The sequence below is a fragment of the Apus apus genome, chromosome 4, assembly GCF_020740795.1.
Source record: "Apus apus isolate bApuApu2 chromosome 4, bApuApu2.pri.cur, whole genome shotgun sequence".
NCBI classification, from domain to species: domain Eukaryota; kingdom Metazoa; phylum Chordata; class Aves; order Apodiformes; family Apodidae; genus Apus; species Apus apus.
In genome coordinates this window covers 64,352,261-64,495,316 of record NC_067285.1, presented here as the reverse complement: position 1 = coordinate 64,495,316, position 143,056 = coordinate 64,352,261, and the positions used below count along the sequence as shown (strand labels likewise).

General features: G+C 42.2%; 3 protein-coding genes across 5 annotated transcripts; all 3 read right to left on the bottom strand.

Annotated features, from left to right (window-relative positions):
* Positions 1-3,697: 3,697 nt before the first annotated feature.
* Positions 3,698-29,821, bottom strand: DNAJB14 (DnaJ heat shock protein family (Hsp40) member B14). 2 transcript variants are annotated; one of them, XM_051617073.1, is made up of 9 exons: positions 29,462-29,551; positions 27,527-27,656; positions 23,501-23,675; positions 13,394-13,539; positions 10,203-10,388; positions 9,707-9,801; positions 8,935-9,044; positions 7,013-7,185; positions 3,698-4,267 (listed from the first exon to the last, which is right to left on the bottom strand). In XM_051617073.1, exons 3-9 carry the CDS (start codon positions 23,656-23,658, stop codon positions 4,143-4,145), a joined length of 993 nt encoding a protein of 330 aa, XP_051473033.1. In that variant the 5' UTR covers positions 23,659-23,675; positions 27,527-27,656; positions 29,462-29,551; the 3' UTR covers positions 3,698-4,142. The 2 variants fall into 2 exon arrangements, with proteins under 2 accessions (XP_051473033.1, XP_051473032.1); XM_051617072.1 differs by lacking the exon at positions 27,527-27,656 and having other exon boundaries at positions 29,462-29,821.
* Positions 29,822-31,066: 1,245 nt separating this feature from the next.
* On the bottom strand, positions 31,067-33,326 carry LOC127384630 (histone H2A.Z). Its single transcript, XM_051619338.1, has 5 exons — positions 33,157-33,326; positions 32,664-32,741; positions 32,163-32,276; positions 31,594-31,723; positions 31,067-31,459 (listed from the first exon to the last, which is right to left on the bottom strand). The coding sequence occupies exons 1-5, from the start codon at positions 33,157-33,159 to the stop codon at positions 31,398-31,400; spliced, it is 387 nt and encodes a 128-aa protein (XP_051475298.1). The 5' UTR covers positions 33,160-33,326; the 3' UTR covers positions 31,067-31,397.
* A 42,240-nt stretch (positions 33,327-75,566) lies between these two features.
* On the bottom strand, positions 75,567-129,531 carry EMCN (endomucin). 2 transcript variants are annotated; one of them, XM_051619402.1, is made up of 12 exons: positions 129,378-129,531; positions 111,565-111,624; positions 109,840-109,947; positions 109,334-109,447; positions 102,616-102,738; positions 96,201-96,233; positions 93,114-93,185; positions 91,757-91,852; positions 90,006-90,030; positions 88,943-89,004; positions 77,742-77,804; positions 75,567-77,246 (listed from the first exon to the last, which is right to left on the bottom strand). In XM_051619402.1, the coding sequence occupies exons 1-11, from the start codon at positions 129,436-129,438 to the stop codon at positions 77,746-77,748; spliced, it is 813 nt and encodes a 270-aa protein (XP_051475362.1). In that variant the 5' UTR covers positions 129,439-129,531; the 3' UTR covers positions 75,567-77,246; positions 77,742-77,745. The 2 variants fall into 2 exon arrangements, with proteins under 2 accessions (XP_051475362.1, XP_051475363.1); XM_051619403.1 differs by lacking the exon at positions 96,201-96,233.
* Positions 129,532-143,056: the final 13,525 nt, after the last annotated feature.

Below are 143,056 nucleotides of genomic sequence, written 5' to 3'. Positions count from 1 at the left end.
CCGCCCCGGGAAGGCAGGTCCAGCCGCCTGTCCCTGCTCCCCCCGCAGCCCCGCAGTGCGGCGGGCACGCTGCCAGCGGGCGGGTCTGCTCCCCCGGCCCGAGCGCGGCCGGCGCTGCTGCCGCCGCCGGGGGTGGCTCGCTTCCCGCCCCGGTGGAGCCTGCCCAGCCGCGGAGCGAAGCCGCGCTGACGGGAAAGGCGTGTTCTGCCAACCGGCAACATCCTCCGCGAAAGCCGTATTTTAAACTTTAACTCTACAAATCCGGAGGAGTCTGACACTCGGACCCAGCTCCTGCCGGGCTGGGAGGGCTCAGTCACGCTCCTGGAGAAGGACGGGGAGGAGGGTTTGTCATGGCCGGCGTCTTTCCTGCATTTATTTCATTTCTGCTCTGCGCTCCCAAGAGTCTCCATCATGTGCCAGATACGGCACCGCATTCTACGTTTGTGACCTGGTGCGTTTTTCTCCAGGCTCTACCTGGTGGTTTGCAAGGGAGCACGGGGAAAGCAACACCTGGAGACGAGCAGGGCTGCAAGGAGCAGCAGGGCTTCTGACTGCCCATCTACCACCGGGCTTCCCCTGGTAAAACTGACTGCACACGGATCAACCAGACCGACAGCTGGGAAACTAGTACTGTTTAAAGTTACAGAAAGTTCAAGAATTTGTGTATTAACTGGTTTGCGTTGTTTTTTGTTTTTTTAAACAAAATGTTTGCTTTTACATTTTCCTTCTGCTCTCTTTGACAGGTGTACAAGAATAACAACAACTGTTAAAAGGATGAATGAACTTTATAGAACATACAACCTTAAAAAAAACCCAACATTCTTGCCCTCTCATTTTAATCCTTTCACAGGATTAATTACAAATTTATATTAAAAAATGTATATAATTTAAAATTGTCTCTGCTGCCTATTTAAATGCATGTTACATTTGAGTGGCTGTAACATTCTACCTTTTCTTGGAAACTTGCAAAAGAATCAAGACTGTTTAAAAAAAGTAAAAAATTCAAATTTAATCTTGTTTTACCTAAACAGTTAAGAGAATTTGAGGAAAATGTTCATCAGATGTGAACACCAAACTCACTTGGGACTCAGGATGCTCCATAAATAGAACACGTTGATGTTGTATTTCAGCAGATGCAAATCATCTCCCTTTTTCATTTTGCTATGTCCAAGTGTCATGCCAAGATTTTTCACTTTTTTTTGCAGGACATTCCTGCTTACTCTTTTGAAGGAGAAATGAAGAACCAATGCTTGTGCTGTCATTAGTTATGACCTCTGTTTAATCTAGAATTAAATAAAAGGAGGAGTTAATTCTAGGTAGGTAGAAAAGTTGAGGGTTTTCTAGCCAGGTTGTTAAAAATCTTTCCACTACTTTATTGAGAGCTTCACCTTCTAAAGGAAGGTAATCTGGAAAGATGCAAGTACTCCACCCTCTTCAGTTAGCATCTTGCTCATAAGAAAATGCCTTCTGAACTTTCCAGTAGATTATCTTCCCTGCTTTTCTTGAAGGAATGACATTTCTGAAGAAAAAACCTTCAGACTTGAGGAAAAAGTAACAATGACGAGGAGAGAAACATCCACTTGGAATATTAAAAGAATGTTTGCAGGCCATACTTAAGAGCAGGTGAATCTTTATGCTACCCAAAATGACAGCACACTTTTGCATACTGCTGTGTACTTAAACGTTTGCAACTATTTAAATCAGGTAAATGCTGAGCAGCATTTTCCCACCAGTATAAACATACTGCTTCCTTCTTTGAAAGTGGCAATGGCAGAAGATGATCCAGTGAAATGCAGCAGCCTAGGTCTCACTTTTAAACTGCTGGGATGTCTGTGCTGCTGTAAGATCCAGTCACTGCTTTATTCCAGTTTGCTGAGATACTGATAGCAATATAACCAACCTAACACAGCTCAGCATCTGTCCATTTACCTGCTGCTCCCGAGCTGCAGCAGAAGTAACTGCAGGGCAGACATGGCCCCTCTGATTATTTTCATCAGTTTTGCTGAGACCATCTCTTCATTCTGACTTCACTGTTCCGACAAATGTGTTAAATGTCTTTTTCACATGCAAGCTCAGACTCACTTTAATGGGAAGGCCTGAATACTTGTTAAAACCTTTGAAATACTTTTCTTCTATTAAGAAGACACAGGAGTACCAATAAGTACTTTGATAGTTTGTTTTCATTATTATAATTACAATACATTCTGAACAGTTACAAAATATGGGGGAATCACGTTTTCTCCATAAATTTCTATTGCAAACTTCAAACACTGGGGTGCTTTTCCATTACTTCTGCACATTTCCCCTATAATTTTAGTGAAGATATTCAGTACAGCAACCCTTCTGTTGTTTCAGCAGCTTTTAGTTCTGCCTGGTGTCTCAGGCTTTGATGTCCACCTTGAATGCTGATTTGGCTGCTTAGTTAAAAGCCTGGAGCGAGTTTCTCTCATGTTATACCAATTCAATAGAGGATATTTCCAGTGGGACAGTTTAGAAAAGGTATATATGCAAAATAATTTCTGGGTGACTTAGAGCAATAGCATGTAGTGTATTTCTAAAGTTAAATCCTGCTCTAGATCAGAAGGAATTCCAATTAAGTCATTCAAGTACTTAAACTTTCGCTTTCAGAGGAGAATTTGGCTCCACATAAACCGAAAGCATTGGTCAAATACAGCAGCTTTCTCAAACAAAAAAATACTGCCCGTAGTACGAGCCAACTGGCATTCTCAAATACAAGAAACATTCTCCTGCACAGCACTGTTAAAATGTAAAAACATCAGCTATGGAACCTAAAAACATTTCCAACCCACTTCTGATAAACTTTAAGTACATTGTACTTAGCTGCTTCAAAACACCTATTTGCATCTGCAGGTGTGGCTACATAATAGTTTCCACATACAGGCCATGGAGTTACAAGACATGGTATGTAGGACCCCAACAGTATGTTTGCTCATTTCTACAAAGTTATCGTTGCTGGACAGCAACATTGCAGTCCAGAGCAATGTGTGCCCCTACCTCTTCTGCCCTGGGACAAAGGATATGGCTCTGACCATAGGAGCATACTGCAAACTAGCAAAGCATCTGAAGAGTTGGCAAAAGAGTTGAAAGGCACATAGCTTGTCCTTAGCAATATTTCCCTGTTCCACTTGTGGTGCCCATTGAGGAATCAGTGTTGGGACCTAAGCTTGAAATAAAAAGTAGTAAGAAAATAGAAGCCTCCCAGAAAAAAAAAAAAAAAAGTTTGTCTTTTTTTTTTTTTTTCTTTTTTTAGCTTTACAGTTTCACTAATGCATGTTTTCCTCTACCTTTCCAGTGAAAATTAAGGAAGTGATGAATGCATGTTAACCATATGTATGGACTTACTACTACTGGAATACCAAATGGTAGAGCTGCTGTAAGCTGTTGCAAGTACTAAAAGCAATGCTTATAATGGTCTGTACAGCATTTGCAAATATTTACTTCAAAAAGAGATTAGTGTAGTTCTTAGTTTTCTCAGCATTGCTTAGAAACACTAAAAAACTACCAACAGCTAACTGCTACTCCATACCAGATCAATATACCCCAACCAATATTTAGGAATATATGCCATATTTAAAAATACCAAGCTCCTCTAAGCTGGTAAACCTAGAAGATTTTACATAGTTAGAGATAAAATATTAAAAATTCTTGTTTCAACTCCACACACTTGACATCTGAATAGGAGTGATGTAATCATACTATTTATTCCATCAGTGAGACAAAATGTTGTATGGAACTAAATTTCTGAGATTTTTAAATAGAAAGTCATTTAACTCGTATATACACAAAGTGTTCTTTCCACAGATATTTACATGGCAAATATGTTAAGAGGAGAACCACTATGACTAAGTCTCTACAAGTATAGCATCCTTTCTGAGCTATTCTCTCTGCTGAAAGAATTCACAGAAGCTTTGAAGTAAAATCTAGACAATTAAAGTTACCATATTTCACAGGAGGTAAAGAAGCCATTAAATGATATTTCAGCATAAGGTTTCTGGAAACAGCTACACAGTAGAGTTTTACATCCAACCCTTCTTTTCCAGCATTCATGGTGAAACTAAATCTCTTCTCAATTTACAGGAGAGATAACAGCATAAGTAAAGATGTACGTGTGTAACTGCAGTTCAGCCTCCTCGGTAGAGGCTGGTCAGCCGCTCCAGTTCTTTGCAGTTGTCCATGGACATGGACTCTGCTTTCTTTCGGAGACGGTCATCTCGATATACCTTTGCTGCATAAAGTAAATCTGTTTCTAGAAGGGAAAAAGAGAAGAGGTTTTCCAGATTAAAAACTGAATACCTTGCACATGATACATGCCTGCTCAAAGCCATCCAAAACACCTCAGGTTTAATTCTCACTCTTTCTCCTGTCTATTCTAACTACCCACAGACACCACCTCAACAGCACTGCTACAGATTCCCTTTGATGGATATTCACAAGCATTTCATCTTTTTGAGCAGCAAAAGTGCTAACAGCCTTCCGGCACCCTCATATTTCATACAGCAGTACCTGATGTAAAAAAACCCAACAAAACTCACCACAAAAAAAACCTCAACCAAACCAAGAAACCCACCACTACTTCTGTCACACCTCATTAAACAATACAAACATAGGCCACACTGTGTGACCTTGCATATTACTGACAGCTCAAGCATCTTGTCTCTGCCCAAAAATCCATCTGAATATCAAGCCCATTACTTCAACTGATGCTGCTTCAGACTGCCAGTGTTCAAAGGTATTAATAAAAGAGCTCTCTGTATTATACTTGTATTCAATAGCTTAACATTACAGAGCATTTTAATTATATAAAATCTTTTTCAGCTCATCAACTCAAAATGCATTAGCAAGGCATTCTGAAATGTCAATCAACACTGAAAAGATTTTAACCGTCAAGGAGATCTAATACACAACAGGTATTTGGAATCCTTAAAACCACAGAATGAGCTATTTCTCTAGAGAAAATCTACAAGGAGCTGCTTTCTCAAAATAATTTTGGGTAAGTTTTCACAACCTGATAAATTGCACATAGCAAACAACACAACAGTCACATTCAAGTTATTTTTCTTCATTATACTAGCATCAGGTATTTCTCTAGTCATCACATTTTCCCCAGTAAATATGGAATCATGGGCCTCTGCATTGTCCAGGACCCTGTTTATGCTTAAAAAAGTAAACAGTAAATGTGTCAAGAAAAAATGCTGAAAAATGAGAAAGGTACTCTTTCTTCTTTCCCTCCCCTGGTGGAAAGTGTGTATCAACTCAGCCTTTTCAAAGCTATTTAGACAGTAAGTATATTACAAGAGACACAAATATAACAAGCCAGTAAATCTGAATAATTACTAAGTCAATACAAGCAAACTATCCTTCCAGACCTACACTCCACTGAAAAAATGTATAAATAACATGTCCTCTTTTTATTGTGCTCAATTATAGCTTCTTTTCAATTTTTGTTAATAACCATGATGATTTTTGTAAACTACTTTATTATAAGATTACCAATCATTCTTCTAGCAATTACTGGTAGATGAAAAATTAGATACTCATTCAATTAAGACTGAACATATTCAGACATTTCAAGATGACCAAAGGACAACCTAGCTGGAAAAATACAAGGGTTTTTATATTTGCTTATGAATTAAATTCAAAAGTTCTCTAAAGCTTTCCTCTATTTGAAAAATCTGGGAAAAAAATTCTAAGAAAATCTGGTACTCTGGGCAATAATTTGAAAGCTTTCCCCCAAAGTACTGGTGTTTCTCTTGCATACATGTGACTTATCAACACAGTTTTCTGCCCAGTTCTTTTCTGTGGGCAATTTGTAAAACTGTGAAGATGTACTTGTGCACAAGCAACGTGCACTCACAAGGAAGGAGGCTCATGCCTCAGGAAGCATCAGGCCAGGGATGCAAAGGCAGTGCAGTTTGTAGCTGTACATATGCAGGCCAAGTGTGAGGAAAGCGTGCAGTCCTGTTTGGGTGTCTGACAAGCCATGATGCTGGGCTGTCTTGTACAACTGGGAGAAGCTAAGGGGCCATTTCAGCGCAAAGACCTGGCATCACTCAAGTGCAGAGTGTAAAGTTGTGCAGAAACACACAGTTTCACAGTAAGCTTTTACTGAAGTTTGCCATCTGAAAAGTTGAAACCACCTGTTTCCAACACTGATGTCATAGTAGCAGCCTTGCTCTCACACAGCACGAAAGGCTCACACAATTGTCACAGATAATAGAATAGCAGGTTAAAATTGAAGGTGATTAGAGATGGCCAATGCTATTCAGTATTGTTACGCTTTAACACTTAGTTTTAGGCTTCTGAAAGAAAATAGCTCCTTGTATAGTATTAGTTTGGAAAATCAGACTGAACTAAAAAACCCACATTTTTAAGGTCTGATATGGCCAAGGTACCAAGTCAGGGAGAAAAATTAATCAGCACTGGCAAAAGATTAAGCACTGATTTACAGCTTCTGATGTTTTACAGGACATGCTGCGTGTCCTTGGTTGCATGGAAAAAGCAGGTTCTATATGTACTGTGCTCCAAGTCAGATTATTTTTTTCCTTCTCTGGAAACACCTACATAAGCTTCAGTTACATTTATTTATTCATTTATGTATTTATAGAAAAGGACCTAGGGAAATGAGGTATTGCCATGATAAAATAATGTGGAAGAAATGAGAATTCTTAGCTTTAATCCTTAACTGAGAGGAATTTCTTTCTCATTATCAATTCATTGTCATCTTTAATTTTCTGAGAAATGGTCACAGATAGTAGAGTAGCAGGGTTAAAATTGCTGATGATTTGCAGATGGTGGTTAGGTCACTGAGTAGAACACAGAAATTAAGTGACACTGGGGACAATTTTAGAAGTGAGAAACAGCAGGGAACCTTAACACTTATTTTCTCATTCAGACACGTTAATAATACAAGCCCTTCATTCTTGCCTGAGGCAATTTTTTTTTTTTATAGTAATGCATGCTTTCATGAAATTAGACATATTACCAAACTTACTTTGTTGCCTCTCCTTCCAACAGTTATTACGAATGTTGGTTACATAATCCTCTTCCACACTCTTTTCCACTTTCTGTAATGACGCTCCTTTGTATTCATTTTTGAAGTCCTTGTTGACATAATAAACAACACCTAAATTTTCTGTCTGCATTTTTATGGTCTGCCCTGTACTTCTGCAAAAAAGAAAAAAAAAAAAAAGTAAGGAACAAGGAGATAGAGATTAGATATTTATTTGATTTTGTTTTACACCACAAATACACTTTTAAAAATATAGCTATTACAGAAGAACAGTGCATCACTGAATCAGCATTCTCAAGACAAGTAGTGAAGTGAATGGTTGTATAATTTGCCAGATAATAAAATCAGTACACTTACCTGAATATTAAAATTCAGCTGCTTAAACCCTTGATCTTGGGAAAAAAAACCCACTTTAGCAAGCCACTTGTTTCATACTTTGTTAACAAATATAAGCTTTTGTAATTGAAAACCAGCTCACTATCCTGTAGCAACCCAGTACAGGCATCTTCAGTGTTTTCTGCCAGCTCTGACAAATCCATTTTTTTGCTGGCATTCTGTGGACTAAAAATCAAAGACTGTGCAAAATTTTGGCAGAGAAGTGTTTGTAAGCATCATAACAGCTTTGCTGCAGAAGGTAAAAACATCATGCTCTGGAAATAAAGAACTCTGAAAAATACGAGAGGAGAAAATGAAACTTTCTGTTGTGGGGCAGAGAGCTCTGCAAAGAATGAAGGACCTTTAAAACAGTTGTGGCAAGTGGGCTAAGTCTACTAGCTGCATCCTTGATTACTTATTTCTCTCAAGGATAAAAGATGTATTTATCTTACTGTACAAAACAGGCATGTTTCACTTTGCAATGAAACAAACGATTTTACCACCACCTAGAATGAAGCAAAGAACAGACAATTTTCTCCAGCCCTCATCTAGTTCAAAACTTAAGTAAGGATGAGAAAGTTGCTTTAATGTACTTCACTTGCTACAAGCACAGATGACCCCTAAAATAATAATGTGCCTTAGTAGGTTTCAGGATTCAATTAAATACTTTGGAGGTGCAAACACGTTTGCAACATGCTATGCTGCATGGACCCACTGCCTTGCAACAGACCTTCTAAACTCCAGGAATTGTGGACTGTCCTGGTTTAACCCCAGCTGGCAACTAAGCACCACCCAGCAGCTCGCTCCCTCCCCTCCCTGTAGGATGGGAGAGAATCAGAAGGGTAAAAGTGAGAAAACTCATGGGTTGAGATAAAGACAGTTCAATAGGTAAAGCAAAATCTGTGTGCACAAGCCAAGGAAATAAGGAATTTATTCACTGCTTCCCATGGGCAGGCAGGCATCTCCAGGAAAGTAGGGCTCCATCACACATAACAGATACTTGGGAAGACAAATGCCATCACTCTAAATTTCTCCCACCCACCCCCCTTCATCCTTCTCCCAGGTTTACATGCTGAGCATGACATCATATGGTATAGAATATCCCTTTGGTCAGCTGGCTCAGCTGTGTCTCCACCCAACTTCTTGTGCAACCCTAGCCGACTCCCTGGTAGGGTGGGGTGAGAAGCAGAAAAGGCCGTGACTGTGTAAGCAAAAACATCTCTGCATTATCAACACTCTTCTCAGCACAAAACCAAAACACAGCCCCAGACTAGCTACTATGAAGAAAGTTAACTATCCCAGCCCAAACCTACACACTGACCTCTTTTCTCCATTACATTCTCACAGCATGTTCTTAGTACCTAACCTTCAAGTCTTGCTCTGCTTTGTCTATGCCTTCCCTTCCCTTCCTCACTGTGGAAAAATCAAGGACAAACTAGCAGAAGGCTCTCTAAAATGCTTCTACGTGGGAAGGGTGATTACAACACCATCCTCTCTGTTTAAAGCTAATGTAATTCAGCATTACTTACGTTCTTGGGTATAAGGCATAAGGAGGGTTAGATACCATCAACTGGCTCAACAAGGAGACAAGGATCAACACAATAATAGGCATCAGCTGAATGAACATAGAGAAACCTCCCTAAGGAACAAAACAGATTCAGGTATTTCATAAAACAGCATCAGCTGTAAATTTGACAAGATTAATGCTAAGCATGCTTCAAGCATCAAAAGCTGCTAGGAGAACTCTTAACTCCAAGCCTGCAAGCACTGTGGCCTTACCATAACTTCCCAGTGCATACACAGTATTCATAGAGTGCTCAAGCCACAAGAGTTCACAGGTTAGTGTGTAGCCACAATCAATTACCAAACTAATAGCTTGGTTCTGTTACATTGTACACCATGATTTAGCCTCTTCCATATAGCAATTATACAGGACTACATATAATTAATATAAATTAATACAGAGCCTCAAGTACAATTCTTGCCTCAGCCCAAATAAATTTTTAAAAATAGACAAGGATTAGTGTCCAGAATTAGTAATGTATTTAGGCTAATACTACCAGTCACTAGTAAGACAGTGACATACAACAACAGATCTACAAAACCAGGCTATTACCTTCTCAAATTTGCATATCTATTTACCAGTTTGAATGACTACCACCTGCCAAAATTTTAAAATATATAACTGGCAAGTACAAATGCTCCTCTACAGTACAGAGCTCCTGTATAGTCACACCACTGAAAGTGACTTTCAACACATTTCACAATCCACAGTTTAAAGTTAATGGAGTTTAAACATACATCACCCCTTTCTTCCTCTCTTTCATGTCCACTCTGACGGTGCTGATTAGGATGACTGTAGCCAGCACGACCATTAGAGAATGAATGTACACTACCTAAGGAAAGAAATATCCACACGTAAATAATGTAAAAACCCAACTATTTAGAAATCAATACAGAAGAAACAACAGAAAGCATTTTAACATTACCCCACAATGACATAAAATAACTCAACTTTTAAATATTTTACTATTTCAAAGTTGTTTCCAATAAATACTGTGAGATTTAAGTGATTTGTAATTTCATGTCCTGCAGAATCATCACAGGAATCCTAAAGAACTGACCTCACATTTTTGGGATTCAGCCACTCTTAAGGGAAAAATAAGCTGTGATGCAGATCAAAGAGTTGGAGTCTGAGGCAGGCTGAAACAACTGTACTGCTTTACAGTGTCACAAACCCTCATGCCATTCTGGGCAGTAGCACCATCCTGATGAATATACTGATATATACAAATACCTGTTGGAAAGGCCCCTCCAAAAAACATGTTGAATAGATCCTCTGGAGTAATATCTGCCTCACAGCCTCTGTGGAAGTTGAATCTACCGTTGCTAGGGTGAGTGCATGTTTGCTCTTCACTGCCTGTAAGGTCATACTGCTTTCGTTTCTCTGGGTTACTCAGCACAGCATATGCATTTCCGATTTCTGAAGCAAGGAATAAAAGACAACTATCATAAACAAAAGAAAAGAGCTATTCCAGCAAGAAAATTTCAATTCCAAAGTCAGGAACAAGCAGCGAATTATGTCCTCTACTGTATGTTACAAATAACTATAGCACAACAAGGTCCAGAAATATCTCTACTTTAGCATAGCTTCCACAAAGTTTCCCACTAAAGCTATTGAAAGGCCTTTTATCTTGTTGGCAGAAGGCAGCAGAGCTTTGATCCTTTTTCTAAGGGAACACCTACACCTGTGGAAATGTTTTCTCACTGCAATTACAAAAAAGCATCAAGCATGACAAAGAAAGCTTTGAAGTGGGGTAATTGCAAAGTTCAGTTTGCAGCCTAGCTTAAAAACATCATAAACTCAGTAGGTTTTCTTTGGTTTCATTTAGTAAGTGGTCACTTATTTGAATCTAACAACTTCCTTGTCTGCAAGAGCTTGAATGTATTTTTTTATATACTTCTTAAGATATTTTATGGATTACATTAATAACACAAAGTCTTGCATGATGTAACATGAGGAGTACAACATGTATGCATGACAAGAACATGTGTGTTCCCAAAGTTGTCAATATGACCTCAATGTTTCGGGTGTGTAGCCTGGATGCTTGTCCCTGTTCACACTCCATTATCACGAATGAACTACTTCACTTTTGGCAGTAGAAAGGAAAAATACTGAGTTAGGTGGGCATGGAAAGAATCACTGTGAAAAGACCACCAGGTCTGCTGACTTTACAAACTTTGACCCTGGTTGCTCTGTGCAGGCATACAGGTCTTGCAGACTGAAGGAAAATTTCTGTTGGCACTTGATAAACAAACTTCACTTTGTCATGTCTTCATTAAACCCTTTCTGCTTTCCATTCTTTTCTCTCCTCCAGGCCTCTCCAACAAAAGACTTCTTTACAGCTGACCAACACAAGGCACAGGGATTACGTTTTTGTGTTGAAAAGAGCCATCAGTCATCAAAAGTTTGTGAAAGGTGCACCACTATAACCTTAACACAGGCAAATAAGATTATGGCTTTCTGTAATTAATGTTTTCAACATTATCCAATCTAAAAAAAAGAGGTAAGGAGTCTTAGCTACATGCATTTAAAGATACCCTTAGAACTAATCATTAGCCATTCCTTCAAGTGGAGAAGAAAACCCAAAGAAATGGAGCCTGGCAACTTGCACTGAGCACGTGATATATGCTACTAAGGCCAAATAGTGTGACAAGATTCCTCTGTTACACAGACAAGGATAAATTTGGTAGTAAATATTTAGATTTTCCCAACAATTAAGAATCTGGGGAGACAAAAATCAGGTGATTGCAGATCAAGTGAAGATACCATACTGTCTTAGTATGGTCAGCAATCTTTTTTGACTATTTGTTATTTGCTCTTGATTATTTGATGCTAATTCACAACGTTTGATTAAAATACAATTTTCTTTCAATAAGCACATAAAAAACCTGCTCAGAAGTTCCAAAGGAAACATTTTTTATGAAGTTGGTAAAAAAGATTTCAAGAGATTAAAAGTTTGCACAAATTTGTCAATCTGAAACAATCTCAGGAAGCCTGCTTAACACAACAGAAGAGTAGCACTAGGTAGCTTAACACCTAAGTATGTAGCCTAACACCAAACTAAAATCTGTTTTCTAATTGACCTTTCCTTATATTAAATCATTATTATGAAATAACAGCTATTACCAAACTCCTCTTCTCAGCTGGATGTTAGAAACTCATCAGACACCTTTAAAGGCAAACTACATAATAAATTTCCTCAGCCATACAAAAATATTACAATAATTTCAATGCAAGAAAAATGCCAGATTTAATGAAATAATTTTTAGTCAGTAAGATTCCCCTACAAAATTTTCTGTTCATTTACTCATTTCGTTAAGAACCATAAAGTGAAATTAAGTTTGTAAGTGAAATCAAACTTGAACAAGGTGCTAGTGTTAAATAAAAGAATAAAATGTTTACTTACATTTTAAAATATTATTTTTAAATGTTATTAAGAAGAAAAATATTTATTTACAGGGCTAAAGACAATTTTATAACAACAACATCTTTTCTAGAGAAAGCCATCTCATAGTTGTATTAAAATAATCATTAGCAAACAACTTTCCTGCTATGTTCTAACTTTTCATTTGAAATTGTTAAAATATTATTATAATTATCCCTTAAAGTCTGTATCAGAGTCTTCCTCAGGACTTCCCCCCCCCCCCAGTTTATGAGTTTTATCCAATTAATTTTTTCCAATGTCTGCATGTAAACCTGACAGAGGACAAATAAATAAGATGTACCACAATCAGATTTATTTATGGTTGATCATTTCTTACAGATTCACATTTTTCTTAATCTGTGTCTCAGATGAAGGTACAGTTTTCTTTAAAAAGCATTTCCTAAACAATTTTCCCTTTGCAGGGCTAAGCTTGGCAGTCTTAAATCAGGTCAAGTCAGATTGTAAATTCTTACCTAAGAAATGGGCAAAGGCAACTATTAATAAGACCATGTTTGATCACAAGTGTTGTTCTGAGGAAAAAGTAGTAAAACTACAAACATATGAGGAATTCTAAGGAAAAGGTAGCTTAGCATGGGGCACATGATTTGCTAAAAATTGCATTTTGCTATCAAGTATTACTTGTTTTTTTTAAGCTCAAGTACAGTGAAGAATCAAGATAGATTCACTTGACTACGTTAAGTCAACAATAGCAAAAAGGTGCACTTGAGTTTCACAGACCAAGTATTTGCTCCCTGTACCTGAAAATTCCAGTCAAACCTCTGCAACTGAACCCTACTGCAACAGTTCACATTATTTATCTATACTTCTAGGTATAAAGAAAGGTCAAATATTTTCTTGGATAAAAATGTCAGTTTAATATTAGGTACAAGACACCACACCGAAAATTTTGTAAAAAGACAAGTGATAAATGTAGACTAATTTATTGTAATCTGCCAGAGTTTACTCCTAAAATAAATGTTAAGTAAATATGGTATTTTACTTTTAAAAGCCTCTGTTGCTCCGGGTGCATGGTTTTTGTCTGGGTGGAATTTCAAAGCAAGTTTTCTATAAGCCTTCTTCAGGTCTTCTTCTCCTGCATCCTTTGATACCCCAAGGACTTCATAATAATTTTTACATTTCTTTATACTGCAAAAGAAAATAAAGTAAAATGTTGTAAAAACAAACAAACAAACAAAAAACAACCACCAAAACACTACAACGGAAAAGTAGTATATCAGAACACAGCTGCAAAGGTAATACATTGCACTGATGCAATAAATTACATATCTTGCTTTTAATACAAAATATTAGAAAAATTCACTCTAGAAAAAAAACCAAACATTCTTTTCATAATAAACTCAGTATTGAGCACAATAAACTATTGTACTCAAAACTGCTTACTACATACATTTATTTTACTTCTTGTACATAGAACTACTACAGTTGTAAGAAAAGGTTTCAGCTTGCAATTACATTTCCTCATCCCCACTGTGTGAATACTGCTGTTAATATGCATTAAATGAAGATTCCATACTTAGTTTGCAGAGCTAGCAAAGGCCTGTTTTGACTCTCAAGAGCAAGTGCACTTTGGTATGCATGATAAAAATCAAAACAAACAATACCTCCCTTTCTCCAAACAACAGTCAAGTCATAACACCATTCAAGCATTCACTTTTCAGGGAAATTAGTCACATGAGAATACCTCTGCTGCTGAGCATGCACCTGGATCTCAACAAACTTTCTGCATTTATATACATTCTAAGAAGCAGTAACAGCTCCAGCAGTTACAGATTGAGTTAATCTCACATGTTCAATGTAGCATTTTTTAAAACTGTGAAAACTTGGAAATAGTCTTCTGGTAGGCAGTCTCACCCAGACAGGAAAAGCAAAATGTGGAAATGATGTAACGATTTGGTATGCTTTGCAATACTCAGAAGAAAGAGCAGCTACAGGGGACAAAGAGGAAATTAACTTTATGTGGGCAGGAAGAACTGACCAAACCAATGAATTCCTCTTAAAATCAAACCAACTTACTTGGGTAAGAATTTAGAAACTTAGAGAAATAAGGCTGAATCACAAACTTGTATTGCAGAAATGAAGCACGCTGACATTTGGTGCATACCAAAAGAAAAGAGCTGGCCTGAGCAAGAAACAGAAATTAAATCCATAAACATTTTAAAAGCTTCATTTTATTCTCTTCACGTGGCTGTAACTGTGTCCACATTCTCTTAAATGCACAAATTTCTATGTAAATATGGGTTTAGTGTTACAAAGTCTATACCCAGGGCAGCCAAGTGAAAAACCTGGGAGTAAGCAAGTCTTTGGCATTTTCATGAAGGAAGAGTGGGTACCCTGTATTAGGGGAATGCTAGCATCAGAAGTACAACCACGCTGGCATGGGTGGTCCTTCATAGTTCACACATTGATCAAATCAAGTTTCATTTGAGGGATCCCTTTTCCTGTGTTCAAAGAACATGGGCTGTTATAAAGTCTCAGTGTAATGCTCTCAAGAGCACTGAATTTAATGTATGCAGGCAGCTGCCAACACAAACACCTTGTGAAATAAATATAGCTCATTATATTTAAGTAACATCTAATCAGCTCAAATTAGGAAGCTGATAGAGGTAACTAAAAAGAACACAGTGAATCCATCATTAAGAAAGTACAGAGAGAAAATACATTAAATTATACTCCAAATACTGGAAACTTTTGTTTGTGAATTTGTACAGTAAGAAAAAATTCTGGTAGTGTTCAGATCCCTTCATCCTTAGCCTGAAGACCTGGATTATTTATGAACTGTATCAAGACCAGACAGCTTTATTTAAAAGTGTAACAGTATCAAATTTAGCTTTTATTTCAATAAATTGCTATCTCAGCATCCAATGCAAGTTCTTCTCTTCAGTATTTCAGCATCTGAATTATCTGTTTGTGGACCAGACTCTTCAGAACTTTGGTTGATATAAAATTAGGTAGACAGCCATCAACTCTTAGCAAAGTTATTGTTTTATTAGCCTTAAAACAGCAGTGTTGAGCATTTGTTAAAGTATTTTTAAGTGCTGAGCATCCTCAACAACTTCTTCCCCCAACAGTGTATGGTCATTTCTCACTGAAGTAATAAACATGAAAAAACCCAACAAATAAAAAGTTCACTTCTTTGCAGATGCAATATGCTTTTATTTCACAACTCTAGGATGCAGGAAGGAGAAAAATGGAATAAAAAACCACAACCCAAGAAATGCCAACCGGTTCTTTTAATCCTCCAAAACTCACCCCACAGTTTTTTTGCAATTCACAACCAGTGAAAGTCCCCCAGCAGGAATGGTGGGTATCAATCAGAAAACATTCTAGTCAGCACACAACCCACCAGCTTCCAACACCACAAGCTCCTTAGAGCCAAAGCATCAAGCCAAAGCTACTTCTTGATCAGAAAATGCAGGGAGAAACCTGCCTTGTGGGTCATGCAGCACTTGCCCTCTAAAGGGAGGAATGTAATCACCCCCTCCATGCAACAGCTATCCTGAACCTCCACAAATGAGCTACTGTTATTTATCAAGAAACAAGTGTTCAGCCAAGCCATAACACACTCCTACTTTCTTTTTAACAAGTCTTAGCTAGTGATTGCTTTGTTAAACAACAACAAAAAAATATCTACAAATGCACAAGCATCTCTATTCCAACATTCCTGATTTTGTACGAAGCTATGATTATAAGCACATCTTCTACCAAATCACCCTCATACCCTGACCTGCTCCCCTAGGCTAAACAAAGAAGCCTTTATGAGTTTGTGACAGCCACCTCTGACTTTTATTGTTCCTTGCATGTTCTTGTTAGGATGGGCACGTTCACAGTAACACTGCCTGCAACAGACCTGTAACCAATCCTTCAGATCATTTACGCTGCCCTCCTTTCTACTGCACAGGATCAATGCTGAGATACATAACTCCTGGTCACTGTTCAGCCTTCAGATCTCAACCAAGTCAGTACTGGCTCTTACAAACCTCAGCAGCAAACATAAGCTGCAAGAGCTCTGCTGGATAGCCTGATGTGCACTGCTGCATGTGACTTTGTGGTGAATCATGTGGAATATACACATACATATGGCAATTTTGCAGTCTTTACATTAGGCAGATCAAGTTTTAAAGCTAAAATACATTAAATGTTTGTACAAACGCACAGGGGCCAAAACCCATAGCTAAGCCTGGAACTATGCTATGAAGCCCTTGCTACATCCTGCCAGTATACAACAGTTTTATATGATTGTTTTACCACTTCAAGGCAAAAAGCATCTGGATTGTAAGTACACAGTGTCTAGTTAACGCAAAGTTGCCCGCAGGGAGGGAATTAGTGACTTCTGCCAAGAGGTCCCTTACTGAGCACAATTCAAGGCAATCATTACAGGGTAACAGCTTGGCTTTTTCCCCCCTCAGCAAAGTCCATATGAGTTTTGCACCAAAACTTTTTACTGCAGCAGCTTTGCACTGGGGATGATGGAACAAGCAAAGATGATTAAAAACTGCTTTCCAATTAAACAAAATGATCAGTGTTTGTGGCACACTCCTGCTAAGTAAAAATTTAATGCATCACAAATTGAACTTAGTCAGTTATAGTAGGACAAACTCCACAGGATCACCAGGGCAACCCAGCAGACCCTCAGGTCACACATGTGCTGTGCAATCATTAGGCTTCCCAAAGACTGTTGGAATACACACCACATCCCTCCTCCACCTTAGAGATGTGGATAATGGACTTTGCACAGAGATTCTCCAAGACCTAAGTCCTCTTCCTCCAAACTACCACTGTCCTGATGAGAAATTTCTCTCTAGCTGTTGGAAGCCACGGCTAACCTGATCTTTGCCTCTCGGCGAAAGCAGGCCTTTTTGGACATATTCCTCACCCCTTGTCTCTAGGAGACTGATGTCTGACCATCCTCACTCTGCCAGAATCGCTCACCTGGAGCACTGAACTCTCCTCAGGAGGGCAGGTGGATAGAAGGAACTGTCCCTTTCCCGCTTGTCTCCTATTGCAGGCCACACAACATCGGCCAACAGAGACTGAGAAAAAGTGAGAGTAAAATGAACAGCAGTTTTGAAAAAGCCAGATCCCTAATATTACCTGTGGCTTTTAACTGCATCTGAAACCCCTGTCCAGCAGCACGCTCAGCATGAACAACTAAATTTCTGAAAGCTGCATTTCAAATTGTTGTATGGTTGGTTTTACTGCTCTTAAGGCATTACAGTCCCTAGCACTAATTTTCTTGCATATGTAAACTCCACACAGATGTTTCTGTAAATTGAATTGAAAATTGCAATTTATATACCACTTGGTCATGGAGTGCCCCTTTTGTATTGAATTGAAATTTTTTGTTGTTTATTTTGCCGTATATGAAGTTTGGAGCTTTCACTGTGAATTTGTCTGGGTGTTTGGTTTGTTGTGGGTTTTTTTTGTGAATTTCTTTTCTTGTGCTTTCCATTCCTGGTTGGATCACTTCTGTATTTGAATGACTATTGAATTATTTCTGTTGCTTAGCTAATTTCTCTCTTCACCAAATTGTTAGTCCCCTGCCAGTACCTTGGCACTGTCCTGGTTAACAGATTTTGTGGTTGTTTTAGGACGGCACATTGCTGGATGTTCCTGTAATAATATCTGACTTTTAGAGAATAGATTTCTCAAGCAGCATAAGGGCAAGCAATGGCCTACATTCAACCACAATCTGTTGACAGATGTATCTCATCATGACTTGCAATGCTCCACTGATCCCAGCTCACAGTTGACAAGCCACCTGTAGTAGAAGTGGTCAGCCAGCTTAAAACTGCAGCAACAGGCAATTCTGCCTGACTCCAGGCTCCTCTCCATGCTCTCATGGCTGAAGGCAGAGAAAACCCTTCAGGTCCTGAAATGCCTGCTCTCACCTCCAGAAACTGTGGGGCTACCTCCACTGGTTCTCCTGTGACCAGAAAATGATGTGATCCTACTGCTGTGCTTCCTGTTTCACTTTTCAAATCTACAATTCAGATTAGTTGAGCATTGGCAGCTTTCATCAGGTTAACAAAACTTATCAGAGATGCTTGCATTTCTGTATCAAATACCTGCAGTGATCCACAATAATGAAGTTTTACGTATGACTAGGTATTTCAAATGGCCTTCCAAAGCCTCTGTCTGTATGCACAGGGATGGCCCAAAGGACAAATACTTCAACTGCAATCTCCAGAAGCTTGTGATGGGAGCCACAATAATTTTTCCCAATGGTAATCTGAACTGAGCAGCACAGCGAGCAGCAACGTGAATGTTAGCAACAAAGAACTGAGTAGGAAGCTACACTGACTTCTGATCCCAGAGCTGAACAGAAATACACAGGAAAACACAGAACAATTTCTACATAGGTCAAGTTTACAATTATGCCAGAGGGCCTGATGCAAATGGCATCTTGCAGATCAACTGGGAATGTGCCAGTCAGTTTGGATGACATAAGCGTGGTCTGCAAAAAGTGCTCCAGATTGTGAAGAGAGGGTCACAGTGTTGTTGAGGATCTCAAGCACCGAAGTTTCAGATCTGTTTTACTGGTATTTTCTACAACACTTCAGGGTCCTGACCGGTCAGTTTGTTTCTTCTGTGTCTATGGCATGAAATATTCAAGACTGTGTTTACATCAGCACATTCTTCTCCAGATTTTGTATAAGCTTTTATTTTAGCTATTAAAAATATAAAGGCAGGAGATTTCTGACAAAGCCTACCGTATCCTCTGTGACTGTGATTTCCACCTTGACTTTCTCAATCATTCAACTGGATATTTCAACAATTCACAATAGTTCCGGCAGCCTAATTAAAGGCATGCCCTGATTTCTTTGCTCTGTGGGGTTTTTTTTCCCTTCCATTTTAGCACATGTTGATTGCTCTTATTATTTCACTTTCAGTTAATTATCTTCTTGACCTCCTGTTAAAAAAGTAACAATATATCTCTTTTTGCTGAATGTGCAGAACTCTCGGCAGAAGGCCTAGAAAAATTCAGTCACACAACTTACAGTCCTAGTTTGATCTATGAAACGTGTAGAGGCATTTTTTGTTGTTGTTCACTCTGTAAATTCAAACTGAGTTACAGATTATTCTCAAGCACTATTAGATGACATTTAATCTTACCTTGCAAGGTTCCTCTAGAACTCTATTCGTTTGTTTTGGTTCTAGCTCAAAGATCCGAATACAAAATTTCACTCTCATGCTTTTTTTTCCAAGAGGCAGGCACTTAGAGCATAGGAAAACAGTATTCCACTACAGTTTTCACAAGACAGCAATTCAACTTCAGCATAAATTAGTAATGGCAGCTATCTTTCAAATGTCAAAAAGGCACTACAGAATATATGCTATGGCTTATTTACTAAAAAAGACACATGAAGTGCCATATGAATTTTAAGACTTTTTTTTTTAAAAAAATCATGTAGTAGGCAACAAATAATACACACTTCACAGCACAAAATGAAATGGGAAAAATTAATTCACAGCAGGAAAATGATCCTATCTTTTTTTTTAATTTTATGCTAGTCCACAAAGCCTTCCCAAAGGGTCTGCACACTTGGTATGAGCAGGCAGATACGATGAACAGAATTTGTTTGAAAATAATTAAGAACTCTGATAGCTGTAATCCTGATCAGCACCACTTCTTCAGTTGTTTCAAGTGAACTAGGGAAAAAAAAAGGTTTCTTACACAAATGTTTCATTTATCTCAGCAAGAAATGCCAATAATGTACGTGAAAATGCGAAGGAATTGCTTCAGAGCAAAGACTGGAGAATCCAAAAGCAAATTTTCACTTTTTGTTGCGCACATGATTCTCATGCACTTACCTTAAGCTGACATTACACAGCCTTCAACTGCCTGGAGCCTACCCTACTTGCTCTAAAAAGACACGTCTGCTGTGGGGCCAATTATTTCTGCTAGTCTCCTGTCAGTATCTCCGATATGCAGGTCACCTGAAGTGTTAAGGCAACTTGATCCAGCCCTCAGTGACAAGATAAGCACCATTAATAAAAAAATGCATGTACTACATACGTATTTTCAAAGCATTTCCATTCAAAAGTAACGAAATGCTTTTGGATACCTCAAGCTTAAGTGTCACACTGAGATAATGAGCACCGTTCCCACAAGGAACAGAGCATCACCCAGCACCTGTGCAATCAGTGGAAATATATTGCATCTTCTTGCTTCTCCCTGTCGAGCAACTTGTTTGCAAGCTCATGTAATGCTCTACAGAAGTGTTATGGTAGCTCACTAGTGATTAGTGTCCCCTGTGTATGTGGAAAAAATAAAAACAACAGTTGTGCTTATTTGTACCCTTATCTACCCACATTACTAGAGTAATCCTGAGGAAAATTAATGCAGTTAAATTAGTTACACTGCTCCAAGTATGTCTTCACTATGCTTCTTAAATCTATTGTCACAAGCAAACTCCAGATAGCTTAATAACTCCAGGAACACCAATCAGTGATCCAAGTCAGAGAGCTCAGTGTCAGTCTCCAGGTCTGAGTGCTCACTAGAGCTTATAAAAAAGGGTTGGAAATGACATGTGTAGTTTAATTAGTAATGCGTTCTCTCAGTCTATATTAAATTACTAATACAGAACAAAAAACTGCTAGAGGGAAGAATACTTGAGGGTAATGACCACCTTTCAAATCATAAGCATACAAAACAGCTTAGTTTGACAGAGAAAAAGTCATTGTAAGATTCAGAACTCATTAAAAATTGAAGATTTTGCTACCTTGCTGTTTAGAAATTTCTTCCTTGTAGGGAAAATAAAAATCAGGCATGAAATACTATTTAAATCCACCTCTTTCTCACAGCATTTCTTTAACCAATTCAAATGTCCAAAAAACATTTCACTGTGGTAAGGCAGAAGCAGATGGTGGTGACAAGCTCTACTCTCTGAAGAACACCCTCCCCAGAGGGGCATGCTTCACTTAATTGGAAAAGTCTGAGGCCTGACTGAAGCAGTAACATATGCAGCCTGTCATGTTTCCAGCTAGAAAGCTCATTCTCACTGTGGTTTAAACATGAACTTTCCCTCAGCTATCATCACTGGATGTATTATGCTTTTCCATTAAGTTTTAGCCTACTGTTTGTATTTAATCCTATTCTCCTTGGCAAGTCACGCATTTTCTAATGCTTAACCACAAATTTTCTAAGTGGCATGCAGATGTCACAACTGACAAACTTTTCAAAACTTCTAACAAGAACTGTGGACTTGCTCTGTTAATTACTGCACATCTAAATAAAAACCCAAGCTCTCTCCAAAGGTTTATAAACTACTATACTAAAGGATGGGACTATCACTCAGCTAAGGTCAAGATATCAACAGCTGATTTTCTAAGTAGTATGTAAAATACAAACAAATACAGATTCTACTGCAAACTATTAAAATAGTTTATTTGCAAAAATCTGAGTACTTTTCAAAAAATCCAGATTTTATATTCACAAAGCAGATTGTTGAACTAGGTACTAAGAAGCAGTGTTGCATCAAGATTATCCTCAATGTGCAAACTCCATGAGTATCCCTAATTTTGGTTCTGATCACAACAAACTGGATTAATTTTATCAGGTATCTAATGAATCCCTTCAAGGTAGCAATAATCAATACCACAAAAGCATACCATGGAGAAAAGTTGGCTCTACATCATCATTTGGTCAAGAAAAAGTAGTCAACATTACTTTCTGGTAAAACAAATAAACAAACAAATTGAGGGAGCCTGATGTCAAAGCAGACTGCAGCTCAGAATGGCATGTCACGGGTGAGTGAATACTGGCAGTAATACAGCTTCCCCTGTAGCAGCTTTTTGAAAATGTGTTACATGTCTTCATTTCATCTAAGCCTCATTTTACAGAGGACTTATTTCTGGATATTTTGTCTCACACATGTGACCACACATTTTGCATTTATTTTAACAGCTAATATTTCAAGATGGCCAAAAATGTACATGTTTATTCAGATTTTACTTTAGATGTATCATGAAGGCCAACATCATTAATTAAGCAGAAAGGATGATAAATGAAAAGCTCTATTAAATAGCAACATGAGGAGAACAACCATGCCAGAGATGCTGCTGTCAACCTGGTTGAATGCAGAACTGCTATATTAAGAAAAGTTTTTTCTTCACTGTTAGCACAACTAACAGATTACTGAATTTCAAGAAAAGATCCCAAGATACTATCAACAGCATCCGACATTTGCACAAACATTCACACACAAATTTCCATTCTGCACAACAGTTCATCCAATCTACACAATCTAGGAGACACTGACCTCTCCATTTCCCTTCTTTGACCTCCCTTGAAAATATCTGGTCTAGGCTTACGTAAAAATACAGCTGCTTTTTGAGGTGTGCAGTTTTAGAGTGGCTGCATCCATATTTCTTTAGCAGAATTCAGGGCACATAAAAACCTATATTTTTCTGTCTTACCCCTCCAGCCACAAACTGTGTAATGAAAACATCACTTAAAGAGTTACTTGTCTCAAAAGGACTTTTTAGATTTATCTTTGTTTCTTTTCACACATCTTCCTTTCTGGATGTTGCCCCATCTGAATACTATCTTGCCACAGAAAGTCCAGACAGAATTTATAACACAACTTAAGACTATGTGCTTCAGTGCTTCTCAGATACTTGTACTTACAGAATGAAGTAGTTTAGTAGACTAAAACCAGCCTATACAGCAAGATCAGCTTGAAAATCAACTTCAGGAGTGAGCATGTAATGTAAACTTAGATATCATGAATAAAAATATTTAAGAATAGAAACACTGTCCTTCAAGTTATACTACAGAATTATCATCACTTCTTCCATTTAACACATAATCTACTTCATAACTATTCTGAGTATTTTCTTTTAGACCATCAAGGATACTTTATATAAAGACGAGTATCATCTTTCTTGCAGAAAGTAACAACGTCACATACCGTGTTTAAACACAACAAAACTCTCCTCTTCCTTTCAGTCACAGTTCAGTACAAGTAAACCCTCTCAGCTAACCTTGAATTTTCTGTTGCTTCTTTAGATGCTAGAGCTGAAAGCATAAGTAGATAATACACAGAATGAAAAGCAGTGATGATGTATTTAGGCAAGGCCATACCTGAATACTCCTTCCATTTGGTCTTTGGTGTAGCCTTTTCCACTTTCACCTGCAGCAGATGCATTGCTCTCCTTCGTGCTACTGGGCTTACTTTGATCATTGCTACTGGCTGGTTTTCGGCAGTAAGCGCCTCCCCCAGCAGTACTTCCATTCTTCATAATAGCTTCCAACAAAACTATAAAACAACAGTATATCATAGTATCATTATAGGCATTATCCATTAAACAGGGGCTCTCAAGTATCTTAAATGGGAGCACCACATAGTAAAAGACTAGTTGCTACACCCTCCTTCCTTATTGATCACCACTTTGTGCCACAAATGTTTCTGAAGTCGGTCTAGCAACTCCTTTTTGTGGCAAAAGTATGGAAAAATGTTTCAAAATTAGTGGCTGGACTCCCCTCCACCTCTGCCAAGGTAACTTAATAATGGAGAGAATTTGTCAAGGTCTTTCATTTCTAGATAGCTTTTAGAGGTACTGAACCCATTCTTTGGGGTGAAAACATCAGAATAAGCAACTGTAAATAGAAAAGAGTAACTAACCTAACACCAAAAAAATCTACAAATTATTCCACATAGACACTAAGCCCACCTCCAGCACATTTCAGTTGTTATGGTACATAGCTATTTGTAACCCAAGTCACTGGTGACAACAAACTGATGCTCCAGCTGAAATTCAAACTACTGTTAAATGCCACAAGTAAGTCAGAAGCAGTCACCTACACCCAACTCTTGAGATTTGGATTTTGAAAACCAGCATGCTTTTGCTAGATCTTGAAGTCTTTCCTTCCACATTCCAACAGATCTCAATTGTAGCAGTTTTAATCAGACACTAAGTTTTTGTTTTTGTTTTTTTTTTTTTTTTAAATAGATATAAGCCTGTATTTTGGGGGTATCTGTCTTACCAATGAGCCAGAAACAGCACCATTCTAACTTAAGGGATTGTACATGGAGCACAATATGGACTAGTTAATTAAACAGTCTGTCTTTCCTGAAAAAAGTTCCCTTCAGAGCAAGATGGCAAACGACACAGGCCAAATTTGTTTCATAAAACTGAGTTACTATCTGCATTAAAAAATGCCCTAATAAAAATTTCCAAAGAAAAACATCCCATTAATTGTGAAAGCATGTTACAGCTTTACTGTTAAAACAACATTGTCTTCTAGAAGCTAATGAGAAGCAACCTAAAGGATTTGCTCCTAAATCAAATAAAAAATTTCTCCTCTGACTAGCATGGTGTCTCTTAAAGCAGCAGCAAACTGGGATCTAACACATCATAGCTTGTATCTCAGAGAAACATGGGAAAGAAAACAAAGTGGAGCTTTGTTTAAAGGAGTAACCACTTCCCTAAGATGCATGTCTTAAAACCCTCCAGTATTTCTTTTTATTTATTATTTAACTTACTACCCACTGGCCACAGCAATCTGAAGTACTGCAGATGAACAGCTACAATCGGCCTGAACAAGTCAGCTGACTTCAGTGCTGGTCCTGTGTTTCTGCCTGTCTCAGCAACATTCATCAATTAATCAGATCAGGCTTTATACGGCAGAAATAAAGGCTAACATTTAGATACTCAGTTGTATACCAAGTGGATGTTTTCACTACAAATGATATTAAGTTATTGAAAATGAGAGAACTATAGTTGCATTATGGGTTATAGCTGAAGTATATACCCAGATATTTGCAACAGTTTATTCTAATATCATTTGTTACAGCATTTTAAGTTCCAAGGTAAATGAAGAACTCCAACAAGGTGACTGCATCTGTAGGCTAAGAACTAATCAAGAACAGAGATTTGAACAGACAGTGCCCTCAGAATGAAGCATTTTCAGTTTAAATGTGCTCCAGACAAGTGATAACAGAAAACAAAATTATTATTTTTATGTTCTGTGACATTAGATATTTAATAATGGTATCATGTGGGATTCTGTTGAACATGTGACTTTTCTTCTAGAAATACTGCTTATTCTAGTTTTGCAAATTCTGCCTTTATATTGGTTCTGTTCTAGAAATTCCCCATCTCTGCACTAATGCTTGTGCAAAATCATTAGCAGCAATAATAGCACAAATACAGATATAGACAAGTTTCCATTTTTACTGCCCAGTGTCTTTCTTCAGAACAAGCTTAGCTGATATTTGTTTTTAAGGTTAGACTGCACTATGCTTTTAACATTACCACTTCCTAATCACCTTCTCAGGTCTCCCATTCCCATAAAGGAGCTGAACTGCTGAGAAAGCAGTGCAGGACACTTGCAATTAAAAAACCAACAAATAATAAAATCTGTGTTAACTTCTTAAGATAGTAGGACACAGCACATACAAACGTTATTGTTCCACATTGAAAAAGAAAACCATACAAAGGGTCTGGGGCCACTGTTTTCTTCAAATGAAAGATACAGTTCAGATATTTGGAAACTACTTTGACTCTTCCATGAACTGCTGATGGTAAAACCAGCTGTTGGAACTGCAGTAACAGCAGTGTATTAAAGAAAACTTTCACTGTGCATAATAGCTATTTTAAAACAGGACACACAAGGAACCAAAGACTTTGTTAAGCAAGTAAGTCAATGAATCTTATCTCCAAATGTGTCTGAAAGCTGTCCTGTGTGTACTGTTACCTGCTGCTGAATGAAAGATCCTTGCACTGCACTGGATTCCATTATGCATTGAACATGACCCCCACTTTCACTAATGGAAGAACTGTTGAATGCAGAATTCAGACCAACACAACACCCTAAAAAGCTAAGCTCACATATTCCTGAAAAGTTTGTTTTTACAGACAGCACCACAAATGGCACTAGAAAATCTTAAGCACTGAAAAATAAAGCTGTCCCCAATGTAATTTTCTGCCTTCAACTCCAAAAAGAATTGCACCTAAGTTTCAAAAGGACATCTTGTTCTTTGTTAGTTTTAAATACTCTCTTACAAATCTTTTCCAGACAGCAATTAGTTTCCATTCAGTTGCAAGTTGCATCATTAGCAAAAAACTTTATCAAACAATATTTTGAACAGCTGAATTGGAAAACAATTTTCTAGCAATGACGTCAACATGAACACTGGTACTATGAAGTCATTAGCTAAGTATCACTAAATAAACACTGATCTTAGACCTCTCAACAGTAAAGCCTTAAAATAGCACTGCTGCAATCAGCAAATTTCAGGCAGAAGCTTTGTTGAGCAAAACTAAACTTCAATGATGACTGAACTAGTGCTGAATGCACTTTGAATGTAAATGCCACCAAAACCAAACCACACATAGCATTGTTTTAGAGACAATAGTTAAAACCTTCTCCGCTATAACACTGGGAGGAGGAAGCTCCCATCAGTAAAAGATTCAGCACTACAGTTCCCACTGCTTTTTCCACTGATGGAACATCATTTGTGAAATGGTGGGCAATTGTTCCCAAAGTGATACTAAAGATACAACCCACAAAGCATCCATGACTCCAGTGACAAAATGGCTGCAATCTACCTTCTAATACGTACCCCAAAGAGAAAATAAGTGAGCACAGGGAGAATGAGGGCTGCACCACATTGTCCTATCACCATAAAAGCCCAACTCATTATGACTTTAAAATAAGAACTGGTGTTAGAAATAAGAGGAGCTCACAAAACCTTAACTATTTCCTTCTCTTGGGTATGTGCTATGACACATTTTTAATTATCTAAGGAATTACTGTGGGTTTTTTCTAAGTGGACCCCTGCTTAATTTATCCAAAATATGACCATGAGATAGTGAAGCAGTAATTTTGTTTGTTCTCTTCAGTGTAAACTTCCAGTTCTAATTTACTGCACACCTTTCAGTTCCTGTCCTGAAAACAGGACATTCTGTGCCCTTGCAGCTCACTGCACTTTCAAGAGGGCTACTTAAGTGTCTCAAACTTATTAAAAAAATAAATAAAAATCAATGTGTTGGTGTTGTTTCGGGAGGAAATGGGATGAGTTAAAAAGAATTACCAACCTCCACAGCTAGAAACCTGAAGCACAGAAATATTACAAGTTTACAGAGACCCCTATTTTCTAAGTACCTAGTTCAAATCAGGCCTAGGGCCTGATTTTTTCAGTGGTATTAGGGCATCTGCCATTGTCATTAGCTTCAGATGGAGCTTTAACTGCCCACCAGTTCCACAAATCAGGCCCTTGTTTCAAGCTGAACACCTGAAAAATGAAGCACAAACAATTAGCCATCACTAATGGAAGCCAAGTGACTTATTTTACATCACAGAGAAATTCTGCGAAGCATTTAGTTTCAGTACACAATCCCCAGACTACAGTTCACTACCAGCACCAGAAGACCATCTTCTTTTTACTAGATCTGTACCTCATTTGTGACATACTTTGCTAATTTCCACAGTGAATAAAACAAGTGTCCTACAGACAATAGCCTAATTAGCCATCTATTTCTTGCACTGAATACTTTACAATGGTGGTTATGTAGAAGTCCTACTTAGAAGAAAAAAAAAAGAAACAACACTCAAAAGTGTAAATCAGATGGAAACAGCTTTTTTTTTTTTCCCTGAGATCTACTGTAATTCTTATCTTGAAGGTATAAGATGTTAATAAGCTATGTGACACAAAGTTATTCATCCTTTTTGGTGGAAGAAGTTGAATTGAAACTCTCTGCCTTTTGACCAACACAGCTTCCAAAAAGCTGGAAGATTTTCATGCACGTCATCTTCTTAAGCCACAGAAATTTTGGGGAATACAGCAAAATTCCGTTTGTTTTTATTTCAGAGAGGTTAACTAATGTGGCAAGATTATCAACAGTGCCACATTCTTGATCCAATGCAATAATTACCTTGTTACAGCTGATTCACCAACAATGTCCATTCTGTCTTGCAGGAAAAAACCACCACCTACCCCAAAAACTATATCCTAAAAAAAGAACAGCACTGATGAGACCTTCACTTGTTTGCATATAAAAAGTAGTCAGCAGCTGAGAGGACAGAAGCAAGTTCACTGAATCTTCCCATCTGACTTAAAGGCTTGACTACAAAATACAGTACAGAACACTTCCAGTCGGGATTTCACCCCAAGGCTGTGTTCCAAAAATGGCAATTGCTGAGGGCGTAAGTCAGTACAAAGCACTGATGTCTTTTCTGTTCCCTTCATGGCATAGACAACATAAGCATGAACCAGAGAAAGGCAACAAGCAACTGCTGCATTCAAAGGTATTTTGAGCAAACTTCTGACACTGTACGACAGAAAGACTCCAAGACAGGTAACAGCTTTGCATACACTGAAACCTTACCACTGCTCCTTTTAAAAATAGTTTCTAAACACCACTTTCTAGGAAGATGCTAATTATTTTTCAAATTTTACCACATAGATGCCTGAAGAGGGAATTCAGTCATAAGGGGAGACAACCCATTTTCTCCAGGAAAGTTAAACTCGTGTGCAATTCCTATGTAGCTACGGTACTAAAGGGGAAACAAAATCCAGAACCCCCAAACCACAAGTAAGTTAGAGGATGAAGACACTGCCCAGTCTGGAGCAGCAGCTCTTATTGGAAGATGTCAGCAAGGACTAGTTCACAGTGGCAGAAGAGAAGACAACACAGCCTGCCTTGTCCTAGGGCCTGAGGTGTCCTGCAGTTAACCGGGCCTAAGCCTGGTCTGCACGGCTGAAGGGAAGGGGCACGGCAGGCGAGAAGCGGGGCTGGACCAGAGCGAATCCCCGTGGCGAGGCGAGGCGGGAGGCATCCCCGCCGCCTGACGCCAGAGGCAAGCGCTGGCAATCCACCTGCCCGCAGCCCTCTCTCTCCCCGGGCTTTCCAACCAGCCCTTCGGCCTGTTTGCCCGGCCGAGCCCCGCACGCCCCGGGGACCCCAGCACGGGCTGCTCCGCGCGGGCCAACGGCCCCGGGGCGAGGGGCCGCCCGCTCCGCAGCCGCCCCAGGCCCCGCGGGCAGGGAGAGGGGAGGAGGGGCGGCCCGGGGCCGGCGGGGAGGGGGCCGGGCTTCACCTCGGGCGGTCTCGGTCGGGTAGAGCTTCTGGGCCTTGCCAAGGAAGCGGAGGGCGCGGTCGCGGTTGCCGGCCTCCAGCGCCTCCCGCGCGATCCCGATGCACTTCTCGGCCTCGTCCCGGTTCCCCTCCATGGGCTTCTCCTTCCGCCGCCTCCGCCCGCCGCAGCGCAGAGAGAAGGGGCCTGAAGCCAGAGCGGAGCCGGGCGGGGCGGAGGGGCAGAGAGAGGGCCGGAGCGAGCGAGAGGGCGGGAGAGGGCTCCCCTCACTCCGCACGGCTCATCCCGCCGCTACCGCAGCCCCAGCGCGGCGCTCGGCCCGGCAGCCCGCCCGGCCCGGCCCGGCCCGCCGCTGCTTCCGGGCGCCGCCGCGCATGCGCAGCCCCGCCCGCCCCTCCGGCCGCGGCTCCGGCGCGGGGCCCGGCTGGGCTGGTGCCGCACGGGGGGGGCGCTGCCGCCGCACCGGAGCGCCCCCGCACCGCCCCGCACCGCCCCGCCGCCTGGCAGCAGCCCGAGGGAACCGGCTGCCCTGGCGGCTGTGCGCTGGCCCTGCACTGCGGCCACGGGAGAGCCGCACCGGCCAGGCCTGCCGCCGCCTTGCTGGAGCCCGTGCGTTGTCACGGGCAGTGCATGAACTGTGCTCCAAGGTACTGGTTGGCACCTTGTAACTACTCCCTGTAATTAGCGACATCTGTTACACCCTGCCGAGAACGGCGCTGCTGGGAGGAAAGCACGCAGGTGCCGCTCCCAAGGAGCGCCGCAGCTCCTGAGGACAAGCGCCCTCAGCATATATAGGTCTCACCGGCATCCAGCAGGCTCGGTCAGCACCTCCCCGCGACAGCGCTGCCTCAGGGATGACATCCCGAAAGCAGTCATAGAACAGAGGAGCCTTTTCCACACAGCAGCATCTCTCTGTGAAGTGTGTCACTGCTGGAGGAGCAGCTCTGGAAGGCCTGGAGCTTCCCAGCCCCAGCTCCAAGAGCCAACTCAACAGCATATTTTGCCACAGCACAAGGTTTCCCTCACCACAGTGACACATAAAGCACGGGAGGTGTAAGCTGAGGCCCCTTTAACTTGCTGCTAGTTGTTCACTCCCTAAAAATCTGAGCCCAAGAGAAAGCCAGTGCTCAACCCAGCAGAGCTATTTGCTGCCACAGAAGCTCCAAGAACACACACTATGAGCCCAGGGGGACAGCTGCAGTACAGCCCCTACTTTGTGGGCACCTCTCCCTTATCTTTCACAAGAAAAATTGACTTAAGCTTTGGATTTTCAGCATCCTTTCAGTCTACCATCTTCCTTACATGATAGACCCCTTCCCTCTAGGGCAGCCGATTTAAGTAACACTGGCCTTAAATTGCACCCCCCCTCACCTTGCTAAAGGCAGCTGCTACACTACAGAGCAAGCTCACTGAACAAGAACATAACTGCAGGATAAAACCTGTACCATTTCAAGAGATAGTATTTAGGAAACACAGTATTTCAGAACTGTTTCCAGACAGCCCAAGTACAGCTGGTGGGATAGTCAGAGCTGCATGTTCTTGGAACAACTCTAAGAACTGCGTAGTCAAGACCAAGGATTTTTCAGTTAATGGACAAGAGACAGTCAGTCTTGATATAACATTTATTGAATATTTCCACTCTAGTGGATGAAAAGTCTGTACAAAACCAAACATTTCCTTTACTTAAACCAATCTAAAACCAGTCAGTTCAATCAAAACCCACTGCAAATACAATAGCTTCTTTGAAGCCATGGTAACACTTAAATATGGTTAAGACTTCAATGCAGAAATTTGGTTTGTTAGAAAGCTCGAGGGAGCTTTTTCTTCTCAAAATTACAAAAAGGCAAAATCGTGTTTCACAGATACAGTCCACTGGAATCACCAACACTGGACAAGTAAGTACTTCAAGTCCTGAGATAACAAGAAATCTGGGTATCCTTTAGACAGTTTTCTGTTGTCCTTTCTTTCCAATCAGAGACTTGTGGATATGTGGTATTACACCTAAAAAAGAGCAACAATTAAGACCATGTTATTTCTCCTCAACCGCACTAAAAAAAAAAAAGACAGCATTTAGCAACCTCTAATCTGTTAAGAGTTCTTGCCACCTAGTTCATCACAGACATAAATTTACATACCACCACCAGCAATTGTTGCCTTAATGAGAGAGTCCAATTCTTCATCTCCTCTAATTGCAAGCTGCAAGTGGCGGGGAGTGATACGTTTCACCTTCAAGTCTTTGGATGCATTTCCTGCCAGCTCAAGGACCTGAGAACAAGGTAATTTTTCAACTAAGATACACAAGTCAAGTGAGACCAATAGCCTTAGCTGGTTTATTCTCTACACCAGGCGCACTATTTGTGACATGAAGACAGTAAACAGTGCCTCTTTGGACAGGGTTCCTCCTTTGGAGTTCTATATGTAGTTTTCCCTCAAGGACAGGAAGTGTTTTACAGGAAATACAACATATTTGTGTAATGTAATTTTTTATAAAATACTTCATACTTCTGTTTTTCCCTTAAGTTCAAACCAAAAGGTCCCATGTGCAATTTCTTGATCTCCTGACGATAAGTCCTCACTTCAGACTAGCACAAAGCAAGTGAAGAGTTCACAGCTCAGCCCAAACTGCCAAAACACAGTAGGATCTGGTCATTACGTCATTTACAAGAGCTGACTGACTTGCTTGCACCCCTTGCAGGAGCTTTACCTCAGCTGTCAAGTACTCCAGGATTGCAGCACTATACACTGCAGCTGTGGCTCCCACACGCCCATGGCTGGTAGTCCTAGACTTCAGGTGCCTGTGGATGCGGCCAACAGGGAACTAGAAAATAACATGAGTAGGCTGTGACAAGAGAGACAGGAAAATAAAGCCACTACTCTAAGCCCCATGCTGGACAACAGAATGCTAGTGACAGAAACACATTTCAACAGTTGGAACATCCAGCTGAGGACACTGCATGCCAAGTTCAAATCAGCCACTTTAAAATTCTAACCACAAGCAGTATCAACAGCCATAAGGGAGCCTCTTCCCTCCTGTACAGATATGCAAAAGGTCTAAAAAAAACGGGAGCCAGACACCAAAACACACAAGAATCAAAGAGATGCTTACAGCACTCTGGAACACAGGCAGAAGGCAGCGTGCAGCTTTCAAAAGGTACTACCAAGGCCAACCCGACTGCCATTCGCCCACGCCCCAGTCCCCGCTCACCTGCAACCCGGCTCTCTGGGAACGGGACACTGCTTTGGTCTTGGTCTTCCCGGAGTCCTTCCCAGCTTTTCCACCAGCCTACCGGGGCGAGGAGCCGTGTCAGCGCTGCCGCCCCGCCTGACACGGCCCCGCGCGGCAGCGCCGCCCCGCGCGCATGCGCGCCCTCCTCCCCGCACAGCGGCACGAGAGGCGCCAAGGCGCGTGCGCGCTGCCCGTTACACCTAGCGGCACGAGCCGCCCCCCGCGCGCATGCGCGGCCGCTCCCCCCTCCTCCTCCCTCCCTCCCTCCCCCCCCCCGGCGGCACCAGTGCGCGTGCGAGCCGCCCCCCCCCCCCCCCACCCCCACCCTCCCCCCGGCAGGTAACGCGCCCACCCGCGCGCGCCTCTCCCCTGCGCGCGCTTCCCCTCAGCCCAACCGCCGCATCGCCCCTGCCCCCCCCGCGGCGCGGCCGCCGCTCCCACCCGAGCAGCCCCCGGCCCCGCGGCGCCTCACCATCGCGAACCGGGCCGCAGCGCCGCGCAGGGGCAGAGAAAGCAAGAGAGCGCCTCGCTCACACGGGTCCCGGGCGACAGCACCGACCTGCCCCGACCCGCCGCGATTCAAACTGCGCCCACTCCCGCCTTCCCCCTGCGCTTTATAACCGCCGAGCGTGCCTGCATCCGGGAACCCCAGCCGTGCCCCCAGCCAATGGCTGCGGGCGGGGCCGGCCGCTCTGCCCCAGCGACAACCAATGGCGGGGCGGGGCGGGGCCGGCCTCGCGATGCGGCACGAGCGAGCCCCGCCCCCATTTAAAGTGACATGGGGGCACCGAGAGGGCCCGGCAGAGCCGCGTCCGGGCCCTGCTGCCTGCGCCCTGCTGCCCGCGGCCGGCACCGCCAGCCAGGGCCGGGGCTCCCGCCTGTTCCAGCTGCCCGGCTCAGCTCCCCCCAGCCGCCCCTCCGCCGTTCCTTCGGGGCGACACGGAGGCGGTCCCGCCCCTCCCGGCCCGGGCTCCGACGGCGCCGCCGCTGCCCGCGGGCCGAGGGGTGCCCGGCGCGGCGGGGCGGGGCGGCTCGCCCGCGCTCAGGGCGCGCTCTCGGGCGGCTGCCGGGCGGGGCGGGCGCTTCACGAGTCCGCGGGAGCGGCTCTCCCGCCCTGGGAGCCCGAGTCCGACTGAAATAAGAACAGCAAATCGCGCCCGAGGCCGGCAGTGCCGCCCGAGAGCGGCTGCCGGGTCGCTGCCTCAGGCCGCAGCTCCGGGCCCTGCCTCGCCTCCGCGGCAGCCGAGCTGGGCGTGAGGCCGGGCCCGCGGGAGCGGGAAGGAGCCGGCTGCCGCCTCGGGAAGCGGAGGGAAGGCCGCAGGCAGGGGGGTGCCCCCAGCCGTGTGTTAAGCGTTACTTATTGCCAGGTCCGTGTCTGTGCCCGGCCCGGCTCTGCCTCGCCTGGTTCCCGAGTTGCTTCAGATCCAGCGTGCCACCAGCTGAAGACTTGCCGAACAGAGTTAACTGAGTTGGCAGCAGAACCAGCCCGAAGGAGATGGTGTCCTGGGCTGGGGATGGGGCTGTTCCACTGCGTCAGCGGAGAGGCGAGACCACCCAGGGCCACTGGCAGGAGGATGAAGTCGTTCCGCTCTCCGGGACGCTGGGGTGGGGAGGTGTCAGCGTGGCCGACAGCTCCGCACGCACGCACAGCTTGTATCTTTACCTGCGTCTTGTGCAAGAGATGTGTGATTGCCAAGGGAAACCCTGCCTCACACCTGTTTCTCTCACTGGATGGTTCACAAACTGTGGTTAAACGCTGTGCATCATAAATTTGATTGTGGTGTTTAATTAGTGCAGTACAGATGTCCTCAGCTTGGGCACTTTAGAACCCTGCCTGTATTTCCCTGAAATTAAGCCTTAGCCTTTTTTTTTTTTTTACCATTGTCAATAGAGCATCATTATTTATACTTTAGGAAAAAAAGCAGGCTAGCCATTTAACCTCAGAGCTCAGTTGGAGGTGTTCTTGCATTAATCTATCCCTTTCAACTCCAAAATAGTAACAACTCATTGTGCTATTCCAGGACGCCATAGACCTTCAGTACCTGAGAGACACACGGGTTATCTGTGACTATGCAACAAGCTCAGAGAGAAAGCTTGGCCCGTCAGTGGCTGAGTAGCTCTTCAGAGGGAAGACTGGCTTGATCTAGCTTTCTTAATCTAATCACATACCCACCACTTCAGTAGGAGGAGTTAATGTATGCATTTTCTTTACCTTTATATCAAAGGGTCCCAAGCTTGATGAGTACTGTTACAGACAGACATTTTATGGGAGACAGAGGTGAGCATAAACTTGTGAAGATACTCTGTCATAACTTTTGCACTTTCTTCAGTTCTACCACAAGCAAAATACTCACAGCTCTTAAGATGTGAATGTACGTGTTGATTCCTAAAGTTCCTCTTCAAGGGTGTTTCAGCTGTTTGCTGAAGCAGTAAAGATTTAAAACTTTGTGGCTTTTTTGCTCCTACAGCTGACCCCAAAATACTTGGTCCTCTTGTTACAAAGGACCCTCCCTTTGCACGTGCCTCCAGACAGCCCAAGGCCATATTGTCAGTACTTTCAACACCAGAGTTCAACACCCGAGTTTCTATGCGGGCATTTTGTGCTAGCTGCTACTGCCTCATGGTAGGGAGACCTACTTCCAGGCTCATGCAGACAGGCATGACCAAATCGAGAGCAGACACTCCTCCATGCAGAATCTGGCAGTTTGTTTTTATGTAACTGTCTGGTGCCTCTATTGGAAGCTGTAGTTTTTTATGCTGTCCTTCAGCAAGCAAGAAAATAAGAGGGTTTGGATTTTTTTTTTTAAGTTTAAAGACAAACCTCAAGATTTTACAGAAGCCTGCAGAAGCATTCATTCAACTTGGTTGAATTCTAAAATATCTGTCTGTCCAAAATGCTTGCAGCAAGGACCCATTTGACTTTTTCCTTACAGGGAAGAGAAGCCAAATTGCGAGCCATCAGACCCTTTGGGAAGAGCATTGGAGGTGTAGAAGGTAAAAAAAAAATAATTCTTTCTGCCTGATTTCTCTCCACAGAAGTGCTAGAAAGTAGAACAAAAAGGCCTCCTACCAGATGGAGATAATCCGTGCTGCAGATGTTCCTCGCTTCCTACGTGAGCTTCCCCAATGGCTCGCTTTGGCTGCATGCTCTCAGCTGCTTTGGGCTCCTTATGGCTGGCAGGCTAACACTGAAGGTTAAGCTAATGCAAGTGTGTATATTTACTAAAAAAATCACGTTAGGCATATATCGAGTACATGTAACTACCCTCAGACGACCCTATGCTAGCTAATAAGCCTCTCTTGCAAGCGCAACCTGAGCTCCCCACCCTGATATTTAAAGAAATTAAAACTAACTTAGGTACACCAAGAACAACACCAAAGCAGCTTCAGACCCAGTTGTGAGCACAAATAACTCAACCTTAATCCCACACATACAAAGGGAGCACTTACCATCTCCGTTTTCCTGATGAAACCAGTGCCTAAAGTCTACTGTCCCAAGTGTCTTAACCAGTTTTTGTAATATAACCAGCTCACATGGGAGAAGGAAGATACACATCAAGGAGCGGGCTTTTATTTGGTTCAGTTAACATTAATAGGTCCCTTTAAGAAGGTGAAAAATCCCTCTAAAAGGAAAGGTTATGTGGAACCTGGTGAGGAAATATGCAGCCATGCAGTGGATCTAGAAAGAGAGAGCTGGTAACTGGGCTTGTGTAACATTTTCATGCTCTGTGCTCTCAGTGGCAGTGTGTGCTGAGGTATCTTCTTGTTATCTATGAAGGCCAGAGGCAATGAAGGGCTTTACATCATTTACCCAGCCAGTGCCACTGCTTTATTAGCATGAAGAATTTCTGGTGCTTCTCTTTATAAGACATTGCATTTGTACTAAACTGCTGTCTGAGTTAGGTATCCTGTGGCTGACCTTTTGCTGTGGTAGTTACATGCAACCCAACAGACAGGTCATGGATGTGGTGTACTGGACACCACACCTACCCTGTGCAGGCTGTGCTGGTGGTACATATGCCTGCCAGCTCTGACCCAGCACTGTGCTTGCCTCAGCAAGCTTTGTGCAGGTCACTGTGGAGAGGTAGGCAGCTTTGCAGTAGGGGCTATCCTTTGGAGACAGAGTTGTAGCTGAGGGACATTTGCTTGGCTGGCTACGATCTCAGCGTCTTAAGACAATTGGGATGTAGTGCCACTTTCCTTTCTACTCTCTCTACTACTTAATCCAATATCCTTGGAGACTAACACTCATTTTCACTCACCTCCGAAGTATGGACACATTCTCTGAAGCAGGGACCACTTCTCACCCCTCACTAAATACTAAGTTATGAACAAGGTATTATTTGGACTCTGTCTTGAATTTGTTTCTTGCAGGTGCTTAGTTTCTGCAGAATTGTGGAGATCATTAATAGGCCAATGTATGAAGTGCTCCCAGAAAGCTTTTTATATCACAACCCTCAGGGAAATTTGCAGTTTCTGAATCCTGGATTAATTTATATCAGAGATACATACCTAGCTGCTAAGCCCTGCCGTGTTATTCCTGGGATACAAATTTGAGTTTGGGGAACTTCAAAGCCACACAGGGAAGGGCATTTGGGGAATTCATTTTATAGGTGGCAGCTAAACAGAGACAGCTTAGTTTTTAGTATACAGTTTTCAGTGCGCTTCACTTTGACCTCACTCCTCCTTTGGCAAGTAATTTAATTTCGTGGGGTTTTTTTGTTTGTTTGTTTTGTGGTGGTTTTTGTTTGTTTGTTTATACATCTATAACCACCACTTGCATTCATTTAGTCTCTATTTTTGTGGTGAGATCGATTACAGGATGGCTTGTATTTGCCCCTGGGGTCCTCTCCCCTTGCAGAGAGCTTCCCTGCTGCCCTTTTACAGGACCTCTATCAAGTGACAGGAATCTGCTCTGTTGGGTCTCCTTGCTGGCTGCTTCGTTTGGGTTCAGGAAGATCACATTCTCTCCAGTCACATTGTTGTGTTATGCATAGTGATTAATGGATAAAACTATTTGGATAACAGATATATTTAGTAAACTGGTATTTGGAAACAACTTCACAGATCTCCATAATAGATCTGCAGATAACTCTTGCACACTGATTTCAGAGAGACTTGGACTGCCCTTATATCTACGCTGGTGTTCATTGTATGCTCTTGTATCAGCTATTAAAAGTGTCATAATGGCTAGTTTTAGGGTTTTATCTTGTTTAGCCAGCTGTGAAAGGAAGCTACACCTATTTAGACAAAATTAAACACAAGTCTGTCAGAAACTGTGCCAGGCAGAAGTCCTTATCCTCATCCCTCCCCTTGTCTTATGCAGAAACTTATCCACCCCTACTGCCTTGTTGTTGCCACATTCCTCCTCCCCATTACCCATAGTAGAGCTCTGTTCAGTATAGAAGCTCAAGTAATATTTACGTGATATATTTACGTGTTGTGCTATAAAGCCATAGGCAAGTACCCACTCCCAACTGTCTTCAAGTTGGGGACCTCTCAGGATGGCTCCAGTTTGCACCGTGATACCTATGCCCAGAGGATATAATAATTAAATAGGTGTGTAGAAATCTGGTGATACTAATTTATTTTCCTAAGAAAGCAACCTGGATAAACCTTTCTCAGCTAATCGCTTCTTGTTGTGTTAATCCACCATTATTCTTGACTCAGCCTTGATTGTAAAGAGTCTGTCTGAGGTGGCAAAGTCACTGTGTTTGATTTGAGCTGGCATTATTTAGCTCAGTTATTATTGAGCATGTCTTATTTTGGTTCATTCTTTCAATAAGAACACTTTATATAATTCTTTCAATAACTGTGTTTCTTCAGTCTGCTACTAAAAGGTTTAAGTTAATTTAGAAAGCAGAGTAACAAGCATTAAAAACCAAATGAGAAAGGATAAACGTTTCACATCTGGCTTTCTGTGCAATCTTTTGAAAAGGAAAAAAAAAAAAATCCTTTATTTTTTCTGTGGGACTTCAATCTAGTCACCAGCTCTCCCACCAAACAGCGACTTTGTCCTATGAGCTCTTTACCCTCACAGCCACCTATTCTTCTTCCAGCACTTGACATCCAACTTTCAATTGGAGTATCAGCGCTTCTAGCCCTGACCACACTCATACAGCAAAGAGGGGAAGAGAAAATGTGTGATTAGAAAAATCCTTTATGTGAAAAAGAAATGGCAAGAAAATTGTGGTTTCCTGAATATGGCTGGTACCAGGTTTTCAATCATAAAGCTCCTGGAAGGGGTACATTTTTTTCTGTGAAGAGGAAGGGGAAAATAGAAATGCCATCTGCCCCTTGAAAACGCAAAGGGAAAATTCACTGGGCCTTGACCTTTCTGTGCCAAAGTAATTGCAGGTAAAAAGGATCCAATTCTTTGCTGGCAGTAGGCAGCAACTACAGCCATCATTTGTTTCTAGGTTGACAACCTGGTTTACTTGTTCCTTGTGGTGTAAGCGGATTTTGTAGAGAAGAAACTCAAGCTCACGACTGGAACAAAACCCTGTACCACAGCTGGCTTGTGACACAGGGAGCATAGCCCTCACTGAATAACGCATAATTAATAACGTGCTCTCATTTTTAGTCATCTGCAACAAAGAACTGTAAGCCCCAGGGTCTGTTTTATACTGAGAAAAGTAGCATCTTCACAGAGCTAGATGAGGTGTCAGCACAAATATAAGTACTACCAGTGTGCCTTTTCAAAGAACAGTAACTCAGGAGCTCACTTCTGCCAAAATTTGGGATTGCAGCTACAGCATGGCTCATTCCCAAGAAGAATGACTCCCTAAGAGGCTGGAGGTTTTTTTAAAATTTATCTTTACATTCTAATAATTATAGAAAAAAAAAAAAAACAACCAACAAAACCGTAAGCAGGTATTAGACTCCTCACCTTCTTTCATCTCTCCTTGCTCTTTGCTGCAGTGAAGGCCCCTCTGCTCTGGATTAGTTTTAAAACTTTTGAAGTTATTTTAGTTTTCTTAATGCAGAGGTTTGCGCTCAGAAGCAATTGATCATGCGGTATGACTAGTAATTTCCAATTAAATTTGATATACTGTGAAAATGGTTCATGCTTTGACCAGGGGCATAAAGATGGATCTCTTCAAACGTAATGGGGCTGAACAAATGAAATTGGCCCAATGGTGGCAGCATAACATAAGAAATAAAGAAGTATGAAGGGTTTTCCCTTCAGTCAGGTTTTAAGGCTGAGTCATCACTGCCAAAAAGGTATCCTTGTGGGGGTGGAGTTGCCTTCAGAATAAAAGCACAGCACTTATCTTGCTGTATAATTGGGAAGAAAAACATTTTTTTTAATTGTCAGGCAACCAGGCAAGGTCAGCACTTGGCACGAGATGGATCTGTTCTGACGGGCATCCAGTTCAGATCTTCTGCCAGGACTTCAGAGCGGGAAAGGTAACATACATTAGGGATCTTGTGTTAAAACCAGGAATTTTCTTAGATGTGAAGGCAAAACAATTTAGTGTCTGAAACACTAGGTGGAGCTACTGCAGATGAAAAGAAGCATAATTATACAGCTATGAAATGACTGCCTTTAACAAATAAGCTCTTTTCTAGCTTAAAAAAACCCCAACAACAATAAAAAAGACTCATCCTGTAGAATTTTGTGGGAGTTTTGTATGTTCTGATAACTTCCTGATTATACATCATCGCACCTTTTCTAATTTTCTCACCTGTGGCTTAGCCTGCATGTTCTTGCGTTTGTCCAAAATCCAACATATCAGATCCTGCTTGCCTGTGGAGTCCCTGCAATTGAAATAACAAAATAATGAGCATTTGCAGCAGTTAGTAGTGTTGTCATTGTTTTTCTTCTCATTGAAAAAGCAGAAATAAAAAAACTTCATCAAGTTTGTTAGATACAATGATTTACTGGTAGGGGTGTGCAACACCTAGGATCAGCCTGAAGGAAGAGAAATATTCAGCACAAAGAGAGTTAAATATAACCAGTTTGAAAGGGAACATGTCCTTTCTATGACTCTTCATGGGGATGTGTATTGATCCCTCTTATCTTACTGAGGCAGCTGGGCTACTGCTAACATAAATCAGGAGCAAAACTAAGGGATGATGATGGGGAAGACTTACAGCAGGGCAGCAGCCATGCCTGGAGAGACGGCGAGCAGACTGGGTGAAAATGAGACGCTCAAACCTCCTGCGAGAAGGAAGGATGGGGGACACAAAGCCTGCAGCATGGCGACGACGGGAGGGAAGGGGCAGAGCTGGCACCTGCCGGGTAGATCCTTCTCCAGGGGGTGGGAACCCCTATCCTCTTGGCTGGGCATGGAGCAGGTGGGAGGTAAGCATAGGGATGGGCTCAGGGTGGGAGCGCTGGCCTTGGGGTGTTGTATGATGGCTGGGACCCTGTAGCTGGCCGGACACACCAGGAAGCGATGGCAGCCCCTGGAAGGATCTGGTGCCAGGGGGGCTGAAGCCACAGGGAGCTGCTTGCACACAGCAGCCTCTCAAATGTGAGCTTTGTGATGCCTTTCTTGGTGCCATGGCCTTGCCCAGACCCAATCGCAATGTTATCAAAGCCTCTGCAGAGTCCCTGGGGCTTTCTGCTCACCAGCACGGGGAATGTAATACAGGACTTGCTGATAGTTGTTGCAATGCAGAATTTGTGAAGCAAGGGCTTTTGCTAGCACACAGTAATGCAGCATCTTCTACTGCAGTCATTATTGGTGGGATTTTTAGGCATTCCTCTTGATCATCGTTTGGATCCTTATCAGCTGGCTTTGGCACACGGGTGATGGTGCAGGCGAGATGCCAAATCTGTCACAGGAACCAGGTTGCTTAAATGAGCAAGCACAGCGTGGTTTGGCTCCCTGACTGCCCCCCTGCTAGTCTAGCCCCACCAGTACCACTGGGCTTCCTCTATCTTTAGAGCAGCCCCAAGGATGCAAGGTGTGAAACATGCGAAGTAGTCTCTGAATGATTCACCACAGAAGAGGGTGGGACAAGCAACTGAGAGCTCTCATCAAGACTACAAAGACAGTTTCAGGTCAGTGGTCTGCTTTCCACCCCTGTGTGGGACAATGCAACAAGCTCCCCACATGCCCGTGTGGGAGGTAGACCAATGCTCATTGTCCAGCTGGTATCTTTGAGGAGCTCTTGGTTTTGGGGACCACTGGTACAATGAAACTTCTATCCCGGTGCTGGCCATGAGGGTAAGGGTCTGTCAACAACCTGCTTTGAGGAAGCTCAGGGGACTCACACCTCCCTCCTCCTTCCCTCCTGTGGGGAGATCTCACTTCAGGGTACCTCCCCTCTGTCAGCAGATGTAACAGACGACAAAGGAATAATTTTGCTAACAAATGACAAAAATGTGTGCCAACGTCTCTGCTTGCTGTGGGACTAGCTGTGTGCTTTTAGATGCCCGTTCAGGTTTTGGTGGGCAGCCAAGTGAGGACTGTTTGTGATGCCTCCTCCCAGAGCTAGGATCAATGCATTCCAGCACTTCATATACCTGCCTTTTGCTGTGCATAGGTCTTGGTCTTCCTTGCACTTTAGGAAGGCTTAGGAAAATAAAATAGAAAAAACCCCATAAAACCCAAAAATTGGATTAGGGATGTTCAGTGGGCCATTTCCACAGGAACTGTCCCTGTCTCACTTGTCATGTTGGAAAGTTGCCCACACAGCTGCAAAAAACCGAAAGCCTCTATGCAAAACTCAGCCTGGAACAAGAAGTGGACATCCAGCAGTTTCTGGGCCACCCATATCACTGGAGCCAGACACAGTGTTACCACAGCAGTGAGGACAGGAGCTGTCAGCAGTGGATAGTTGATCATCAGGGACATCACAGAGAGGTGGTGTCCCACAGGGAGGTTTCATGCCAGGATGCATCCCTGTGGCAGTGGTGCATGGTTGCAGCCTAGCTGTAGAGGTTTTCTCTGGGACTTGCAGCACCTTTCCCTTCACAACCTTTCCCCTTGCATTTAGGAATAGCCTGTTGTTTGTTCACTGTTATGCATAGTGGATGTACCAGTCCTGCAATAGAAAGAGGTCCTCCCAAACTATACATTTCCCACTCCTTTGCCAAGACTTTAGGCAGCTGTCATGAAACATAAAGGAGATGCCACAGCTATGAGCATCCTGCAGCCATCAAGTCTGCCCCCATAAAGGAATCACTGCTGCCTCTCGCAGTGTTGCGCAACGTATCTCCTGCAACCCCTTGAAACATTCCCTCATGTATTCCAGCCCAGCCACTGCAACGGTGACATAATTACACAGTGACAGTGTTAGGCAGTGCAGTCACCGCATGAAAGCGACATCCTACTCAGCAGCTTTTGCTCTTCCTCAGAAACACTGCCTTTGCCTTCACCAGAGATCTGCACTCAGCTTTCCCTGAACAAGACACTTAACATCAGCTGTGTCTCCAGTAAGGAACACTTCTTACCATATTTCTAGCCATCATATATATATTATTTTTTCAAGAGTGTAATTTCCTCCTCCTAAATAAAACCAAAACCTTTCAGCAGTAACTGGAGCAATCTATGACTTGCATTTGCTCTTGGACTTACCATTGGCTTACAGAGTTTTACTTACCTACCAGTGTTTTCAGGCCCTGATGGTCCGCTTTGCATTATAGGAGAGCTGGTTTTGTCTAAACATCTGGGAATCACGCCTATCTGAGCAAGGGCATTGCATGAGCTGAATGGGGGAGGTGTGCATGTCTCCTCAAACTGAGCAGCAGCATTCCCTACATCCCTAAGCTTATCACCCAGAAAATCAAAGGTCAGAGTATTTGCATGTTGTTACTGTCTACCTGTTTTATCTACTTAGCCTAATTAGCTAACTTGGTTCATTTAATCCTCAGCATTTACTAATTCCAATTAGAGATGGGCCTGAACCAGGACCAATTAGGAGATCACAAGCTCTTAGCAACCTACTGCCTTCAGTGGTTGCAGCAGCTGATCGTGGTGTGTGGGAGTGCAGGAGCCCCACAAAACAGCAAGGAAATGCCAAACCCACACCACCTCTGCCTTCAAGCTCTACAGACAGCTGAGCAGCAAATCAGAACCTAAAGGCACCATTTGCTTTGCAACGGTCTGTATATACCTCGTGTGCCATGCCAACTCCCAAAAATGAGGAAGAGTTAGTTGGGTTTTTCACCCATCCGTATCAGTCACATCAAGCCATCTGTAGTGGCCAGAGGAGCCCCTGGCTGTTAACGCTCTTGTGCCTCGTCATCTTTTCCAGCTAATTCTTGTCCCCTGGGCTCATTCTGAGCATGGCATGGTGACAAACCCACATACACGCTGTAGCCGCTAGTCACAAGTACCTGTAGCAATAAATTATGCCCAGATGAAAAAGTGTGCTTTTCTGTGACAGCCACCATCACCGGGACATGCCTCAGTACTTGTTTCTGATTTGGCCATTAAAATGGGGCTGGTCATATCTGCTCTGCTTCTGCATCTACAAGAGAGGGACAATGGCATGCAGGGAGTGTGTAGGTGCTTCAGCAGGTCCTTATGAACATCAGACTCGAGTCCAGCATTGCTTGCAGCAAGGCTGCAGAGCTGAAGGATGAGGTATTAGCTGTCTCCCCGGTGTCATGCACCATCAGTGTGGTTTCTCCCACTGATGTTTTTTTCAAAGATACATTTTCCACCAGGGACTGCACCTGGCCTCTGTCTCCCCATGTAGTAGGAAGGATTTTACCCCTGCAGTTTTACTTCCTGCAGACACACTGTTTCCCCACCCTCGGGAAGCAAAAGGCTCCTCGTAAATTGTGCGTGCAAGAGGCTGTGAATGGGGCTCCTACAGCCTTTTCCTAACCCTGTTTTTTTTTCCCCAGCCAGGGATCTTGAGCCCCACCAAGACGTGGTTGCTCAAGTTGCCAGCTTCTCTCACTAGAAGATAACTAGCTCACTGAACAGACAAGCCAATCTGGCATCAAAATGTGAACAGCCCAGTTCTGGTCTCATCCTTTTTTTCCCTGCTGGTGCAGTACATCAGGCTTTTCACTGATTAATGCCTTGGATGCAAGAAGATTTTCAGACCTAAGGTTATTCTCCTGTCAGGTGTGGATGATGACAATGTGGCCTCATCATAACATGGGATGAAAGGGTTTATGAACCAGGGACATTCACAAAAGGAGCAGCGGTGGGCCAAGGACCTGGCTGCCCAGGAAGTGAGGCTCCTTCTGGCAAGCCTCATTGGTGAATTGCTTGTAAGAGCCTGATTCTGCTTCATTGTTTTAATTGGGCTTTTTTCTCTTTTCTTTACGAGAATCACTAGAAAATGAAATTATTGTACTTGCCTGTGCTGTAGCAGAGCTTAAAGGGGATGTTAACATGGGAGCTGATCCACTTCTTGCTGAAGCCATCGGTGCCTTTTCTGCCAGCTTCAGTGGATGCTGGAAGGTGCTCTCTGTCAAAGGCGACTTTGATTTTCTGTGGTGGTGTGAGCCTTCCCTCTCATTTCTCTGTGGGAAATAGCTTTGGAATGCTTCAGAGCTTAGACAAAGTATTTGCTGTAGCTGGTCCTCAGCTTCTTTTTCTCCTTGCTTCATGGCTGCTTCTCTCTTTTACAGCTGGCAGCTGTAATCACCACTAGTCTCCTCCTTCTCTACATCCTGCTGTGCTATGAGGACTTTCATTTCCGTGTGGCTCACATGTATGCTCGCCTGGGATACCCCAATGCCCAGCACATCCTGGGACAGAGGTATTTGCAAGGTAATATTTCTCCAAGCTATGGCTAACTTGCTGCCAGAGTAAGTACAGAGTAAGTATAAGCCAGAAGCACAAACGTGGCTCTGCGCTATGTGGTACATCACACTGCTGGATTTTGGACACTGCATTTTATCTCCTAACCACGACTTTGCTATCTTGTCTCACACCCAGGAGCTGGAGTGGAAAAAAATGAGGACATGGCCATGCACTGGTTCAGGTGAAGTGCAAAAAAACCATCCCAATTCCTGCCATGGGAAATTGCTCTCTCCTGGGGAAAGGCTACCATGGTGTGGGAAGAGGAAAGAAAGCTGGCAGTGCTTTTTGGGGAGAGCCAGGCTCAGCTGTCCTGCTGGTAGGAAGAAGGTGCATAGGTAGCAGTGGGGAGACCAAGAGCCCAAGAGCCCTTGCTGTGGATCCATTGATTCACTCTGCTTTCCCCACCTGCTATTGCTGCTTTTAACATCAGTGGGAGGCAAGTAAGTATCGTGACAGTGAGAGTGCAGAGGGATGCTGATGCTGCTCTCCAGCCTTTTGTGGAGGTTTGAGCTGCAGGTGGGCGTCAGGAAAATGGACAGACACAGTAGGGGAGAGGGCCAGGAACTGCTGACACAACAGAAGATCAAGTTACAACAGTGTATTAATTTTCTGCTTTCAACACACACTCTCAGGAGGTTTCTGCCATGTAAGTGAGGCAGTCATGCCCGGCATGTGAACTTGTTGCGGTACGTGCAGGGGTTACACCCATGGTGGGAGCCTGGGCTCTATCTGCCAAAACCCTCCTGCTCCTGCTGAGAAATGGGAAGGATGGGTGACGGGGAAAGTTACTGCGCTACCCAAAAAATGAGGGGAGGGGGGGTGCATTTTGGATGTTTCCTCTGTGTCTGCTCAAGGCTTAGAACAGCACCAAGCAGCAGGATTTTTAGGGCTGAAATAACTGTGCCTGTGACAGCAGGGTTTGTGAACAAAGAAGGCATCTTTAAGGACATCTGTGCATAGATAAATGACAAAGCCTTGGCACCCTTGTTAATAAGGATGTTTCCCAAATCAGGGCCTGAGAATTTTAAAGAGGTCTCATTTCAGGAAACAGTTTTATACATACCTTTTTCCTTCTTTGCTCTTACCTTGCTTTAAAACATTGAAACTCAGGTTTTCTTCTTCCTTACTTTCTTACCACCTTCTTTGCTTCTCTCTTCCCCCATGTAGGCAGGCTGCAGGGCAGGGCCATCCCCACTCCTCCTTCAACCTGGCAGTGGGGACACTCAGAAATATGACCGCGGCACTTGAAGAAGGGTAACCTGAGTTATTCCTCTTCCTTCCCATTACAGATGCATTCCCAGCTCCTCCTGGGGAGAGGGGGAACCCAGTGCTGTAGATACTCCACTCATTAAGCTACTCCACAATTTCTAATGTGCTGTCCTTACATTGTCAGTAATGCCGCCCTACCTACGACAAGAAAACCGGAAGCCCCTGTTAGTCTAACCAGAGTTTAAAAAGGAGGTGACATAGCACCTAAAATGCCTGTGGTCTGATTACATGTGTATTTCCATTGGTGATTTCCTAGTCACGGCAAGGGACGAGACCCATAGTGGTACAGAAAGAGCTAGTGAGGTGACGTGAATTTTCTGCTACAAAAACCTGTCTTTTTAAGGGAGCTCCCTTTTCACTCTCCTTCCCATCCACTGAGCTCAATGAGAAGTTTCCTACTGACTGCACAGAGGTTGCATTTAAACCATCCAGGACAGGTTTCTCTCCCCAGTGTGCCTGGACAAACTGCACAGCAGCAAGGCCTGCAGCCAAACAAAACTTGCCTTGTGCTTTGTACATTCACTGTCATGACTTGTGCTGCAGATAAGTGAAGGTAAAACAATTGATGAGTTCCCATCACAGTGAAACCCATTGTTTTGGGTTTTGTTTTGTTTAGGTTTTTGGTTCTTTGGTTTGGGTTTTTTTGTTGTTTTTGTTTGTTTGTTTGTTTGGGGGGGGAGGGTATTGGGTTTTTTGGTAATTATTTTGCTTTGAGTTTTTTTTCATTTACTCCAATTCTGAAAATTCAAATTGAGATTGGAGAGAGGAGTCTTAAGCTGACTGAAACTAAAAAAAGCAGTATTTGGGCAAACCTCATGAGTTGAAGCCAGTGCATTTCATTTCAATCTCCACTGCATGTTGAATGATCAGGCAGACTCATGTATGGAGTGGTAGAAGGAGTATGTATTTCAAGAGCTTAAAATCCATCTCCAATTCAACTAAGTCAAGAAAATCACCAAACCCAAAACATATGTGCTCAGACCATAAGGAAAAGATGAAAGAAAGTAATGTCAGAGATCCAGTAGCTGTGGTCATTTTATAAAAGCCTGAGTTAATAACTTTTAGCTAGGAATGAATCAAACCTCCTCCTAGGTATTCTTGATGAAGATTTCCTGTCCTTCAGGGAAGTGGAGAAACTCCTCAGTTTGGCAGCAGCCCATGGGCTCCGAGAAGCTCAGCAACTTTTGGAAAACATCCTAAAGAGCAGAAACCTTCCCTGAACAACTGCTGCAATGCTGATGGTCGTCCACCTTGCCGCCTTCTGCACTTGGCTACCCCACTTTCTCCTTGTTGGCATCTGCTCTTAAGGCATTTGAATCATTCATTGGACATTACTTTTGCTTCACACTGGATCTCCATGGCCAGATCCATGGCAGTGATGTGTTGCTGCTCCTTGTCCTTTTGCTTCCTGGCTCAACACTTCTGAATAGTGCTAGGGAAGCAGGGTGGAGGAGACAAATAGGGCTACAGCATTATACTGATGGTGGAGATATTGAAAAAGTATCGTTTAACATTCCACCAACTGATTTGCTAATGCTAAATTAGATCTGGGTTGATGCAGCGTTGTTTGTGTGTTTGTGCTGTATGTATTTCATGCTCTGCTTATGCGTTGCAAGAAATTATCATGACTGAGGTTTTATCACTGTAAATCAGCATGATGTAATTTGTAATAGAAATGACAGTGATTTAATAGAAAATGTAAATAATACCCTCACTTAATAGCTTTTGTTCCTTATCAATGTTACCATTGCCACATCAGTTTCAGGAAAAAGTAATTCAATTTAATGGAAACTGCCTTCATTTTCAGGGTGGTCTTGGTTTAAAACCACAGTGGGAGCAATTGTATTTCACGGGAAGTGCACTCACTAAACAAAGATCTGCAGCGTTTTGCTAGCAATGAAATTGTTTCCCAGGGCTGCCTTTGTTGGTGTGCAACCTTTCCTTTTTTTTCTGCTGTGATTACCCAGCTCACTTGTTGCGTTACACGAGGTCCTGCACTCCCTCTGGGTGCCTGAGGTCATGCTCTTGAGCCCGAGAATGGAGGGGGTTGCTGCTGATGGAGCAAACGGGAGAGCAAGCCCATGGCAGAGGCAGGGCTTTGGTTTCGGATAATTTATTTTGTGCCATTATTCATAAGTAAGACCTGAAGGATTTTGCCCAGGCATCCATTTCCCCATCCATTTCTCTTGGATGTGAGCCTCTGGATCTTTCTAGGGCGATGCTGGCAACACCTAGGGAGCATCCCATGGGCACAGCGTGCCAGCACCCAGCGCAGCAGGGACTGGTGGCCACAGGTTAAATGAGGGATGGCCAGGATTTGCCTCTGCTCTGCTTCGCTGTCCCCAGGCTGGGCTCCTCAGGGCCAGACCTGCGTTTTGCTCCCAGGAGATGACAGAGAACAGGACACATGGGGCATGGTCATCCTTCTGCCTCTCCCAGCCCACCCCTGCCAGCACCTGCTGCCAACCATTGCTCCCTGTGTGCAGTAGAGCTGCCTGCTCCCCCTGCCCGCTTCCCTCCTTTCTCTTTCCCTTCTGCACTCCCTCCCACGCAATCCTTTATTAAATCTGGTACCACAAAACCTGCAGCAGAGCAGAGCACCAGGCGAGTTTCTCTATTCCCTCCCCCTCAAGCAGAAAAGCAAGGCAGCATTTGCCAGCTCAAAAAGGAGCTGATTTCCACAGCCTGTGCAGCAGCTGCGGACCAGGGCCCCAAACCAGGACCCTTCAAAGGCAGGGGAATATTTTCCTGGACATGAGGCTAGTACTGCATCGTGTCTTATCTCCAAATTTTCCTCTTCATACAGTAAAAATACCTGAGCTATAGCTCCTGGTTTGGAAACTAAACCTATGCTATATGCCTCGTATACATAGAGGCACACCAGTTAAGAGCAGTGGGCATCCTTTTCAGGCCTGTAGTGCCCTCCTTTTTATGTCTGCAAGGAAGAAAACCTGGAATTTGTCCCTGCAAACCAGCATCCACCAGATGAATGGCATAAAGGGCTGGGTCAAAAGCCAGCTGAATCCTGGACCCATAGTGTCTATTGCCTCTCCTCTACAGCCAAAGTCATCCTCCTTGTTTTGTTCATTCTCCCTAACCATAGTAGCCAATGTTAGAGGGCCATTCAGGCATGGGCAGGGAGAGCCATGCCCTGCCATACACCTCTGCCATCTGGTGATGGCCAAATTCACACCCCTTTCCTATTGCCACCAGGTCTGTGACGATGCTGTTAGCTGCCCAGGTTTGGTGTACGGAACTACCTTCAGAGCACCAGGTGAACTAACCTGAGTATTTGAACAGCAAATATGCCAAAAGCCTGGCAAGCACAGTCATTGCATTTAACTGGACTTGAGAAATCACCCTTTTCTGCACCCTGGTCAAAGCGAGCGGGCAGGTTTTAGTGCGCTGATCGATTTTCTCACCTGAACCATGTCATTGCCCAGCACCAAGCTGGGCATTAACACTGACTGTGAGACTCCACAGCCTCTGGGCAACAAGTCAGCCTCGAGGTTCACACTGCCTTTGCTTCAGTGGCAAGGTGTAATATCAGCACATTACTAATTTGCTGGTTATTTTGTTCACTTTCTCAAAAAAGCTGTTTTGGAATATGACATTTTCCCCTTATCTCAGCTGTAGTTTTTTTTTTTTTTTACTGGTACACGTGGCCTTGTACAATGGGTGAATGACTTTCCATCCTATGCTTTCCAGGTGGCCTCTTTTTTAATAAGGAGTAGTAAGAGCTGGAAAATAAATCACAAGCAACCTTGCACACATTTCAACAGCAAGAAATTAACTGCAGATTTAATAAAGCCAGTTATCGAACAGCAGCCGGAGAAGGCTGTAGCAACTCAATGAGCTGAGATTTCACCAAGAAAAGATGTTCACTGGTTTTGTACAATCTGCAGAATTATTGTTTATATTTCTACTCTCACATGACCCTCCCCTGAGACACAAGTGTCTCCCACCCTAATTGCTGTTTGTGTGATTTCCTGCTGGATTTTCTTTCAATTCAGTCCCATGAAACACTGTTTAGCAGTCCATAGCCAAGGGTGCACACATTCACATTCCTCCTACCTTTTTCTCCACCAACCTGTCTTGCCAGGGATGTGTTGGCTCCCAGTGGGTGCAGGCACCCTCTCCCCCTTTTGGGGAAAAGCCCCCAGTGACTGGACCTTCCTTGCTGCTGCCAGCCCTCTTCCTCCTTGGCACTGCCTGTATGAAGGCAATTAGAAGGGTTTTCTTTCCCAAAACACAGCTCTAATTACAATCTAATTCAGCTTATTTGAAGTACATTTTGGTAGCATTTCCATTATGCAAATATCAATTTATTATCCTCACATTATGTTTTGACTGCAGTTGTGTTGCTAATTAGAGGCAATTTAACTGCTTTAAAAAAACCCCATCCTTTCCTCTCCATGCACCCTTACTTCATCACAAACCACACAGAACAGACATTTAGCATGGAGTCAGTGATGAAAACCTGCAGTTATCAGCTCTGTTTTCATCACTCTAATTGACTTTCATTATGTTAGAAGCCAGTTAGAAAGTACAGATTTTTCCAATTTACTTGGGTTTAGGGATGGAGGCATGAAAGAGAGAAGGGTGACTTACTCCAACAACACTTCAAATATTTTCCTGCCCAAACCTTGAGATGAGTTTGATGTGGCTACCCACACCCAGTCACCAGCCATGCTGCTGCCTTTGGCTGTGGGGGGAAAATTGTAGTGATGATGCTGATGCTGCTGGTCTGGAAAAGGTGATACATTTCAGAGGTAAGAGGAAGGAGAGCTGACCCTGAGGACCTTGGATAACAGCCTCCTAAAACGGGCTGTGGCAAAGAGGTTTGTGTGCCCTGCCAACAGAGACACTGGGAAACTGGGGCAAAACCACATGAAAGCAGCAATTCCTGTCTGCTCTGGTAAAGCGCAGCAGGGGGACTGTAGGTTTTGGTTGTGGGGGCTGCCCAGCTTGCTGAGGGCTGCCCTTATAAGATAGGCAATGGAGACTTCTTTTTTGGTGGGTTAAGCAAGGCCACCACTGAGAGATGTGTGGGAATAGAGACTAGGCTGTGGAAGTTTATGGAGGGCTGAGCACCTGCCAATCTTTCACTGACATCCTTAAAAAACCCTACAGGATTATTCCTCCTGATGTCTTTTAAAATGACCATGATGTCTACTGCTTTTCTTTTGCAAACTTTTCTGTTGGGCGTTAGATATGTCTGCTACCACAGCTCAGGGCAGGAAGGGATCCTACATGCTAGTGGGGAGTATGAAGGTTTCTGCCTCCTAAAGCATCTCCAGGGGTGTCCCCATTTGCTGCAGCTGGCATGTTTTCTGACCTTAGATACGTTGTTTTACCAAACGTTTTAAGGAGCTCTCAGAGCTAGATTGGCTAGATTCCTGGCTGGGGGGAAGGGAGCATTACTTGCCATAATAAAAGCCCATCAAAACAACCAAACCCGTAGGTGGATGGCTAAAGAAGCTGTGCAGCTCTGGCTTTGAAGTGTGTGCTTCAGCAGCAGCCGAACATTAGGGGTCCCCAGTGGACTTTGAAAAGCTGTGTAGGGAGGGAGGGCAGGGGGGTGGGAAGACTGAAGCCTTCCTGAATTTCTCTACAATATAAATCCCAATACCTCACCCACCTAACAGGCGAGCTGTGCTGATACCAGGGGCGAAAAACCAGCACTAATGCTCTGACGTAAAACGAAGACAGCAGCCACCGCGATGTGCCTACAGAAACCTGGGGCTCTCGGGGAAGGCCTTTTCTTCCTTCCCAAAGTCATGCTTCAGAGCTTTCTGCCCTGTTTTGTTCTTAATTGCAAGTGCTATTGCAGTGTGAAGGGTTCTTTTTGTTTTGCTGCTTTTTCCACCCATCTTTAAAGTTCTTTTCCCCAGGCGCAGAAGCAGGCAGGGGGGTGGGAAGCTGTAGGCTTTGGCTGACAAAAGGGAGATGCAGACCCAATCAGGTCTCAGGCAAGCGCTGGGAAAGTGCAGAGCATTGCACATGGATCCCACAAGACCCGCATTTTGTGGAGGGTCCAGGGCCTGCAAAGCAGCTCTGCATCTGGGGAATCCTGCTTAAAGCCCCTGGGTATGGTGACGGTGTTACTCTGGCCTCTGGGAGGGGAGGAGATTTTTCCTACAGTGCAGACAACTTCAAGAAAGCCATTTTGTTACATATCCCTCTACCGAATGGCAGTACTTTAAATTAAGGAGCTCCCTGGAAAGGTAAGACGTAGTGGATTTGTCTTCCTGAGGCTGAGTGTTTTGATACAGGTGACAACAAGAGCCCAACAGCACTTTAAAGGACTGTGTCCCATGGCCGACAGGTCTGTAATTCAGCTCTTGGAGATTATCACGTATGATAACTTGCGTCACTTTTCCTCATAGATTATAAAGGGATAAATATTGCAGTGTTGTATCTTTAGTGCATTAAGAAATTCTTAATCCAAGACAGATGCAAGATGAACATTGCATTTCTGCTTGGTCAGTGTTCTGTCTGGGGCATTTTCCATGAGCTGCCCCCAGAAGGATTTAGGATCTTTTACAAACACTGTCTCTGTTAGAATGAGGCTTAACAACCCCCCTTTTCATTTACAAATCCGATTTTTTAACACCAAAAGCTACAGGCTCTGCAAGATGGGCTGCTGCTGACACAATTTCAAACCCCTGCATTTTTGATTCAGTTCATACCTTGCTCAGCTCCCTCAGAGGAAACAGGCTGCAGCTGTAGTACTGAAGGCCATCTGAAGGCTGTAGAGGGTGTTATTAATTAAAGGTGGGTATGAGCCCTCGTGCTATTCCTGGGAATAACCCCTCGGCACAAGGCTGAGCAGTGCTGTGGTGCAGGGGATGCTGTGGCTCATGAGGCCTGATGGGGCGGTGTTAGCCCTGGCACAGCATCACATCCCCACAACACAAGCCCAGCCTTAAAGGGAGACACCAAGGTCTGTCTGGCCTTATACCCTGCCTGGGACATACAAGGAAGAAAACCAGTGCCATGCAATTCCAGACTGCACAGAGATCTCCATCATAAAATAAAATCCAGATATTCCCAGATAATTTCAGTTTCCCTGTTGCTATCCAGATGCCCCTGTGGGAAGTTTTATTCTACTGTCCTGTTGCAGCAGGTTTCCAGCTCAGGGTGGTCGATGCCTTCCTGTACAACCTCATTTGCAGCACAGAGCCTGCTGGCCCCAAGAGCCAGACTGTCTTTATATTGACTTGGGTTCCAGTTCTGCCTTGCCAGAAGGTGTGGATCCACATCTAGGGGGCAGAATTTGTCACCAGAATGTTCAAATAAATGACGGATATTAATCCCAAATGCACTTATTCCGGAGGTATTCCCAAAGGAGGTAAAGGATCTCTGATTCCCTGGCTCTGTGAACTTTATCACTATTTGGTTTATCAATACATACTCCTGAGCATTCAAAGCCAAAATCTGTTTGGGAAATGGTTTAAGTGCACACAGAATAAGTGTCTTCCACTGCTGCCTAGGACTTAATGAAAACATGACATTATCAAGCTTGGAGTTTTAAACCTGATACCACCTTTTCAAGCCCATTTCTGAGTGGCTTCTGCCCTCATCCACAAGCTAGGAATCGAGGCCTCTTGCTAGCTGTGAGCTTTACTTTCTCCCACTAAATAAGGATTCACTGCATTTTTTTTGCACGCTTGAGGCATCAGGAAGGAAAGGCATGGCACCTTCCCACCCAAACCTTCTTTAGCCCTACAGATAATTGCCATGTGTTTTCCAGTTTGTTCATGGATAAGGCAGGGGGATCAGATAAAAACTCACCACATGGCACACAAACCATCTGGAAAACCACCACCCCATGGCTGGTCACTAATACTAATCTGCTGGATATTTTCATCAGTGTTAGTTTTTCATACTCCAATCAGGCCTTACTAGGTAAAACAGCATCGTGTCTCTATAGTGGCTTTTAATACCTGTGAAAACTTTCCCAGTTATCCAAAAGCATAAACAGGAAAATATTCTATGTGCATACAAGCCATTACCCAAATGCATATGATCCTGGTCTTCCACTGAAATGTAGTCAAAGCTCCAGCAATTCAGCTCTCTAGGGAAGAACCAAGGAGAGGCAACATGCACTGTGTTAAGGGGTGATCTGAAATATCTCATAGATTGACCCAAACCTGTCTCTATCCTGTTTTTTGGGGAACTATATCAGTATTTAATGGAATATAAATGTAAATTGTTACATAAATCCGTGATCCTTCTTATAATTTTTCTGCATGAAGCCTGACAAATAACAGAGGCAAGACCACCTGCTAAAATAAGAGAGCCTACAAGATCCGTGCAGCAACAAGGCATGACCATAAAGCAAGGCCACGCTGCGTCCTGCAGCCAGACCCTCCACGTGACAGGGCAAGTCCCCACAGAGTTGGAACGCAGGTGGAACCACAAGCATGGAAAATAAGAGCAATATAAAACACAACAGCCATGAGAAGCAAGCAGCTTCCTGCATTGTGTCAGTCATTGCTGTGGCAAGACGAGTCCAAGCAAGAGAGCATGTTATCAGTAAGGGAGCAGAAGAGAAATGACATTTGTAATACCTCATTGTGCCAAGGGTTAACAGCACAGCAAAGCATCAATGCAGTGTTATTACCTCCAGGACATAAAGGCATGTCACATTGCATGGCACCTGCTGGGGATTAAGCATCTCCGTGAAGTCATCCCCTGACACAAAGTTGCTACAGCAAATCTGGTTTTCCTTACCCAAAATTGCTGTCTGTCATCCAGACACAGGTGAGAGGCACTGGTTACACACATCAGTGATTGAATCAGCTACAGTGATGAGGCAAACTTCTGGATTCACTGCCTGCACGGGCATCATGTGCCTGCAGGCAGATGCACAGACCTATTGCTTGAAGTTTCACCTGGACACAGTTGCTTTTCCCTGGTGAGAAGAGACTTGCATGATAAATCTTGGGTTCCCATCACTGTCCCATGTCAGCTGATAGAAATGGAGCACTGGAGAACCATAAAATTCAAACTATGCAGGAAACCATCTTTCCAAAATGTTGCTTTTTAATTATGTAGGCCCACCATCACATCTTAGTGGTACAAAGACAAGAACAACCACATTTCTTGCACATCTAATGTTTATATCAATCCTTTTGGAAGACCACTGTAAGATGGACGGGGCTTCTTTGTTGAGACCTGAAGAAAGCCCAGGGCATAGAGAGAAGGAAACAAGATCTTCAGGGAGGAAGAAAGTAAAATGTAGGTCATTTTCCACATTTCTACTATGCTTGCCTTCAATATGGGATTATGGCATTAAAATACAGCCACATTATACCCCCAAAAAAAGACCAGGAAAGGAATTAAGTTGTCCCTCAGGAAAAAGCAAATGCCTAGGTGCTGTTTGAAACCTAGAGGCAAAATTGTCCTCCACTGTTAGGGTATGGCAGTGGACAGCTCTGGTGGGAAGAAGGAGGCCCTTCATTTTCTTGCCATGCTCACCCAGGGGTGGATTGGCAGATTTTTAGGAGAAGAGCCTCTCAGAGATAGAAGAAGCCTCTCAGCCTTCAGAAAAAGAGTGGGTGAATTGGGACGGCAGCCTCTAACTTTCGCTACCACACAGCTGATGTTTCTCCTACTCCCTGTAAAGCGACCGTTTAATTAGAGAGTCAGCTCAACAAAATTAGAATAAACGCTGCTGGAGCTTAACACTGACCAGATCCCCTTTTACTGCCAATTTTCCCCCAAAATGAATAGCCAGCCATCGTGGTCTTTGCCATGGCTGGCTCTCCTCTATTTGCTGCTTGCATCAGCATGGCCAACTGCCTTAAAAATAGAAAAATCAGCCAGTTTTCCCCCTCTCCTGTATGATTCATCCAGCACAACACCAACTGATCCTCATTTGATTCCCAAAATGCCTGTGTTCTGGTGTCCAAGTTATTACCAACAGGATTTTTCTGAAATAAGCAAAACATCAATGGCTTTGCCCAAGTTCTGATAAATATCTTCTTAAAATGAATTTAATCCAGCAGGTTTTGCCCCAAAATCCCAATTCAGCAATGCACTGAAGTCCATGCTCAAATTATTTTATAATGAGGGATGAAGGAGTGAGTCGAAGCCTTGGATCTCTGGCACGTTCAGCAGTTCCCAGGCTGTTTACTGAAAGCTTGTTCACAAAACAGTAGCAACAACTGTAATATAACTCACTTTTTCAGAGGTGAGGGAAAAACCCAGGTGCACACATTTTCCTTCTTACATGAGATGGGAACCAGACCAGTAGTTTTCTGAGGCCATTTGCAAGATATGATTTAGGTTGTTGTTTTTTTTCCTATATACCCTGGCTGAAAAACTGTAGAATGAAAGCCCTCTTGTGGATGCTCCAGCATTGAGAAAAAGCAGACTAAAATGTATTCCCATCACCCAAAGGATGGGTGCTCACCTTAGGGAACATGCAGAAGGATGGAGGACAGGCACAGCATCGCCCATACCAGCAGTCAGCCCTGTCCTTTCCCAGCCACCTTTACACCTGGCTTTTCACAGCCTGGCAGGCACACAGACTCCTGGTGGTTAAGTAAATATAGAGCTGTTCTGACGTGATTCCATGCAAAGTTTGCTGGGGCAGTGACATGTTGCTCAGACGCGATCCACCATGATCCCTGGATTTCTTGCCCATATATAATGATGGCACCTGCCTTTGCTATCCTCATATTACCTATAGAAAAGGCTTGTCTGGAAGCTGGCAAGTACTCAGCCACCCAGCAATATCACCTCATCGCTACCTGATAAATGGGTAGCTTGATCCTTTCAGCTACTTCCTCTGCGTTCATCTTGGCTTCTAAGCATGAAATTTTCACTCTCTCTCTCTCTGCCTCACTATCACAGCTCTAGAATTCAGGTCACCTGGCCAAATAGCAGGAGTGAAGGAACTTGCAAATTAATAAATTAAGCTTTTATTTTTGAACTACTAGGTTGGTTGGTTCTTTGTTTTCCCATCGCTGCAGCACCATGCAAACCTCTCTAACACATGCAGTACCTGACACCTCTTTTTTTTTCCTCCCAGGATTTCTTCCTTACTTGGTTCATGGTGTGTCTTTGTAGGGATGGAAGGAATGCCCCTTTGTAGGGATGCCCAGGGAGCTGTAAGTGGTTGTTCTGATAATTTGAATGCTTACCTTTCAGTGCACAGGGAAGCTCTCAAAAACTCTTTGGAGTGACGGCCAGAGGATGGAAGCAGTGGATATTGGAACTCCAGGAGGAATTCCAGGAAGAAATCTAAGGAGGATTATTCTCTGCTTGATGTTTTGTTTGTCAGAAGAGAGATAACAGGTTGGTCCTACCTTTGCAGAATGCTGTTTCTGTCCTGTGAGCAAATCCCTTTTGTTTCCTTCTTTCTGATGTCCCATAGCAAGGACCATCATAGGTTCTACTCTCTCCAGAGTACGAGGAAATGAATTCAGGTTGAGGACGCAGATGGAGGGCAGCCTTATCCCAGTAACCAGCTCAAATGTCAGGAGTTGTTTCTAACCTCACAACATGAGGGTACATCACACTGCTTTCTGCTCTCCAGCACTGGGCATGCTAATTTATTTCAAACTGAAGGAAGCTTCTCCAAGCTCAGCATCACTCTGATTGCTTTAGCCTCCACAATCTTCAGTAATTTTCACTGCCAAGGGCTCCTCAGAGTTCAATGCAAGGACTGCTAGAGCCACTATGCTATGCAGCAGTCAGCCTCCCCATCCAAACACTCTCTCATGGGCTCTTGCATTTCTGACCCCCAGTACTGCTGGGAGAACAGGGAGGAGTAGGTCGGTTCTCAAGCTCTCGGCAGGGTAAAGAGCTTTCCTCTGTTTCAAGGCTGCAGCACTACGGCACCAGTTTGTCCTGCTCATTGCAGCATGTCTCAACTCCAGTTTTCAAGGAGCAGCTCATTAAGGGCCCACCAGCTGCAGTTATGGTGCACATCTTTAGTGGTAGGCAGGATTTCACACTGCAGGCTCCCTACCTTGAAAACCAAACATGTAGTCTTTAGTATCAACACAGACAAGCTCATTTCTTGTATTGACTTTCAGGACTATGCTAGCAAGCAACTGCCTTCCTGAAACTAGAAAGACAGGGCTGGCAGAGGAAGCTGACAACACATTGCAGTGCAGGAGATTCAACCTCTTCAAGTGATACCACACTCGGAAACACTGCTCAACATTAAAACCATCACGAGTGCAAAACCCACTTGCATGCTGTGGTTGAAAAGGGCATTTTCCCATAGCTTGTACTGTGGCTCAGCTGTGACTCTTTCCCAGCAGTTAAAAAAAATTAAGGGGAATGCCATATACTTTAAAAACTGAAGGGAGAGGGAAAAAAAAAAAGCAGCCACCAGCCTGGATTGAACCATTAGCTTGAGTTACTGAAGAAGAACAGAGAAATCCTCACAGAGGGTCTGGGAAAAGCCGGCAGTAGAAAGTCCAAATTACTGCTGCTTCCTAGTGGAGCTGAGGGTTGGATGCCCAAGGCAAAGTCACAGTCAGACCTCAAAGCCAGAGAGTTTAATGCGCCTGCTTCAGGAGCTGCATTGCCTTGGTTGTGTCCCTGAGCTGTGCTGGGGCAAGCTGCAAGAAACCCACCTCGAAGGCATCCCTCTGTCGCTGCCCCCATAACACACCTCCATGCCCGGGAAGCACCACAGCACAGGTCTGCAGAGCCCTCCTGCTGCCAGCATCCCCCCTTGCCCCCAGCACAGCACGCTGAAGCTGGCTCACCTCTGGAGTGCACTTTAATGAGCTGCACTTCAGCTGATGAGACTAATTATTACTTCAGGCTTAATGAAGTAATTCACCACTTGACTTTATTATAGCCATTATTAAGTATTTACCTTCTCTAGGTGGTGATGGAAAGCCCACAGCATTGACCTCTGTGAAGGGAAGGCTGTAGCCCATGTACTGAGAATATCCCTGTGCCAGAAACATAGGCAGGTGCTGTGCTGCTGCAGGCAGTGCTGCTGCAGGCAGTGCTGCCACCATCCTGGGTGCAGGGCTCAGGCTCCGCAGACATGTTTGGGCTCTTCTGGGTTACCTAGGACTGCAGTTTTTACACAGTTCCTTCCCAAAAGCCTTCAGCTGGCTCAGTAAGTTACAACTCCTCCTCCACTGAGAGCCGTTTGGGTGGATGGGTGGCTGGAACAGCTCTGAAAGAATAAAAATTATTAGACTGTTGCTCATTAACCTAACATTACTGCTCATCTGGAGCACAGGAGTCTGCTTCTCCGGGCCAGGAAGAGCAAACTTCCTGTTTTAGGTACCAGAAAGGCTTTCCACAGTGTCCTGCTGGCATAACTGTGGCCACTGAGCAGTAAATCCACTTCCAGGAGAAAATGCTCAAGAATCCATGGGGATTCACAACTGCACAACAAACAAAAACAAAACAAACAAAACAAAAACAACATCAACAAAACAGCGTGTGTGTGTGTGTGTGTGTGTGTGTGTATATACGTATGTTGAAAGTTACAGGTTTTTTACCAAAAAAAAAGTTTGTTCTGTCTTCTTCTTAGAGAGTGAAAAAAATAAATATTTAGGCAAACAAATCTATTACTATTTACATAAAATGTAGGTGGATATTTGCTCCATAATGCCTTAGCTGAAGAATGCATGGGCTGCAGCCCCCACAAAAACAAAATACTGGGGTCAGCACCAAAAATTCCACAAAAAGTCTCCTGGCCTGGCACAGACCTGGGCCTGGGAGGAGGGATTGGGGCCACCCTGCTGCTACCCACTTGGAAATGGCTCGTATCAGCAGCGGGGACTTCTCTCCTCCCTGAAGCCACACACAGATACCTCCTGCTAGAGCCAGCTGGAGCAGCTCACTTAATTGCAAGCCTGGGTTTGCTCCCCTTCTTCTGAAAACCAGCTTTGCCACCAGCTTTAATGGAGCCATGTGGAACATTATGCTCCTTTTACTTATGTTACAGATTTTAAAGGCAGCCATAGTGATTTAAGTGCAAATACCTGCCATGTCCCAGTTGTCTGCCAAGATTTCCATGTGTAACCATGGTCCTGGGAACATAAATAGTGGGCACAAGTATCCAAGGTATAAAAGCTGAGACATTTTTATCTTATTTTATTTTACGTTACTATTTTATTTTGCTTTATGATTTTATTTTATTCTTCATAAGCTGAAGGAAAATCTGAATTAATGGCCAACCCACCTGCTCACAGCAGCCAATCTCTGTACATCGCTGGGCTTGGGATACGTGGTGAGTTGCGATGAAATGTGAGCTTTCAGGAGGCCTTGTTTATCTTAGGCTTTCCACTCTGCAAGAGCAAAAAGCATTCCTGGTGTTGCACTGAAGTCTGCTGAAGTGTTTAAGAGGTTGAAGTCATTGACCAAGATTTCTGACAGTACATTCAAGGCAAGTTATGGTCTGTCTCTATGAAGTGTTACATTGCCGAATTATAACAAATGCTGATGCCTTTGGGGCAATAAAAATAACTCCATTTTGTGACAGAAAATGAATTATAATTCAGAATAATTCTTGGCAAAAAGCATACATTTTTAAATTACAATCATAATTGCTTTTTGATTCTGAGATAAGAAGTGGTTACCATAGTGATCCTATCCTTAAAGATAATTTTACTCAGTGTTGAATAAAACGCTATACGATACCTGCCTTCATGGAAAGCAATTTACAAAGATGAGTTTTCCAAGTGTTAGGCCTTGGGTATGAAAAAGCAGTGTAGGCTATGTGGAAAAAGCAACATAGGCTGTTTCCCTGCAAGTACACTCATAGGCATTGCTGCAGATTTGGTGCAAGCTACAAATCTTGCTCACCTCTCAAGCCCATGTAGGCTCTGCAGAAGAATTTTGGATGCCTGTGGAGAATTAAAAAAAAATAAAAGAGAGAAGAAAATCAGAGACATAATTGTCTTGCAAAAAAACCCCACCCCCTATTGCCTACCATTGTGGGGGTTAAAAGAGAAATTTTTACTTACTTTGAAGGGTCTTAATAGATGTTTTTCTACTAGACCATTCACCAGCACTTCCCTGTGAAGATTTTCAGAGACACATTCTCAAGTCACAACCATTGCTATAGTCAAGCAAAGGCACATTCTGATGCATGAAGTGAAGCACAATTATCAGTGACACTGATAAAAATTACTAGTCAATAATACAATTTTTTTGGTGGCCTATTTTGGTAATCTTTATCTATTTCCCTTCATCATGGATGTGGTGCTGGTGGATATGTTTTAGGGGAGAACTTTGTAGAGTAGGGATAATGGTTGGACTCAGTGATCCCAAGGGTCTTTTCCAACCTGAATAGTTCTATGATTCTATGATCATGCTTATGGATTTAGAGGAGCTGTTCTGCAGGGTTGCATTGGGGATGTCTGTCCCCTTGGTAGCGAAACCAACTTACCTGTGGCCAGGCTCCCTGTGGACAGCCACAGCCATGGTCATGAGAGTGAAGGACAGAGCTAGTTGCTGGACTTTTGCCATCTCATGGACTCCAGTTGCTTGCCTACACACTACTCAAAATTATTTTGGTTATTAAAGATTGTGAGTCAAAGAGAGAGAGGCAGCACTGACCCAACTGGGGTGGCAAGTGGGTTTTCTCATGTCATTGTAGAGTTACTTGGCACCTGTGATAGCCCTGAAAGAGGGTACTTTGGTATATGACATCCTATATTAAATTTATCCTGCTTAAATTATGACACTTTATGACACTTGCTCTGATCCCCAGGGTACCCATGATTTGGGAAAGTACAAAGGTGACAACCCCTGGCTGGTGAACCATGGGTTTCTCACTTTCTGAGCTGTCTTCTCCTGCCAAACCTTAGCCATAGTGTGAAAATCCTGATGCTGTAACTCCAGGTGATTAATAGACTGAGCCAGCTCAGTCTGGGCTTAGCTTAGGCTCTTGGCTTTAATCAACCTCTTATTTTTGGAAGTTAATAGATGCAAAATTCTTCCTTCCTGAAAGGGCAAGGCAGGGGATGTTTCAGAGGTTTTACACCTTGCTTCAAAGCTAGCTCACATGGGAAGAGATAAAACAGGTATGTGGCCTTTTCAGCTTCCCCATGAAGTGCAAAGAAGGAGCAGGAGGTTTCTCTCCCTCCCATCACTGAGTGATTAATATTTTCAATAGAGGCTTTAATTAAAAAGCATTGAGCCTTAAAATAAACATCTCCCAGTCCCCTGCTGGGATCATCTAGCAGCAACAAGGAGGAGCAAGCCTGATTGCCTTGAAATGCCCGACTTACCAAAACTGCCCATCCTTGTCCTCAGTGCTCTTTCCTCCCTTGCCCATGATAACACACTCCTGCTAAAAGCCATCCAGTCCTGCCCTGAAACACAAGGAAAGTTGAGTCCACTTGGCCAACCCCAGCTGTCCCCAGAGCATGTGTGAACAGGGGCCCTGCTTTAACATGTGAGATGTTTCAAACTCCAGTAAATCGACTTGTTCTTCATCTCAGCCTAAATGCTTTTGCTTTCCAAAAAATGTTGAGTGCAAAGGGCAAAGACTAGATAAGAAAAAACCTAAAGGAGATCTAATGCTTCATTTAAAAACACTAAGGTGCTAGAGCAATTCCAAATATATATTACATTATATATATTTATATATAAAAATATATACACAAGCACTAGTGTCCAGGCACTGAATATGAGAAATGAAGGATGCAAATATAACAACCAACATGAGCTTCAATTTCCAAACAAAGGACTTAGGAAAATAGGAGTCATCTCCACTCATCCTTACAGGCTCAATGCTTTGCCAATTAACTAAAAGTAACAGTAGCAATAACAGAGAAATTTTCAAGAAACTATCCTCCTCATGTAGTGCGTGAGCTGAACGTATCCTTATTCTGCCCACAGGGCTGGATGAATTTCCACCATCCTCTCCCCACTCAAGAGCACCCATGGGACCAGGGGCTGAGAAGCATCCCTATATCTGGCAGGGCTGAGATGGGGTTGGTGCTGCTCTCAGAAGCCCCAGCTGGTCTGTCTGAAGGCAGGTCCAGTGGCAGACTGGTGAGAAGGTAAACCAAATTTTAATTACACTTCAATTTCACTCTTCTTCTTTTTTGCTGGGTCACCTCTTGATCCTCATCCTATTTCACAGCAGAGTAGGGCCTTGGTGGAAAGGAAAGGTGCCATCCGCGGGAGCGGAGCAAACTTCCTCCCAACCCTTTTGTGAAACATGGGGAGAAACTGACAAACAGGTGAAAACTTCAAGACTTCAGAGAGTTGAAATAAGAATCTTAGTAATTTAGTAAAAATTGTTTTTTAGTAATATAGTAATCTTTAGTAAAATGAGAATTTTCCAGTAAGGAAAATAAAACAACCCTTTAATTTTAATTTTAATTACTGTTTACTAGGGTTAAAGTTAAAAAGTCTCATTAGAGTTTTCATCAACAGACTAATAAATATTCAGGGGGAGGGATAAGGAAAGGTTTAATTTTCAGGTTTGGGTGTTTGTTTGTTTTTTGGCTACCATAATAAAATCTGCATGTTTAGAAAGCACGGAGCCCTTCCACAAGACAAATCCTTACCTTGAGGCAAGCACTGCCAACTCCCATGAAGCTCTTCACCTTTAAAAAGCCTGTAATGGCAACTGCAAGAATATAGTGGCATGAACCGGTGTGTTCAACAGTTAGGCTGCAAAACACAGGAAACTTTAATTAGTGGAGTGAAGACCTTAAGCAACCCACCAGGGAGTACATGATCTCTGTGATGATTACCATCACTATCATCTCCATTGCGTCTCCCACTGAAAAAGCAAATTGTCTCCAGAGGGAACAAGGAGCCACCAACAGCTCCTGGATCCATGGAGATGACAAGGACTGGCAGCAAGAGTCCCTGCCAGTCACAGAGAGGTACAAGGCACTTTGCCTGCGAGTGCTAACAACACCTACCCATCAGTATTTTTGGAAGAAAGCATTGTGCTGAAAGAACAGGTCTTTTCTTTCATTGTCTGCAGGGCTAAGGGAGTCCTGCACATTTCCCAGGCTCTAGTTTCATTGTGAACATCTCCATCTGCCAGCTGGCTGTGGTGCTTTGCAGTTCAGAGGCTGTCACTGCACAGGGGCTTCACATCTTGCATTTCTCCCTGAAAAAATATTCTGTTTCATTAATGGGGTTTTCAGTTTCTGGAGATGGGAACCCCAAGGAAAAATAAACTGGCACAGACTTCAAGTGGCATTACTTACCCACCACCACTGGATGCAGCATGCCCAGGGTTGACCTAAAGGGCATTTCCAATCAGAATGCCAAATTTCTTTCTGCTTGGGGAGAAACAAAACTGAAAGATGGTTACATTGTTACACTGATATTTCTGGTCTATTTGGATTAAAAGATAAAAGTTTGCTGCAAGTTGTCCTATACAAAAAAAGCACCACTTTCTTCTGTAAAGCAACTTTTTAATAGGTATTTTTAAGATAGGAATAAATTAGTCCTCCATTGCAGTCTATGGATTTATAGGTTGTATATTTGGTAAGTTATACATTTACTACTTCCAAGAGATCTCACAGAAGATCAGTCCCAACTGCTGCTTTCATTTTGTTTGCTTGTTTTACACTTGCTCTGCTATCAGCAGCCTGCCAGGCAAATGGGCTTTTGCCAAACCTGTTAAACCAGATGTAAAGCTTGTGTGAGCAGAAGTCACCTGGATGGGCAGGGGCTGGCAATCAGGGAGGAACACATCCCCAGTCCTACCCTGATGACACCCCCACCCTCAGGATCATGACCTGGGGGCAGCCCACATGTTCCAGAGCAGGGCAAAGCTGCTGCCTCTTCAGGGCTATTTTATCCAGCAAAACTCCTGCTGCACCCCTGGCACAACACTCACAAGAGCACCAACATGTTTGTGTGCCTCTTGGTACCACTAAGGGACAAGCTGGGGTGGCAGCTCCTGTATCTTGCCATTTTGGCAGCATCTAAATGCTCTCTGTGAGGGTGAGAAATGGTTCACACTGGTTGCTCAAGCAGGCAACACAGCTGAGGAAAAAAAACAATCAAACAAAACAAAACAAAAAACAACCACAAAAAAACCCCCCTGCAAATACTCAACTCCAACCATCCAATTTTCAGAAGACAGCCAAAACCATTTTTCTTCTCAAGCAAGAGCTCAGCAAACACTCAATTAAAAAAAAAATGTAATACAAAAATCAAATTAAAATCACACCCATGAGACTGTAGTAGTGTGAAATGCACCTTGAGAGCTACTCCCCCAGAGAACCTCCCAGCTGAAATTATGTAAGGGGAAAAAAAGGACCCATCAAGAGACAGTGGGGTAGAAACAAGACACCAAACTGCCTCAGGGAAGCAGAGCAAAAGCTGAAAGTGTTACGGTTTAGGTTGGCATAGTGTTGTGAATAATAGGTGTTGGCTAGCTCATTTCACATCTGTGTTATGAGGTAACTCCTGTGAAATGGATGGATGTAGCACCTTAGTCAAGTCTGGTTGTCTTTGGGAAGATTATCTGCATGACGATAGGTTTATGAACAGCTGTTAGGGAGCAGAAATGGTTTTTCTGTGTACAAAAAAGCTCAGTGTGCCTTGTTGCAACTTTCGGGTTATAAGACATGAGCCCCCTTACCACACATCTGCTTTCTCTGTCTCTGTACCAGGGCTCAACTTAATTAATGCTTCAGGCTGTTTCCTTCTCTGATGTTAAGTCATCAAATCCTTCCAGAGTAGCTGAGACCTCTTGACGAGCCTTTTTGCTATCATTTTTTTATCCAGAACTAACTCAAAGCAAATCCAAAGCACTCCCTCTCTTACACCACACCTACTGAATAAATCACCTGAAAAGATATCACCTCCATCCTGCTTCAGTAGGATTTTTCAGTCACAGACAAGCTTTTTCTTTTTGATGAAGGTGGAGGTGAAGAGTGAGGACTCTGCTTGCAGGGCTGGAGGCTCTTGTGTTCTAAGAGCTGACGTGCAGCTCAGGAACAAGCTGAGGTCCTTGATAAGAAGAGGGGATGGATATATCTTCCAGTGGGAATGGTGCTTTTTTCTTTCCTTCCCTCATAAGCAGGTGTACAAATCTCTCATGACCCGGCTTTGCAGGGCACTGCCAGCACAGCACCCTGGCATGGCAAAATCCTTCCCTGTTTTGGAGCCAGCTCAGGTCTGGCAGTCATGTCAGTGTGGCAAACCAGGGAGGTTTTGTGGCTTCACTGCTTTGGTAAAGACTGATGAAACTCCTTGGTGTTGCTTCTCACAAGTAGAGCGAGCGTGTGCTGGGCATCCCGGTTGTTCACTCTGCCTTTTCTGGTTCCCTGCTGGAGCAGCTCACGTGCTGCGAAACCCCAGATCCACCTGTGGCAGCACCTGCCTCCTACAGCCAAAGCATACAGCTCTGTTTTTACAGCCCTGAACATGGATACAGCCGTGGCTGTCAGCCTCCTGGTGGTCTCTGCCTGCAAAGATGAAACACTGCTCTGGCAGTGTGAGCTGTGTGTACCAAAAGGCGAGGATTACTACCATTCTTTTTTAAAAAGATCTCATGAAGTAATAAAACAAGAAGTATGTGAGACTGTTGAAGCAGCTCAGCTGCCATCCATGCCTTGAAGGCATTTCGAGAGGCCACAGAGCAGCACCAGGAGGCAGTGCTGGGTAAAGTCAGAGTGCCAGCTCTCATCCCCTGCCGTGGTGAAGAAAAGGAAAGAAACTGTTGGTTCATTGTCTGTCTAGAAATTTGCTTGGGGAGTTTGGTACAGAAAAGAGACTCCAACATAACCAGAGATTACGTTCTTGCAAAGAACATTACCTGCCTTTCCAGGTATTACCATGCATTATTAAAAGGCATTAGCTCGACAAACCAGCTTTTGCTTCTCAATGTCCTACTGGACTCCTATATGAGCCCAGCATCCCTGACCAGGTACAGCTACACCCTAGACATGGCACAGTTTTGGTACACTTCACTTCCCTCTCTGCAGGAGATACTTATGTTCATTTTCCCCAGTGCAAAGCTAAGGCACCCCTGAAGTCCTGCTGATCTGACCTCCCCTACTGCACCAGCTTCAGGGCTGGTACCCAGGCTTGTGTCCTGCCACAGGCACACAACAGGAATCATTGCTGGCAGCCAGTTCAGTCTGCAATAAAACCTTTTGGTTTTGTTTGGTGCTGTGCTGGAATGCTGCTGGAAAATGGAGTGTGGCTGGTTTTGTGACTTGCTCCTATAAAAGCAGAAGTCAGCAGACACAGATCCTGCACAGTGGAATTCAAAGGCTGTGCAAGGGAACTGCTGACATGGCAGAACTGAGATAATGAGAAGATAACCTCCTTTTGTGGAGGATTGGCACAATATCCATTTAATGCAGACCATTACTCACCACACCAGTTTGTCTGTCCCTGCTCAATGTTAAAGGACCGTAGGTTAGAATAAACAAGAATATAATCCAGTCTTTGGCTGTTTTACTTCTAACAACACCCTGCCCGTTAGCAGAAGCAAAGGCAATGCTGCTCCAAGAGATGCATCAGAAGCTGCACAGCACCAAAACCACCCACAGCACCAAAACAACCAGCAGTTTGACCCACATATGTACTGTAAATAAATAAATACCAAGGTGCCTCTCCAGCTCCTGGTTGGTTTTACCAGGGAAGGCAATTCCAGATTTTCCAGCTAAACCAGCCCAGGATAATCTCATTTCCCAGTAAAGCATCTGGTATTTTGTGTCACTTCAGAGTATTACTGAACACAACATACATAATTAAGACAATTAACCTGACCAAGAGCCCAGCACCTGAAGTGCTGTAGGCTTGAGTTTTGCCAAAGTTCAAAGATTATTTTGAGAATTGTCAGGGACTTTGGGCCATTACTGTCAGATACCATGAGGAAAGCATTTTCCCCATGCAAGCACAGAGGCTGAGATTGCTTCTCTGTATTAAGTGTCTGGGTGGAGAGGGAGGATTTGTATCAGACATTTTCACTGTTTCTCAGGCGTTTTGTTATGGTGTGCTGGGAACTGCAAGTCAGCTCAAATGAAAGTAGGTAGATTTTATATCATACAAGAGGTGAATGCAAATGACCCAGGCTTTTTAGTGTTGGTATCTTCTCATACTGGCTGTTGCTCAGCAAATGGGGCAACGCTACTCAGAGGTAGTGAGAGGTTTTGGAGGGTGATGCAACAAGTTCAGCTGCCAAGTAATTCTGCTAGGGCAACTGGTAGCAAATAGTACAATTTGAGCTGTAAACACTGTGTGGGGGTGAACAATTTGAAGGGGAAAAAACAAAAATAAAAGGAGAGCAGTTAACCTTATCCTAATATTATCCTTTAAAAAGATGACCAGCATTTGCATCTTCCCTTGATTTCTGTTTCACTTGTAACACTCCAGACCTGAAATGTTTTTTTTTCCTGGGCTTTAAACCTGCAGAGCACAGCAGGAGTAGGGCCTACATCAGCCTTGGTGAGCTTCTGCCTCCATCCCCCCCTGCAGACACATGCCAGGCTTTGGTAGTGGGATGTGCATTCACTCTCATTTTCCCCTCATGGTGACGTAGGGATAACGTTATTAATTTTCAGTTAGGAAACACAAACTCTAAGCATTAAGGTGCTCCATTTGAAAGGTATCTGTGAAAGCTGATAAATTATTTTATCTACAATAGTTAGGGCTCCTTCTTCCCTGAACACCATCTTGAATACCTGGAATGGTCCCTCCAGTAATTACATCCATTATCTTTTCCTTACTTTGCTCCATCAGATATGCTGTTTATATTCTACACTAATTTCTTCTGCTTCCAGTACACAGACAAAATAGTTAATTTTATATGTCAGACCCAGCTATGGAAAATAAAAAACATATGTGTCTAATGACTGAAGCTCAGCTAAAGTTAGTGCATCATCTTTGCATTGCAGCAAAATCCTAATGATTGTGTTCCTAAAATCAGCACAGTAAACCAGCTGGTTAGGTGCCCTCATTTAAAGGGGCAGGAGGGGGAAAGGGCAAGGGAAGAAAAAGCCTGAAATATTTTTAATCAAGTATTTTTGGATCTAGAAGTCATCTCCATTCTGCAATCCCCAGGAAGCCTCTGAAAGCTGCAGTTTTTAAGACAGTTTCTGCAAATGCAAGAAAACAAAAATAATCTCTCCTTTTTCTAGATCACACCTCTGCCTTGCAGTGGTATCTGCCCTTCTTGTCCCTCAGAGAGGGATGTGACATTATCAGATCACCTGGTGTAGTTCAAGAAAATATATTGGGACCTGCACTTCAATTTTATTCTGCCAGGGGATGCACAGGTACATAAATGCACACACACTTGCCTCAGGGACACAGCAATTCCACTGACCTTTTTTGGTGGCAGGATTTCTCCTCATACTTTGGGTTTAATTTATTACCTGTGTAGTGATGGAAAACTGAGCATGTAGACAAAGCATCACTGTACCTGACCCAGTCCTGCTGTGTTGGGATAGTTACTAGTGAGCAAAGCTGCCCAGAGAAAGGCAGGGCTGTGCTTTCCACCCTACAAATGGCACAGGGATGACTTCAATGCAAGTTCCTGAGTCCTGCAAACAGCATATGGCACTCACACTAGCAAGGACACAATCCCCAGACAGCTCAAGTCATCAGTGATCTGTAGGCACAGGAAAACAGTTTCTTTGAAACTTGAAAGCCCAGAGCAGAGGGACAGCAGATTTTCACTATTCAGTGACCAGAAGCTACCTCTTACCTTTGCTCCCAAGACACCACTCAAATCAGCAGACCAAACCCTTCCTCACCTGCAGGGCTCCCCCTCCTGCTGTTCCTTATATTGCCACGGAGGAGTGTGTAAAGCAGCCTCAGCAATAAGAAACCCACCTGGATGGGAGGTTTCCCTGCAAGGGAGCTGAGTTTCTGTGCTGATGACACAGGGGTGGCACCTGGAGGAAACAATCAGGGTGTGGGGGAACACATGTGCCTCAGGGCCAGCACTTCCACGGGTCTCTCTAGCCCCTTGGCCCAGCATGGTATGGCACAAGGGAGTGAAAGCTTGCCATAGCTTGTAAAGCATCTGGCTTCATCACCATGAAAGCGTGGCTTGGTTCACATCCAGGTCCTACTTTATTTCCATGTCCCAGAGATCCAGGCCAAGCCCCTCGTGCATAGTGTTGAGCAGAGATTTAATCACTGTAGTGCCGTAAGATTAAGTTATTGTGTGTCCATGACTGCAACAAACACCCATAGGTTTTGGGATGCAGCTCCCAGGGGTGTGAGGGAGGAACCTGGGAAGGATGTGGGAAGCAAGCCCGGCCAGTCTGGGGCAGAGAAGCTGCCCTCAGCAGCCACGTAGGGTGTGTACCTGGGGGGTGATTTCCCTCCCCATCCCACCTCTATGTGCCCCTGCCATCAGAAAGGGCTCTGGTCTCCCTCCATTTACTTTTTTGATAGTGGCAGCCCTTTTCTGAGCTCCCTGGTAGTGTTTCTTCCTTGGAAAGGTATGCATGGGGTTCATGAATATAGGCCTGAAAGTGTCCGAGAGTGATCAGACTGGCTGGTGTAGGGGACCTGTGGCCACATCCTGATGCTCAGCAAAATGTACTTATTTTAATCTGAGGACTGGATGTCAGAGGAGGTTTTGTTGCTCCTGTGGGTTTTTCTTGGGGTAGATGTGAGCTGCAGAGTTCAGCTCTGGCTCTGAACTCACCCCAGTCAGGGGGAGGCGTTTGGCATGCTCTTCCTCACCCTTCCTCACTCACTTCACCAGCTAAATTCAGACAAGGCAATCATATGCATAAAAGCTGTCAAAAGAATAACTTACAAGTACAGGAGCTAGAAAAGGCTTGAAGTGTAAAGCCGGCAGCCCCCAAAGAGCTGCAGGGACTACCCAATCCATCTGGTGCTCCTGGGTGCACAGCAAACAGGCTTTTGACTAGTTCATAACCATGGCACATGCAGAAGGCTCAATTATTGGTTCTTAGAAAAACCAAATTATCTCCTGGAGTTGGAGACTGACAGCCACATAGTCTCCACAGTGTTATGCATGGATGAATTTTTGCTGGCTTACTCTCTGCTGTTCTGTACTGCCTGTAATTGCATTGCATTTTAATTGTTTAGCATCGTCAGAACCTCAGCCCCGGGGGCAGTGAAGGTGGTGAGAGCTCAACACATCAAATTACTACTCAAAGAGCAAGCAGACAAAAAGCAGAGTGGGGAGGGAGAGAGGCAAATGAGCCACGCTCATTAGAAGAACAAACCCTGACCAAGGAATTGTCCTACTGCTGTAATAAGAAAGCTGAAAGTTGTTAATAATAGTAAAGAGCACAATAACACAGTTGCTTTTCCTCAGAAAGCACCACATCTTGAAGAATTTAATTCACCGTGGGAAGCAGAGATGAAAACCAGCAAAATGTTTCTTGCCCACATCACCTCGTCTTCCCTCCCAGTTTTATTTAGTGGGTTTTTTTGAGGGATTGAGTCCCATGGTTGCACTGTTCAGCGCTGTTCCCTAGAGTGTTATGATGTGGCCCCAGAAGCTAGCATCTCTGCTACAGAGACCCTGCTGTGTGAGGCAGCGAGGCATGCTCTCCCATGGGCAGCCTTGTGTTTTGTCCTTGGCCAGCCAGAGGTCCTGTTGCTGCTCCTTTTGCTTTCCAAAAAGATCCTGCAGGTTCAAATCCCTAGGGCAGTTTTTGAAAGAAAGAACCGTTCCCAGGGCTGTCCGTCCCACAGGACGGGGAACAAAGGCAGTGGCAGAAACTGAGGGATGGGTGTGACATGGCCCCCCTGTGCTTGCAAAAGTTGAGCAGCAAGTGCATCTTATTTTTTCTCCTCTGGAAAGTCTGCCTGTGGGAACCAAAAGGGGTGGATGAAAAGGCTGGATTGTGTGCTGTTGAGAAAATAAAATTTGCCACCGGCGAGTGTCCTGACACATATCAGAGCCCAGATCAGGGCTGCCCTGCTGAGGCACTGTTGCAACCTGAAATAATGGACTAAACTCTGCGTAGCACCTGAACTGCTTAATACCCCTAAGTGGCAGGAGATCCTTCCAGGGAGCAGGTGTAGCACAACGTGGCAGCCACAATGTGACAACCACAGCACCAAGGGTTACCTGTAGCCACCCAAAGAACGGCCCCAGAACTGCCTACCAGTGCAGGGTGCCCGCGCTCCAGCAGTACCTTTTCAGTGTCCCATGCAGGCCACCAGCAGGCTGCTCATGGGTCTTTCTCTTGGCTGCCTGCAAAGCCACGGGTGGGTGGCAAACAGGAGGGTGCATCAACAGACTCAGCTGGCACTTCCAGTAATGAAGATGCTGGTCATAGAGGAGGTTTCTGACCCTGGCCCCAGTGCAGCCTGGTGGAGAAGTGCCTCTGCTGCAGCTCTTCAAACAAGGGAGGGAGCTGAGAAGATCCTTCAGCTGTCTATGCTGAATATTTTGAGGATATTGGCATTTCACATCAGCTGCATTCACCAGGGTTAATTAAAGCCTGTGTTTTATGGAGTGCCCTTGGCTACAAACTGAAAATCTGCCTCAATTGGGAATCAATCGAATAACCTTTAAGCTCATTTATTTTATTAGATATAGAGTCCTAATTTGAAGACATTGAGGAGCTATAATTAATGGTGCCAGAGAGGTCCTGAGATGTATGTTTAAAGCTTCCTGAGGAGAGTGCATTGCCTGTAGGTGCAGCGTGCTGGAAGTGCCCGGGCACGCCGGGGCGCAGCAGCGAGGCCGAGGGACGATGCGCCGGCACCGCAAAAATCCAACAGCAATTCCATAGCCAGCGTGCTGTGCTGCTCCCTTGCCCAAACATTGAAGGGCAGATTGCAACAGCAGCATTACCACCGCACTGCCACAGCAGAGAAGCCAGCACCTGGGTTCAGCAGAGAGCTGCTGGCAGCCACGGCATCCCAGAGATGCTGCGAACACCCTCCCCAGCCCCAGCCTGCCAGACGTTCGTGCTTTATGCCCTTCCCCGAGTCTGCTGCGTGCCGGGGCGTGGCTAAATGGTTCACCCCTTGTCAGTGGGGTGCAGCTCCTCCAAAATCACCAAAGCCTCTGGGAGTTTTGAAGTATGGGGACAATGCTACCACTTCTGCTCTCAGTAGTCTCACCAGCAGGTGGTACAGCTTTCCCACACCAAACAGATGGTCCCCAAGGAATATCTTTTATTAAGGCACCTTTCTAAGTGAGGCCACACCCAGCCTGTAAATAGTCCTGCCCACAGACCCTGGGGTGTCAGAGGCCAGAGTGATTCCTGTGATCCCGTAAGCAGAATAATGAACAAAAGTCTTACCTTTTCATGAGCAGCCCACAGGAGGCCCTCACCAAACATACAAAATAATTATTTAAGTACTTAGAAGGCTAATAAGCTGCTTGTGGGAATTTTAAAAGTACCCAATGCCTACCTCTTCAGCCCTTACTTTATAGAAATAATTATTTTCATTTTTCTATGCTCTTTTCTCATTTCTGGACCTTTTTTCCTGTAAATAGTTATAAAATTATTTTTCTTTCTGGTGTTTGTTTTCTTACGTGACTCAAATACAGCATCTTAGAGTAGAAAGCCAATAGTCAACACACTGTCGCACAACTTAGTTTTTGTTTCCTTGTTTTTCTTTAGTGCCCACCTGTCTTGTTTGGGACTGGATCCAAAATCCCGATTTGCTGCAGCTGGTCACTCCCAGAATATTTCAAGTCTTTTAACTGAACAGGGTTAGGGCTCTGGGAAGCGCCCAGAGAAACTCTTCTATCCTTTTAAAAGAGTGACTCACCTTCCCAAGTTGAGACTGAGATGAACAGTGCTGAAAACACCATTCTCCTGGCAATCCTGAGCCCCACAGGGTTTACTGACAGCAACTAACAATACCTCGAAGTCTCTGGCAGCCAGTTATGTTCTTTAGTCTTGGATTGTAGATCAGAATCATGAGCTTTACCTACAAACTTGTTAAGTAGTAACTCAGGAGCTGAACTAATTTGAAAATGGATCCATTTCAATCACATTCACGGTGGGCATGCTCATTCCACACTAAAGTGGATGTCATTCACTTCTGTAGCAAATGATGACACAGAAGCTGAAGAACACTCAATTTAAGTTTTACAAATGTAGGTCTGCTTTCCTAAGTACCCTCATATAGACAAGCTTCACACGTGGAGGACTAAGTCTTAATTTTGGGCTATTTTTGGCAATGCTAGTGACTAGAAAAACTTGAGTGGATTTTTTAGACTTGCCTCTGTTGAGCTAGACAACTGGAATTGATTTTTCACTTCTTTTTCATCTACCTGAGCTATTGCATTTAAACTATCTTCTTTAATAACTGAGTTCTCTCTGTTGTCAGTTCATTACCTCCCATTAAGCCAATTCTAGCATCTCCAGCTTTGCAGAAGAAAGAGCCCCAAATATTCTTCCAAATCTTTTCTGTGTTTTATAGATATCCTTCAATCTAATCTGTCTTCTCCCCTTCATGTAAACATCAGTTCTCTCCTGACCCTTCTCAAGGATGGGGGACATTCACACATTTCCCTTCACCACAAGGTCTGTTGCCTCAGGGTTAAGAGGATCACGGTTTTCATTTCTGCTCTCCATTAAACCATGTCTTTTGCTTCACACACACAAGCCAGTCACTTTGAGATACATTTCCAAGCCTTCTTAAGAGAGCTTGGTTGTCTGTCATGCCCCTTATGATGAAAAGCCCAAACATCTTCCCCTGTTTTGCTGGTTTTCTTTTCCTGTAGCAAGATTTGTAGTGAGCCCTGCTTTCTCCTCATCAAATCTTGTAATGAGTTTTCTGTACTCCACTTGCCACCCCCAGCATGCCTTCTGCAAGGTCTCATGCTCCTCCTGCCACCATTATGCCCAGAATATCTAATGTCTACTCTCTAGGCTCACTGTAAAGAGTCCAGCTCACCCTGTGGTACAGGAATGCAGAGAAATAAACAACAGTTACACTAGGTACTGGTAAAGAACTGCACTTCTGCAGAGAGAAAAATCAGAGCAGCTTAATAAAGAGAATAACTTTTAATAGGCAGTTAATTTTTTTTCTTGACACAATATGGTAGTTTCTGAACAAATTTAGCACTATATATATTTCACAATATTTCTCTACTTTTTTCTACTGTCCTTTTGGTATGATGCAACATGCTACAAAACACTCTTTTTTTTTTTTTTAACCACATGGAAATCTGCAATGATTGCTTTATTCATAGGATTCTTTGGCAATCAGGAATCTAATACTTGCAGATACCCACTACTGTATGATGCCTGACATTTTTGAAGTTAGCATCCAAGACTCCTCTGCTCCTGAGCAACCCAAGTGATCCTGGAATACCTGAGTGAACCATCTAAGTTCAGCTGCAGCACAGAGGACACTTATTGGTTCCCTATTTTTTACAGAGCTTCATCGAAAGTTTCTCTTGATGCCTCTAAGAAATAAGAGTAACAGTCAAGCACAGGGAAATTAACCCTTCTTAGCTTTGTGTATAAGCATGAACTAACTAATCGGTTCAATCTCTTACCATACTGCTCAGTACGTTTTATTATTTCAGGGAGGGAAAGTGGAGAAAGAAGTTCCTCAAAAACATGGTATCAACAGGTCTCAAAACCTGGATGATCATCTTGGCTCTTGGCCCTGCACTTGCACCACCAGTTGTCTTCTTCCCTTTTGCCAATAAAACAATGGAGGTTCTTGGCATGCTACCAGAGTCAGTGGATTGAGACTGAGCAGAGTAATACCATTTTCAAACATTTATAGTTCTAGAAAAGTAGGATACATGCAGGTGGAAGCACTACATGATATTTTTGAATTGCCAGGTCTGTACAAATTAAGAGACTCTGTAATTTGCACTTGAAACACTCTTTAAGCTTCTAGAGTTCTCCAATAACCCACAGGAATCCCATGCATTACTCAGAACAGAGGAAAGAAGGTTAATCTGTAAAATTGCTTATCTTGCTGGCCTGCCCTGTGCTCCCCAGGCTATTATAGGATACATATTTATAGCCCATATAATGCAATTAGCCAAGGAACAGGTGAAAATAAACTATGTTGCCTGCTGCATTACAAGGACCATACTCAGTAATTTACAGAACTTTAAAGAGCCTCAGTGCAAGGTATATTCCTCCCTTCACAGAAAACAGTACACACCCCAGCATTTCACCCAGGCATCCCATCCTGTAAACATTTATGACAAGCAAAGTGTGTGCTACAGTGAGGAGCCTCAAGGAAATCACTGCATTAATTTTCAGAGTGGCAATTTGCCCAGTACTGTTTCAGGGGTTAGGCCCTGTTTGTGTTTTGCTACATACAATTAAAAGAAAACCCTATCCACCTTCAGTTCAACAAACTATGCTGACATATTCCCTCCTGTACGGGCAGAAAGTGTTTTTAGTAACTACTATGCAAATACCACCTGATTTTTACATTCTCTTTAACCTTCTTGAAAGTTTTCCTGCTTTTACTATATGTGAAAATAATAAATACATATGATATAGTTATTAAGCCATCAAAACATTATGAGTCATTTCAGAAGGGACAGGAGACACCTGAGATTTATAAGTCAAGAGCTGGTCATTAACACAAGTGTCCTGCCAGGTAAAAAGCTTCTGCTGCTCCACATTTCCTGTGGAACTGCAACTTTGGTAGAATCTTCCTGCATATTGAGATAAAACTGGTTGCTTCACACCTGAAAAGACAAAAGTATCTCAAGATTATTATTATTTCAGGTAAGGTTGTTCAGAAACATAAGAGTAAGCTGAATTGGATTTACATAGAGTAAATCCAATATGGGACAGACAATAAGGAGTAAATCCATTGTCCAGGACATCGTCCTGCATCTGCACAAGCAGAACCACCTCTGTGTTTTCAGTAAAGAAAACACACCTAAGGAGTGAAAATACAACCAGGAGTGCTGAACAATTAAAGCAAAATACCATGCTTATAAAGGTCTACCTCTGCAAGATGGCAGCTTCTTCAGTTCCCCCATTTGCCTGGGACACTGTTCTTGATGGTGTCTTCAAGACAAGCTTTGTTTAAGCCATTGCTCCTGGAGGCTGCTGCTAGCTGAAGTAATTGCTGGTTTTGTTTGGCATTTTTAACTCTTTTGTTTAATCACATGGCACAACTCTGAGATTAATAAACACTAATTTTAGGGGACATAAGACAAAGGCAATAAACTTACGTATTTATTGCTGAGGTGTGAAGAGTTGCCGAGTTTTATTCTTCCCCTGAGATGAGTGCTCTCCTAAGAAACAGAAGATATATTTGCATCAGTTCAACACGCAAAGACAAAAGGACTAGTGAGTCAAGTGGGAACACATCACCAACCACTGTACAAACTAGCCAGTCTCCTTGTCAGTCTTGAGCAGCAAAAACTGTCCACACAACAGATTTTTGCTACTCTCTCTGTTTTACAGCTTCCCTTGTGATTTGCTCTCAAATGGTGGGCTACTACTACAAAGTATTTCCAAGGTGGTTCTCAAAGGGTTAGAAAAGGCATAACACTTTAATTTTTAACTATGATTGGAACATTACATTATAAAAAGCAAAAGATGCAACTATAAAATTAATTTTTGCTGATCTCACAGACAGCAGCTCTGTTCCTCCAAAGCAGGAAAATGAACATTGAACAACTTCAGTCTATGGACAATTCTCACTCCTTCCCTGGAGAAGAGGAGCCACTGCCAGCAGTTACAGGCAGACAAATAAGCCCCCAGATGAGGATGTGTTTACAGCTGTCCTATTTCCAAATGCATGTCCAGGAATGCCAGCGGAATTTCTTTGCATGAGAGATTCATACATAGAGATTAACATTCTAGCATATGATCTGTAGCCTGGGATTGAAAACTGTAACACGAATTAGGATTATAACAAATTCACCTATTAGGTATCTAAAAAATTAGCAGTCAAATTTAATAGTTGCACTCCTGAAGAAAATAGAAAAGACTTGTCAATGGTTTTTGGACAGCTTTTCCTGGAAGCAAAAAAGGCTGTTTAATTTAGTTCAGCCTTTTGGAGATGAGTAGAAAACTTGGTATCTAACAGGGTACAGTAAGAAACACTGGAAATTGTTCAAAAATAGTGTGCTGGAATGGTGTTCACTTCCCAAGTGTTCAATTTTGGATAAAATTTATTTTAAAACACTGTAAATTGTTGCTAAGTTAGAGCTTCAGGAGTTCTGATGATGTTAAATTTCAGCTAAAATGCCCTTCAGCAACTACGTAAATAATTCATAATATAACGTTTAAGAGAAAAGGAAAGCACAAGTTTCTGATAGGAAAAAGTGAAACATTTCAACAAGATTTATACATTTTTTATAAGTGAAAAATTTTTGTTAGATAAAAATACTGTTTTGAAAGGCTAAAATAAAGTGAACCAGCTCAAATATTGTACTGTTTTGTAGTAACAAAGGAATAAGATTTTCAAGACCTCGCATTTCTTTAATTTACTTGTATATTTGTTTCTTCCTTTATTACTTATTCCTTCTTCATATTTCTACTTTCCTTGTTCAATACACAGAAACAGAAGATACAATAGGGTGTGAAAGGGAGAAATGGGCAAGACTGTTTAAAAAAGAAGGTGTAGAAGAAGTTAATTGAGAAATACATTATCATGGAGAAGATAACAAATAGTTGTAATAAGTACCAGGACTTTGTTATCAGTTCTACTCTCAGCTGGTTGCTCCTCTGCCTACTGCTAGAAATCAGGCAGACTTGCATGAAAGACTGATACTCTGCACCACAAGAAAATACCATGTCTAAGGAGAGGCTCCAGAGCCAGCTCCAGAGCCAGGTCCCTGAATAAGACCTTGTTGCTTTGGATCAGAGTATGAAGTAGGTGAGGCAGCACTGGTGGCTCAAGCAGCACCTGCTGACAGTGGTGCTTGGAACAGGACTGGTGAACTTGCCTTACTGCAGACCTCAAGACAGCAGCACACAGACACTCACGTGCCCTGCATAGATTTTCTGGTGCTGTACGTGCCAATTCCTGGAAATAGTGAACTGCCACAAACTATTGTGGGGGACAATGTCCTCCTGTAAAACCAGTGATTGTCCGATGACGGTTCAATGCAGGCAGGGATACCCTGCATTGCAGGAGCCTGCAAGAATTCTGAAACAAAGTTATCGGTTCTCTGTGGTTGCAAATGTGTCTGCAGGTATTTGCATTACAGGTTCTATAATCATTAGTGTCAACTAGCAATTCAGTGATGAAGAGAGAATGATTATATACTGGAGGAGAAACGGTCACAGAGATGCTCTGATAAAAGAAACAAGAGTCACACAGTTTTAGATACAGGGCTGCAGGACACCTCCAGGCTGCACAGACAGCTGTCTAGAACAATTCTGGATTCTAATGGTTCAGCAGTTTGATGTTGTACTAAATATCCAGCTGCAACACAAAGAGCAAATTAAGAAGAACATTAACGTTAGTTGCAAGTGGAAGACAGTTTTATTGATCTCAAAATAGCCTTCACTGGCAGAAATAAATTCCAAGAGTGCAAAAAAACCAAACTTGCCCTCAAACCATCACCCACTAACAATAAGACCTTGCATCCCATAAAGGAAATTAAAAACTAATACTTGTGTTTAGTATTTTGTTAGAACAGCTGACATTTTAATTGACTGAGGGAATTATTTCACACCGGTCTGTTTGCCAGTGGAGAAAACACACAATGCAGGGGCAGTGCTCAGCCAGTCTAGATGGATTATCTGCTTGGTTTGAAGTCTGTTGTCGAGAAAGAAGGGGTGTAGGTAATGCCAACAGGAGCAAAACTGGACACCAACATCAGTGAAAAATCTACTTTTGTGGATTCTGGGTTATCCATTTAGGGGAGGGTAACACACTTAAAATCCAGTGTTGCACACCAGGGGATAGAAGGTCTCAAGAGAGATTTGAATCATCAGGTTCTAACGCTACAGTTCAACAGCATCTAGCATAAAGGGAACCTCATATTGGTTGATCTCACTTGATAGGTACCATGGCAATGATTTTCTGATAATGTGTTGAAAGTTCATTGCATGTTTGTCTACTTCGATAAGTAAATGAGTGAACTGCAAAAAGTGGACAATAGGGAACTGGAGGAAAGTATCTGGTGCAGTTATCAAAGCACTGTCAACTACACAGCTGCAAGTGCAATGTGACCCCCTTTATCTGTGGTCCTGCCTTGTGACACCTCTTGTGATGGAGGAGGAGTTATGGTCTCATATAGATGGGCAGAAGCAGCGAGAAGCCAACTTCATCTATATCACACACTTCTACAAAAATTGAAAGAAACTGTGCAGTTTGAGAAAGAGGCATTAGGAAGAATGTTTGGAAAATGCAATCACATTGATACTGACATGGAAGCTTTAGTTGAGATGCAAACCCTTCCATTAAACCTTTTATTCTCCCTCTCATCCTCTGATGTTGCACCTGCTTGTTGATTTTTGTCTAACACTGGACTGTAAACTCAAAGACAGGCACCATGAAATCTCCAAACATTATTGTTATCTCATACAAACAGATCTGCAGTTAAACTAACTTTTTGCCACAGGGGATATAACAAATTCATGGAAATAAAAGCCAAGGAGAAATAGAAAGCACCAAAGATACAATCTCTGGTTCAGGATGTCACCAAGCCACAGCCTGCTGGAAGCTATGGCAGAGGATACATTCCTAGACTCCTTCCCTTCACATCTCACGCTGGCCACGCTCAGTGGCAATATTTGAGGCTACATACATTCAGGATCTAAGCAGGTACAGCTGGCTCAGATCAAAGTTTCTTAACTTCAATATTAAAAGAGAAGGTGTTTTAGCAACTGCTGTAACACAGCGGCAGCCTTTCATAGGCACAGCCTCTCACGTGGCACCTCCCAAACACTTCTGCTGGAGCCCTGATTGCTGAGTCAGACCAGTAAATTGGCAGTGTAGGGCACTGGGCCTGATCCAATACACACTGCACACATCCTCCTCTAAAATGCAGTCATGCCTAAAAAGGATAAGGAAAATGCACTAGGAAAAAAAAAATGTATCCACAACTCCTGATCCTTCAACATACTTTAGGTGCATGGGAAGTAGACTCAGCACACAGATACTGAGGACTCTGCAAAGTTAAATGTTTAACCAGGAAAGTAACAGTACTTCAATGAAAATGCAAATTTTTCTTCCCAATTAAAATTTCACTTGTGCAGTATTTTAATTGATTTTTCACTCTCACAGATATCCTCCTTTATTACTATTGATGCTCGATCCTGATGCCAGTGTATGTGAATAATTATTGAGCACATAATCAGCTGAAATTATAGATCGTATAAAATCCAGTCTGAAACTCTGAAACAAACATATCTTAGTCTCACCTTTGTGGAAGGCTACTGTATTAATCTCACTGTAATTTCCTCCCTGCCCTTCATTTGATTCAGAATCTGAATATGTGATTCAGAACACACACACACACTGCAGAACATGATGATACAAAAAAGAGTTAGCAGGTCATATCACCACAAGTACAGAAAGTCTTTGACCTGGGCAAAGCCTTCTTCGACATTATTGGGAAAGCTGGAAGACAATGGATATAAAAAACAGTCTTTGACCTAAAAAAATTGGTTGTACTGCATCTCAGATCTCACTGTAAGAAAAAATGAGTTGTACTGTTATTTCACTGTAATATCTGCTGCTGAGAAATTGCTAATAAATGGCAATCTGGTTTAGAGCAAAGAATTAAAGCAAACGTTTAATAAAACATGATTGCAGAAACCTATTTTTTATAAAAGTATAAAACTATCTTTGCAGACATTAGAATCTAGATGTCTGCTTTTACCATGCTGGATTAAAAGAAAGAGGAGTGCATTACAGGTGCTGGAGAACAGCCTTGAGTGGGACCTGGTGCCTGGATGCACTGGGCTGGGCTTGGTGTGGACCAACGGGCCCAGCACCGGCGACGAGCTGCAGCGCTCCCCTGCCACACACTTCACCCGCAGCTCTGCAAACTGCTCCTCACCACTGTCAGCAGGACAGAAGGCTCCGTACAATACACCATGGCATAGAGAGCATGTATGGAAATGTTCATTTGAAGGACGGGAAGGAAACTGCTGCTGAACAGCCAGAAAAGGGTGGGGAGTTGGCTCCCCCAACAGAGGAATGTCTCAGAAAGCTGCAGGCTGGAGAGTTAGCAAACATTCCACAGATGAAATCATCACCTGACCCTCAGTGGTCTCTGATTGTAAGAGACTGCTTCAAAAACTCATGCAAGCATGCACAGCTCACAAACTGAATCAGAAATACAGAAGGAAGCATACACTATTTAGTGGTTTTGACTACAGTTTTGCCCAGAAGTCTCAGCTGGAAGTGTGTGTGGTCAGATCTTTGTGGTGCGAGTAAACACAAGTAGAATGCAGCCACAAGCTGCAAAAGGCTGAAAAAGTTTATTCTTTGGTTTCTATGAAGAAAGAAAACACAACTTCAGGCCATTATACAATAAAAGGTAAAAAAAACCTCCAGAGTATCAGAAAATGAGAAAGGAAAGGGAAGCAGGTACTTGATCTATCTCATTGTTGTGAGGGGACTCTTTCCTATGAAGAATCTTCCAGGTTTTCTACCTGCAGGGAATAAAAATAAGACATTGAAACTACAGCTCATAATAAGTAAAAGAAACAATCTATATCATAGCCTCACATTAGGAGGAACATCCAGCTTTTCCTCCTTGTAAGCATGCAGCATGCCAGCAGACTGCTCTCTGCTGACCTGCGTTGCTTATCTTGCCAGTGAGAGGAGGGGGGAAGGGAATTTTCGGTGACAGAGTGCCTCACCTAGAGACCTGGCTTCTTCATCCACTCCTTGAGGCATCCACCTGGATCCTAGACAAAATGACAGAGATTAAACTACTAACGCCTGTGGAGAACACCCATGGCTTGCTATGGCACCATGCCCCCTGGAAGGGGTAAATTTCCTTGGGCTGGGGCCCTAATGAGGTAGTAAACAAAAATTTCTTACCTTCTTAAGTGCCGCAGCCCATGCTCAGATGTGCTCAGCATAACAGAAACCAAAGAGGAGTAATCCTCTACCCCAGCTCAAGATTTGTCCAGTTCTACCACAGCCACAAGCAGAATAATGAAAACATCCCAGAATGTGGAGATTGATGGAAACCAGTGATGAAGATATTGTCATTCAACCACATCATTTCAGAAGACCACAGGGTTTTCCAGGTCCAAACCCTAGCACCACAGTGGATGGTCTTGTCAGCTGCTGAACTTCATGTGTATTCCAATGACTGAGGAAAGTTTTAGGGCTGAATGAGAACAAGTTCTTTTCCTTTGGTCTGTGATGATTTTGGTGCTTGGTCACCTATGTATAGTGTAGTCATCAGCCTCTGACATCAAAGGCTAGAAATCCTCAGAGCCTTTACAGAGAAGGCTTTGGAAATTCAGGAAGTCCAGAGGAATGCTGCAGACACAAACTAGAGTAACCTTAAGAGAGACTGAAGCTATCTGATTAATCTATGCCGTGAAATCCCACGTATCTTCAAGATAGGTAGCTCAACTTGTGCAAAGGATGCATGCAAGAAATGTCATTAAAATCTATAGGCAGGAGGTACATTCAGTTGAAGAAGCAGGTAACAGCTCTAAGGTTGTTACAACTTATCAGACAGGAGCTTTTGGAAGAGATATGGAGCATATGGGGAATGCCTGTTGTTCTACATCCTCAGTTAATACTACTTTGTACTGCACTGCCATCTGAAAGCACCTCTAGAGATCAATTTATCCCTTTCTCCAATGTGATTACAGTAAGTTAAGGGTGTTCCACATGTGACAGGTCAGGTGTCTCCTTAAATGTCCATGTATGCCTAGCACATTTTCCCAGCTTTGTTTAGTAGCAACATTTAAATTTTCATTTGTGTCCACAGTGGGTGTCTTGGGAAGCCCCAATGCAGACATGTACCATGGACCCTTCTCCAGCCACCTTCCATTCCAGGTGCCTCACCAAAATCTGAGCCACATCAGCTTTGAAGTATTTAAAATCTTTCCAGCAAATTCAACACAAAACAGGCAATACCCCTAGAAGCAGAGCAAGTCATATCCTACCTATCCTGTCAAAAGAGCACACATTGGTTAGAAAACATGCCCTAACAAATCATCTTATCCTCAGGTGCCAGTTTTATACCTAACCACTCTGAAATATTATGTTACTTGCCACATTTCTATAGACTTTATATTGAATATTGAACTGGTGTGCTGATACTGTAAAGACCCTTTATACATTTTACCTTTTCTAGAATGGGTACTCAAGGCAAGGGCCATAAAAGAAAATTGCCAAGTCATTACTCAGGTATCAGTATTTCCATCATGCATCATTCATCTGTATGGAATAGCCTTACCACAATTTCTATTCCTTAACCTTTCTATTACTGAAGAATTTCCATCCCTCAACATTTTTCATGAGTTGTAAAAGGCAATCAATACCTTCACTGGTTTCCAGTGAAATATGCGAGAACCCTTACAGCAAAAGTTAGACACATTTTCAAGACAAGCAATACTTTATCATTAACATCACGGATAATTATATTGATCTCTTAGACATCAAGTATCTTGTATCTTATATTCTTATGAAACATACCTAGCACTGACAAGCCAAACATGCTGCTCTGTTGCTTACATTGAATCCCAAATAAGAAATATTTTTGCAGGTAGATTTTCTGGAGCTCTGTATTGTAGAAGAACATTTATTATCCCACCTTCAATTTGTCAACATGGAATGGTTGTAGCAAATCTTGAATTTGCACATTAGTGGAAACCTTTTGAGACTATTCACTATTTTGAGTGTTGTTAACCAACTCAAGTTTTCACATAAGAAGCGTGTATAGGCACTTATCTTGCCTCAGGCATTGCATGTTGCAGTTGACTGGCAAATGCATGTGAAAAATTCAGTGTTTAGTTCTGTCCGGTTTTTTACTTTACATCAGTTCTCAACCAGTACTGCCTTAGAGCTTGTAAGCCATCAGCAATTCCATCTTTCTAAGGAGAGTTTTAAAAAAATGAGAAAATTAAAGCTCTATTTTACCTAGTGTTCTTGACAATACTGCTAGATTAAAAAACATTATTTTAGTCCAGGCTTAATTGAAGACTGTTCTTTTCCTGTATCTTTCACATTAATTGTAGTTATTTGAAATAATATTTTTTACTAAATCTAATTCAGCTCTGCTTCTGAAAAAAGGAGTCTCTCTTTTTGCTTTTAACTTCTAGTCAGAACCTAATTTTAGATGCCCTAAAGTAGGATTCATCAGTAGTCAATGGACCTCCATAGGTCAGCTCATTTCAGTTCAAGACATATGCCCAAAACAGACAGGATAAATAGCCCTCTGGACTTTTAGATCACTTTCCACCAACTATGCGAAGGTAGCTTAGTTTTTAGAGAGATAAAATAAGGCAAGATTAAAGTCACCATAACATTTGATCACAATATATCATGTACAACACTGAAACAGGGTTTTTCTAAGTTGCAACCTACTTTGTTTTGTATATGTGTTCTTTAGACATTTTGAAACAAACATGCAATCTCAAAATCTTCTGTTTGGAATAAAAGAAGTAAAAATAGAAATAAAATTTTAAAAAAACACCAAACAAAACCAAAACATAACCTGTACTTAAAATTAAGCTTAAATTGAATATATGTCAAAGCAGAACTTTGTTGTATGTATGCTTGACCTTAGGCAGCTGAGCCTAATTGATAGTGAGAGGCTGATATAGGTCTACCTATAAGGTTACTGCTACTCTTAAGAACTTTCTAGTTTTAGTCAAAACCTTTCATAGTTTTGTTGGTATGTACAATCAGAGGCAGCTATAATACACACTTCCTAAGTAGTTGGCCAATGAATCTATCTTTTAATTAAGGTGGATTATGTTTGTCTAAAAAGGACAAAGAAGAACATACATAAAGATGTTTTAGTAATTTTAAGAGGTACTGTGAGTCAGACTTTTCTCATGTTTCTATCTGTACCATAAGAAATATTTGCCTTTATGCACGAGCTTTTAATACAGCAAGTAAATCTTATTCAAAAGGGCAGGCATCCTAACACATTGAAGAATACCTATGAGTATGAGTGACAAAGGCCCTCCTTCCAGAGTGCTTTTAATTTAAGAAGTGTCTCTAAAAACCTGGGGAAAAGCAGGACTTCCATTTCTATTTAATTTTGAAGCATAGAAAGATGTAAGAATTCAAGATAAAATAGCAGCTAGTTTAAATATGAATTGTATTAATGAGAAGAGGACAAGAATCTTGTCTTCTAAGTGGTTATGACTCATACCTTCCAATTATAGCATGCATACATCACACTTTAGTAAAAAAAGAATATCAAGCATCCTCTGGATGGAAGAAACTCAGATTCGTGGTGATCTAGCAGCTGATTAACAGGCGCCAGACCACATCTTGTGAAAAAAAAATGTGAACCTGAGTCTTTACTCATTTACCCTGCTGTGAAAAACAAACAATTCTGCTGCTGCCAATAAAGTTACGCTCTTGTTGAAACCAGTATGAGGGCATAATCAATCAAAAAGTTTATGAATTCCATTTTCTGACTTCACTTAGCTTTCAAAAAAATTACTATGGTTCTAAATATAAACACACACAACTCCAAACCCCTTAAAAATAAATCCAGAAGTCCATTCCCATACACTAATAAATAAATAGATAGATTACAAATCTCAAACCAGGACAAAATCGCTTAAGTGCCAAGGTCTAGCTTGCATTTGCTCAGAAGCAGTGGGGCAGAATGATGCAACCTGCAATGAGGTGTGTTTCTCCTCCCACTCTAGCCTGCTGGTATGCTGCTCTGTACCTGCAAGGATGCAGGGACCATGTTGCAAGGGCTGCCAAAGCCACCCTGTGGGTCTTTTGGATCATGCAAAAGCTTTTGGAAACTGCAGAGAAGGCTGGAAACTGCAAATTATGACTTGCCAACAAGTAGAAGATAGTTCAGATAAAGTGCTGTGTGTCACAGGACTTTGCAAGAATTTAGAGGAAAGGGGAGAGCACCTATAGGGAAATCTCTGAAATCTCAGTAGGGAAAACAGATGGCCAGAAACCCAAAGGAAAAAAAAAAGAAAAAAAAAAAAGAAAAAGGTTTTTATACCTAAAAAGCATGAAGAAACTGCTTTTCCTGGAGGACTTTTGCAGATGACACAGGAACAAAGGTTGGACCCTACATGGCTGAGGAAGCAAACTGCAAAGGGTGAAGGAGAGAAGTTTCACCATGAGTAGCTTTACCGTGAGAGATTTTGATTTTGGGGGTGCTTTGGGGGTGGGTTTTTTGTTTTGTTTTGTTGAATAGCTGGGAATCGGATTAGTTGGAATTTTTTTCTGCCTTGGTCTTATTTTATGCTACTCTATTTCTTGCAGAACCTGTAACTGCATCCATCTCTTCACTTGGTACTGATGATATTTTACTTTCTTTTGTGCATGTTATCTATAACCTCCATCCCAAGGTTTTATTAGGCACATATTTTACTAGAAACTGGTAGTGAAGCACAGGACAGAGGAATTTGCAATGAGAGTAGGATTTTGAATGCAAAGGCTGGTTGGGTGCAGGGCTGACTGAACTGTCAACACCACCTCCAGCAGAGTCCTCTTTACATACAGCACTGACTCCCAAACCTTTTGGCCCCTGGGATATTACCAGTCCACAAACTTCTCTCTTATGAGGAAAGGTGGAGAGAGCTGGGACACTTTAGCCTGTAGAAGAGAAGGCTGAAGGGAGCCTTTATTAATGTCTATAAATATCAAAAGGGCGAGTGCAAGGGGGATGGAGTCAAGCTCTTTTCAGTAGTGGCCAGAAATAGGACAAGGGGAAATGGGCATAAACTGGAACACAGGAAAGTTCCATCTGAACAGGAGAGAAAACTTCTTTACTATGAGGGTGACAGAGCACTGGAATGGGCTGCTCAGGGGGGTTGTGGACTCTCCTTCTCTGGAAACATTCAAGACCTGCCTGGATGCAGTCCTGTGTGACATGCTCTAGGCAATCCTGCTTTGGCAGAGGGGTCAGACTAGATGATCTCTACAAGTCCCCTCCATCCCAATGGTTCTGTGATTCCTTGTATAGCCAGATCCAGACAATCAAGATGCTGCTGTGGTTACTCCTGTACATGTCTAGCTGTAGAACACTTACCATCGATGCTGTTAAAAAGTTATTTTCCCCAAACCAGTCACACTTCTCACTTCCAAATACTGATAACCACACAGTGTAGCTGCCCTGCAGCTCCACAGGCTCCCAGTCTGCAGATCTGCACTATAGAGGAACTGTTTGCAGTGACTTTGACCTGACTGGAACTGAAGGTGATTTTACTATTGGAAATGACATCCCCAAACTGCTCCTCTCCAGGCTCAGAAAGACCTACACACAGAGGATATGCTTACCAGTGTCAGGAGAAGTTGTCTTCACAGAAAGAAGCTTGACTCCTTCTTTGTCTGATTGTGCCCTGTTTAAGTCAGAAAACAGTTAAGCAGACAATGAGCATGCTGCTCATCATGCACCTTGGTCAGCCAAATAAAATTCTATGATCCAGAGGAGGCAGCACCTACGCCAGTCTCTGCTGACTGGCTTGAAATGGGTTATGGATGGCATCATGGATAAGTCTTGGTGGCGGAAAATACCACATACCAATATTTCTGAAAACACATTTCTCTTAAAAATATGTAATAAATCAAGTTGCATGACTCCAGGTTCAATCTACTGCTCTACAGAAGTTCATCTCAAGGAAAAGAGGGAGTAATCCTTTTTTTCTCTATTAATACAAGGCTTTTAGCCACACTGAATTTCAAGAAAGACCACTTTAGATGTCCAGGGAGTCAGGACTAGCAAGTAAATCAGCAGCCCAGGTGTTGCTTTTGGTCATACAAAACACAGAGGCCACAGCCAGACTCAACTATACTTCTTCTAATGGTTCTTTCTCAGTTTCACACTCCTGAAACTCCTTATGCCAAAACTGTTTTAACTGAGCCTCTGCAAATGGACTCGTGGAGAGAAAACGGAGCAGAGGAAAATGAAATAATGGAGGACACAAGAAAAAGAAGGAGAAAACTAATCCTGAATTTAAAAAACATTTAAAAAAGAGAAAACATGAACTCAAAATGGAGGTGGGAAAGGATAGGGGGAAAAACAATCAAAGGGGCAAAAATTGATAAAAAGAGAAAAAAGACTGGGCTGGTTGGTCATGCAGCACAGCATAAGTAGTTTATATGTTTCAAAAAGGTCCTCTGAAAAACAGTCGAGAGCTGGAATAGCTGCTTATCATGCATACAGGTGTACAATAACTACAAGCACATTACTTTCAACAGGATACTTCTCTCTTTGGGGTGGCAACCACTTATTATTATGTTTAAGCAGAGAAAGATCAAAGAAAATCTCATGCAGAATCTGCTACATTCACAAGTGCCCATGACAGATCTCAAAGCAATGAAAAGACAGGATTCAACCTACTGTTCAGCGCCGTTCTCTTGTGTCTCTGAAAGAAGGAACAAAGTTAATATATTTTTCACTGCTGGAACTCAGTTAAGTAAACATTGAGACGTAGCTATTGCAGTTGCTAGTAAAAGGCTTAATTGTGATTTTGCGGTATTGTATTAAGTACATTAACAAAATCAACCAGCTTGAATAGTACTTGGTGCTTTTCTAGTTTGTCTTTTCCAAAGGTATTCATGTCACCTATGAAAATGAACTGCTATTGCTTGAACTGATACTTCTGGAAACTAGGGAGAATGATCTGTGACTTGTAGAAGAGCAGAAGTGCATTTTTCCCTGCAGCTCTCAAATGCCTGGGTAGCTGGCACAGAGGAGGTAAGCATGCAACAGATCTTGAGTGCATAACATCCGAGCTAAAAGATACAGGGTGAGGGGAGTGAGGGAACAAGCTGCCAGGCTGTACGCTCTGGGGGGTCGAACCTGGCACAACATCTGAGAACAGTCTGTTGATCCCTGCTGATGGAGAATGGGTTTCTCCCCAAAATGAATCATACACCTAACATTTTATTCTTGGGTGCAAGTACAGGCAGATGGATGGGGCTGAGGGGTTGTACTCGAGACACAGAGCCAATTCTAGCCCGATGGCACTAGGCACAGGGCTCCCCATTTGCAGGGGAAGCACACTGGATAGACTTGAACAAATCCTGCAGGAGGCACCACAGCTACTGATCTTGTCTAGGTTCCAAGTGAATTTGCTAGTACTGTGCCTGCTGGCATTTGTGCATGGGGGAGGTTGGCAAAGAAACGTTCTCACATCTTTACCTCTTGATTCCAAGTATTCAGTAATTTCCAAAGCAAGGATCACACCTTCCGCTTATCTGGGTCTAGTTTTCCATGTCATTGGCTAAATCGGTTGCAACACACTGTTTGCCTTGGTCTACAGCTTCACTACCCTGTTGTGATTTTATATTTCCAAAGCATGGTGATTTCACAGTTGAAGCTCTGCACAGGTCTCCTAACTCATGCCAGCTTGCAGGGAGAAAAAAAAACCCACAGTCTGAATTCAGATCTGGGTTTTCACTTAATAGAGAATTACACTTGCCTGTGGCCCACTCAGACAACTCTTTGAAACAGTTGGCAAATACGATTTAATGAAATTACACCCCCCATTATTTTAAGTGTTTTATGGACAGCAGTGAAACAGATGCTGGAATTTGCCAATCTGTCAAAATGACTGCTTCTGAAAATACTTTTTGCTCAGGGCTTTTGTGCCCATGAGCATTATACAGTACTGGAAAATTTTATTTCTATCTGTATGCATGTATGTATATATCAGGTATTTCCTAGAAGAAAGCGCTGATATTTCTTTGCTTGTATCTAGAACAGATATAAAATAAATAGTGATTTTGTTAAACAATATCTCCAAGCTGTTTTCCAGAAGTTTTTACTTTTTCTACCAGATTGATTGATTGTGTTAGCATGGCTGCTTGTTAGCTCTTTGTAGCTGCAAAAGCATGAATAAAAAGCTTTATGGCATTATACATTCTCCAAAAATCAGAGACGTTTTTAGTCCCCCTGTTCTTCCCACTGAGTTTGAAAATGAAGCGTTACTTTCCTACTTTAGGCAAAATACTTTGAAATACAAGACGTCTTCCTATCAGACAATTGCAGCATATATGGTGAAGGTAATCTAAAAAGATCCTAGATATCTTTCAATAAGAAAAAGCACAATGATTTCTTTCCTGCCACAGAGAAAGCAAACCAAATACCTGGCGTTTTCTTCTGGCACATTCTGTACAAAGCCACCAGTGAGAAGACAGAAAGGGTAATGACTATCAAAGTGATGACTATTGGCAAGATAAAGCCTGCAAAAGAGGAAAAACATGGTATCAGTCTGGGGACCAATGTTGATAGCCACAAAAGGTTTTGCATAAGTTTTGTTTCAGGAATAAATTTTTGATATATGCTAAAAATATTTCCTCTTTTTTGAAAACAAGACTCATCTGAAATTCAGTAACTGAAGCGATTTTTTCCTTTTAACATTGAAAACCCAGAAAGACACCAAGGAGTTACATAACACAGTAACATTCCCCAGCAGCACTTACAACTAGGGATAGAAAATGCAAGATCTCCTTTTTAAATGAGGACATTTTTTCCTTTTATTATTTCCCACCATCTGCCATTTCCTGACAGGTGTTTCCCAGCCAAGAAGTAAAAAGGAAAGAATTATGTAATGAAGAGAAGCTTTCCTGGGGAAATATATAAGCCCAGTTTCTCCTCATTTTTTAATTTATTTTTATTTTTTTTTCTGGTAGCAATCAGCCACATTCAAATCTAGCAGGTGCTCTCTTGCCTGCTGGCCTAAGCCCTGTGTTGGAGGAGGCTGGGCTGCATCCCTGCAGCCTTCCTCACCATCAGCCATCACACCCGCCCGACATTCAGAAACAGCATCTTTGATGGCTCTTGATGCAATTAGTATTTAATATTCATATAGATGTGTGTGTGCATCTATGGAACTAGAGGGAGAACCTGGAGACAACTTTACACTGGAAAAACATCAAACATATTCTGCTAAGCCAGTACTTTGGGTAGGAAATAGCAGATTTGCCACAACACTCTTGCCCTAGAGATACATAACATTAAAATAAAAGATTAAATAACATGCATCATGCAAATATCAAGTGCTTGAGGAGTTTGAAGCAGACTCCCTCCTAGTCCTTCTTCATGACAGTATGAACAGCATATTAATATAATATAGCCAAAACAATATATTCATATAATAGATACTCATAATGGTACATGAACAATATTTTCATGTTTTCTTGTGCCTTCTCCCACAGAGAATGACTCTGTTCATCTTTTTTTTTCAGTGTTATCGCTTTGACTTCAGCTCTTGGGATAATTGTACTGCTCTCCAGTGAGAGTGGTGTCAACTTTTTAAGCTCTGTTACTTTTTGAGAGTTTTGTAACAGGCAGTTAAATTGGGTTTCTAATGGGGGCTACGTCTGGCAAGGCTAGAAATGAAACTGCCCGTTTCGTTTCTCTGCTACTACAATCACTCACTGAAAGCCAAACTGATCAACAACTGAAAACTCAAGAGCTGGGCAATAAAGCAGAAACACTCACTGGAATAGTGGATAGCACCCTCTGACACTTTCTTGTCTCCAGAACTGCTTTCAGGACTGCCAGATCCTAGATCTGCAAAATAAATATTGCCTTTCAGGTTAACATGTAATTGCCAGAACTCCCCAAATCACTCCCCTTGAAAAATTACTCTCCTAAAACAACTTCTATGTCTCCAGTTCTAGAGCCATTTGGTGCTCCACAGCTATAGTTCTTATCAGTAATACATGGATAACTTGGCGAGAGAGGTGGAAAAGTCTATCTAGTGTGACCTAGAAGAAACACCTACTTCGCATGGGTTCAGTCTTTCCTAGGATCACCTGCTTGTCCACTTACAAGTTATGAGCTACAAACTTTTTCACTTGCAGGAGGTTAAGGTACATTAGAAGAGATCACTGACAAGCAAATAATAAAGAGAGTAAAAATTATACCTGCCTCCAAAAGAAGAAAAACCAAAAGTTTTCACTAGTAGGTAAATAAAAGTGCTAACAGTAGATTAAGAAGTCTAAAGAGGTGCAATATTAGTAGCTAGCAATTTTCTTGAGAGTTGAGTATTATAAAGGGATGTGTGTGTTCTCTCTTCCACATGTGGGGACAGCAATGAGTGTTGGGAGCCTCAAGGCATTTTTTAAGGCAGGGTTTAAAGGAATGCATTTCTACCTGCAGGTAAAATTTGAATTTGGGTCAAGTATCAACAGTCCAAGGTATTTATTACCTTTTTGCATATAGTCTGTGGAAAAATCATCACTGAACTTCAAGAGAGAAAAAAAAGAAAAAGGAAACATTGGTGCTTCCCTAGTTCCATTATACAGCAGACAGGGCTGTTCTCCATATTGGATGGATGCTTGAGTAGTGTGCTCACTGCCACTGGAGAAGCTGCCCAGCTGGAATGGAGAGCAGGATGCCTGGCATCAAAGTGGTGATGCAGAGCTGAGCATTTCCATTGCTCATCTGAATATCAGAAATGGCCTTCAAACAAAGGCCCCGTGGAAGGTGGTGTGTTAAGCAGAGGCCCAGTAGAGAATATAGCTCTGTATGTAAGTAGTGAGAACATGGTAGCAGCTTCCAAGGCTCTATTGCAGGCTCTGATCCATTGCTCCAGGAGCCCATTAATCCCCCATACACCTGTAGGGATGCACAGAACAGGGCTCAACTTGAGCAGTAGAAACTACAATATTAGCTGGGTCATTAAACCAAATTTCCCAGGGCTGATTTGAGGGCTAGAATACAATTTTGTTCTGCTAAGTGTCTGAATGAGAGATCCATCTCTTTTACAGATAGATTTTTTTTTTTTACTTTTTTGTACAGGCAGTACATGTAATTCTAGTTTGGGGAATTAGCATAACAAGCAAGGTTTGTTTGTTCCAACCCTGAAGGGGTTTCTTGCTGCACTGATTTTAAAAACTCAAGCCCCACTACTGAGAAATATTTTGTTGACTGTTTTTTCCTCCACTATTTTGCTTTTGCTCATATTCCCATTTCACAACACACTGGTCTATTCAGATGTGTAAGAATATGTTGTCTCCTGATGCAAGAGGAGTAAAGCAGGCAACAGCAAGGGGCCAGTTTCTCCACAGGTTGCTGGATATGCCAGTATACTGGATTTTCCAGGTGAACAGGAGCCACATGTTGCTACTTAAAAATTTATGTGGAATGACTGGTACTGCAAAGGGAAAGATCTGAGAGGTCTGTATTTTCATTTTTATTCTACTGTTGTTCAGCTGAGCAAATTTTGGGCAGATGGTTTAGTTTCTCTGTTTCTCCCCCCCCCCTTCCCCCTTCTCCCTCTCTCCCCCTTTCATTTGTCTGGCCAGAGACTGAAACCTCCTGGAGAAAAATAATCACTTACTGTGAGCTTGTGTGGTGCCTAAACAATATAGCCACAGCTGAGGCATGCTGATGCGATAAGTGTAGGAAACAACAATTGTCTAAGGCCCTTATCTCTGAAAAATCACTGTTTCTTTAAAGCAGAAGTTCTCTCTCTGTGGTGCCTGTCTGCTGACGGGTGATAATGTAAGGATGGAAACTGTGAACCATCATCAAGTGACTGAAATAATTCTTATGAATACATAATTACATGTGAGTGCTTTAGATTTCCCAGGAAAATACTACTGCCCTTTTCACTACCTTATCTGATATACTGCATGATATACAGGGCAAGCAGGCAATCATCACAGCAATCAGTCAACAGAAACAAATTACACTGAAAAACACGGATGTATATCCCTGCATTTGTGCAGCATCTCCTTAGGAGAAAAACTGAGGATTCAAATTAACTGGTTATTTTCCTAGTTTTCTGTTAAATTACCAAGATATGAGTAGTGCAGGAAAGACAAATACCTAGGTTAGCGTTTTAACTACTTGAGACCATCAATGAGAAATACAGTAGCTAGAAAGCACCACTACTGAATGGATAAAATCGATTAAGGAATTAAAACCTTTAACTCAGTTATCCACTTAATTCATTGAAGTTTCTCACAAGGTAGGTCATCATGTCTACTTGCTCTGGAAAGCAAATCTAGAAGATATTTTCCAGCTACAGAATGATCTGGGATCAGAATAACAATTGAAGTAATACATCCATCATGGTAACAGGAGGGACAAACTTTTGCTGGCAGCAGCAAAACCTGGAGGGACTGGTACATTAGAGACTATTTCCTGATAAGCCCAGAGAAAGGAAAATAGGACAATACAGGTTCACTAGCACAGGAAATTCTTGCCTGAGTCTGGGACCTGCTGCTTCTAACCACAAAACAAGGAATGAGAACCACTGACAAGAACAAGCTCCTTGGTAAACACTCTATTTATAACAGTTTCCTAATTGCATCACGGAATACGCCAGGCCTGATTTTTCTTCTGTTCCCACCCTGTTTTCTTTTCAGCATCTGCTAGTTCAACATGGCATTCAGCTGAAATCACACCGAGGTTACTCATTGTGCAAGTTGAACATCACTCCTCTACTTCTCTGTACTACGTTTCACCTGCATTCTTCCCCCAGAGCCTCCTTGCTCCCTGAAGGTTTCCTTTCCCCAGGCTGTTCCCCTCCTACCCCACTCCAGCCCTCTTCACAAGTGCACAAAGAGCTCTTACTTGTTGATTCTGTCAGGGAGCTCATGTGAAAGTCTGCAATAAAACAGAAATAACAGGTTTAAGGTAACTGGTTTAAGGTTAGATGCCCAGAGTCAACACACTACAAACTGGCAGACTAGCAATGTGCTCAGTAGCCCCACAAGAAATGTGGACCCAGAACCAACCCACTGACAATGTTCCCAAGCCCAGGAAGTCTGGGCTGTGAAATTCTGTAGACAACCCTTATAGATGTGAGCAGAACTCAAAGCACAACCTATGCTGGGTTGTTATTCTGTTTAAGAGAAGAAAATCCAATCGATACATTCCTAAAAATTCCTCCTGCCAAAACCAGTTAAGTGCCTGGGAGTGAATAGCTGGCATTTAACTGACAAGTAAGTGTTTTAATAAAAGAACCTCAAATGCCTAATTGAGACAGGTATTCAAGCGTCACAAAACCCCATAAAAATGAATCTTGATTAATTATCTTGGTGCTTTTGGCTAGCAGACTGCAAAGCACCAGGAGTAAGAGACATTGGCAATGAAGACGAAGTGGACCTTGCAGAACGCTGTGAGCAATGCTTACTGGCCTGCTACTGTCAGCTTCCCCCAGCCACTTCACAAGTTTTTGGTGCAGAACACTAATTTTTTGTTAGCTTCTTGTTAGTATGCTGCTGCTTTTGTGTGTCTAGACTGTAGCACACTTGGAAATTAAGGTGGCTGTGAATACTTCACAGTTGGAGGCTAGCCACAGACAACCATCACTCCCACGGTGACTTTTATTATGTTGCATTAAATCTCTTCTGTAACCACTCTAAAGTCAAAGGGAGCCATGCACCTAACTTGTCTGAGTATTTGAGAATGCCCACCTGTGTGAACTGGCAGTAAAACATTTATCTGATTGTACAAGACAGACTGACTCTTGCCAGGGGTGAGTGACCGGAACTTTGCCTGTCTGGCAAGGCCTCTCACACTGGATAACTGAAGCTACCATGGAAAAAAACCCTCAGACACTATATCCTCAGCAGTCATTGATGATTTTGAGGCATAAATCACAGAGTTCGGTCACCTTCCTCTAGGCTGGAGGGAACCATAAAAGCCCCCTTGTTGAGTCCCTTCAGGGTTCACTGGTGCCACAGCATCCGTGGGCAATGTGGTACATCTGACTCTGTCCCAAGAGGGAGGACGTGACCCACCAGCATGTCCTCAGTGTCCCAGCTGTACCAGTCTGGGAGACTGGAGAGGAAGCAGCATGAAGGCAGCCATAACTCCAGGCAGACACTGAGCCTCTGCCCTCAGTGCCTGGGGCAGCAGTGCTCCTCCTCTGACCAGGGTCCCCAGGGAGTAACAAATCAACTCTTACACCCTCGCTGCACTTTCTGTGCCGTGGACTGATGCTTTGCACAAAGACAGCTGGAGCTGTAATATGAGGGAAGCACATTATTCTACTGCTGTTAACATACTCTTTGAAAACCAGAATGACTGCTCTTGTTTCTCCTTCTCTCTGTACCCACTGGGGTGTAAATAACCACTTTTGCTAATAATATATGTGTCAAAGATTTAAATGCATTTTAATCACAAACATGCGTGAAAAGCCAAGTACTTCAAAGTTAGCAGTAAAAGTTCTTCTTGAACATACTAGATATTAGTCATGCTAAGTAGTCTGAACATATACAGTTATCTCACCCTGGCTTCTTAGGATCCAGAGGGGACTTTTTCCCCTAAGCTTTTTATCATCTCATAATCCATCTGCAGAAAGCAGTGTTACCTTGCTCAGAGAGGATCTCTGTGACTATTCATTAAGCAATGCTTATAGCATGTTTGGGCAATATTAATGACAAGAGCCAAGGAAAAGCTCGGAAGTCAATAGCTTGCCTGTGAAGGGAGGTTTGGAATGACACAATACAGAACGCAGCAGGAGATATACCTGGCATTAAGGAAACATGCATATATTACATGATTGCTTCTTATGCCAATACTGCCTTTCCTTCAGCCTATAAGGAATGGGATACCATGGAAAAAATAACAAGTATTCTACACAGCAATGGCTGAACAAGCAAATGGGAAAACCCTGTGTGTGCACATTCTTGGAGAAAGGCAGGAGACATTGTCAAGTTTTACAAATAGGTCACTTCTCTATGAAACTTCAGACCTTGTCTCCCAACCCTGAGGAAAGTTAAGCTTTCCTAAGAAACCCCCCCCCCCAATATCATAATTATACATTTTCCCATAACTTCATTCTTGCAAAAAAGATTGAACCATCTTGGCTCAATTTAGAGCAAATAAATACATAGAAAAAAGCTAGTCAAGCCCAAGACTGATATCCAGGTTCATCAAAGACTTGAGGTTTGTCAGAGGTATAGGCTCTGTGAACAGGAAAGGTCAGGCAACCTGCAGTTCAGTACCCAGAGGCACAACTAAAACCCATGCTGCTGTCCTGGCTGCACCTTAGCACTTCAGTAAAACCAGATAGCAGAAATTACCCCAGGTAGGAAACATGATAGCAGACCCCTACCCTTTTTTCAAGGACTGTAGGAACCATCTGAGTCTTGGTCATTTTTTAAAAACTGCATGTATCTACACCATAAAACTACAAGCTTCTTTCCCAAAGGTGTCTTCCAGATTCTGCTAGAACATGAAAAATTAAACAGGAAAAACCTTGTGCCCTTCTCTCCCTGCTCACAGTATGCAAGCAAGGCACCAGCTCACCCTCTGTTCAGAGACCACTCAGCCCTGCCACACAAACAAAGCTGTGCTTATCAGAGAGGGTCAGCAGGGAACGTAATTTTGCATTTTCTAAACAACCATCCAGTGTTCTTTTAGGTGTGGGAGGTCACATGTTGCTGTTCTACAGGATAAGAAGGACAGAAGGAAAGGCAGCATTTTGCTTGCTGACAAAGTTACCATAGTTGTTCTAGCTGCCTGTTCAGATCTTACCACATCCTTTGGGGCTGAGAGTTAGGGGACAGATGCTCTGTGTAAATAACCTGGGAAGATTTCCAGATTCATCATGAAAAGTGAGGTGTGCAACACTGGCTGTGCTGAGTCCTCAGTGTGCAGTAAGGAGGACAAGGATAAAAAATCTGGCATGCAATGATTATTTGATTTGAAAATACCTGCCTGAGTCAGTTCAGCGCTGGTTAGAAGCCTGACAGATGGAGAAAGAGACCAATAACTAACCTCTCCCCACTCTGCTCTCCAACAACTACTACCTAAGCAGCCTGGATACCCTGCAGTTTGCTGCTTGTGTTTTTGGAAAGCAGACACAGGAAACTGTGTTCACTGGCAAAACAAATGAATACATTTGGCTGATTACTCAGAGGGGATACCACAATATAAATCAAAGCAAAATTAAGAACTTTAAAAAACCCTCCATGCCCTGACCATGCTATAGATCTGTAATTGTGTTAACTGAGGCTTTGCTGTGTTTTGCATCTCCGAGATGCTCTGATTTTTGTGTCTCTCTTACTTGTGTAGAAGCTGAAGATACAGTGGGCAATTTTTAGCTAATCTCACTATCCAGAGTTCCTACACAGGTTGTGTACAGAGAGTCAAACCCTTCTTGTCTTACTCACAAGAATTTTTCTTAGGAGATGCCTCCTTTGAATCAAGTGAGTAGGATTTATAATTGGAGGAGTTCAATAAAGACATCAATAGATGCAGCAGGTTGATTCATCTGAAAGTTTATTATAATAGATCATTTTATCTTACCATGCTGCTGGGTGAACTTAAGCTCATACTGCTTTATGGATTTTTTTTGTTGTTTAGGTCACAGAAGAAAAAGCTACAATACCTGCAGTTTCTCAGATGTATTTAGACTCTCACTGATTCATTAAATCTCTGATTTTTCATTAATTTAACATAAGGAGAAAATAAAATATTAGCAAGTAATCCTCTGTGGAGGTGGAGGATGAGTAGGAGGTATATTATACATGACAACCAAAGTTAAAGAAGTGCATGTGTCAATGGCATGCATGCAGTTTGCTCTCTTTGCTAAAAACAGTCCTTATTGCCTTCTCTAGCCTGGGTGAGCACTGTGCAGCCCCTCCTCCATGGCTGGTTGTTTCAATCTTCTTTAATACACCACTACTGTTCTCTGATGTTTATCCAAGCTCTTTCCTAGGCTCCCCACTCATTTCAGTCGCTCTCCAGCTCCCTGTGGTACTCCTCCCACACCCTGATCTCTTGGCATGGTTGATGGGAAATTTCTCTTCAAAATGTCCTTCTTTCTTTTTCTGCAGCAAGAAAGGAAATTTTCACCAAAATGGCAAATTTTTTTTTAAAATGGAAAATTGTCACAAAACTAAATATATTATTTTGCATTGAAGTTAGCCAACTGAATTATTTTGGTTGAGCAAAGCAAATAGAAATGTTCTGGTCTGGATCAGTTTGACATTAATTTGTCTGCCCCTGAGCTCCCATGCAGAAGCTGTAGCTTGGGTGCCTTTGGCTGGCAAGCTGCTCTAAACCTTATGGGCTGCAGCACCAGCCCCACTGTACATATCAGCCTCTGCGGTGGTCAACAAAAATATCCCCTTGAATGTGAAATTTCAAAGATTTGGGAAGAAATAATCTAATGGCAGTGAGACTAAGCATTTCTGCTAGTCTCAGCACAGAACAAAACAAATGGCTTCACACTTGCTTTGCTTTTAAACTTATTAGGGTGCAGCATATGGCTTCCCATGGCCCTGAGCGATTGCACACAGGAGAAGAAATCTGTTTAGAGGGAATCAAAACATTTTTTCTTCAAGTCTGTAACATATGCAGAAAATAAGAGAGCAAGGGTGGTCTAAAGGTGCACCCATTTGGGATAAGCTACCTCACTCATTAAGGTGAGCAATGGAATCTCTTGTGTATTTAAGCTGCAAGAAAGAAGCTAGTGCTGTGAGGAGACAGGAAAGGTGCAAACATGGAAACCCTGGTGCGGTAGGAAGCGATTTTGAAATGGCAGTTTTATAGGAACTCAGAGTGCTGGCTGTGCCAAGCACTAGACTGACTCCCGCTGGAGAAACGGGCCCTTTCTTTCACAGCCAGGCAAAAATACAGTCCTGACATCTTGGGTAGTCCCCGAGATCAAGACGATTTATTGGTTTTACAGCAAAGTGAGCTGAGTAAAATGATGACTTTTTCAAACAGACCCAAGGAACATTGTAAAACTTTCTGGGCAAATTTTAAACGTAAAATGTAAATGTAATAGGTAATTCAATACACATGATCCGTAGCTTTATATGTATTACAATTTAATTTTAACATGCAGACTTTACCTGTGTGGGAGAACCTTTAATTAAAAGCATAGTAATTTACCGCATTGTTGCAGTGTACCAATAGTAAAGTTTCCATACCATGCACATGTCTGCCCAAAGACACAAAACCTAACAGGATAATCGAGTAATTACAGCTCACATCTGCATATGGGCCACAGGCTTATTGAAATAATTGCAAGAAATCCACTCTAAATCAGTGGTCCTGGATTAAAAATGAGAAAATCCTAACTTTCTTAAAACGTTTATTATTACAACATCTTTTTGCACGCTTCTAAGCATTTCAGTGCATACTGAGCATATGATATTACTTCAGTTTTATATCCAGTCCTTTCCTCTATGAGGAAAAATCCCAGTACATGCACATACTTATCTCCCACAAACACGATCCAGAGGTTGTGAAAAGAGTCTTGTATCCCCTGGGGGATGTTAAACGTTAATAACGATTGGGGTACGTAAACAAATCAGTGTCCTTATTGGATTTAGACACATGTAGCTGAAAGTAAGTACTGAGTAAAATTAAGGCTCAGAAGATCTTAAAAAAACCTGAATAAGTGGTTCATCAAAATCTACAAAAGTTAAGCCAGCTAGAAGCACAATAAATGATAACACATATGACCTGGCATCTACATTCACTACAGTGTTGCTTAGTAGATAAATACACCAAAACATACCCTGAAAACCAATAAAACTAGACGGGAGTTAGGAAGGATTCATATCTTTTTTGACCCCTGCATGCAACCATGTTGTGCTTTGAACAATGTCATCTAATTGGTAATATGCATTAACTTGCCCTCTAGATATTATTAACAGTTGTAAAAATTATAGCTGCTTTCTCCTTCGTCCCCTTCGCTTTGCAGCCAGAAGATTTATCTCAATGACCTCTTCTAGCAGTCAATGCTACACAATGATCACATACAACACATATAAAGACTGCTATTATCTTCTGTGAATTATGTCCTCCTGTAACGACACTGAGTATTCCAGCTGAATGTTTTGAAGTTCACTTATCACTCATCATATCTTTATAGCTAGATGACATGGATGCAGCGTACCCTGCATGAATAAATAGGTGGCCCTCATTCCAGGACAATGCACAAGTGAAGAAGAGATTAAAATGTTTTGCACATTTTTAACTGTTCATATAGGATAATAGAGTGTATGTTTTCAGGACTTACCTGGGGTTCCATGAGCAGAGGTGGGTTTTTGTAGGGAAGTTGTAGAAGACAAAGACCATCCCATAGTAGATGAAGCATCCAAACTCCCATTTGGTGCCAGATGTGTTCCACTTTCTTGTGTAGCTGGAAATGAGACAGACATCCAAGTAAGAACACCCTAGATTCTGCACCATTCCCCAGACAAATGCTCCCACCATCACTGAAGCACAACAGCTTCTGATAAGCACATGGCACGCAGTGAACCATCCCTACAGAGTTGTTACTACTGGCATAGATAAGGCACATCCTAGCATCAGCAACAGCCTCACAACTGTGCAAGAAGACAGCCTAGAGCTTTGATTTGGGAGCCCAAGTTAACTAGAGAATCTTGCACCAAGAGCAATGTAAGAAGAGAGAAGCTCACTTACTGCCGTCTGGTTTTAATCTTAGAAAAAAAAAATATGCAAGTTTCAGTCACAATTGTCACATAATGTGATATTGTAAAAAGTTGTAGGGACTGTCAATAAGCACAGAGTTAATTATTTCATTCTGTGCTGGTAAGGTCTAGGAAATAATATATCCCTACAAATTAAGGTATAAAAAATTAAAGTGTCTTATTTCTACTCTCACACAGTCAACAGAGGATCAAAATCACCTCTGACACAAGATTTACAGCCCAAGGTGATTCCTTGGGCGATGCAGGGCATGGCCTGAGCCTGTGGAACTGAAGGTCATCAAATAACAGTGAGAAAGAATTTAAGCTGTTTCAGCACAGCTGATAATTCCCACCTCTATGCTCAAACCTCAGCATAACAACAAGCAAGACAGTGCCTACTGAATAAAACATAGGGGTGCCCCAGAGTAGGGTTATACTTCCTTTCTGATATAAATCAGAGATGCAATCGAACTGTAAACTGTTTTTGGTGCCTCTTCAAATGAATTTCAAACACTGGAACTAAAACAACTTCAAGACATGTTTTAGACAACATAAGCACATGATACATGTGAATGATAAGGAACACCTCATCACATGCTTTATTCAGAAACTCTGATTACTACTTTGGCCCCTCAAAGAACTCTTTCCTCAGGAAAACAACCCTAAGACCCGAAGTCCTACTACTACACACCTTGAACTTGGGCCTTCCCTTCCCCTTTTGTTTATTAAATGCAATACCTTGGAGAGGCAAGCTTCAAAAATCACTGAGCTGAGAAGGAGTGAGCTGAAGCCACTGGTGTCAGGGGACTCATACAGCTTTGCAAACTGAGAGGAGGTGGACAGCCATGGATGGTATCTTTGAAGATCAAGGTATTGGAAGGAAGCCACAGTGAAAATAATACTAAACAAGCTTAAATGCTTTAAAGTTTCATTGGGATTCTACTGAATTAGAAGCTTAATTTCACTGTCAGCACCCTCCAGAAACCTCAGCATTTGCACCCCTTCAAGATGCAAGCCTAATCTGCAGTAGAGATAAGAGTAAAATGTCTCTCTCTACATCATTTTTTACTGCATTCTCCTCACAGAAGCTTTGAATGAAGCTATAAAGGCTAACTTTTCCCACTTTGGGGTCTTACTGCAGCTGCTTCGTATTCAGATTTTAAAGTTTTAATTTTAACCTGAGATCAATTTAATTAAAAAAGCAAACAATCCAAAAAACCTCCTTCCCTCTTTAAGATGCATGGGCTTGTAGCAGTAACAGCAACCATCTTGTGTGTCTCCTTTATTGGAAGTTACTAAAAGCTTGCATGGGAAATTAAAAGTAAAGCAGAAAAACAGCGAATCTTCATGTGCAGAGACATTTGAACACAAATACGCTTTGTGAATGCTGCAAATCAATCAGGTGTGTGGGAGAAACGGGGAGGGAGGCAGCCAGTTGCCTTGTAACCCTGCAGAGAGCTGTTTTCCCATGGGGATCACACATTCCAGGCGTCCTATCAGTCCTGGCAGCAGCCCAGCCCTGGGTGCTCCTCCTGTGCTTGGGAGCTGCGAGAACAGATTGTTCTCGAGAACACGGGCTGCGCGCTGGATATGCCTCGGCGGGGGATCAGGAGGGGAGGGATGCTAGCATTCCCATTTCGTGTTGTTTTGGGTTTTTTTAATTCATTCTGGATAAGATTCTTCCTGCAGCGCAGGGGTAGCACCAGATCTGACTCACGTCGTTACCTGGGGCTTGGCATGCAGCTTGCTGCACTTATTTCAGCAGACTGCAAAACCAGCTCCCCGCTCCCGGTGTCAAGGGGAGAAGTAGACGTGCTGTGCAACAAAAGTCTGTGTGACAGTTTTCACCATTTCCAAGATAAAAAATGCAACCTGTCAGGGAAGGTTCCCTTAATTCCACTGTACCACTCTTAAGATTAAATCCTAGCAACCCAATTCTCTGCTGACTTGTGGCTTTGAAGTGGTTTTTAAGCAGCATCTAAGCCTTACGCCTGGGACACAGCATAGGCTTCACCATCGACACACTTAGCAGACAGAACAGCTTCTGCGCCGAAAGCCTGTGGGAGCAGAGGCATCGGCATCCAGCCGCTGCTCAAGCGTGCAACGGCAGCACTGACAGCACAGCACGCCTCCTAGAAATCTGTCTTTTCGGTAAATCACATAACTCATATCTATGCAAGGTTTAATTTGATCTCAACAGGAGGAGACAGCGCAAGTCCTCGGTGCGGTGCCCGTGCTCTGCGCGGGCACACGATGACTCAGTCCTGCCGTCCCCACTGACACATCGCTGCAGTCATTCATCACGCTCCGGCTCAGCCGGCTGCAGCCAGGATCCCTGCCTGCCTGGCAGGGGGAGGCCTGGGCTCACAGAAAAGCAGCACGGCAGAGGAGGGCGGCTGCTGCTGCTGCAAAAGCACCCACATCATCGCTTAATGGGCTTGTTGTCAACAGCAGATTATGAATAAAAATGGCAAAGCAGTAAAGACTGTAAAATAGCTGTCCGAATGGGGCTGATTGCTGCAGCAGCAGAACTCCCTGGTGATGATGCAGCTCTCCCTGCTGACATTTTGATACGGTAAATGACAGCGTGTTAACACGTATTTGTCAAAGGGATAATCAACAACAGGGAGCCTAAAGCTTCTCTGCAAAGCATCTGAGCCTTAGGTATTTCCTTGCTTTTTGTGCTCTGATAAACTCTTCATTTTCTTTAACCAGCTGAAATTCAACACTTGATCTTGGGATGATTTTCTACTTAACCTACATCTAATCCACATATATTTTGGCACTTCCCAAGAGTACTTTGTATTTTCTTTAAAGCAGGCTGTTACCTAACTAGCTTTGACATCATAACATGCTTCAAGTAAGCAGCAAATACTCTGTACAAACCCTATGCACCACAAAGAACATAGGCATCTGTATGTGCGTTAAAGCCATACTTGGCCAATCAGTGAATCAAGGAATCACCTTTACAGGGTAGAAGGAACTGCACCCAAATGAATAAACCTTCTCCCTTGAGCTGGTTTCTCTAGCATAATCACACACATAGGCCTAGCCCCTGTAACCAATAGCCTAAGAAACTATTTGCATTAATGATTGTATTCATGAAACACCCAAAAACCTACTCCTTCTTGTAATTTAACACCTTGGGTGCTAACCTTGCATAAGATGCTTTCTCTGTATACAAGGGAGGAAGAACACCATCTTTTGTTGCATTTCTTTTCATGTTCTCTTTGATAACTCCAAGTGTTACAGGATATAAAATCCTGATTGCAGATGCAGATGGCATTGTATAAATTCTTGTTTTCTGTCCTGAGCTGCACAAGTGAGGTCATTCTTTTGACTAAATGTGAGCTATTAGATTTGGCCCCTAATATAAATAAATAAGGAAGTTAAGGAGACAAGTCTGATTTCTGGCTTTCAATATAATAAACAGGGCAGGAGGACAAAGGTGGTGAGATTGTACATCTGGCCTGCACAAAAAAAAGAATATAAAGACTTAAAAAGCAAAAAAAGACAGTCATTTGGATTATTTCATAGCATGTGGAGCACTGGGGGCTTCTCCTGAATTTATAACAAAAGGTGACAGGAACCACAGAAATTGCAGAGGAGACAGGAAGCCCTGTCAAATCTCTGCTGCATGAATGCAATCATTTGCTGAAGCTTTTATCAGGGATTGAAGCAGAGAAAGTGATGGCCTCCATTACAAAATGACAGAGGCACCTGCTTTTTCTTAAAAATCAGGTGTAGTAAAAGTAAATTTTGAAGTGTCACAAAGACACCACCAATTTCTGCCTCTGTCCTAGTCAGCCAGCTCAAAGAGAGGGAGAAGAAAGGGCTAGTGAAAAAGAAAAAGAGGAAGTACACAGCTTTAATCTCCTGTCCATTTTGAGAGCAGAAGTCTTGCCAGGCCTGTGCTTATTTCAGGGAGCATGACTCCCCTAGCCCTGCACTGCTGCTGGAGATGCTGGAAGGGCTGGGAGGGTGCAGTGATGCCAGCAGCACCTCACCATGCCAATGCACAGGGTGGAAACAGAGATGGCTTTAGCCACCAGTCAGACAGTGCTTAAGGGGTCTGTGGGATTTCTACAAGGGCTGGCCACACATCTGCACAGCCCCTGTGCCCTGTCCCAAAGCCACAACCTTGTGTCCCATCCTCCCCTTTTATGCTGAAGGCAAGGCTGTGACTTTCTTGAAAGGTAGATGAGAATTTTGTTTTAAGAAACATTTACATTCTTTTCCACAGACACAATTTTTCTATATGCTCCTTAATGTTGAAAGAAAATCTAAAGTATTTTACTGCAGGGCAGTCCCCAGTGTCTTCTTTAATTTTCCTGTTTACAAAGAGGAGAGGCAGGTAAGCCCTGATTTAGGTTCACTTATCAACCATTTTAAACACAAAGTTTTGCAGGTTTTTTTTAGCTTAAATGAGGATTTTCAAAACCAAATCACATCCCAAGCAACTAGGGACTGAACTCTAGCCAGTGGGAAGAGAACACAGGAGGAAAATAGGAGGCGCGTTGGTGAAAACCGCACGCCCAGGTCCATGGTACCTCCAGCACCATCGTAACGCCAGCACCAGTTTTTCAGGGCATCAGTGCAGAGCAGTGGCCAGAGCTAAGCTGCACTGGCAGGAATGCCTTTCCTCGTTAGCTTTCCTTTCCCTGCTGGGAGTGCTACCTGTCACCAAAGTTTAGTTCCAGGTGACTGTGCTGCTTCAGTACCCACAAGTCAGGAACATCTACCAAACCAAAAAGACTAGGAAATGCATCTGTGATGAGATACACCATGCCGTGGGCTTTTGACAGGCCCACAGGGTCACAAATGCAAGCTTAAAAATATTCGTTGTGGCCTTCAATATCACTTCAGCAGCTTGTGCATTGGCCACACTGTGTCCTGTGACTCCCCGATACTGGCATTTAAAAGCCAAGGCAAAACACAAAAGACATGGGGCTGATGATCAAACTACTCCCTACACCAAGCACAGCAGGAAAGCTGCAGCAGTAGATGTAACCACTAAGTGAAAGGGTAATTGTCCAAGCAGCTTAGCAGGCTCTGGTCCATGAGGGGTAGCTTTAAAGGAGAATTTTCACAGAGAAAGCATGTAGGCTGCTTCATGTTTAGACTAAAGAAGAGAAGACTGAGAGAGGATCTCATTAATGTACACAAGTATCTGGAGCGTGGGTGTCAAGAAGGACAGGCCAACCTCTCTTCAGTCATGCCCTGTGATAGGACAAGGGGCAATGGATGCAAACTAGAGCACAGGAAGTTCCACCTCAACATGAGAAAAAACTTCTTTACTGTAAGGCTTACAGAGCACTGGAACAGGCTGCCCAAAAAGGTTGTGGAGTCTCTGGAGACTTTCAAGACTTGATCTCCAGAGGTCCCTGCCTTCTAACATCCTGTGATTCTCTGATTCTGTGATTCTTTTTAGGCAAGAAAACCAAGGGAAGTCAAGTTCTAGTCATTTGTCACAGTTCAGTATGCTCTAAATACCAACTTTGAGAACATTGGTGTATCACTGACAGCTGAGTTAAATATCTGGAATATTTTTTAATATTATTTTTTTAGTCAATTAAGTATAAAGAATGTAGTATTTCAAAGCTCTGATTCAGCAAAATACTTGAATCAATATTTACACTGTAGTTCACAGATGAAAGGAGGAGATGGAATTTCATCTTGAGTTCACTGAGCTCCTTTTGGATATTACTGTACTTGTTTAAATTAATCCAACTACTTGCTGGATACATGGGATTTAAGAAAAAAAAATATCTTTTTCTAGAATCAAATCCTAAGATTGAGGTATTTCCTAAGATTGGTGCAGGGCAATTAGTACCAGCTCTCAGCTTTCAATACTGGGACTCATAATAATACAGAACATAATTAACAGTAGCATTGTAACATATATCAAAATAAAAATAAAGGGGGCTGTTCTGACACCACTCTTATCACACAGAATAATTTATTTTTAATGAAATAGTTATTAAAAAAATCAAAATTGCAGAAGAAAACAAAAATTAAACCCCTTCCAAATATATCTCTCTCAATTACAGGGAGATTCAAATCCATGTAATGACTTTGTGTCACCTCCACTACCAATTAAAGGTATAATACTCTTTTTGTAAGATTGTAGGGCAAGATTCATAAAAGATATGTAATATGGTAGGATGAATAGCTCTGCTTCCTCAAACCTCCAAATCCATAACCCAAACTACTCTTTTTTACCTCCTTTTATTGCTCTGCAGCATTTTACAGAAATGTAGCATACAAAAAAATCAGAAATGTCTCAATGAAATTATCACTTACTATTTGTTGTGCTGCCACTTTTAGATGCTGCTGTGGTGGTCTCTTTTACTGATGATTGCGTTGTTGTACCTTGTGTTATTTGTTGTGTAGTACTATGTGAAGAAGGCGTGACACCTAATAAAGAAGTGACATTCAATTTATTTCTTCAATTTTCCATACAGACATATGTACACACACAAAACACCTTGCTTGCTCTTCTTGCAGACTAGTTTTAAATTAGGAAAATAATATTCAATTTAAATTGCAGATCAAGAGGGACAGGACTCCCTTTGCTGCAGAGAAAGCCACTCCCTGTCCCAGAGGTGGGTTGTCCCACTAACAATAAGCCTGTGACAATGCAGTTACAAGGCCTGCCTTGAGACTGACCAGCAGGAAGCTCCTCTGCACCCCTGCAAGGCTTCACCAGAGTTCACTATCTGTAAAATAAATTTCCAAGCCAAAAGGTGCTGCTGCTGAACAACCACTGAAACAGCATCAACAATTAGCTCAAATAAACTTTAACTTACTAGTTATGATGGATTCAGGTGTAGGTCTGACTGCAGCTGTTGTCAGCACTGACACTTGTTGTTGCAATGATGTTGCTTGTGAAGTTGATGCTTTCCCAGCTTCCGTTACTGCAAGAAAGGCAGTCATCAGAAAGGCAAATCTTTATTAATTTGTTTTATCATGCATAAAGAAATATCCCATACCTCTAGGTGCCCTCCCTCACAAAGGCAGTGAATTTCTGTTGAAGTCTGGCCCTTACAGAGCTTTCTTACCTACACGATTTTAAAGAGGATTCAAAGTGTGTATTGTTGGTACCAGAGGGAAGGTTTAGCCTGGGGACAATCTAGAAGTTGCCCACTGCAAGTTAACAGCTGTACCTTCCAGTCATCCGCTAAGGAAGAGATGTGTGCTAAGTTTCACTTAGAATAGCAGTGCCCCAAAGAATGGCCCTCCCTGTGAGCTTGTTCCACACCCACAAAGTGCTTTAATCTTACAGTGGGCTTCTGATGCTTTTCTCATAAGCATAAACATACTGTTTACCCTTCTTTGACAAAAAGCTGAGAGAGAAATTTCAGTGAGACATTTGAAGAGCTCATTCACTATGAGGCATTGGGCTTTTTTTAAAATGCCTTTGAAACAGACGTGAACATCAGGGTTTTTGAAACATAAAAGAACTCCAACACAATTTGAAATTGAATCATTCTTCTGCTCTAATAAACATAACATACGCATACTTCACCTGGCTGCATTTTATTCACCTCCATTACTAGCATTTCAAGTTGATACATAATTATTGTCTCAGTGCTTTCAGCTCCAAAACAGACTCATTAATACCTCTAGTTATCAAAAAATATAATTCTGTGTCCAAGTTGTTGTTTTTTTCTCTCAATTTATTAGATGCAGCAGTCTTCAATATTCAGACTGAAAAGGAGTCAATATTTAGCTCACATGAATGATACATGGTCAATATTGATTTTTCGTAACTACAAAGCTACAAAATATAACAGAACAGAATGTGTCAGTCAAAGCTGTAAACCAGAACCACAACTTTTATCATATGAACCAGTATCTTCTGTGCTGAGTCTTCATAATTTTAGGACTTCAAGTGTGATCTAGTAAAAACAATTCCCAGAGAGAACACAGTTCCTGAAACTGAGCAGACTGGTGCCACTCCCTTACTCCCAAAAGTCAATCTTGACATCAATAGTTTCAAGAAGTTACCAATAGCATGTTTGCAAGTGACAGCTTTATGTACATGTATTCTTTCCAACTAACTGAGACCAAAAATTGGCATATTTGTGTGATTCTTTACTAGTAAAGTCCATTTCCTCTTCCATCACTCTACACCCATCAAATCAGCTACTCCTGCTGCCCAGTTCCTTAACTGATGCTGTTACCCAAATTATTCTGAATCTGATGACTTCTTGAACTATAAGTCTTAGCTGATTTTTAAATATCTGATCACACTTGAACCACTCCTTGAGAGCACAGTAACTCACAGAATTTCAGCTTTCTTCACCTGAAACAAAAAATACAGCCTGCTGAAATTAACCTTCTCCTTACTAAAAAACCCTCAATCTTTTCTTCTCCAAAGACTTTTATAAGAAGCTTAGGGAAATACATTGCTCTACAGTCACCTTATGTTAAATAAGTTACCTAATTTCTCCCAGAATTTGGAAAAATTAAAAACTAAAAAAGCAAAGGGAGCTTCAAAATACTAGATAACAGTGAATCTGAACTCTTACCCAATTTTGATGTTGTCGCAGAAACAGATGTTCTGACAGTACTGGTTGAATTCTCATTTTCTGAAATAAACACAGAAAGAATCACATTACCTCAGCCATCTTCCAGATGTGGTTAGCACTGTGTAGGCATATAAGGCAGAGAGCAGCATGGACCTTCCTGGAAAATCCAGTTCAGAAGTCTATTAGCAGAAGCAATCAAATTATACAGCTGTGCCATCAACTATTTAAAGGTGTATCCTAAATCTCTTAGCTTTGCCCTCACTGCTGTAACGGGAGCATCTGCTACAGCCACCTTCCTTGGACTGTGGGTTGTTTTCCAACAGGTATTATTGTCTTCAAGATTATCCTCGTAAAAAACCTGGAGAAAGTAAAGGTTTATTTGCAAGTGCCTCCTCTGACCGACTACAACCACAGTTGCTCTAGGTCTTCAGCGTGGAGGATTAGCTAAAATAACTGGCTGCAAGAGCAAGCACTCATTCTCCTGCCTTGGAGGGACAAAACTGGACTAGCTCCCTGCTAGTACAAGCACTTAAGGAAGAGTTTTCAGCATCACGCTAATCCTTATATGCAAGGGGAAGAAAAGAAATCACAGAACAGGGCTCAGGAAGCACTAAGGTGAGGAATGACTGACTTTCCCCACTGGTCTCAAGGCAGTGCTCCAGCTGTTGAGAGTTTTACTGTAGTAAACTATGCCAATTTAAAAAAATCTTAGGTCAAGTTAGTAAGTGAAAATCTCCAATATTACAAAACAAAAAGACTGGCCCCAAAGCCCCCTCCACTAAATCAAAACCAATATAATTTCTATGTCTTCTGGCTGTGCTGAAAAGTAGTAACAGCATAACTCAAATGGAGTTTTGGCTTCAAGTAAGATTTTCAGTCTTAGGTCTATGGTGCCTGTATTTTTCTAGTACAAGAAGTCAAGAGGTGATAAAAACACATTCAGTCAGAAACAGTGGCATTTCACAACCATTTTACACAGCTGTGAGACAAGGTTGGGTACATCTGGGGACAAAGAGATCAGCTCTGCGACTGAATGGGAGAGGAAAATGGCACAGACACAGACTAATTCCTCAGTTCTTTCAGGTTTGGAGTGTGACATCCCGTCATGCTGCACTCGCATGCTGTAATAGAGACATCACAAAACTGACTCAGGACAACATGTCACTATTCTTGTGTGATTCCATTCATGGTAATATATGCTGGCATTCTCTCTTTTTTTGGCTACAGGGCAGAACAGTCAGCTTTGTTCCCTTTGCTCAGCATGCTGTCCTCTGATAAATATTTCATGAGCACCACCTGAGGCCTGCCAGAGTCACAGATCTAACCTAGAAAAAAAACTCATACATAATACAATTGCACGAGCTCTGCAGGCACATGTTAAGGCCTACAGATGAGTCCTTAAGACTCCTCTTCAAGCAGGGTAAGGTTTTATCGGCCCTCTTGGCACCCAGTTCTAATGGGTCTCAGCTGAATTGTTGCCCCTCCTCAACGAGCCCCGCTCTCCTGGGCACGCTGCCGCAATGCCTCATCACAGCACGTGCTGGCCCAGTTTGATATGGGTATATCCTATATCAATTTAAATCCACTCCATGTGGGCCTGCTGATGCCCCATCCCTACTCCCTGGGACACATGGATAGAGTCAGGCTATGCACGGCCCTTTGCTCAGTGCATTTTAAATACTGTTTTTCCTGCCATTTAGTTACCCAGTCAGAATAATGATTCATAACTCACACCTGAAATACTTTGAAAACCTGCTTTATCCAAACAGACCAAAAGCAATCTTGTTTCCCTAAATAACAAGCAGTTTTCCATCTGTTCATTCTCATTATGAGCTGCTGACCAAGCTCCTGTAAATCTTCATGCCATGAGGTCACAGCATTAAACCAGAATGTTTTTTCAACAGTGCCTACATTTCATAAGGTTTGTTATAACATCTCTCAATAACTACCATGTCAGTAATATCAGCTAAATGCACTAGCTGGCCAATTAGCTCATTCCCTAACTCCCCACTTAACTAAGCCTGACTTTGTGGAAAGCCCATTGCAATACTTAGTTTATTCATGCTTTAAAGACCTTCCATTTAATAACCATGTTGATAGACTGAGATCTACTCAAAATTTTAAAAAGAAATTAAAAAAAAATTAAGTCACAGTTTTCTTATTATTCTCAATTTGCTGATTTTATCACAGGCTAGAGATGAACTAATGTAAATTTTATTAGCAGAGTAGAATAAACTCTAGTTTTAGGAATTAATTGCTTTTTTTAAACAGTGGATGATTAAGTATACTTTTAAAGCAAATTGAAAGCAACATGCAAAAAAGCTTAAAACTAGCCAGAATTTCAGGGATATTGGTTGATGAAAAGAAGTGACAAAACTGGTGGCCTATTATGTCATCTTATTTGCCATATTAAGATGTGACTAAGGAGAATCCTGTGGAGGATAAAAGCAAAAGATAAAAAATGACTGAGAAAAGAACTATGGCCCATTCAAGACTCTTACTAGACAGAAAGGCTAATTTTTCTGTTTATGTCATATTGGCAACAGTCTCTCATGACGGACAACAAAGTTAGAATTGCATGGTTGTCAGCAACCTAGATGCAGTGATCACTTTGATACAAGAGCACTTCCATGTACTCTTACGTGGGAGTAGCCAAAATCTATTTGACAACTTCTCCTACACACAGACCTCTCCTATTTGCTGTGCTCCCTGGCAACAAACACAGCCAAAAGGTGCAGGCAACCGGAAATGTAGCAACCTTGCCCCTGGAGAGCATGCAAAGAGCTAAAAGGTGCTCACAGGTGAAAGTGGGTTGAATCAAGGAATGATGGTGGTGGTGGTAAGATCCATAAAGAAAAAAAACATATCTAAAAGTAGATAAAAAGGCGAGAAGAAATCAGAACTCAGAGGAAGATAACAGGACAGGAAGATGATGAGAGGGGAAGGGAAGGAAGGCTTGGAGACAGTGAAGACAATAAGGGTGGCAGGGAAAGGTAAGAAGGAATTAAGAAGAGCTTGAAAAACATTTGACCCATGGCCACAAAGCTGAAATGAAAAAAAAAATTTTTTTTTTTTTTTTTCCAGGTTCACAAAATTTCCCTTTATTGTCCTTTCTGGCTTGAATTGAAATGGAACATTTGTTCTGAAATTAAAGCAACCGTGAAATAGCTTGTATCTGGTCTCCAGACACAATTTCAAAATGAAAAAACTGAAACACTGAACTTCCTTTCTTTTTTAAAATTTAGGAGTCCCTGAATTCAGTCAGGGCTGATCAACAGTCATAGTTTTCCTCCAATTGCAGGTTTTGATTTAGGCTTCAGTCTCCAAGGTCTGAGCTCTCTCCTAATTTTTCCCCTCTCTCTCACTTATTATTTTTACCTTTACACTGGGAAGACTAAGTTACACTCGTTTTGACCTTGTGTTAATTAGATGCCTGTCATTACTATAATTAAGACAGAAACAAAGCAGATTGTGTGATACTACATCAGGAGTTCTGTTTATAGAGTAGAGGATACTACAGGGCACAAACAAGTTTAAAACTTCACATGAAACAGCTCATACAGAAGTGAGTGCCAAAAAGTCAAAACAAAAACATTTTTAAAGATTAATAGATTGTTCAAAATATATATTTATTCTATACATTACATGAACTACTGGATTTAAATGCTGTCTGTTTTGGCATGAATATCCAATTTTGAAAAGAAATTATGTTTATGGAAAAGTCACTATCACTACAGAAATTGTGAGTGAAATGGCCTGTTGACATTTTTTCACTTAACCTGCACTAAGTAGAAAGGAGCACATGTTCATACTAAAATCACTCCTTTCAGATGAGCACTGGTGAGGCCACTGCTGAAGTACTTGGCCCAGCTTCAGAAGGGTGTTGATAAGGTTGTTGATTTCCAGAGCAGGGCTTAATGGAGAACCATAAAAATAATCAGGAATCTAGAAAAAAAAAAAATCTCTCAAGAAGGAGTGCAAGAATTGCTTTTGTTTAGCACAGAGAGGGAAAGATTAATAGAAGGCATGATGGCAGCTCTCAAGTAGGTAGCTGCAACAAAGACAAAAGAAAAAATTTCTCATCATGTCCATTGAGGATGAAATTAGAGGCAACAGACAGGGGAAATTTGAACTAGAACCTTTGCAGGTTTTTCAGTGCCTGTGTCAAGCAGATGGTGTAACAGCCAGGCAATACTGTTTTAACCATTTTCCTGATGAGGATGTCAGATATTCCCAATGAAAAAACCAGAGCAATAGCCAAAAGGCTGTAGCTGGGAGCAATTACAAAAGAGGTGTCCTGAGGAAACCTGTCCATGTTAATTCACTGCTTCAAGGCAATAAAGCAGAATCTACAGGTGGCATTGTTATAATTTTTTATTTTATATGTTTTGTTTGTGTGGCCTTGAGCCTTGGCAATTATACACAAGTCATGGAGAAGTCAAAGTTGCTTTCTTGCTTTCTGTCTTTTCACACCATCAGAAATAAATAGCAAACTTTTTTCAGGAAGCAAATGATAGTTCTGTCAGCCCCCACAACCATGATAGAGCCTCCTGTAACAGCTGCTCCAGCAGTATCTGTGGAAAGACTGTACACGTCATTTGACATTTTGTCCTTTCTGGAGAAAGTTATAGCTGTATTCGTGGGAAAAGCTGGTACTGATATCCTCAGAGTTCCCCATGTGTGTACCTGCCGTCTGGCAACGTACACAACTTGTTTACTCTTACATTGGAGATCTGTTATCTATTATGTTTTCTCTTTCATTTTCATTTATTGTTGCTTCATCTCTTCATTCTCCTGTCTGATCTTTCCCCAGGCACAGTCTAGTTCTCGCACTTCTCTTATTTCTGTTTGTACTCCTCATCCATCTCTCTTTCCTGGTTCATGATCTTCCACCCTAAATCCTAAGATAATTGTTTTTTCTTCTTTCAAATGCATTCTTGGGTAAAGGGTCCCACATCCTCCAAATCAAATATAGGTTGCCTAGATGAGTAGGCAACCAGTTTCACAACAACTAGTCATTGCACAAACACTGCTCCCTTGTGCAGAGAGCAGAATCAAGTTTTGAACAGTGCTCAAACTTTATTCAAGTCTTCCAAACAGAACCAAAGTGCACCTAAATACATTAATTTAGGGATCAAACTTAAGTTTTAATTCCTGATGTAGAAATAGGCCTTCTACATGGGCCTTCTACCTGGTGAGGTTTAGCATTTAGGTGCTCTTGGGCTCTCCTCCTCAGTAATGTTCTGTGGAGGCCTAGGTTCCACTTCCAGATGAAAGGGAGAAGACAGAGTGCTATAAGCAGTGTTCGAGAAACCTGGGCTCATTTTCCCAAGATACATACAAAGTAGCTTTAAAGTAGCTCCCACTGATGCTTATGGCTGGTTTGTTAAGATACCATGCTGGCCAGTTCTCCAAGGATCTCCCCAGCTTCCTCCATGCCTCTGGCTTTGCAATCCTGTGTTAGCATAAATAGTGTGTGAGATTACAGCCCTCCTGGATATATCATCACAAATAAGATAAATGGTTACAACTGTGGAGTAGAGATTACTACACCCTCCCTAATATGTCTATGTAGAACAACAGTTTAATTAGTTTAGATGGAGCTTCTGTAACTTAATTTGCCTCATTCGGATTAGCTTGGGTATTTCAAGAGAGTTGGGGTTATTTGGTTTGGAGAAGAGAACGCTCCAAGGAGACCTTATTGTGGCCTTCCAGTATCTTAAGGGGGCCTACAAGAAAGCTGGTGAGGGACTTTTTAGGATGTCGGGTAGTGGTAGGACTAGGGGGAATGGATCAAAACTAGAGGTGGGTAGGTTCACATTAGAAGTTAGGAAGAAGTTCTTCACCATGAGGGTGGTGAGACACTGGAACAAGTTGCCCAGAGAGGTGGTGGAAGCCCCATCCCTGGAAGTTTTCAAGGCCAGGCTGGATGGGGCTCGGAGCAAAATGGTCTAGCAGGAGGTGTCCCTGCCCATGGCAGGGGGATTGGAACTAGATGATCTGTAAGATCCCTTCTAACCCTAACAATGCTATGATTCTATGTATTTTGCTACATAGACAGTCCTTGTGTCCCAATCGATAAAACAGGAGTAACAGTATGTTCTTATTTTATAGAGAACTGCAAACTGCAACACACAATGGCATTCATCTTGAGTAACTCTCTTATTGCTGGAGTGCCAGAGAGACTTGCAGGTTAGGATTCCAACTGCATCTGCAGTTTTCATGCAGTTTTTATAATCTGGATCTTTCAGAATAATAATAAGGATACAAGCTGCAAGTCTTGCATTTGCAACAGATGTCATATTTCTCAATGTTTTGCTTTTTCTGGAGCACGTGTTCAGTGCAGAATCAACCCTCTGAAAATACTGCAGAAAGCTGTAACACAGGACAGAGCAAGGAAGGGGATTAATTTTAGGTAAGTGTTGTTATTTTTCTCCTCCCTCTGCATTTCAGTTTATTTTTTCTAGATACAGCTCCTCTCCCCTCAACTCCCATTCTAATTGCATAATTGCACAGTTATCTAATACCAAGAGAAAGGCATTGCCAGGAAATCTGCAGGTTCAAGACATGCATGTTTCTAAGAGCAGAGGGGTTTGTATTCAGTGTTTTGATAAATCTTAAGAACAGTCATCCCTGTAGTACTTTCAATTTCATCTGGAATATTTTGTTAAGACTGAAGTCATGACATGAAGCTTCCCAAAAATCAAACAATGTTGAATTGTGATCAAAGGTTGGTCACTGGTTGGCTACAAGTGACTAACTCATACTATGCACATTACTTAGAAACCCACCAAGCACTGCACAAAATCTTAGAAGAAGCCTACATGCTTCCAGATCACAAAAACTTCCAGTTGGGATATACTCTTAGAATTTTATTTATTGTTCAAATTATTGTTCAAAATGATCAATTCCTTTTGTCCTATTCAAAACCTCTAAGATCACAAATACAAAATCTATGAATTGAACAAAACACACAACATAATAAAATACTAAAAACCTGCAGATTGCGTTCTGAAATAATGAAGTTCATAAAATTAATACTCTTTCTAATACATTAATCTTTAAGCATTCTAACTTTAAATCTTTCCCCTATAGTCATATCAGCTAGATTTTAAGTGGGAATTCAAGGTTCTGTGATCCAGTAGTCTAGTGAACAGCTGGAGCTGATAACAGTGTGCAGTAAAGATGTTAAATTAAACAAAGCTATTTAAAAACTTCATTAATTTGATGCAAACATGAAGAAAAATCCACTTAATACTTCTTCAGAATGCTAAAGCAACACAGAAGGCACATTATGCCTCACACACAGTCAGTGGTGTTTGTAATAGTATCTGCACACAACCATTGCCACTGTGATAGCACTTGGTGAAAGGAAAGCTGCATCCCTAATAACAGTCCCATGCTGGCTCACTGCCACTGCAATAACGTCATGACTCAGAATTGCAAAATGTCTTTCCAGTCCGGTCTCACAAAGCTTTTTGCACTTCTGCAAACACTCTTATCACAGCCTGCTGCATTATAAGCCATTCTCCTCCTCAGGATTTTTGCTGTTGTATCTTATAACAGTGACTGGAAGGACTATGCGGACGCTGAACGAAGTTACACTGGTCATGTTTAAGGTGAGATGTAGTCAGATGCTACAGGCAATGCTAAAAACCATAAGGCAGGGAGAGAGACCATGTTCTTTGCTGCCTGATGCCAATCAGCTGGAAGCCTATAATTCCTGCTGCCTAGGGAGGTGGGAAACCACCTCCAGTTTGCCAAGCTGTTACCTTCCTGTCAGTTACGCTTCTCTTCAGCAGCAAACCAAAAACATACTATACAAATCCTACATATTGAGATCTTACATTTAAGTTCAACTTGCTACTCCTCCACTGTAGGTCCTGGTCCTAGGTTGCAGGGTGGTGTCACAAGACAGAGACAACCTGCTATAAAGGAGTGGGAAGAAACATGGGCAAGAGCATGTGGGAAGCCACCAAGGCAGGAAGGAGAAGCTCCTGGGCTAGAATGGCATAAAATCTTCCCTGCAGAAAGCAAAAGCACCTGAAAAAAGGAGAGACAGGAAGACGTTAGGGAAGGGAGAACACAAATGCAAAGCCCTGTAGCTGGAAAGGGAGACAAGTGTCAGAGATGCTCCTGCTTGGCTTGGGAACAGACAACAGCAACTGGGGCAGTGTGGGACTTGGGCTCTGCAGAGGAAATGCAAACCAGGTGGGTTGGAGGCACCCGATACCAAAAACCGAGGAGAGGAAGGAAAGGGAGGGAGCTGTCGCAATTTCTCCAGCAGGCAGCAGGGAACTCGGAGAAAGCAGGAAATGCAGCCTTGGTGCCAGCACTGCCCCAATGCTCCTCCTGTTCACCCAGATATATGGCTACCATGACCCAGCACCAAGGACCAGCAGAGGGCTGCTGGGAATTTCTAATTCCCCAAGCAAACTGTGCTGTTTCCACAAAGCCTGCTCACAGCACCCAGCAAACAGCTCCTGCACAGGGAACCACCATGCATACTCAAAAAACAACTGAGGCCAAGGACTGGCTCTGGGTCACTGAGGGCTCCCTCTCAATGAAAACAGTGATTAGAAGGGTCAGAGAAGTGCCCCCATGTTTACTGAGTATCTGAATAAAACCCAAGCACAACATGCTTGGCCTCTCTCCATGTGTGGACATAGAAATCTGGGCACTTAGCAGCCAGTTTCATGGTTTCTTTTCTTGAAGAAGAAATGCAAACTCCCAACCAAGGACTTTTAATCACAAGCTTTCTCAGTGCGTACTCTGCTCCCATGTGAAGCTTTGTGGCTATCTTTATTACTGTGTACTACGGAGAGAGATGAGCACGTTGTTTGCACTCCATAAAATAATAAATGTGCTCAGCATGCTCATCAGCACTCCAGCCTGCCTTGGACAAAGACTCCAAACTCCACGCTTCTCTTTATTTAAACCTGTTAAACCTATTTACTAGGTTTTAATTAAACCCTTTAATGCTATTTAAACCACCAGATTGTCACACTTTGATGGTGATACATTTGTCTGCCCATGTGTAAGAAAAAGGTAGGAGTTACTAAGGATTATTTTATAGTACAAAAAATAAACTGCCACCCCCCCTTGTGTTAGTCATGCTAAATAAATTTGAAAATTTCTTTAATGGATGCAGTTTTATATAGAAAGGGTTTTTTAAATATTGTGTGTTGCTGAGTAGAACAAGAAAAAGAAAGAAAGGAGCACCCCTTCCCCTGCAACATGAAAGAACAGAAGCCTTGTTGTAAGTCACTCCCACCTAGAAAGTGGAGAGAAAACGAGGTCCTTCTCCAGGTAAAGCTTACAATGCTTTTTCCTTACTATGCTATTTGCAAGCCTATTTTTGTTTCCCAGGAAAGACTGTGTTTGGGTAGGGCAGGTATGAAACAGCCAAAGGGGAAGCTGAGCCCAGGTCAATCAGTAGCTCTTGTTTGCAATGTGCTGCAGCAATTAGTGAAATCATAGTTGTTCTGCTTTATGTTTGTGATCCAAATGCATCTCCAGCAACATGACTAACCATAGCTCCGGAAAGGGTCACTGCAGTGTCTGCTATGAGGTATTTATTTTTAGCATATCCTGGATCAGCCTAGACACTCATTTCAGCCACACCCACCCATGCCACTCTTTTCCTGAAAAAAACTCTGATAGCCTCTGGAGCATCAAAAACCTGTTCCCATCAGAAAACTTTGGGAAAACCCTGTAAATTGCTTCTATAATTAATGTAATTCTGTGCTTAATCAAGTCCCTCTTCCTCTTTTCCACCTTGCCTAGAACAAAGGTTAAGTGGTACAGAATATCCCAAAGGGAAAGCCCAAAACGGGCTTTGCAACCCCAAAGTGGAGTACAGGCTCCTTGGAGTTAGGTCGTATGCAAGAATGAAGGATTTAAAAAATACCCAGTTTCTGTAACTGGTACATATAGCTGATGAAGGCCTCCTCTGTGAGTTCTTGCAAAGCTGATTGCCTACTCATGTTATTTTGAATTTCTACTAATCTGATACAACTGCTAAGCTCAGAATCAAAACTGAAATGGTTTCTGTTCCGAAGTAGGAATTAATAAAACAGAGTTGTTACTAGGAGAGCACTTGAAGCAGAGGGTCAGCACTGAGGACCTACACTACTGCAGAGCAGTGGGAACTTCTGTGATAGCCACAACAGCAACCATGCTGGGAACCAGCTTCCTAGTGGAGCAAAAAGTGGATGTTTACTCAGGATGCTCAGACTTGTCAGAGCTCTGGGTGCCATTCAGTGCATTGGGAAATCATGGTGAGCTGGGAGCTGATCACCTCATGCTGATGAACATCACCTCATGTTGATGAACATCTACAGACACCTCTTGTACTATTATTGGCAAATAGCATAATTTTATTCCCCATGACAATTGCAACTATTGTGAATAATTGTTCCATTCCTACTCAAACCCTTCTGCTCTTCTTTTCCCTTGGCTATGTCTTCCATAAATGACCAATCCTCATTTTCCAGTATTTGCACCTCAACACAGTATTTTTTTGCCAGTTCTTGGAAATGCAAGGGGAATGCAATTAGGGAGGAAGCAGACAGTGCAATACAAGAAATTGTCACTAAGCTAGTAAGATAAATTGTGCACTAGTTCACCTAAATTCAACAGCATTGAGATGTGCTGGCCACATGATCCAATTAGCACAGGGAATGGCTTGCAAAGGAAAATAATGGATTCCTCTAAAGTCATTTGAACATGACAGGATAAAATATGCAGTTCTGCACTTGGAGGGTTTTTTTGCCTCTAATACCTGTTCTGTGTCCATCTCTTGCTGTCATGGACACATCTCAGGGACTAGGTCATTTGGTATAAACCTTTAGTTAAGTTCTTCCCCTTGTTGCATGGTGGAAACTACTCCAGCAAGCTGTTGCAACTGAAGACCAACAGTTTGTTAAGTACATTTGCTGCTTTCTGAACCACAGCAAATATATTAATACTCTACTCTTGTAAGAAAAAAAATCTTCCTAAAGAGAAGCTAAAGCTGCTTTGTGCTCTGCTCTAATAGCCTTTCTGGGCAGCCAGCTTTTGGTGCTGGCTGTTAGTTCCAAGATCTATGTGTTCTGTGGCAAAGCAGAGTTAAATTCCATAGGATGTCCAGAAAGCTCCATAATTCAAAGAATTCAGCAGTTTTAAGAGAGAGATTCTAACAGTCCTCTGCAGAAATAAGTAACTACAATCAAATTGCATGCTGGACCCAAATGTTTCTTTCAGCATGCCCCAGACAATGGCCTTTATGACCACCTGTAGGCATCACAGAGTAATGAAGTATGGACAGCTTGGAAGGTGTTTCAGAGTCTGTAATTCCTGGGCAAAAAAAGACCAGATTTTGACTTCTGGGGACTTTGAATGGCAGTGGAAGCATTAACTATGTATCATGTCCAAAGTCACCCATCTCTACCAGAGATGACATGGGGAATTTGGGGGTGAAAACATATGAATTTATAATTCGTTGCCAGAGCAATCCTCAACATTTTGCCTTTTCACCTATGTTGGGTGATATTTTTCTTCCATAGACTTTTAATGAGTTTGCAAACACTGGTATTTACATCATCTATATTGCTGGAATATATAACCCATGCTGAGATCAAGAGTGATAATCTGTCAAGGAAAGATGATTTTGGACTGTCTTCACACTGGGACAGATAGCACCACATTCATTAACATTTAGAAGGTTATTAACACTGTATCTGGTGGGAGGTGTCCCTGCCCATGCAGGGGGGTTGGATCTAGCTGATCTTTAAGGCCTCTTCCAATCAACCCACTCTATGATACCCATTCTGTGTATTTCAAATAAAAGCTCAGATTCAATGACGAGCATGCAAAGAAGTGAGAAAACTAGTAAAAAATGAAGGAATAGATGCGGCTCTGATAACTTCAAATAAGTATAATGCAATGAAAACATGATTCAACAAATAAGTAAGGTATTTTACAGAGGAAAATAATGTAAATGAATTTTTGGCCAGGAAGTTAAGTAAATCTCCTGGCACTGTTTTCCTCAGACTAATTAAAATCCAAAGCTTTTGCCATTCTGATCTATTGTTGCCTCAACAGCCAAATCTGTTAAGCCCAAAAATTGTATTAATCTCCTGCTAAAGATCATGAAAGAAGAATTCTGCAGGAAGTTTAACCATCCCATTAATATAATCAATGATTTAATTAATGTAACCCTAAGGTTTTGATTACACTGACACTTCTCAAACCAAGTACCACACTGAAAAACACAACATGGAGACAAACTGAGTGTGCTTTTTAGAATGATTCCGTATCTTGTAGAAATCTTCAGATAGCACGGCTGGCACAGTGCTCCCATCTTGGCAAAACGTGTAATTTCATTGGAGTGATAAGACAAGGTAGAAACGTTACAGCAGATAAATGCAAAAATATGTGCCACTTGCTCTGTGATTTTAGCAACCTGAGATGCATTGCTATCTACAACATGCAGCTAACACCCAGGAGCATGTTAGTGCCATTGGAAGAAAGAGATTAAAAATTGTTGTAAAATACTCTATTGATAAGTAAGATAGGATTTTCACCTGTACCAAAGCCAAGCAAGCATCCACTTTCCACATAAAAGCAGTCAGAAAATCCTTGCCCTGTTACTAGTTTGAAGCATAACCTTCCAAGCATTAGCTAGTTAGCCTGGCCTGAAAGGAGCTGCTGAGAAAAAAAAATATATTTGGAATTAACTTGCACCCCTCCAGATCAGCCTCCAGTACCTGTGTGAGTGGCATCAGGAGGCTTCCAACCCCCTTTCTGCCTCTCATGCAAGGGGGCAATACCCCAGCAGATGACACCTGATGAATTTTATTCCCTTAGAGCTATTACATCAGCAAGTGATCATAAGAGTACAGCTTTCTCACATGGGGAGGTAGGTTCAGAAGGTACAGTGCAGCAACAGCATCACATTAAATTGTCAAACCACTTTTCCTATTGCAGGTAGGTCTGGCTGACACAGTGCGCTGCTGTTACAGCATCCGAGGATCCACTTTCACAGATGAATGCTACCTGAGAGCTCAGGTGCTGGGAGAGTAATGGTGGCTTGCATGGCAGGACATGGTGCAACTCAGGGTTTTGACACATCTGTTTTTATCTGGGACATTGATTTTTAGTGTGCTAGCTGAAACCAAAAGTAAATGTCTTCTAGAGGAGCCAGGTCTTTAATTCATTACTTCTGTTTGAAAATAACAGCTGCTACACACACAAATCCAACATTGTCTCTCTGTTTACAGAATTGCAAAATAAAACCATTAAAGGGTCTTCTTTGAGTTGTCTCAGCACAAAAAACAAACAACACCCCACTCTCCTTCATGAGGAACAAAAGTAATAAGGTTGTCTTTCCCATGTGATTTTACTGTGGGACCTTACTCATATTTAGACTATGAAGTTAACCTGGCTGCCAAATGCTACCAGTTAAAAATACTCCATACCCTAGATTAAGAGTTTCTTAAATTTTATTTTTTATTTGTTTTTCTGCAGATTTTTCACACAGGACTCAGACATGTAAACGACAGGACACCAAATTCATGGTCCTTCCCTATTTAGAAAAAAACCCACCAAACCAAACTAAAATATAAGCCTCAGCAGATCTTTTTTCCTAATTTAAAAAGGAATAAAGATGAGTAAGAAGTCTACCTTATAAACCAGATAAAAGAGACAGCTAAATAAAAGAGAAAATGTTCTGGTAAATTTTCAGAAGAGACAACCATTTCTTGGGCATGTTATATGGCATCATGTATTCTCAGGTTTGGAACTGACTGCTGCAGACAACTTGCCCTTCAAATTCAGTTTATATTTACTTTGGCTGCAAATCATCATCTCCTTATCAAGCAGGTATCAAGCCATCTGCTTCTGTCCTCAGTAAATGCAGAAAACTTGCATTTGGGCTTGGGGCTAGAAGAAGCAGTTTTCTTCTGTCCAGTAATAAACACTCCTTTAAAATCCATTTGGCAAAGAAAGGCTAATATGAGAAAGCAATAATGAATGAATGGAATGTGGCAGCAAGGGAGAAAAAAGAAAGGGGGAAAAAAAATATCTATACAGGAACAGAAACTCAATTAAAGGCTACGGTAAGCTCCATCACTACAATCTGATTTTTGAGAATACTAGTCTTGTAAACTGCAAGGAACAATAGAAACACTCAAAACTTTTTTTTTTTTTTTTTTTTTTTTCATAACAGGCAAACTCTCAAGACATTAAAAGTTTGGGTTCAAGGAAACTAAAGGTGTGAAAAAGCAGCTAGTCACCTAAAGCCTATTCACATTTCTCAAATTTTCAGAGATGAGACAATGATCCAACTGTGAGAGTCTGTGTCTTGCTGGTCTCTCCCAGAGCACAACCATGAATAATCATCCAGAATGAGGGGAGACCATATTCAAAAGCTTTAACTGCCACTATTGTTTTAGTTAGTATTTCATTCTAAAAATGATTTTTTTAGAAAGACCTGAAGTCTGTGAGCTGGGAGCACAGAAGACAGAAAAGCCTATCTATCTCCTCTAGTTAACACTGACAAGAGCAGAGTTCAGGTGGCTGCAAATGTATGTAATCACTACAGGAGCCTTGTTCTAGTGGAATTTTTCAAACTATCAGTCTGAGGGCCAGGATTGATCTTCTGTGTTGTAGGGCTGGGACGATGTCCCAGGCTCCACAAGATCCTCTTAACAGGGAAAGGAATTGGGAAGCATGTAACTTAGAGTTGATCTGCAATGTAACAGAACAGCTCCAAATTGCTTCATTGGCCTTTGGACCAGGCTCTCAGTGCCAAGATTTGCTTCTAGCTTTCCAAAACAAAAAACACCCTTGTTTTTCCATAGTACCACCACTTTTGACAAGAGCACTCTTGGATAAAGGTACTGCTAGCTGTCAACAGGGGTCACTACTCAGACGTTAATAAACCCATCCACTCTACGTCTGCAATGCCAGCTGGTACATTCCAGCTCCCACATTTGCTTGTGTAGCTTGAACACATCCAGACTGATGGAAGGAGGAGCACAACTCTACTCTTTTTCTGCTATCAGTAGTGCCAGAAAGAAACCTGGGTGCCTGAGTGAGAAGGAAGTGGAGGTATGCTACAAGCACTTTGTAGAGGACATCTGCTATGCTGTGTAGCCATAGCCATGCAGTATACCAAGACCAAGGAACAGGAAGATATAACCTCTAAACACTTAAATTATAAGCACATGGTAATTTCTCTCCTTCTAGAAGAGAAAATTTCACTTTTACACATTTTAAAAGTAATTACATCTTAATGCAGACTCAAGAGCATTTATATTTGATTACTATTCTTTGGCAATATATTCTTTCACCCATTCCAGTGCTGTTGTTTAAAGCTGGAAATGCTGTGAACCAACCCAGAAAGCATTTCTATCTGAGACATGTTTTGGAGCAGGAAAGAATGAAGGTCAGTATGTCAGGAGAACTGAGCACCTTGAGATGAGCATCAAGGAACTTCTATGTCATTTATCTCTCAAAGGGTTGAGAAAAGCCTCAGGAGGAGGGACAGTGTGTCAGGAGGCTACTGACCTCTGCATCTGTACATAACTGAGCCTCTAGTAATTTGCTGAGAGAGGGTTGATCCCGCCAAACTATTAGAGACTTCTGACGATGCAAGATCATAAAATTAATTAGAAAACTATCAAGAAAGCACCACGAGTATACAGGCCAAAGACAAGGCATGAAATTTGGAAGCCCCGCAGGAGACTTGGTATGTTCTTTACTAACCATAGTGCAAATATCCTTGTCCACTTCTGCATGATTTACAAAATATACAAAGACAAGCACCTTGTGTGCATTATGTGAAGAAACCAAGACAAGCAATGTGTGGACAAGCTTTGAAGACAAACTACCCCAAAATCTGGGGGAGGGAGTATTAAAATGCTGGGGTGTGATTTCACCTTCTCTAAATTTCACTGAGCATAATTTTAAAATACTAAAAGTGTTTCTAAGCAACTGGAGAAATGTCTTGCTGCTGTCTCCAATGCTCAAAAAAAGGGAGACTGAGCATAAGGGACACTGATGTTAAGCCTCCTTACCATCCATTCCTGTCTTCAGATTGTAAGATCCTGCTGTTACAACCCCGATACCCAGGACACTTTAGCAAACACAAACAGTTTAAATCCAGAAACTTCGGTCCAGCATCATGTAACAGACATTAAAACTGATTCTGTCTTAAGAGGTGATGCACAGGGTAGCCTGAAGGAAGCCTGACCAGATTGTTATTTTACTTTCACAAAGTAGATAAATACATGCTCCAGATTTCCCCACACTTATTCTTCATTTTATAATGTGAATTTGCCAACAGAATTTCACTACTGTGTGAAATTTTGCTTTGCAATAAATATTAAAAAACCCCACACACTTCTACAAAACCAAAACTGCTCAGAGCAAATGCATCCTATATGAAATTTGCCTACTCACTGTTATCACTTCTGCCCTGTTCAAACAATGCAGAGGAGGAAAAATTCTTTTTAAAGAAAGGACTGTATAAAATCGACAGAAATCCTCCCACCTTTACATGTTGCCATCTGATAATCTTTAGGGACTGCTGTGTTAAATATGCTCCTTTTGATCAAACTCCACTTTGCTTTTCAAAAGTTGTGAAATTAAAGGTTTAACAATAACAGGAAGGCTATTTTTACTAGAACTAGCAGACAGAAAATAAATAGTACCTCAACACAGACTTTAAGGTCTTGTACTTACTGTACATAGTTTTAAAAGCAGTTCTTTCTGTGTCACAATCTTATTTTTAATCTATTTTATTGATTTTTTTTTTCTAACAGCACTGAGCACAAGCAATACCATAAGCTACATCACAAAAGACCTTCCTAGATTTTAACACATAATCTGAGCAAAAGTTGACTAACTTTTTTTTAGATCAGTTAATCTAGTATTATCAATTCTTAAACTTCAGGTTCATAAAATCTGTTACAGGCAATCCACAGGCATTTGTAGAAGCACTGGTTATAAATATTAACACCAATGGGCCAGCAAATGAAAGTACAGATAAAGAGCAGATTTTTTACAAAGGTGATGATAGACTTTGGCTCTTGTTACAGTTTCTCTCACCCTTTCAGGTTTTAGTAGTTAATTCCACTGTAAAAGCATGATCTTTCAAGCTGATGAGTAATGAAAACAGCAATTCAGTGACAACATGAACACCACAAAGTTTGATTAAATCTATGCATTTGAGAATCGCTTTTAAAATATACTGCACTCAGTAACTAGTATCACCTCTAGGCTTGCATCTCTCATTTGACACTTGATAAATGCTGTAAGCCCCTGTATCTGTGGGACAAAACTAAGATAATTTCTGACAGATACTCTTGGCCCAACTTATTGTTGGCATAGTACCAGGGAAATCCATCAGGATAGATCTGATTGGCAAAAGTAGTTTTTGCAAAATCTGACAGACATTTCAGCTAACCCCTTAAAGCCATCTCTTGAAAAGATGCTTTATTTCAAATAAGAAAAACAGAACAGAAAACCCTTTGTTTTTAACTCCTCTCAGACTGAGGAGCTTCATGACACCTAGAAAGAACTGTCACAAAAATACAATGGCAGGAAAGTTTTTCACAGAACACATATAACACTGGTATAACTACCAGTTAGTACCTTCTTCTCCAACACACAGTCTTTCAATAACTGCACTAAAAAACAAAAAGAACACCACAAAACTAACGAAAAAAAGCATCCAGCTACTGACAGCTAACCCTTCTGCTCACAAAACACCCCACAAATGTGTCAAGTCTATTAAAAAGAAAAAAAAAAAAAGCCAAAGAACTTACCTCCCACAATACAAACACAGAGTACAGCTAGGAAAAAGAAGGCAATGTCCAGGAGCTTCATGCTTGGTGGTGGTGGTGCTCTCAGCTCTCCTTTGCACAGCTGGGCAGGGAGTGCTCTCTCACTCTGAGGCAGGCCTTAATTACTCCATGGAAAAAGGTGTGGAGAGACTGTGCCTAGTCACTGCCCATTCCTGCTTATTTTGGGGACCTTGATAAAGAACAGGAGGAAACACAACATACTCCCTCTGGGAGTTCAGTGTGGAGATTTATTGTTTCAGTCCTTACAGGAACTCCTTTTCTTTGGCAGTGAACCATGTTTTTGTTAATACATTATTTTGTTCTTCTTCAGCCGCAAGGTCAGGAAGGTTTTTGAACAGAGGCAAGTAATTCTTTAGAATATGCTATACATCACCAACTTCCATACTGTGGCTGTGGATACTTTTAAAAGGAACATTTATGAGCAGCAATGGAGCCCAGGTAGTGGGGGATAACACAACCAGGAGCAGAGGAGTAAAGCAAGCAACAAGGAGCCCTCACCTGGCTCTTCTTTGTGTTGTGTAAAGTGGCTTTGTTGAAAATCACAGCTGCTTCATATTAAAGGCATAGAGAGTGCTTCCCTGAGAGAGCTGCTGTCCTGCAACCAAGAGGATGCAAGAGGCCACTAGCACAGGGCAGGGAAATTACTCAAGCCAGGTGCCTTCGCACAGAGAGGCTCTGAGCCCAGCAGAGTTAGGGATGGGGTGTGTGGTTTTATTCTGTAAATGAAAATTGGGCTTTTTTTTAATTAGTATTTGAAGAGCTGCAACTAGCCTTGACTGTATCTGCTCCATTGGTAATAGAAAGGTTATTTTATTATTCTGTATAAGTATTTGCTGTGCCATGGGATGGGAATGTAGTCCCCAGAGTAAGCTTCTTACCTGGGCTGTAGAAGCCAGTGTAGAATCTCTTTCTTCAGGACCTGCTGACCTGGGAAACTTTGGTATCCCTCCTTCTCACAGCCACTTCTCTGACTTCTGTGGAAAAAAACCAATCAGAGCACTAAAGTTAAAGGCTATCAAAACATGATCTCATAACACTCTTGTTCTCTGTGCCTTAATGATTTGAGGCAGCTGATGGTAATTAATCACAAAACTTCAACCACAACTAGAATGCAATGCCTTATGTTTGCTCATCTCCTCTCTCAACTCTCAGGCAAATCTGGCAGAAAAACTGACCTCACAAACAGCCTGACTCATGAAACAGTCAACCCTACTTACTGTAGTCATTAATTTTTTTTTTCCCTCATGACTGTTTCTCACTATAATGGGAAGTTTTTTAATAGCTTCACATGCAGGAGCTCAACCACAGTGCTTCCAACAATGGTACTGTTTTATTCATGGGATGAGGAAAATGGTAGTAGCTCAGTGTCATGTGTGGAATAACTTTTGTTTAGTTAAGAAATTACATTTCTACATCTTAAGACTCTGACATATCCTCTGCAAATACATTACAAATAACAGGAGCTGGTGCTCAATAGAAACCTGATGGTACACAATGGATTTAGGGCACTTGATTTGGACAAATGTGTGTATCTGCACCCATGAGAGGTGCAAACATGTAAAGTTCTCCTTAGCAAGATGTTGTTTTCACCATCATTGGAAAGGATTACATAGTAATACAAACTTGACTCAGAATAGAGGTGGACCACACTGTGACACTTTTGTCAAGTTGATCGAAGCATGTGACAGGGAGTTAGCACCAGTGCTCTGCTTTTTTGCTAGCTTTGTGCTGACATAAGACCTAAAGTTAGAATGGGCTAGAAAAGCAGTAGCTACTGCAGCAGAAAGCCTTTGAGCAAAAAGATAAATCTGAACAGAGTGAATTCATACCAGGTTAGTGCTGCTTCTGATGCTGTAAGCGGGACTCTAACCTTTTATTTATTGCTTTGCCAAAGCACTACCCAAAATGTTAATTCTGAATAAGGATACAGAAAGGAATATTCACAGAATCACAGAATCTTAGGGGTTGGAAGGGACCTTGAAAGATCATTGAATCTAACCCCCCTGCCAGAGCAGGATCACCTAGAGCACATCACACAGGAACGTGTCCAGGCGGGTTTTGAATGTCTCCTGCAAAGGAGACTCCACAACCTCTCTGGGCAGCCTGTTCCAGTGCTCTGTCACTCTCACAGTAAAGAAGTTTTTCCTCATGTTTATGTGGAACATCCTATGCTCCAGTTTGCACCTGTTGCCCCTCATCCTATCACTAGACAGCACTGAGATGAACCTGGCTCCATCCTCCTGACACTCGCCCTTTATGTATTTATAAACATTGATGAGGTTGCCCCTCAGTCTCCTCCAAACTAAAGAGGCCCAGCTCCCTCAGCCTTTCTTTGCAAGGGAGATGTTCCACTGCCTCAATCATCTTTGTGGCTCTGCGCTGGAGTCTTTCAAGCAGTTCCCTGTTATTCTTGAACTGAGAGGCCCAGAACTGGACACAATACTCCAGACGTGGCCTCACCAGGACAGAGTAGAGGGGGAGGAGAACCTCTCTCCACCTACCAACCACACCCCTTTTAACACATCCCAGGATGCTGCTGGCCTTCTTGGCCGCAAGGGCACACTGCTGGCTTATGGTCATCCTTCTGTCCACCAGGACCCCCAGGTCCCTTTCCCCTGCACTGCTCTCCAACAGGTCAGTCTCCAGCCTATACTTGTACATGGGGTTGTTCTTTCCCAGATGCAAGACTCTGCACTTGCCCTTACTGTATTTCATAGAATCATAGAACCATTCAGGTTGGAAAAGACCCTTGGAATCACCAAGTCAAGCCATCATCCCTACTCTACAAAGTTCTCCCCAAAACCATATCCACCAACACCACATCCAAATGACCCTTAAACACATCCAGGGATGATGACTCAACCATCTCCCTGGGCAGCCTATTGTTGAAGCCCATACCATTAACTTTAGCCCAATGATCCAATCTATCCAAGTCTCTCTGCAGAGCCTCCCCATCCTCATGCAGATCAACGCTCCCGCCTAGCTTGGTGTCATCTGCAAACTTACTGATGATACACTCTGTGTCCTTATCAAGATCATCAATAAAGATGTTAAACAGAAACGGTCCCAAGACTGAGCCCTGAGGAACATTTCATTAAGTTTCTCCCCGCCCAACTCTCCAGCCTGTCTACGTCTATTATTTTATTGACTGAAATGAAACCTGTGCAAAATCTAAGAGGTCTGAGGGACAGGATCCTTGAGACCGATAAAAACTATCTGAATGCCTAAGAGTGAACTAATTCAGTTTTGGCCTGTTCATCTGAGTAGCAGCATGTCTAGGAGTCCTCAGTGCACTGCTGCTGCTGAAGATGATGACAGTGGTGGTTACCGGCAACTCCCTGAAGGCAGAAAGGGCACTGGGTGTTGCAGCTCTGCAGTAGCTACCCATATTGCAGGTACAAGTGTGGAAAAGGATCCCTTACCTCCTGCAAGGGGTTGGGAGGGAAAGAAAGGGCCAACTGTCTTTGCCTTACACCATGTCATGCAACTCAAACTGCACCTCAGAGAGTCCTACGGACACTTACTGATTCCCTGAAGCATCAAGAGAGCTGTGCCCCTCTAACTAACATCAACATCAAAGGCAGGTAGCTTTTGCTAGATCAAACTTGGCATGGATAGCAGGAGCACACAGTAAGGAATAATAGGAATAGAAGGGAAGCAGGTCAAGTAAATCACTGAAAGAAAAACTCTGGCCAAACCTGAGCTACAGCTTCTGGCTTGCAGTATATGAGCTTTAGAAGAGAGGGTCTCACAACTCGTGTCAATGGAAAGATTATTATTTTTCCCTTCAAAAACAAATAACTTAAGGTTTTAATACCAGTGATTTTTGTAGGAAAAGATTATTCCTCTGTGTGTTCACTGAACAGAAATCTCTTATTCTCCTGACGAGCAAGTAAGTTTTCCTTTATAGAATAAATATTTTTCTTTCCTTCCTCAAACCAAGAAACTTAGCTTCAGTGCCAATTTGTGCTTTGTTTTATAAAGAGAAATTTGGTCATTGGTACTGCTGCCAACTGTAGTATTACTACCGTGCTAGAAAATTGGTGCTTCAGTTTGAGCCCCAGAAAAAATGACTGTGCGACAGTCTCAGTTTCCACATTTTTTCAAGTAAGATTTTAGCCCTCCTAGTTGCAGAAGAAAACTTGAAATATGACCAAAGAGCACTCCAGAGAATGAAAAAACTGTTTTAAAATACTATTATTTTGTAGCCCAATAATGGTAGGGGTAGCCTGAGTTATATGTTTCTTTTTGCTGGTGTGGTATTTCATTATTAAAGGGAAACCATTTGCTACCACAGTGGATTTGCAGTTACAGATTTATTGGTCTCAGGCTATATTTATATATTCTTTCTTAGTTCACATTGCTTGGAGCAAAACATTGCCTTTCAATGCACAGTTCTCCTATGAGGTTCAAATAATCCTCTTCAGATTTAGAGAATGTAAAATTTTTACATATTGTTCAATATTCTTGAAGCACCACTGCATAAGATGAGAAATAATATGGACAGCCATGCTGCCTTGCTGTGGGCTACTGGAATTTTCCAATATAGGTGCAAAGAGTAATTTTGTCAAAGTCTTTACAAAAGCAAAAATAAAAAGATACACCCTCTTTGATGATTTACTAAAGTGAAGAAACATTTGCTGGCCTTTCCCACTGATGCTTGCTATCCCTTCCACTGATAATTATTTTAACTCTTATAGCAGAATGACAGAGAAAGAGCAAGATAATCTCAATTTCTGGTTGTTTTTCTACATTGGTATTTCAGCAAATATATCTGAAACAATCCCATATTCATAGAATGGTTTAGGTCAGAAGGGACCTTAAAGCTCATCTAGATCCAACCTCCCTGCATGGGCAGGGACAACTCCCACTAGACCAGGTTGCTCAAAGCCCCATCCATCCTGGCCTTGAACACTTACAGAGAGAGGGCATCTACTGCTTCCCTGGGCAACTTGTTCCAGTGTCTCACCACTCCCACACTAAAGAATTTCTTCCAAATGTCTAATCTAGATCTCCCCTCTTCCAGTTTAAAACTGTTCCCCCTTGTTCAATCACCACATGGCCTGTAAAAAGCCCCTCCCCAGCTTTCCTCCAGGCCCCCCTTCAGGCACTGGAAGGCCACTGTGAGGTCTCCCCAGAGCCTTCTTTTCTCCAGGCTGAACAACCCCAACTCTCGCAGCCTGTCCTCACAGAAGAGGTGCTCCAGCCCTCTCATCATCTTCGTGGCCCTTCTCTGGACTCACTCCAGGAGCTTCATATTCTTCTTACATTGGGGGCTTCAGAATTGAACACTACTGGCGGGTCTCACAAGAGCCTAGCAGAGGGGGAGAATCACCTCCCTTGACTTGCTGGCCTCGCTTCTTTTGATGTAGTGTGTCAGAAATTACTTATGACTTATCTGTACATTTGTTTATATCCCCATAAGCAGGGTAAATTTACATTGAAATATGTAGTTGCAACAGTGTAGAAATACATTGTTTAGTTGTGCTTTCTGCCCTTTTTAAAAGTACTTGTTTTAGTCTATTACATATATTAAAAGTTTAATGTAAGGTAGAACTCCAAAGAACTTGAATATAGCAGCAGTACAAACCCAAGACATTTTGATGGTCATGTATAGAAGTTACCGTGAAAATTCACGTTGAGGGACATTTTTAAATGTAGACTTTTGTTTCTTAATTTTTTTATGGAAGTATTTAAACATCTCAGGGAATAGAAATGTCAGTGCCCAAATTCCTCTGCACACAATAAGACTAAAAATATGGATGATCAGACTCACAAATGTATTTAAATGCTTAAAAAAACCAAGATAGCCACCCTTTATTTGTAGCACAGAAAAGCTTAAATTTTATTGATCTATCTCAGAGCCAGCCGTTAATGTGAAAAATTCCATGAAATCTCTAAGTGCCTAGATGCCTTTACGTAGGCACTAAAGACCAAAATGCATTTAGTTAGTATTTAGTACTCTTTTTATGAAAGACATTTTCAAGGCCAGATCAAATGGAATTACTGCAACTCTCGCCATCAGGCTTGAGTATTGCTTATTTGCAATACCAACAGACCCTGTAAGGGTAATCCATTACTGCAGAGCAGGTTTTTCCTACTCTTTCATACCTGGAACTCCACTGATGTGCTTCAGGGAGTGAATATATATTTGAAGGAACTAGTTCAATGCTTATTCATTTGCAATTGATCCAAGTCAGGACATTATTTGCAGAAATGTAGTTGCCATTCTGCTAGAGTGTCAGATTTGAAAGGATGTTTTATGGTGGAAGTATTCAGTAGATACGTATCACTGTCAAAAGGGTACAGCAGATTTACAGTCCTGAGCTACCTCTGTCCATCTCCCTCTTATTGCACACTGCATTTGCTGTGGCTAGCAAAACAAGAGCCTCTAGGGCTCTGAGCCTGTGTGTTTCTTGTTCCTGTTCCCAAAACTGTTTCCTTCCCAAGCCACAGTTTATTTCACCATCTCATGAGTCTTGGGTATCAATAAAGGCAGTCTCGTTTTTGTGCTCAGTCCTTATTTCCTAATTCAGGAGACAATATATTTTAATGGAAGGACACCAATTTACTGTATACTTGATGACCTGATTCACTGGCTTCAGGAGTTACTCACATCTTGGTTATGTATTTGAAAAGCTGTGTACTTGGTTGTTTTTGTTGACTAGTCATCCTGTGGTTGTCTCTTGACTTTGTGAGCTCCTTACTTGGAGTTGCAATATGCTACTTAACAGCCAAGTCCTTTTAAGGACACCATTCTACATCCATTTGTTACCTATTGGTGAGTTACTGATTTATAGATATTTCAATCTTGCTGGTCAAAGAGAAGCTTAAGTATAACTACAGTGACAGAGAGAAAAAATAGGGAGAGGAAGACACTGCTGCCCCAGGTCATACATAGTTGATGCTTACATACAGGGAGTCAGGAGAGCTGAAAGAGAAAGACCATAAACTGTCACTCTAGGGATATAAAAAATGGTGGGCTTGCAAACTTAGAGCAAGGAACTTCATGTCATGTAAAGACTTGAGCAGAATGTGTTTATAGGCTGTGCATCCTGTCCTGAGCTAATGAAATGGGAAACAGTGAGTCAGTCTCAGTTTCTCATGTTATTTGAAACCCATGGAGTGATTATACAGTTGCCTGTCTCAGAGGAAACAAAACAGAAGTGTTCGAAACATGCCTTAAGTTTCCAAAAGGCTGAACAAATCCAGCCACTATCAATCTAGCCAGACATAGATCTCATCTCTGTTGTGGCAAAATGCAATGAGCTCACTCTTCTTGGGCTTGGTTAAAAAATAAGCAGCAGTATAAGACTGCAGTGGACCTCAATACTGAAAAGTGAGATGTACTTCCTGTGCCAACAATACTTGTCATTTTTCCTAGGGAAGATGTTGGACATTAAACTTCTGCTCAGAGCTGAGTTTCTGTGGCTTCTCTTCTGCATTTGGTTTTCTCTGCACGAGCAGTGGAAAAATGTATCAGGTTTCCCAGCAGTCCCATGATGGGATATTCTGTGCATTGGTCTGTCTAAGCTATAGTTTTTAACAGAGTCAGCTTTGTTTTCAGACCACTAGTGCCAGAACAGAACATCTTAAAACACTGTAAAATACCTGTTTATAAAGAGCCTGTTGTAGCTAAATACAACACAGTATTATAACTTGCTCAGCAGCCAACACTGTGGCCAATGCAAGTATCCCAGCATCTATTATAAACCTATGTTTTCATCCACTTACAAAAGAAGCCACTGAAAAAAAAACTTGTCCATATTCCTCTTGGCCCAGTTTGGTTTCTATTTCCTAACACTGTGAGATCTGAGGGGTTTGGGCTAGTTCTTAGAGGATCTTGGAAGCTTCTGAGCTCCTGGACGTGGGGCTGGAAAAAGGGAGACTTATAGGAGATTTGGCAGCTCTGCAGAATTTAATGTTGAGCAGATAGAGAGTATGTAGAAATTGCCGGGCCAGCACTCTCATTTCCTGCATCTCTTATTCTGTCACAGAAGTGAGGTAGAGAGACAATTCAGAATGAACCGCTTTTTCTAGAACTCGTAAGAAGCCAGAATTCACATCTTATTAATTTGAGACTAAGTTATACTCCAAGACAAGGCCTAGGAGACATTTTGTTGCACAGAGCTGCTCTTGAGCTTAAGACAGCTCCTCTCTGCTTGGCATTTTTCCTTGTGATTTTTCTTTCCCCACCCCCCAGCTATCTATCATTTCCTCCAATCCAAGTTCCAGCACTGATAGGCCTGAACTCTTTGTGGCTTAACCTCCTTATCCACAATAACTATTACTGCTGCTTCTCAGTGTCTGGCTTCCCAAGCCTTCATTCCTTTGGTGTATTTCAGACTTCCTGTTGTCGCTATCAGAACGGGTCCTTCTGGCAAGCACTTTTTGACACATGCAAAATACAATGCATGGCCAGTCTGATAAGGAAACAACGTCACCAAGAAAAGTGGGTAATATCTCTGTGCCAAAATATACCCCCAGCATTTCAGCTTCCTACCAGACTGCATATCTGTTCCTTCACAGATATCATACACATTTTCCTGCTCCCTGCATTTCTACTTTCCAATGTATGCAGCAAAGTAGAAGGGACTAAATGCTTTTCACAGCATGTAACAGTTAAGCAGCAAGTAGCCGACTGAAAAGAAAAGCATCTTAGGCACCTGATAAAAGCAAGTATTTCAGATCATCCACAGATAGCTGGAAAATGCACAACATTTTTTACACATACCTGCTTTTGGTGATTTGTCATACTGTTGGACTGTTTGTCACAAGGAATGCACTGATTCACATTACTTTCTGCTTACACTCATCTAAATTTTTGTTCCAGACAGCTGGGATAAGACTACAACTTTTTTAAGGGGAAAAAAACCCATGCAAAAAAACAGACAAAAATGGACTATGAGTATTCTGTACTGCCAGGTACTTTACTTAGGACTGTTCAGCAATATAAAATGCTTGTAGTAACGAAAAACTGTTAACGACTACATATTATGCCAATCAGCCTTTAAAAGGAACTTTATGGTATATGCTGTCACATATTAGGAGTTATAAAACTATGCTCAGGGACATCAGCACCATGTGTGTTTGCAGCAAAAACACAGTATCTCAACTGAACATGAAAAAATGCACATTTGGAGGCAAGTATATTTGGGATACAATGAGAAGATGTCTAGGCAAAGAACAGTTTTTTAAAAAATTACTTTTCTCCTACATGTCTCCATGAAGAACAGGACCACATACAACCTATATACTATGCTCCAACAAGTTAATACAATGTATTTTCCTTTACAATTGGATCAGGTTAGGAGACTGTTAATCCCCATAGCTCAGCTGAAAAGCAAAACCCCAGTGTGCTCCAGTAAATCAACTGTAGTTACGCACTGAAGTTCAGCACTTCAGACACTAAAGTTAATACTTGGTTTCATTTTTGCTCAGTGCTGGGAATAGCAGGTGGACATCAATTGCTTCTACAGCCTCGCTGGTTTTGTTTCATGAGGGATGGGGGCAGGAGGAAAAAGGGAGGAACAATGACAAGGCTGGGACAATGCAGTCCACACAACTGCAGTTTCAGGCTGAGTACCTTAATCACATTAATGAAGGAAGTAAGCACTCAATAAAACTATGGTGTATTGTTTTAATCTGACTTTCTACTTTTTTAATAGTTTCACTGAAGACAGGCATTATCACCATCTCCAGGAGCATGTAAAAAGAGGTTAAATATCTGTCAGAAATAATGCACAATGGTTTGTGGCAGATATCTTGACTCCCATTCCTTTAAGGCCCTTGCTGTCCTGAGAGTCTATGAAGTAGAATTTCAAGCTGGAAAATTATCATGTATCAATTTATTAACTATTAATTAGCTTTTGTCATCACCCACAGATACAGAAGTCTATTTACAGCCTGCATGTGTAAACCATAGCTGGGAGCCTGAGGGTTAGTCCATTACAGTGATAAGATGAAATGCAAAGCCTGTCAAGGGCTAGCTGGGGTGGCAAGTCCTCATACATAGACTATCAAATCCACCTATTAACAACAGATGGGTAGAAATAGCCAAAACCTGTGAAGTGACTTCTTGTTATCATCACATTTACTGAAGCAGATTCATGATAGCACAGAACTCCTACTTTGTAGGGGTATTATTGTACTGACAGAAATTTCAGTTTTGCAGAATAGCTTCATTCACATAAGCAGAAATGTAAAGTGTTGGCAATTGTTCAAGTACTCATTGAGGAAACAAGTTTTTTATTTAATTTAATTGGCATGACCCTTTTTTGTCATCTTAGTTGCACAACAGAGCTCTACAAGAAGAGACTGTTTAACATAGCTTATAGCTGCTGGAAGTCACTGTATAACCTAATGCTGGGATCTGCTGTACAGCTAAGACTGGATCAGCTCAGTACTTGAAAGAAAAAAAACATTGTAAGGTGCACGTGTTTCAGGAAGTAACATGTGAACATTAGTACTGCCCCAACAGAGTATCAATGAGCAAGGGAAAAAAAGGAGCAATACCTCACTGACAATCTACAGCCAGCCTCTCTGCTGTGGTCTCTGTTCAACTAGCTTATAGCAATCACTCCTTGCTTTGGGGCAGGGGGAAGAAGGGCTCCTGCACTTCAATCCCTCGGGTAGCAACTGGTGTTAAAAAGCCTTCATTTCCCTGGGATCCTGTTGTTTGGCTGTGAGGCCCCGAGGTGAGTCACTGAGCCACCCATCACAGAACAACAGGAAGAGTCACAAAATCCTTCAAGAATAATAATGACTGGGAGGTACCTTCATCCAGACTAGATTACTGGTTACTGACATCGTTTGCAATTGCATTGCAAAAATGCTTCTTTCAGGCCATATTTGTGCTTTATTCCCTTTCTAAAATGGCTTTTTTTCCACAAAATCTTTCAAACAGTGGAGCTGATGGAATACATTTATCAAGCTGACTATTTAGTGAGTTTTTCTACTTTTTTTTTGAAAGATTAATTTGATTTTTTTTTTTTTTTTAAACATTTTATCATCTTCAGAGCTGGTGATATATATCCATTCAGTACATATTTTGGAGAGTAAACAGCAATCTTTGCTGAGGAATTTAACTGAAAATAATGTCTTCTGGTGTTCAGCCAGACCAGATCTGCCCTTAAATCTGGCCAGATCTGCTCTCTAGCCAAAGTTACAGGGCAGACTGTTCAAACCCTTCCAGACCAGCCTAACTGTGCTCCCAGTTAAGTCAATTAAAAAACCCAAAACTTAGGGCTGATCACTTTGGAAAATTCTGCTCATACACATTCTACACTAATTTTAGTGACAGATCAACAAATCTGTAATTTGAGTGCATAATAATTATTCCTACTAAATTCAGCTGGACTTCCTAACATACAAAGTGACATATGCAAGTGTTCATAGACTCAGGCCCTGGAGAACGACCAGTGGCATGTGAATAGAAGTTCTGTATTTCTATATTCTGCAAATCTTCTGCATCCTACTCCAGCCTCATATTGCATTCCTATATATATTAATATTTGGGCCTCACTCAGAATGGGAACTACATGGAAGAGGGATTGTTTTTAATTCCATTGAGCATTAGCCAGATTTATGGGAGAGAACAGAACCTGCAAGTTAGAAACAATACCGCCAACAACAGGAATTTTCCATCACATCAGATCTAGGATTGAGTTAGTTGTGAAGCTGCTGAACCATTGGCCTGTGACATTCACTGTGCATGAAAACAATTGAGTATAAGCAATACTAAGTAGCAGGGCACGGAACAAGAAGCACACATCACTTCTGCTTTAAAAGGTAAGCTAGATAGGATCTACATGTCAACTGAAGCACCTGATATTTCCCTTCTGCAACTCAGCTGCTCTTTATACAGGAATCAGCTGTCACTTACATCCAAACCTGACCTTGTTAATGTGACCTGCAGATACCTGAGAGCCCAACTGTTAGAGTAACAAAAGAGAGACCCCATTGCATATAGACTTGTCATGGTAATTAACAGAGAAGGCACCTACACGTCCTTGGCCAGTTGTCCCTGGTTTATGCACCTCTCATAACCCCATGGAGCAAAAAGACTCAGCCAAACACTTATTTCTGTCTTGCTTTCATTAATGCAAGACTCCTAATTTTTTTCCTCAATATTTTTACATGCCTTCCATTTCTCTGCAACAAGCTTTGATTCTGTTTGTTTCCCCCCACCTCTCTCTGTTGCACATTTACTTCTCCCCTTTGTACTTGCACTGATAACTCATATGTTTCTGCGTTATACAACAGCCAGTGCAGTATATACTCAGCTGGAGTGGGTTCTGACCATATGACTACCTGGCAAACCTACACAACTAAGGTCCCACTAGCCAAATTATTCTTTCGGAGATCATAAAGCCAAGAGAAATAATTGGCCAGAATATGAAGACAGTGCTCACACTTCTGTAGGTGGCTGACACACCTTCTCAAGTTCCTATGGAAAATCACTTCAGATGTTGAAAATCTGGGCTTATTCAACTGATAAAGTTCTCCTTCAGTTTAATGCAGTTATCACCTTTAGCCAAATGCATTTCCTTGGTCAGTAAAAGCAGGGAGAGCTGCTGGCAGCCTTCAGCCAGTATGTCTCAACTCCTGTCGTGTTGGATGATGAGCTGTGGCATGGATGAGAGCAAATGTTTTGCAAATGCCATTTATTAACACAAGACATCGAGAACCTAGCAGTCTCAGGCTTCCATTTGGAAGAAAACTTCTCAAAAAAAAAAAAAAATCAGAAATGGGCTAAAACTCAACGTCAGCATGCTTCAAAAGTGAGTGTCTAATGTTAGGCTCCTAAATCCCTTTTAGTCACCAAGATTAGTAGCTTGATCTTGCTACTGGTAATCACCCAGTAGTTTCTGGGAAAGTAGTTTATTTAGACACCTAAATGTGGGGTTTAGGAGCTTAATTTAGTTTCTCAAGCCTGAAATCTTGGCTGTGCATTCTCAAACAAGGACAAATAAGAGCACTAGGTTTTTTAGTTATTGTTAGAGTTCTACTTCCAGGTCAAACACAAAATCAGAAGGGCTCTAATTTTCTAGTTCCATTTTAGACACAAACCTCACCATTGCTGCAGTTATTCTGTAGGTGGAGGACAGGAAGGATGGCAGGGCCCATAGTGGAGCCTCAAGCACCAGAATTAGCACAGGACTGCAGCCTTGCTTCCTCTCCTCCCTCCAGCTGCTTGTGAAGTTGCCTGAAGTCTTGCCGCATTTCCCACAGTTGCCTCCTTTCCTCCATCTCGTTATCTACACTATGGAAATGCCACTTGTGGTCTGTCTGTCTGCCTAGCTCCAGTATGGCTCCACCAGCTCTCATGTAGCTTTGAGCCCATGCAGGGGTATCATTCCTTCTGCGAGACAAGGGATCCCTGAGGCCCCTGGGATCTCCTCTATTTCAGCTGCCAAAACTACTTGCCTTTCACTGTGGAAAAAGAGGGTTTGTCTCTTCTATGTAACTGGTAACAGGATGCCCTACAGGGAATTGGAAGATAAAAATAAACTATCTTAATTTACTACTTTAAAAGAAATATTTTCCTTGTCAAGACCCTCTGGAACACAGAAAGCGTAACTCCAAGGCCCAGCTATGCTTGAACCCAGGACTTAGCCTAAATCTTAAGCAGAAGCCAA

What these genes read in the sequence shown, in the direction of transcription:
- DNAJB14 (XM_051617072.1), bottom strand. Translation starts at nt 29,594, where the DNA reads ATGGAGGGGAACCGGGACGAGGCCGAGAAGTGCATCGGGATCGCGCGG. An exon ending in CAAATGGAAGGAGTATTCAG is followed by an intron (nt 13,540 to 23,500) that starts GTATGGCCTTGC and finishes TTTCTTTTGCAG; the next exon opens with TATAAAGAAATGTAAAAATT. An exon ending in AGCAACAGAGGCTTTTAAAA is followed by an intron (nt 10,389 to 13,393) that starts GTAAAATACCAT and finishes TCCTTGCTTCAG; the next exon opens with AAATCGGAAATGCATATGCT.
- LOC127384630 (XM_051619338.1), bottom strand. An exon ending in CCCAGAGAGCCGGGTTGCAG is followed by an intron (nt 32,277 to 32,663) that starts GTGAGCGGGGAC and finishes GTTATTTTCTAG; the next exon opens with TTCCCTGTTGGCCGCATCCA. An exon ending in TGGAGTACTTGACAGCTGAG is followed by an intron (nt 31,724 to 32,162) that starts GTAAAGCTCCTG and finishes CCTTGTTCTCAG; the next exon opens with GTCCTTGAGCTGGCAGGAAA.
- EMCN (XM_051619402.1), bottom strand. Translation starts at nt 129,438, where the DNA reads ATGAAGCTCCTGGACATTGCCTTCTTTTTCCTAGCTGTACTCTGTGTT. An exon ending in TGCGACAACATCAAAATTGG is followed by an intron (nt 109,948 to 111,564) that starts GTAAGAGTTCAG and finishes CCTTTCTTGCAG; the next exon opens with TAACGGAAGCTGGGAAAGCA. An exon ending in ACCTGAATCCATCATAACTA is followed by an intron (nt 109,448 to 109,839) that starts GTAAGTTAAAGT and finishes CTTCTTTATTAG; the next exon opens with GTGTCACGCCTTCTTCACAT.